This window comes from Myodes glareolus, chromosome 12 (genome assembly GCF_982192425.1).
Source record: "Myodes glareolus chromosome 12, mMyoGla1.1, whole genome shotgun sequence".
NCBI classification, from domain to species: Eukaryota; Metazoa; Chordata; class Mammalia; order Rodentia; family Cricetidae; genus Myodes; species Myodes glareolus.
Window position 1 is genome coordinate 42,238,714 of NC_142037.1, and position 128,336 is coordinate 42,367,049.

Consider the following 128,336-nt stretch of genomic DNA (forward strand, 5'->3'; position numbering starts at 1 on the left):
GGAATTGCTACATGACCTCAGGCATTTCTACCGGGAACATGAGAAATCATAGCTGTCTTCTCTTACACATAGCCTGACTGCCCCAAGGCATAGGTGAATGATGAAAAGGCTGTTAAAAATTTTCTGTAGTTCTGCAAACCCAAAAATGCTTTCTAAACTAGCATCTCCACATATAGAATTTTCCAGAGATTAAAGCCCCCAAGGCTGTTAGAAAGTAATGAGTTCTGGATAGGACTTAAACTCAAAACCGAAGGTGACAGTGTCTACCAATCATGGTGTTTCTCTATGCTACCCTCTGCACAGCATCCTCTTCTTCTCCCTCCCCCTTTATTAAAATTGATTTTAAAAAAATGCCCCAAAGACTTGTTTCAAAATTTTTATTTGGTTTTCCCCAGAGGATTAAGTTCTCTTCTGATTATTCAAGAATTCTATCATGTTAAAAGCTCCCAACACGTTTGATATAGAAAGAACATACTAAAGCCATGTATGACAAACCCACAGTCACTATGATGCTGCACAGGGAAGAGCTGACCTTGCTTCCCTCCTTTGAGGTATGGAGCAAGCCCAGGATGTCCCTGTCACAGCCCCCATTTTATACCATGCTGGAAGCCTTATCAGGAGCTGTCAGACAAGAGAAACAATGGGCATCCAAGTTCAAAGCAAGTAGGCAGAGTATCCACGTTTGCAGATTAAATGGCCTCTGCAAAGAAAGACCCAGACACTTCATAAAAAGAAATGTAAAAACTAATGAATTCAGTGAAGTTATAGGATACAAAAGAAGTCCATAGGGAATAATCAAATTTTATATAATAATTATTATGACAAAGAAATTAAGAAAGTAATTCTATTATCATCAGCTGCCAAAAAACACAAAATATTTTTAAAGATTAAAGTGTGTGTGTGTTGGGGTTTGTGAGTGTGAGCACAGGTGCCCTTGGAGACCAGAGGTGCCAGATCCCAGAGAGCTGGTGTTGCAGGTGGTTGTGGGCTGCCTGATGCAGGTGTTGGGAACTGCACTCTGGTCCTCTGGAAGAGTAGTCTGCACTGTTAACCACTGAACCATCTCTCCAGATCCAAGTGCAAAACATTTAAAGACAAATTTAGCTAGGGAGCTGAAAGTTCTTTATAGCTAAAATTATAAAACACATGACAAGAAATTACAGAGAACACACGTATGCGCATGCACATGTGCGTGCGCGCGCGCGCACACACACACACACATTGACACACATTCCCCTGTGCATGTATCAGAAGGATCCCTGTTGTTAAGATAACCACATCCCTGAAGTGATCTACAGACTCAACCCAATGACCATCAAACTCCTAATGACTTTCTTATCAGAGATAGAAAATCAATACTAACACTCATATGAAGTCACAAAAACAAAACAAAACAGAATAGCTAACATGACTGCTGCTATGCAACATGAGGGCTGGCTTGTTGGGATATCTGTTCCCGCCCAGTACCCCACAGCCGGCAAGTCCCAGAGAAAATCAATCACACAGAGATCTCTATAAGTTATAAAACTGATTGACCCATTAGGTCAGGCTTCTTATTAGTCCTTGTAACTTATATTAATCCATTATCATTATCTATGTTAGCCACACGGCTCAGTACCTTTCTCAGTGTGACAGCTCACATGTTGCCTCTTCGGTGATCTGGGCAGGAATGGCGGAGGGAGCTTCCTGCTTCCCAGAGTATTCCCAGTCTCTTTGCTCCACCTCTACTTCCTGTCTGGCTTTCCCATCCATACTGCCTGCCTGGCCAATCAGCGTTTTACTAAAATATGATTGACAGAATACAGACAATTGTCCCGCATCACTGCTATAATAAACAATCTGGCAAAAGCAGCCTGAGAGAGAAAAGGTTTATGTAGCTCACACCTTCATCCCCATCATTGTGGGGATGTCAAAGTGGCAGTAGCTTGAAACATCTACCCATATCCATGTCAAAAGAGAGAACATGAAAGCATGCCTGCCCTCTAGTAATTCTATCTCTCCTTTTCAGTGGTCCAGGGCTCTCATGGAATGATGCTGCCAACATTCAAAGCCTATAGCGTAGCTTGACCCAGGAAGTTCCTCAGTGAAACTCCTGGTTCTAGTGCTTGTGGATTGTGTCAAGTAGACAAAACTAACCAGTCCAGCACCCTAAACACAAACCAAATAGATCTGGTCTCACAAAACTGAAGACATCACGATATCTGACTTTTGAACATATTACAAAGACATTGTAACTAAAATAGTGTGCTTCTGACTTAAAAATGGGCAGGCATGCAAATGGGACACAACATCGAACACATTTATACAAGCAACTGAATTTCGACAAAGGAATCAAGAGATCCAACTACAAAATTATGAGAAAATACAGGGGAAAAAAAAGAAGCATGGTATAGGTGACAATTGAGAAAACAAAGGACCCCGAAGAAAAAAGTAGATGAAACAGAAGAAAAAATTAAGCAAATGCGACCAGATCAACCTAAGGACACAGTGAACAGAATTCAATAACATTAATTAGTTTTCTGACAAGGAGCAAAGGCTCTGTGGTAAAGCTGCTTGTCTCCCCGCCTGATAGGACTTTGATTGACAAGGGTCTATATGCTGGAAGAAGAGAACTAGCTTCTACATGTTGTCCTCTAACCTGCACATGGTGCCATCCCGGCACGTGATCATACATGGATACAATGTATATGCTTAACTTAAATTCAATTACAAATGCTAAAACAGCCAAAATAATGAAATAAAATCTGACAATAAATGAGTTAAAGAACTAAATGGATGCTTCTCAAAAGAAATCAGATAAGTGGCAGATAAATCAGATAAGAAGTCCATGAAAAAAATGTTCAGTCTCACTATGAATCACTAGTGGCATGACAATCCATACCATGGTGGATTAGGGATTAGAAAGACTGCTCACCCACTGTTCCAAGCGCCCTCAGTTTGATCCCAAGCACTGAAAAGCAACAACAAAATCAGAATTCTGCCTTTTAAAAACCTCTGAATAAGCCTGAATAAGCATTATCACAAAATAAACAGCAATCAAACAGGGAACGTCGGCAAGGGTGCCGAGAAAGGAGAGCACTTACGCGTTGTAGGTGGGCATTTTAAGTATCGCAGCCATTATGAAAACAGGATGGAGATTCCTAAAACAGTCTAAAGCTAGAGCTACCACAGGGCTTGGGGTGAACAAAGATGGCCGGTGCGGGGCATTGCAAGCAGGCAAGTCAAGGCAGGAGGTAAAGCACGGTATGAGGTGAGCTGGGAAGGGAGGCCAGGGGAGACAAGGCAGTAATAGCACGGTTTGAGACAAGGTGCCCAGCAAAAGGTAAACAAGATGGCCGGGACCCTTCTCTGCGCATGAGTCTCCTTGGAGGCTCTTCCTACATTTATAGATACCCGCTATGTTGGATTAGGGGTTCCATCCTATGACTCGATTTCCACGAAACCATTTTTAAGGACCCTCTTTCCAAACACAGCCATGTGGTTGGGGTTAGAACTCCAACAGTGTGAATTTGGGGAGCACAATTCTGCCCTTTACAGGTTTATTTAGCAAACACAGTGCAGCTTTCCTTGCCCTGAACTCTTCCCCTCCGTTCTCCTTGTCTACCGTGTGGTAGGACACAGTAGCCACAATTTAATTTCTCAGAGCTTAAACCGGCCCCTGACTAGTTCGTCTTGTTATGTCAAGGACCACAGCTAACCAACCAATTAATAGTATTCACTGTCAGACACTGTGCTGGTGACTTCTCTTTTCTTCTGTGACTGAGAAAAATGAGTTCTAGAGAAATTAAGAAACTTGCTTATGGTCCTGTGATTGGCAGATGCAACACTGGAAATCACTTCGGGGATTGAAAATCCTCGGTTTGAAGTGCCAAGCTACACTGCCGTATTTAGAAAGCGGAAGACAGACTGGAAGGTTTCTCCCTAGTGCAGTTCTACAAGAATTTGTAGGCCTGGACGGTGTGGTGTTTCTGAAGAGCGATGTTCTAATCCCCAAGCTGTCTTAGATAGTTCCTAAGCAGGACTGAAAGGGAGAAGCACTCTTGCCTCACACCCTCACACGGGTACCACCCTTTCATCTGCTCCTCTTCTGAGGGGCAGGAGGGAAGGTTCTGATGTGCAGAACTGAGCACAATGTCTCCATGCCTCCATCAGCAGCGAGCGCCTCACACATGAATCTTCTCTTGACTCTTTGGGTGCTGAGAGGTATGTAGGAAAGAGATTTCAGTACTGTGGAAAAGAAATCAATGCTTGCATTATCCAGTGTCTTGAAAATTTAAATACAAAAAATCTTACATAGTGATCATAGATCATGCAAAATATCCGGTTTGTTTTCTTTGGTTACCAGAGTCTCTGTGAGGAAGAGATTTTGAGATTGTTGGGTGGACTAAAAGGGCACTAACTTATCAGGTTCTAGAAGCTTCCTGTTAGGGGTATTACAAGCCTGCCTATACACTCACTTCCTGTCCGTATTCAGTTCTAGGCTGTACACTGACTGACTAACATCTTGCAAAAGCAGAGGAGCTCTTAAGCTTTCATCAGCATCTTAGTTTGCGTGATTACCTCAAAACTTAGAGATGAGGCAACTTCCTTCTTAAGCTGAACTATCCAGTCAGCTGTATCATTTTTTTTTCTTATTCCTTGTTCCTCACACTCAGAACTCAGTGATACAGAACATGGGGGACTTTGAGGACAGGGACAATCTGGCTACGAAAATACTGGCTTGTGTGTCTTAAAGAAATTAAGGCTATTTCGTTATACATTGATTTCTTTCCCCCATCCTTTGCAGTACGTAAAAATAAGTCTTGTGTTGTTGGCCATTGTACCTCAGAATGGCCCATGTCTCAAAGTCATTTGGAGAATTCATTAGGATACTCTTCTTGGCTCAATCCCTAGAGTGTGTGACTCAGTAGGTTTGGGTTGGGTTCCATTTCTAACAGGTTTTGAGGTATTGCTGCTGCTGTTGGCCCAGGAACTCCACCCTGGGAATCCCAACTGATGTTTCGGTCTAGATACCTGCGAGGTGGAGTGGGGATTACTAACACAGCCCAGTTTGTCTGGGACTTACCCAGTTTAGGACTGAAAACCCCACATTCTAAGGACGCTCTGGTATGGGCAAACCCTGAATATTTGAACACTTTTATGTGAGAGTAAAATTTTCTACTTCAGAAATTTAGTTAGCCTAATATTTCTGCAAATTTTCAAGCTGTATTAGGACTTTATGTTTAGATACCAATGAGATTTAAAGACCAGTAGGTTTTAAGCATGAATGACCTTGTAGTATCTGGGTGATTAGCATCGTGGATTAGCATCGTGGGCTAGCATCCTGGGTTAGCAGAAATGAGTATTATCTGATATTTCTGAAGTTCTGCATGACCCTCTTAGCACTTTTTATGGACCCTGCCTAATTCCTATTGCACTCCATCTTATTAAAGTTATAGTTTGTATGATGGGAAAAATAAACCCACAGAATTTATGGCTGACAGAGTAGATACTCTTGCCACGAGCACCTGAGTTCACATCACTCTTATATTAAATTTGCATTCTTCCCAGAAGCTCTGAGTGGGTGTTTGCTAGCCCTGGGGCTTAGCAGTTGTCTCTGTGAATAAATACAGTCGAGGCTAGTTTATGAATGATGGCAATTTAAAGCCACTAATTCCAAAATAATAATGAGTTTCACCATGTAAACACAAGTATGCCCTGTAAGTTATTAGTGTAAATTGGAAGAGCCAAGGAAAGATACAGTTCTGTTCGTGAAAATAAAATGAAGTTGTTGACAACAATTTTACATTTATATTGAATTGTTTCACACAAATAAGATGCAGTTTGATACAGAATAAAGCTTGGAGGGATTTGTTTAGTTATAAATGTGATCTCTTTACCGTATTTCAACAATTATCAGTCATAACAGATGGCAAGAAGAGTCGGCCTTGGTTCTCCTCAGCCACTCTGACTTATCCTGTGTTCTTTTTAATTACCGGCAAGTCCTAGGTCTTAATCTTTTCGATGGATCAGTCAGTTCCTGGGATAATGTCGCCCGCTGTTGCTTCTTCCTATGGGGGAAGCCGCTAAAGGTATTAGCGCGTTACCTGCCCAGTGCCAGGAATGGTGTGCGCCCCTTTTTAAAGGAGACCTGTTTACTCATATCTTGGGAAGCTTCAGACTAGTATTTCCCTGGCTTGTAATTTCCCCTGTGAAGGCCAGACCACAGTGAGAGGAAAGAGTCCAGGTCATTTGCATCTCTTTCCTCCTGGGCCCCTGACTATTGGCAATTTCTTTCTCCTCGGGAAAGGCATTCTTCCAGTTCACCAAATGTACTCAGTGGCTTCCTCCCTGTTCCTGTAAGAGCAATGGTTTACAGCAAGTATAGAGTTGGCTCTCTATGTCAGTTTATGGCTCAAAGGGACACTGTTCTCGTTTCCGTGACTTTGAATATATTTGGGAGCCGCTGAAACGCTCGGGAGGTCTTGCTCCAGCGGTTTCCCTGCAGGACGTTTTCAATTCTGATATGCGGGTACCAACACCCCCACATTCAGGTGAAGGTCACAGCCCATAAAATCTCATTCTTTTTTGATTTCTGTTTAACACAATTACTGAAGTGGCTTAGTTTTGCTTCTAACCATTGAAACGTTTACAAAGGCAAAATGTCTTGAAGATTCCTGGCATTCATACCTACTCCCATCAGTGACAGAACACTTACAGTGCCTCACGCGCACCATGCTTGCTCACCTGAAGAGGGCTGGACACACCTGTGTGTATGGAAGATCCCCCCCCACAATGAGGGCCGGGGAGGTAGCTCAGTCTGTAAAGTGCTTGTGTGAAAGTAGGGGGCTCTGATTCAGATCCATAGAACCAAGATTCAAAACGAACAATAACAACAAACAAACAAACAAACAAAAAACCAGGTTTGGTGGCACACTTATGATCCCCAAACTGGAGAAATAGACAGCGTAGACAGGAGGGTCCCTAGGACTTGCTGGCTAGCTGGCTGTGCTAACCAGACTGGCAAGCTCCAGGCCAATGAAAGTCCTTGTCTCAAAAGCCAAGGTGGATGTCTTCTAAGGGACATCTGAGGTTGTCTTCTGGCTTCCACTGAAGAATTGCTAACAGAAAACAGATTGAGCATAAATGTCCAACATTATTAAAAATAGTTTTACTTAATATGTGTCTTGAAACAAAGTAAGTCTTTCTTAGCCACATTTGCATTTCAAATGAAGACATCTGTAAACGTTGAGGAAAGTAACAGCAGGGTGTGTGCGTGTGCGTGTGTCTGTGTGTTTGTTCTGAAGCAAAATGTCTTTTCCTATTTGCTCCTAAGATCAATTCTGACCAACAATGCTGTTTTAAACGCTGAGCTGAACCAGATAGATGTTGCTCTTGGTTTCTTTCTCTTTAGGACGTAGACCAGCCAAGCCCTTGCCAGGCCTGTGGGTCTCCTGGGGTCATTTCCTAGCCACACACCAGGCACTGTGGAGGGACAGAATACTTTGACATCTTTGTTCTCTAGCGCATCAAGGAGACAGAACTCTGCTTGAGGTTCTGTTTGGCAAGTTTCAAGGAATATGATATTTTAGCCAATAACCTATCCCAATGTCATTCAAATAAGATTCTAAGAAATGAATCTGCCAACTGAACTTTCAAGGTGGCTGAGATCTTCCCCGATTCCTTTTCCTGAGCACCGGCTCTTTCCAGTAAGCAGAAATTACTGTTGGAGGTTGTTTATGTCACTCTTGCAAGCACAATGGAAGACGGGAAGAACAGTAGTTGAGTAAGGATGCTAGTTTGTGTTTGCGCAATCATTATCATAACCATACGACATTTTCCAGGTTGAACGCTGGAGGTTACTCAGAAGCACAGGGAAGGAGAATTTGAACCAAAACACAGATGCAAGAACTAGAATCATAGATGTTTTGATTTTCCACTGTTATTCCGAAAGTTTAGAATTATTTAATTTGGCCTCAAGCAAAATTTGTCTTTCACAATCTGGCCCCAAATGTCCTGCTCAGCAAATGAAGAGCGAAGCAGAACAAGAGCACGTTTTAAACAAGGAAAGAGGCCAGGGTGGGACGATGGCCCTGCTGTGCTTTATCCTGTCGGTCTTGAAGAGGTGATGGAGAGTATAGGCTTTTACTCAGCAGCGGGGACTTGGTGTGTTTTCTTCCACACACATACATATGCGATGCACTTTCCTTTCATCACAACAAGAACACGGAAAAATCTACATGGGAGGACTCCCGCTGACTGACCCATCATTATCTCTTATTATCATCTCACCTTTCAATCTGGCATTTTTAGTTCTGTATTTTTCAGTCAACTTTTGTTATATTCAATCAGCACGGGTGTAATTATATTATGAGTGTAGGTAATTCAATGCAGCAAAGCCAATTAATGGGACTAGGGATGACTTTATTATGACAACTCATGTTCTTGAATCGCCAGCACTAAATTAAATGACATTTTCTCTATATTAGATAAACGTTCCTCTTCTCGGTCTAATTGATACAATATCTTTTATTGAGAGCCAAAAAACCAAGGCAGAATTGTTTTTCATCCTCAACCTCAAGACATTTCATATTCAAGGCTCAAGGTAAGCGCCATGTTAGATGGATCAGAAACTTGACTCCCTTGACTCCAACTAAGATCCCAAGCAGCTTGAGAGGGAAAAACAGTGTCCTCAAGTGCCTCACTGGTCTCCCACTGTTAGGACGAGTTTGCGTCTGATCCAACCTACATACAAGGAACAGACATTAGTTAAGCGCAGAATAACTACAATTATTGTCCAAACTGGCGCATTTTGGAGAGTGAAAAAGGATACTTAAGAAACTTACGCCGAAAAAGCCAGTGTAAATCAAGCCTGTTCCACAGCATCGTGGGTCCGAAGTCACCCAGCCAGGAGCCAGAGAGCCACGGAGATTTCATGTTACAAACTTGGAGTCCGGGAACTCATTTACCAGCGCCTGCATTCCCCAAGCCCAGACCACAAAGGTGGAGGCTGGAAGGGAACTCTGTGGAGGGACCCATAACAAGTTCCTGGCAGAATTTGGAACCGGACTTGGATTTCCTGTTCCCAGACTAGTGTTTTTCTAATGGACCCGGTGTTTGTGTAGCATTTTCTTCTCATCAAGGCATGATTACAGCCTCACGGAGGGAGCCTCAAGTTGCCCCGGGGCCACCTCATCCGGGAATGTAAACTAAACCCTCAACAGCAATAACAAATGCTGCTTTCCCGTTAATCCTCTACCTGTGATTCTGGAAATTGTAGTTTTCACTTGAGATTCCGATGGTAGAGTTCCCAGGTATCTCCTGGGGTTCGCTGGCGTTGGTTTCCTCGTCTACCTTCACAGGGCCGCGGAATAAACATGAAGAGCTGGAGATTTAGAGACAGTGCGTGAGGCTCCCATCTCAGGCTGGTACTTTGACTTTGAGCACAGTGTTTGGTCTTTCCAGTACTAAAACCCCTCTAGGTCTCTATGCATATGAAGTGGTTTAGAATTAGGACACAGAACTAGGACTCTTCAATGAGCCAATACTCAGTCCTTGGTTTGGGAAGTAGTTATGTTCCATATTGTCAACACAAATGTTGAATTATCCAGTCCTGAACCATCACTCCTTGCGAAATATGGGATTAGCTCCCATGACCCTGGGGTCACAGTTTTGCCCGTTAGTAATATATCGCCATTCTATAGGCACTTGCTATGTAAAATATCTTAATATATTCCTGGATTACTAACAGGGAACTCGGGGCCAGGAGCTTTTTAATATATGCTGATGCAAGCTTCTCCGACATTGTTCTCTGTAAGGCAGCCATGCAGCAGTATAATTTAAGGTTATGTATACTGAAACCACCTCTGAAAAGTAACAATGCAAAGCCTATGGCTGAGCAGACTGCCCAGCGGACCCTCATTACTGAGATCTGATTTGAGAGAGCAAAATATGTCACCTCATACCCTCGCTGGGAACACCTGTGTATCGCAGGACTCAGCGTCTCCTGTGGTCTGGTTTTTGGCCCTTAAGTACAGCTATATGCCACAGAGTATTGATCTGGAGTGGTTACAAATAAACGGTAAGACGTAGGCAAATTCTGAATCTAGAAATGTGAGGACGTACTGTTACAACGGCATTTGGTTTCTCCTTTGGGTGTTTGTCTTATTAGCGGAAGAATTTCATCCAGCACTCTGCTGAAATCAAACATGGATAGGCCTTCATGAGTAAGCCAACTTGGTTGACATGGCGGGTTCTAGGACCGCCAGGGCTGCACAATGAGATCCTGTCTCAAAAGAAATAAATGAAAGGGTAAACAGACTCTGCAGGAAGTTCCCAGGAAATTTGATTAGGGTTTGAGAGAGAAACAGCAGAGCGAACATGATATAAATCCGATATAAATCCCAGAAGCTGCTGGGAGGGGGACGCGGAGAAGAGGGAAGTTAGAGTCCCAGAAAGCCGATCGGCTCAGCTATGGAAGTCGGTTACACAGAAGTGGGGGAAATTTCCAAGAAAGGGTGAGAAGGCCCGCGGTGCTCATGCTTTCAAGCAGTAACCAGAGGGAAGGAGATGGAAAGGAGGAGATAGAGAAGTTACACTCTTTAAAGCTTAATGGGAAAGGAGAGGTGGGCTGCAGAGGAAGGGTGGCGATGTCCAGAGTCTTGCAAAGAAAGCATTCCCATGAATAAGAATGTACTAGTAAACGAAGAGAAACCTTTGCCACAAGTGGATGATCCTTTATAAGATACTTTTTATCGGACCTATCTCTTGGCCTATTGTATAGCAGGGGTTCCCCTCTACCCCACCATGAATGCTCAGTTCATCAGATGAAGCCTGGGTAAGGAAGGGCCTTTAGCCTGTCCCTGAAAACTAGCCTCTTTCATACGTTCATCTTAATGCTATAATCGCTGCTTCTTTCTCTCCTGTCACAAAACTATACATGTTTGCATTGGCCTTTGAGTTGACTCATATGCATATATATGTATGTGCATGTGTGTATATACATAGGTATATATTTGTGTATATGTGTGTGCATATATGTGCGTATATAATATATATATAATGAAAAAGAGGGCTCCAGAATGGTTTCTAGAATACCCAACTGAATTATTAGCTAGTCTTGGTTATAGTTAAGTCTCCTGCCAAGACCCAAGACTTAAGCAGGCCACTTTTGACTACTTTTGGCGCCCCTTGTGTTACCTATGCTGCTGTCAACATCAAAGGACATTTTCTTCAAGACAAGTAGGCTAGTCTAGTCCATTGACTAAGTCTCATACCCTGGGCAGGAAGAACCTTCTGAGTCTTCCAATAACTGGCTTCTACACAGTCATCTTCAAAATTCTCAGTGCTATCTCTGTCTGTCTCTATCTCCCCCACCCTCTCTCTCTCATACACACACACACACACACACACACACACATGCGCATGTACACACAACTTAATCTTTGGGTGAGCATTCGTGGCTCTCATAGAGGCCTCTTCCTGCTGGTGGTCCCATTTTCCCACATTTTATCACCATGAGACAGTCTCGTTATGTATGGCAGGGCAAAGCACAACAGAATGAGTTAATGGCCCATCATCAAAGGAATTCCACGCATATTCAAATGCTTCACTGTTGCTAGCCCCAAAGATTCAAGATCACTGACTTCCATTTTCTGCTGTTTCTCACTGTCCTCTTTGAGCTCCCTGGGAGGCTTGCCTGTTTTCCTTGTCCTGGAACGTGTTCTAGAGATGGATTTAATCCCTCCCTTGACTGCTCACCGGGTGTTCTTCCCCTCTGCTGTCTGACTTCTTGCTTTCTGGCTTGTCTCAGGTTCCAGCTGTTCCCTCCTCCAGCCAGTGCCCTTCCGGCAGGTCTTTTTAGGACTGAGCTTGTAGGGCTGAGGCTGTCTTCACTTCCTTACAGCCTCCTCCCTTTGCCCTTTCCTCCCCCACAGCCACAGCTCTCCACAGCAAGAGGCTATCTTCATCCTATTGTCCCTTCCTGTGCCTTTGCTTTAACTCAGTTTTCCACTTCCCTTTCTATCTTATCTTCATCGGACACCCGTCACCTTTGACTCGTCTGACTTACCGGTTTGGACTTGACAGAAAGAATAGCCCTCTTAAAGTAGGGTGAACAGAACACCGTGTCTCCCTTTTCAGAACAGTGTGTCATTGCACGACTGTGGATTCACTGCAGGTTACATCCTGCCGTCTTAAGTTGCAACGCTATGCGGCCCATCAGCATTAGCCAAACATTGTCTTTTATGGTAAACACACAATGCTCTCACTTCCAGCTCTAGACTTTTAAACACTGTGTGAAAACATGGCTTTGTTCTCTGATGTGGGTTCTACAGTTATTTCCGTATGTTCTCTATGTCCACCCTGCGCCCCATCATTGCCTTTTCCACCTCTGTCACTGCTGTCCCAGGGTCTTCCTGAAGTACCCGGCTGGCAGTCTTGCTTAGGTCCCATTTTCCTTGTCGTCTCGGGACTGTCCAGCCTTGTTCATTCTCTCCTTTGGCAAAGTCATTGCTTGTCTCGTCCCTACTCTTCCAGGCCCTGAAGATAAGTTCCTAGAACAAATATCTTTGGCCTCATAAAGGGCATTTGCTGTTGAAACCTAGAGATAGCTGTCAAACAATGCAGCATGCAATGTATGAGCAAGCAGCTGCGAATGAATTGTGTGCAATTTAATAAATTGCCTAGTGTTGATAAGGGTGCTATTAATAGAGGTAAAAGATAAAAATGAAAAGAGTAGAAAAAGGGGGTCAAGGAGGTGTGAAGTAGTGGGGTGCCTTGGTGGTGGAGGGGAGCTCAGGTGGACTTCAGTGTGAAGGTAGCCACTAAGCAGAAGCCTGAAGAGGTCAGAGAGGAAGCCAGAGCACATGACTGTACTAGGGTGTACTAGGTAAAAGGTTAGCTGTCCCTAAGACCTAAAGGGCGGTGTGTCTGTGTATGGCATAGGGGATCGGCCCCTTTAGGAAAAGGCAATGGTGGGGTGTGGGGTGGACAGAGAGACATTTGCCTTGGAAGGATAAGAAAGCCATGACCCTGGGTTATCTATGGCTTTATTAACTGTTCATCACACTATCCTGTGACTTCCGTAAGTGTACTCTGGGTCACGCGTGCTCGCTCCCTTCCTTTGTTTCCTCTCTAGCAGGCTTAGGCCTGCCAGTCTCCTCCGAGTCACACCCACTCGCTTGGGTTCTACTGTACAACTAAGTCCCCACAGTGTTTCTAAGCCACCGCTGCCTCATTCCTGTCCCTGAGCAGGTGTTTTACTAACGTCTTATACTTAGGTAACATATCAGCATTTCTTCAGCACGGCCAGTAAAATCCCTGGGGTGGGTGTTTTCTGCTTACGTCAGCGGAGGCTTGTCCCTTGGCCACTGCGAGGTCATGGGCCTGACACTTTAAGATGCATCTCCCGTGGTCATAGGATGCTCTCTCACTGAATAAAGCTCACTGTGAAGGACAATTGGTCCCAGGACCCTTCTCTGGAGCCAACCTGCTACACTGTCATTGTCTGGTATAATCGCCCTTATCTCGCTAGTAAACTTGTTTAGGTCTGTCTCTAAACAGGACTGTGGGTGTAGCTATAGTTTGCCAGGCCACTTTTAGAGCTTTATCATCATACTAGCTGAGCTAAGTTCTGCATTTTCAAAATAAGTCTATCAAAAACATGAACTAGTTTTGCCCGGTATTAAAAAAAAAAAAAAAAAAAAAAAAAAGCTTGAAAGCTTATGACAAAAGGCAATTCCCAGGTACAGAATGCTAGATAAGGCAAACTCAGTTCTGCTAAAGCAAGCTGGATCCAGCAGGCTAGGATCTGGGTCGTAAGTCCTCCTTTTAATGCCAGGCAGTTCTGGTTCTGCCAAGTCTTTTCTGGCATTTGCCCATCACTTTGATGAGTTTGCAGCAGGTCTTGCCTGGTGTTATAGCTCACCCTCTTATCTCAGCTTCACCCAGAAAGGAATTCAGGCTCTGAGTGAAGCCATGGAGGCAGTGTACTAGACGCCACCCACCTTGCTCCTGCTCGTGCAAATGTGACGTGGCTTCCACATCTGTGCAACTCTTGTTGATCTCTACTGCTTCAGATTCTCTCTCTCTCTCTCTCTCTCTCTCTCTCTCTCTCTCTCTTTCCCCCCTCTCTCTCTTTCCCTCTCTCTTTCCACCTAAGAAGCTGTTGTGTAACCTGCAATACACTCCTTCAGAAACATAAACAGCGACTCCCTCTTGACAAGAGAGCTCCATTTCCCCCTCTCAGAGGCACCCTGGAGAATATAACTTTTCCATTTTTCTTTGCACAGCGGTTCACGCCCTGTCTTTTGGGAAGTAGGACAGCCAGAGGGTGATGCTTTGCTCACTGTGTGAACAAAGTTCTGGCTCTGGCATTGGGCCAGATACAAGCCCAGCATCAGACACAAGAACAAAATAACACCAAGGTACTCATGAGACCTAATGAGGGCTGATGGGGTAAGCGTACCTGCAGCCCTGTCACATGAAGGGACAGACTCACTCCTAAGGACCAGTTACTTGGCATGTACATCAAAGGAGACCACAGGTCTTCATAACACTGAGGGTTTAGGTAAAGGATGATGACAGTCCTGAGACTCTAATATAGAGAGGAGAGAGGTGGGAAGGGAAGAGAAAGAGGAGGTTTGAATGCAAAGAAGGCTGGCGGGGTTTCTGCTCTGAGGTTGCTGGTTACCACACAAAGGTCCTCATAATGGCTTTTCACAGCTCCCTGGCTTGTCCAGCCTTTTGTGTATCAGTGAGGTAAAGAGCTGGTGTTGTCATTAACATGACTTAAGTATTCTTACAGTACTGGGGCTCATCAAAAAAGACCTGTATGCATGAGTGCGTGCGTGTGTGTGTGTGTGTGTGTGTATGTATGTGTGTGTGTGTGTGTGTGTAGCTAGCATACATATTGAATTGGGATCTACAGGTTGAGATTTCTTCCCAAAATTTTGTTAGGGGTTCTGATGCTGAATTTTGGTACCACCAACCTACAGTGTCTGCCTTATTTCAGCTTGAAGCGTTCTTTCCACGTCTTCATCTGAGGTTGAAGATGTGGAAAAGGTACCAACTCCCAGCTCAGGGAATTAGCTCATCCTCTTACATGGGCTACCCAGCTCCTGCCTCATAGATTTCACAGTCTGATACCATCCTGTGGTCCATGGATTCCGAGCAGGTTTGCGACCCAGGATCCCTACACCTGATGGGTAGGATTTCAGGCTTCATTGTTTTACTTCTGTGAGTAGGAAGAGGCCCAAGGTACCAATAGGATGAAGAATGAGTTGTCCAAGTGTAATGGGTCAGCGACTGGCTATCTAGTAATGGGGTGCCCACGAAGAAAAGAAGCTTGTAGGTAACTAACTCTAGCTCGTGTTAATGGCTTAGTTCCCAGCTTGGAGATACTAGGAAGTAGAGAAGCCTTTAATAAGTAGGTGACTTAGGTCACTTGGGGTACACCAAAAGCAAGGAGATTGGAACATCTGACCCTTCCTGCTCTTGTTTCATCCTGACCGTGAAGTGCATGCCCCCCGTTTTTCTGCTAACTTTACATGTGATGTGTTCCCTTGCCATCTGCCCCAAAGCAATGAATCCATAGAACTATATACTTAAGCCTCCCAAACTGTGAGCCCAGAAAATGCTTTCTGTGGGCAAGTTGACTTGCCTCAGATATTTATTACAAAACGCTAGGCCAAGGTAAAACCTAGAGCAACAGTAGCTCTAGCATCCAGATCTAAGGGGTACGCTTTACATTGGGACCATTGCCTTGGGAATACGTGCAGTCATCCTCTATTGGTCTGAGGTGTGCTCGGTACTGATTAAGATACACAAACCCATAGCAACCTGTTGACTAGAAAACATTGACCTTTGAATTAAATTGAAAAAAAAATCTAATCCAAATGAGCAGCACAGTTGTGCTACATTGTAGATCTTACCTAAAAAGTCATCCTGTCAAGTAAGCAGACTTTTAAAAATTAATTGTACCCACTGACATACCCTGGGGAGGTACATTTGGGTCTTCAGTTTGTTATTTATACCACTGAGTGTCCTGGGGTTAGTTTATACAGAATTCATCGACTCTTTCACTTTTTGCTTGTGTCTGTCTTGTGAAGGAGGAGGATGGGAATAGTACAAAGGAAAGCTATGATATCTGACATGTCCCAAAGCATCTTTTGGTTTATGGGTAACTTAGACTAGAGGGTGAAGGTCAGACTCACAGATATGCGTGGGAAGCCAGACATGCCAGGTGTCCACTGGGCCTTGGAGATGGAGGTAGGAGTATGCTCAACTCCTACAGACCAGAGTCTGTGCAGTAAAGCTCTTTTTGTACATAAAAAAAAAAAATTAACCCTCCTATGCACCTTATCATGCCAGGAAAACATCAGAAATTGAGCATGACTCATTCCAGGCTCTATTTTTAGTGGACGGTATCAACAATCCTTTGGTACTTGTCAGAATGTCTAGGGCTCCTTGCCAGAGTTCCAGCCGCTTGCTGATCATTAATAGAGTAGAAGAGACATGACTTATTAACGAGGTTCTGTTGGAGGCTGTGGGTTAATGGCAGAGTGTTCATACCCTTTCTCTGAACAATGATCCTAGTGCAGTTGCTGAGGATTATGACCAAGTGTGGCTCCCGCCCACATCTTCCCAATCATCGTCCTGCCTGCTAGAGACAGCATAATTGTATCAAAGAGCTTTTTTGTCTGGCACCCCGATGCCAATGTGACTTGCAAAAGGTAGCATTTTGAAAACCAAGACAGTTTTTAAAGGAGCCTTTGTTAAAGTCTGAAGCCAGGCTCTCCCCCAGTCTGTGTTTCTGCTTGTGGAGCTGAACTTACTTTCTGAGGCCCAGGCTTTGATCGCGTTCTGGAAACCTGCTTCTGTGTTTTCACCACTGCTGCCCCTCACCCAGTGCAAGAAACTAGATCTTGGGAACCAAGGAGTGATCAGGAAGGGGGCCAGGCTCAGAGCCTCCTAGGATGTGAGCTCTGATAGATCCTGTGCCCCAGCTTTGTTAAATATGCTGGGCTATGTGTCCTTTGTTTATCCACAGAGGTTATGTTTACTTGGCGGATTAAGACATTCTCTCATTGGCTCTCAGTGTTTCTAGACCCCAGCACAGCCTACCTGCTGACCGCCAGGCAGTGTTACTCATCCCAGGCTGGCCAGCCAGCGCTGTAACCACAGTCTGAGGCATCTGCCTTAAGTCTGAAGCAATTCAGTTTATCTTGGTTCCTTTTCACAGTCAGTGAAAAATATAGAGGCCCGCTCTGCACTGCTTAGGAAATTCAAACTGCAGACCCAAACAACCAAATCTGTCTCTCACTAAAGGTATTAGGCATTTGCTTCAGATTTTCCAGGTTCTTCTGTGTTTCAACCAAAGGCTGAGGCTTCCATTCTCCCAGCGCATCAGAGCTTTATCAGTGGAGCTACAGGAACACAGTGACGATACAGGGATGATACAGGGACGATACAGGGACGATACAGGGATGATACAGTGACGATGGGTATCAGTGGCCACCCAAACACGCCCATCTTGGTGCACACAGTTCCAGTTATGACATTGTCAAAATGTATATCAAATACCATACACAAATATTAATATGATTAAATAGTCTCTTTTTGTTTTTGCTTTTGTTTTTGTCTTTTGAGACTGGGTTCCTCTGTAGCTTTGGCGCCTGTTCTGGAATTAGCTCTTGTAGACCAGGCTGGCCCCGAACTCACAAAGATTCACCTGCCTCTGCCTCTTGAGTGCTGGAATTAAAGGCGTGCGCCACCACCACCCGGCTCAGTCTCCTCTAGCATGAAGACAGTAGGGTAAGCTGTGTTTAACCCACATCACAGAAAACTGCATAGTTCTTTTAAAGTTGTGGCTTTGAAGCTCAGTTAACTGAATGACCATGACTCCATCACACACAACAGAAAGGGGCAGGGCAAGGAGGAAGATGGGAGGTTTGCAGGATGGACACCTTTGGAAAATGGAAGAGGAAGGATGTGAACGGCAGGACTTTTGACTCTGGGTCATGGACAAGGACCAAGCCTGGGCTGCCCCCTATATGTGATAAGGAATGTAGGTGTCACCTGAGAAACTGTCCACTTGCTGACTTGGCTGATGCTGGTAAGCTCTCAGAGAGTTTGAAGATCCCGAGGAGCAGGGATGAGAGGCCAGATGAACAGAGACCTGTGCCCTCTGCTCAGACCAGGAAATGGCTTACCACTTAACCACTTGCTTATAGATATTCTTAATTAATGTTCTTGGCTACACTTTTCCTTAATTTGAATTGCCCAGTCTTTAAGCTTCCCTTTAGCCTCAGCAGGGCCCTCTTCTTCCCTCCTCAGATGTACTTCCGACAGGAATAGACACCCAGTCAATGTTCCTCTAGTCGGTTCACTTCCGGTCCACGGAGACCAGGTGGTTGAGACTCATGGGTCAAAGTCACCACAGGGCTTCTTTTAAACGCCAGATCCAGTAGATTCTTTTGTGTTTTCATCTGCTTGTGTCCACCATAATATGTAACAGTAGTTAATGGGTCCTTGTTCGACAGTCTCTAAAACACTTCAAACCAAGTCTCCTTCTTTTCCTCTTAATGCTCCTTCTTTTGCCTGCTACTGGGCCTACTGGAATCTCTTTAAAAATGTCTCTGTGACTTTCAAGACTTGGATCAAAGCCTGATGCTACCTATATTCCCTCCCTCGAGTTATCTACCTGCCTCCCCGGAAGTGGCTTTAATCCGGAAGTGGATTACACTGAAAAACACTTACCCATGAAAACCCTTCCTTCTCCTAGGTTTCTTTTAAGGCCCTGGGTCTCATATGTACATGAGGGCATAGATTCTTGTGAAATTGTCATGTGACATTTGTTTTAAATCTGATGGGTTGTGACGCTGTCTACTCTGAGGTCCCCACTCCCGTTTGCATATAATGTCCTCCTGTTGGTTTTGGTCGCTGAGAGCATTTGGAGGGCTCATAGCAGATGAATGATGTTGAAAGAAGACTTGACTGGGGTTTGTAGAATACGTTTATGAAGTCCACTAGCATTGCATTTCAATGTATTAGCCAGCATTTCCTTACCGGCAGAGGGATGCTTTCCAGGGATCTGCTTATGCCCCTGTCTTTCAGTCACCCTGCATGCAAAACTCAGGGGACACGTATGAGAGATTGGGTCACTCAGTGCAATCTCTTGGGCCTGGTGCTGGGATTGTGAGGGAAGTTAGGTGAGCAAGGTTTGGCATGTAGTGAATCTTTTTCGCTTTTTAAATATATGAACTGGTGGATGAGTCACCTGGTCCATCACACCTGGCTAAAACGGTCGACAAGGCAAAAAGCAGCCTCCGTGGGCTGGGCTAGAGCAAAGACTGCATCCTGTTCCCATCCTTTCTGAATAGCAAGTGACATTCAGTGGAGGACTAGGCCCATCACTACTCCATCACGGATGGAGAGGGGCTTATCAGGCCACACCCTTCCTAAAACACTGTAGATAGTTAATGTTACTGGAGGGAATGGGTGTCATTCTTCGGTGGTGTAAGTCACTAGTAGGTGGCCCTTGCTCAAGTGAACTCTCCACCCATGCTCAGGCAGGCAACCAAGTTTTTTTTTTTTAAAAAAAACCATGAAAAAGTAGGAGGGAAGCTTACTGGGAAGAATGGGTTGGGCTAGAGAGGGAGAGGTAAGAGAATTATAGAGGGGCAGAAATATGATCCAAAACCTGTGTGTGTGTGTGTGTGTACACCCATGCACATAACTGAAAGAAAAAAGTAAAATTGTAAATCCTTTGATAAAATATGAAAAAAATAACATAAAAAAGTTGTTGTTGTATGAAAAGGTGCTCAGATAAGAATCATTATATATAGTGTTTGGGAAGAAAGGGCCACGGAACTGAGCTGGCCCTTCTGAATCTTAGAGGCCAACGCTGAGACCCATTAAGAGAGAAAACTCACTCATCAAAACAGTGGGTGTGGTAGGCAAGTTCCCGTTAGAGTTTCTTATGGGAAAACAAAAAAGAGTGAACTGCTAGCTCTTTTTATGCAGTATGTTTTTGAGATTTGATATTTAATGGAATCATTCAATTAAAATAGAAATGCACTAGGACAAAGCTTTTATCAATGTAAAAGAAACCCCCTAAACTTGTGTGAGATTTATTTGGTGGTTGACGCAATGCAAATTTAAGTGTGAAGATACAGAACGGTGCATTTCAGAAGCAGGAATATTTTGTTCTTTTTGTTAATAAATTTTATATGACTCCAGGGCTAGTAACTCATAATTATGAATCTTCCAGAATCATTAATTCATACTGATTAATAACAGCTTCAACTTGGATTTCTTTCCAGCTTCCCTGAAAAGCTGCTTGTGGGTGTTTCCCAAGAGAGAACTGTAGCTGAGTTGGCTGTGTTCTACTTTGTCACAGGGCTGATATTCTGCCTCCATTGTATAAGGAAGCAAAAAAGTTCCTTTACTAACGTTGGCACAATTTATGCTCAAAGAATAGAATGTTCCAGGGGCACAGCAGCCCAAGAAAAGAGAAAACTTAAAAAACTCAAAACTTGGGGATGGCATCCTGCATCTCCTCAATGTGCCTTCCTGTGATTGGAATGGTTTTCTTATTCAAAGTCTAGACTCAGTGCACATCTTTGACCAATGAACAGCTTAGGGAAATATAAGCAACAGGATTTTGCCTCTCCTGGGTCATATACATCTTGATATCTTGGGAGTCCTCAAAGACCAGTGATGATACCCCCTTTCCCACCCCCAACCGGGATTGTAGAATGACAGGGACTCAATGTCAGATGTTAATCCAGCATACTGAGCGCCACTTCTTCCTGTTGACTCACAAGGCTCCCACAGATGTGATTCTAAGCAGTAGAGGAACAGCGAGAGGATTAAAACAAAATGGCGCTTTCTCTTCTATCTAGATCATCTGGGCACCAGAAAGGCTTTTCTGTTCCGCTGTACAGCATCACATGGCAGAAACATCTAGGCTCTACCAGGAAGCTAAACTTTTCCGGTTGTTACAAAGAAAATACAGCTCTGTTCTCTCTGACCTCAGCCTTTGTTCTCAGATCTGTGTAGGACTCCCAACGTTGGCATATTTCCCTAGCAGAGGAGACACAAATTACATGGTTTCTGAAGTCTTGCCTCGGAATGGGATCCAAGCTTATATAAAGGGTGATGTTTCCTGAGAAGGAATGAATAGCCCCACTGTAGTCGCAGGAAGACACTTAGGTATTCCCATCGTGCTTAGCCAGCCATACCCCCAAATAACTCAAGCAAAGAGGCACACCATAAAGGCTTCACATCAGAATTACTTTGGAGAAATTGTTTGACAAGGATTGAAGTATTTCCAGTTGGGGCCAATTCTCACACTGGTGGAGTTGGCAGCCTTTGGCTAAGGAGTCATTAACAAATTCAGCCCATCCTTCTTTAGCTGTGGTGTTGGGCACTGAGACCATGACCCAGATTCTAGCCAAGTGCTCTGGTCAGAGCTGCCAGGTTCTATGAAGGTACGTTGATGCAGTCCCCACAAGAATTTACATATCTTAAGAATAGTTTCATCAAATAATTTCGGCCAGAGTACTTGAATCTGAAGGAGATGTATAATAATAACAATATAATGATAATGATAATAATAATAGCTACCCTCGTGGTCTTACAATTTTGATATTTTAATTCAATGTCCCAGTAAAATTCCATTTATAAAGGCAAGACTTAAGACTGAATTGCTGGAATTTTAAAATTAAGTTTAAGTTAACATATAAAGTAATGGGTTTTGTTGTGGAGTTTTTATGTATATTTTATTCTTCTCTCCCTCCTCCCTGCCTGCCCCCATCCTCCTGTGCCCCCTTACTGGTTGCCTTCCTTACCACCCATTAATTTCTGATGTGGGATTCCCCTGTGTATGCTGTGAATATCATTGGTTAATAAAGAAGCTATTTTGGGCCTGTGATAGGGCAGAACAGAGCCAGGTGGGGAAAACTAAACTGAGTGCTGGGAGAAAGAAGGCGGAGTCAAAAGATGCCATGGAGCCACCAGTCGGTAGGCCACAAGCCTCGTGGTAAAATATAAAATAATCGAAATGAGTTAAGTCTAGATGTAAGAGCTAGTAGCCAATAAGAAGCTAAAGCTAATAGGCCAAGCAGTGATTTCATTAATACGGTTTCTGAGTGATTATTTCTGGTCTGAGCAGCCAGCAACAAACCAGCAACCTTCTACAACAAATCTCTCTTCTGCTTTCTAGTCACAAGTACTCATTACTTTCCCCACTTGAGCCCAGACCCCTTTCTAAGGTCCATGGTGTGTTCACACACACACACACACACACACACACACACACACACACACAGAGAGAGAGAGAGAGAGAGAGAGAGAGAGAGAGAGAGAGAGAGATTGATTTAAATCTAGATTCCACTTATGAAAGCCAACATGTTCTGTGTCTTTGAGTCTGGTTTTATTTGCTTAACAAGAGAAATTCCTAGTATTTTAAAAACATGGCCCCAGAGTTCTTTGGAACTCTTAAAGAGAAGCAGGTTGGTGCTTTCTTCTAAGTCTAGACTGTATGACTCCTTGATTAATTAGATCAAAGAGACACCATGCTAATCAATCATCCTTAAGGCAGGAGACATTGACTTCCTCTGTCAGGATGCGAGGCCCATGCTGTAAGAAAAGCATGTGGAAAGGAAACCAAACCCTGAGATCATAGTCTGACTCCCCAGTGAACGACCTGTTTGCCAGGCATGTAAGTATTGCCATAATAAAAGTGAATCTACAAGCCCCACACCATTGCCCATTGGACCCTCGTGCTGAGGAGATGAGTTGATCTAGGGGAACCTGCCAAGATCGCAGGTTAATAAGAAAAATGATCTGTTATTTTAAGTGTTTAATTGGAGAGTGGTTATCATACATTATATAACCAGCACAATTTGCCACAAGACATCTTCAGGCCACCCTAACGATTAAACATGATTGCTCCTTAATCGAGTACCAGCTTTAGAATCCAAGGGGACAGATTTGAGTTTCAGAGAGGCAGCAGACATACAGTAGAGTTTGGTATTTTTCAGCCGAATGAAGTCCATATCCTGACAAACTTAAAATTCAATATGATCATTAATAAAAACTGAACACTGGTGGCCAATTTAAATGGTAATGTTCTCACTCACAATGACTTGTGTCGATGTTACCTTTGACAGCTGTGTTTCTCTCACTGTGGGCTTGTTTGATGGCTTAATGTCTTTAGACCATTAGGTTACATGAGAGAATTCTGACAATGGACTCATAAATGTGTCCAACCGGGGATGGGAAGTATTAACACAAAGTCGCCCTAGTGAATATAGCGTTAGACGGCTCGACAGGCTTACTGCAGTGACAAAGACAGAGCCACAGATTTGCCTGTTCAGCAAACAAGTAATGAGCTTACACACACCATGAATCTACGAGTGGCTAAACAAACAGAAAACAAGAAAAACAGCAGATTGTTGCCAAACTCAGCACCTTGGGGCATTTTGTGGAGTGGTGACAGGGTCACTGTGGCTGGGTGATTTATGGAGAACTGAACTTTATTTCTCCCAGTTCTACAGGCTGCGGCACCCTGGAAATTGGGGTACCAGCAAGTTGAACTGATGAGAGCTGGAGTCTTCACAGAAGGGGACCACTGTCCTTCACCGCACCTGAGCAGGGCACTTGAGGGCAACATGAAATGGCTTTGATAAAGCGGCTTTTTAACATGGAAGGAGCCCTCATGGCCCAGCCTCCTCTCTTTAAGTCCCATCCCTGGCTATTGTCAGCTTCAGTGATTTCTGTATGTTGGAGGACACACATACGGATGCTAGCTACTTCTGAAGTAACACCTTTCCCCTTTCCATCTCAACTGGGCTCAGATACCTCCTGTTTTTATCCACAAAGCATTTCTGCTTGTCTACTTAGGGAAGCTAGGTTCCTGGACCATAAGCCATTCCCACTCTTCATCTCCTCTGGGCAGAAGCTGCCTACAAATGCCCTCACACTTGTGGAGACAGATACATCATTTATCCACCTACACCTCATAGGAAGTGATAGTGTGTGGGCGTGTTTGCTGATGCCCATACCTTGTAGGCCAGCATGTTCCCTTCTGTCCTTCATAGTTATGACAACAGGGTTTAGAGTTTAGAGTTAGGTAGGAGACATGTTAGGAACACATGGGCATTCTTTGTAATTCCGACAAATAAAAAAGCCTCTCTTTCACTAGAGATAGCAAGACTAGGGTAGAGCTGGAGCTTCTGGGGCCACTCTGAGCAGAATGCCTGGTCTTGAGTGACTACAGCAAAGGGAATGGAGTGGGGCCTTGAGGCTGGGCACAAGAATATAATCAGGAGGCAATTCTACCTGTCCCGAGGGAAAATGAAAGGGATGAAGATATTATGCGTGGACACGAAAAGTGGACCCCCACTAGAGTCATCTTAAAAACAAAATCTTTAAGCCTGGCCTGGGGAAACAAAGGAGGAATCCTTCCTGGTCACTCTGCAGTTTTAGTTTCAGGGCAGACGACTTGGAATGCCACCTACCAAGATGGACTATACGAGGTGACGGTGGCAAAGAAGTCACCGAGAGCCAGTCTGCTCAGCGGTAGCTTATAAAGCTCACAAAAGGTTAACCGCGGAATGCCAGAGCTGGGAGCTCAGCGTCAACTCCAGGAAGCAACAGAACAGGGGTTTGAGACTTTGTCCCAGGCTTTCCACTCTTCTGTGTGTAATTAGCGCAGGTGGTGACGTAGCTGTGTCCCACAGACTCGGCCCATGACTCGGTTTTGAATTGGGCAAGAAGGTGCTCACCCAGAGAAGCCTCTTTCTTTCAGAACGAAGACTCCTTGGATGACCTCTCTGCTCCAGAGGCTCCATTCTTTCTCTGCCTCCCCTCTGCCAACCGAATTCAAAGGACCTGCTGTAGGTTGCTGTGGTAACACTGTTTCAGCAAGATGGAGCCAGTATGGGGGCTCAAGTCTCAACGCTGCTAGATGTGGGGGCTGCCTGTCCGTCACACCCGTGCACCCTTATATCCGTTGCCTCTCTAGTTCTGGTGGGTTGACTCTTTTGTCTGTGATTAGCAGAAAGGCTCTAAGAGCTAGGACAGTGGGCACAGGATAGAGGATGGCGGTGCCCACATTGTCTCTCCCCTCCAAAAAGGGCCAGGAAAGGGGGGGGAGCAAGGCAGTGGAAAACGACGCACAAAGCATCTAGTTTCTATGATACGGAGTCAGCCGAAGGACCATGGGAATACATCCGGTCTCCCCAACCCTGAGAGCATCAAGCCGTGAAGAAATGTGCCCAGGCAATCTAAGTCACTGTGGGCAGCACAGACAAAACTGCACCCCAAAGGAAGGCATGGGAACAAACTGATCACACCTCAGCCTAACCAGTGGGCATGTAAAGTGGGCTTTAGAGATACACAAGCGTGTTCTCGGGAAGGAATTTGTAAGGCTGGTGGTGTTAGCAATGTGAGAGAATCAGTTCATAGTTAGCCTTTCTGAGAACTAACCTATCTGAGTTTTCGATATCGCCAATGCCTGACAGCATAGATTGCTAAGGCCTGGGACAAGGGGCCCCTGTTCTCTGCTTTGTTCTCTCAAGGCTGTTTGAACTCACTGGTAAATCTCAGCCGACAGCGGGAAGACTCTCCAACAAAATACTGCTTCTCTTAATGAATCCAGCAGGGCCTCTGGATTTATTGGGAGATCATGAGGCCAGGCCTGGCAGAGGGTAGGCTGGGGAAGAATGGAGCCACTGGGGCAAGACATACCATCAGAGAAGAGTCCTCTTACAGGAAAAAGGCAGGGCATCTGCGGGTGAGCGAGTGCCCTCTTGCCCAATTCAAAACAAAGAGTCATGGACTGAGTCTGCGGGACACAATTACATCACCACCTTTGCCACACATCAAAGGATTTGATGCCTGGAGCAAAATCACGGGAGAGCACAGAAATAAGAGAGGTAGGAAAAAACCCAGCAAGAAGATGACTTAATTCGGGCTAAGAGGTGGTGTAAGGCGGAGGCACAGAGGTTCAGATATTCAACTGTCATCCCAAGAAAGCAGAAATCAATGCGGGAAGATGTGGGGGAGGGCCTGATCAAATGGGGTTCTCCCTGCCCCCTCACCACTGCTACCAGTCCAAAACTTCACTTGATTTGAATGAAACAGGCCAGAGGAACATTTAAAATATTTAACAAATAAAATATGGCAATGTTTATCCTGTCACGGTAGATGTAGGAAGGAGTCCAGCCCTGGTGACCATTAGATAATGGTTTCCATAGTCTGGGTAGGGAACAATGAGTCCAGTGCAGGAAACGCTAGCGCAGGTGGGTAGGGTGGTAAGGCTGTGACGTGAATTATGGGGCGTAACTGACAGTGGCTTACTGGGAGCCAGGAAGTATTGAAAATGGTGGCAAAGTGGTGTGAGTCTTCATTCTGGGGACAGGGAAGGCTTAGGTCGGTAAGGAGGAAATAGAGAATACAACAAGGGCATTTGAATTTGATGAGCAAGGAGGAAACAAAGGAGGCTTCCAAAGTCCCTTGGGACTTGAAAGGCGGAGCTTCAAAGGGAAGTCCAAGATGTTCTGAAGAACCGGGCAGCTTCAGGCTCCCTCTGCCGCGAAGAGACAACTCAGCTGGTGGACTGGGAGCTGAATGCGCCCCTGCTGTGTCACTGAGGTGTTTTGATTGTTCTTGTCCCCTGGAGGAGGTGAGAGAGCTACAAAGACTGTCATGGCACCTGGACCATGGAACTGAGCTGCACTCAGCAAAGTAAAGGAGGGCGGGAACAGGGCAGCCGTACTTAGGGCTTTCCTTACACACCAGAGAATTAGCTCGTTTAAAGTCTATTTATAAATTAGCACTGATAAAATGTTATGTAACATAGAAATAAAAATAAAATATTCTTAATGATCATTTGGATATGCGAGAGAAGTTGGAATTTTTGGAGGCACTACGTTATCTCCATGAGGCTCGGTTCCCCCATGTATGCCATTTCTCCCATGACTATGACATCACCAACTCCAGGTCCTCAACTTAATACAGAAAGACCTTTTCCTAAAGAAGGTCACACCCCCAAAACCAGGAGTGAGACTTGGCTATTTCCTTTTCAGATAGGACAGAATTCAATCCACTGTGGGTGCCATTACCAGTTATGAGACCTTGGGCCGTTATGCTACCTCTTAATGTCATTCTTTCCTCATATAGAGAAGAAGAAATTAGATATAATAGGAAAATAATATAGAGGTAGTATCCGCTAATTGTATAAATACGTAACTAATGCAAGTCACTTGCCCCAGGGCTGGAGACCCAAATCTTAGCTATTATTTGCATGGAATAGTTTCTGGGAGAAGCAAAACACCAATGGCAAGGCCAGCACTGCTCTTCTGCCTCTCAAGCTCCACTGTCCTACGGGATGTATTTTCCATTTTAGGTTTTCCAGTATGTTCATCTCAGTTCAAATACCAGGTACATAAGAAACATAAAAAAGATTTCAAGTGCTGTTATCTCTATTTTTTTCTAACTGGAGAAACTGAGGTACTGCGAGGGTATGGTCTGTAGTTCATGGCTGGGCTCGAACCTGAACCCTGACAGTTTGAGTACTCAGCTCATTATGGTCGAGTGCCTCACCCAGGCAAGCTAATTTGTGTTTTCCTGACAAAATCTCTATAGCCAATGTTTACCTAGCTATAAACAAAAAACTTTGATAAGTACTAAAATATACCCAAGACAGATTACAAAGAGATGAAAGACATGGGAATGGAAGAAACCAGATTAATTAGAAAAAGGAGGAGAAGAAAATATATGGATATGATTAAAATGTAGTCTTTATTGCTTAACTTCCTTTCCTTCCAAGTTCTTAATATGTACTTATTATTTGAGTGCGTTTTGTTCAAACAAGTTGCAAGAGAGAGCGTTTTCCTTTATTTTCCTCCCTCCCTCCCTCCCTCCCTCTCTCCCTCCCTCCCTCCCTCCCTCCTTCCTTCCCTACCTCACTTCCAAGACAGTTTCATACATCCTAGGCTGGTCTCAAACTTACTGTGTAGGCAAGAGTGACCTTTAGGTTCTTACCATATTACCACTACTTCCCGGGGACTCTGCTGGCGAATATGCACCGTTGTGCGGGTTTACAGGCAACTTTTTAGACAAAAGTTTCCCTTTAAGTGGGCTCCCTGGTCACCACCTCTTGTGGCAGGTGAGGAAAACAAGCAAATGTCCGGGAGAGCTGTTGTTCACCTGTGGTGGTAAGTCTTGGTTTTCAACTGAGACACATGGGAAAAGGGAATCTCGGTTGGGGACTTCCAGCCATCAGATGGCCCTGGGGCAAGTCTGTGAGGGTATTTTACTGATTACTAATTAACACTAGAGGGCATTAATGTATGTCTGTATTGTCATACCTGGGCAGACAGGCCTAAGCAGTGGAAGGAAGAGAGTTGAAAGTGAGTCTGGGACCAAGTCAGTAAGCAGCATTCCTGCGTGGTCTCTTCTTTACTTCATGTCCCGACTTTCCTCAATTTGATGGATTGTATCTAACCTGGAAGCCAAATAAATCGCTTCCTCTCTGAGTTACTTTAAGGCCTGGTGTTTGTTACAGCAACGTGAACTGAACTAGGACATCACCTAGGCTTCCTTACCGGTCTTGCTCAGTGGCAATTTCATTGTCACAACCTGTTATAGTTACTTTTGTCACAAAATATCAACTAAGGCAGGAAGTATTTATTGAGATTAGGAGTGGCAGAGTAGGTTGGCTCTGCCACTGTTTGCTTATGTTGAAGTAAAAGTGGTAAGAGAAAACCATGGTAGAGAAATCTTGTCCCAAGGCAGCCAGCAAGCAGAGAGAGTAAGATGGGGGTCCTAGGGAGTGTTGGGAGACAAGATCCCACCAGGACCTACCTCCTGACCCGTTCCCCTATGATCCAGTCATCTCTCAGAGGCCCAACAGCAGGCACTTAAGCCTTTCACACAGGAACCTTTCTAGAATCGAACTGTAACACAGTCTGAAGTCTAACACCTCAGAGAAGAAGGGGATAGATAGGTAAGAACCAAGTTAAAAAAAAAAAACAGTTGAAAGAATCCATTTGTTAAGCCTGTCCCTGCCGTAGTGAGGTTAGCCATTCTCTACTTGGTTAAGAGAGCATTCACTCTAGGGGTGGAAAACCGGGTATGTGTTGGGGGGCAAACATGTGAGAAAGGAATTCTGGTGCTGTCATTTAAATCAGTCTACAGGTCTGCAGTTCCCCCGGAAGTTCTTTTCAGAGGACAGAGTTGCTTCACGGATGAGAAAGGAAGAAGAGCTAAGAGGAGTAGGGGGAAGATAATTAGGTGAGCACACATGCTCATACGTTTTAGTCTCGAAATATGGAACTTGAATAATTAAGGGATGAAATGTGAGTAAATACGAGCATTCCAAGCTCCTCTGAAAATTAGATTCCTACCGTTTGAAGTCATTTTAATAATCTTGTGGTCTATTCTATAATGTATTTTCCAATTGCTCTCAGATGCCCCAAGGCACAAATACAGTCCAATCATCCAGCAAAGTTCTCTAAACAATAGAGAATAGTAACAAAGCAGAAGCTGGCAGAATCTAACCCACATTGAGGTGATTTTTGCCCTTCTAAGGCATTCGCCTTGAAGAGTCTGGCCTCTGGGTGAAGATTAATTAAATCCCACAACTTCAAGGAGGGGCAGAATTCCAGATGAATACTATTAAACCCCGTTATAAAGCACCTCTTTATTCATGGCTGGGTTATACCTGGGTCAGATTATGCCTCCGAGTGCACGGGAATGCAGAAAATGCCTTTCCTGCTGTAACCCTGAACGCTCGCAACACAAGGTTCCCCTTTGTCCACGAAGACTGATTGAGTGTTTGCCTCTCTCCTGATGCCTTCCAGTTCTCAGGTCCCAGGTGAGGGCTGTAATCCTCCATGTAAAGTGTTACAGAATTTGACAAAATGATACTGTAATTAAGTTCCCGAACCCGACTGGGTCTCATTCCTCCAGTCTCTCTTCAATCAAAGACTTGCACAACATGTTCCCTGTGCTGTGGAAATTGCTTCAGCCAAGCATCAAGAGAGCGGCTTTTCTGCCTTCAGTACAGGATTTAACTTTGTTTTCTTCTCGGAGATTTTATTTGTTTAAAGATGAAATTCCTCTTTAACTGTATCTTGAGGGCTGCACGTCATATGTTCTTAAGGAACTGGACTCGACTCAGAACCCAAAACAGGAAATGGTCAACTATCTGTCAGATGGTATTACCAGGAGTTGGAGCCACCGAAGTATTTGAATGGACACTTTGGATGGAATATAGCTAGGGAAAGTAGCCCTGTGCCCTTTCTTTCCTCGGGCAGCAGTCACATTTCATTTCCTCTCTGCCAACTTACATCCAACCCCCCAGCTAACCCATCAGATTCTGTTACTATCATCCACTATGTGCAGAACTTATGCTTCTCAACTTCGTGGCGACATCTAAAATCTTCCCTACCCTCTCTACCGACCTGGAACAGGGACAAAGCACAAATTAAACCCAAGGCACAGCAATGTGCAAATAAAAATCAAATCATATCTATCAGTTGTTTTGATATGGTTTCAAATAAGATCAGATCGAGCCACCTGAACACAAAGAGACTTAGATCAATTTTTACATGAATTGTGTGCGTGTGTGTGTGTGTGTGTGTGTGTATGTGTGCATGCACACACATGTCAACAGACACAGAGTGGGGAAGACAGAGGACAACATCCAAGAGTTGGTTCTCTCTTTCCACCACATGCTTCTGAGAACCAAGCTCAGATCATTAGGGTTGGAGGCAAATCCCTTGACCCACTGAGCCACGTTGTCACTGCTCAGGAGATTTAGACAAGAGCATTCTGGAAAGAATTCTTGGAAGCCAGGAAATTCAGGGCATATTTGCAATGGAAAAAATTGAAGGAGTAGAGATACTGGTTGCACAAGGAAAGGACGCATGAGGGGCAGGAAAAGCTCCCCAGAAAGCTCTCCAGACTGATGTAAACCTAAGAACGGAACCTGCGAGCGTGCAGCTTCTTTGCTTGGCTGAAGGAACCACAATTCCAAAGTCTGAGCTTTCCCCAAAGGCTTTCCAGAAAGTTGGAGAGCAAATTTATCCTTGTAAGGAGAACTGATTTGGTTGCGTTCAGTACCACACAGTACAGACCTTCAAATAGCCCCGGTGATTCGACTGATAAAACAATAGATGGTGTTTCCATATCACCCATCTCTAAAGACCAATGTTTGAGAATTGTTGCCTTTCTCATATGAGGAAGGAGCTGTAAAAGTGACATTGTAGAAGCTGTTACTGAGCAAGAAGCCACGACAGGTGTAGATGATGCCCACAGGTGGCTCCATTGGCAAGAACACAGCTGTCAGAAAAGGGTCCTCCTAGGGCTGACATCTGAAGGTCAGGTAAGAGTAGGACCTGTGTGCTACTAGACGACCGCAGTGCCTGATCCTGATGCTGACAACAGCTCCAACATCCCTAGAGCACAGACCCATTCTTTAGGGTGAGCCCACGGAGCTAATCAAACAGAAGCAGAGTGAGGACCCCTCTTCATCATCGTCTTTGCAGGGATCTCCAGGAAACACAGGGCGCTCTGAGGCTCATGGTGCGGGTGGGGTCAGCCACAGTCTGCATGGAACTAGAATTCTCCAGATTTGCTTTCTATGTCATTCCAAATTTGCTGTTCAAGGAGTTCTAAGCCACCAGAGCAGAAAGCCCCACTCCCCTCCATCCCAGAGAGCTGCCTTTCTCAGGATCTGGTCCACTGCACTTCCCTCCTCTCATTTCCAGCTGCCTGGGGGGTTTGTCTCAGATCTCCACACTTATTTCCTAGGGTGTAAAATGCTGGGTTGAATTCACCAACAGTAAATCCATGTGTGTATGTTCTCCTGGTCATTTTCACCCAGACAAAAGCCAGAGCAACACCAAAGAATTCATTTAATGTTTCATTAATCCCAAGAGTTCTTTTCCGTTTTACCCTCCACAGGAAATTGTTAGTTTTCGTGGGGTGTGTTGGTTTGTGGGGATGTAGCTGATGCTGTCGCCTGAGATGCCATGTGATGCAGTTCCTCTCTCTCTTACCCTGGGAGGTTCTTGACTCTGTTGTTTGAAAATGGGAGGATCGAACACGGGATGAAGGAGAGGAGAACGAGAGAAGTCAGTTTCAAGCCCCTGCTTGTGTCGCTTCCCACCACCGTCTTGCTTCGGACACAGCTTGGTCCAGAAAGCAATTGGAGCTGAGTTTTCTCTGGGAATATCCCCTCTGACTGTACAAACACACACATACACTTCAGATGTGTGTGTATATATATACATATATATATATATGTGTGTGTGTGTACATATATATATGTATATGTGTGTGTGTGATCATATGATAATATAAGCTACTTGGTTTTTTTTTTTTCTTGAAGTTTTAAATAATCTTTCTTTATGTACATGCAGTGTTTTGATTACTATGTGCCAAGGGGGCTTTCTTTTCTGGTCCAGTTTATTTTGGTGTTCAGTTTGCTTCTCATACCTTGACGGGCATTTCTTTCTTTAAGTTAGGGAAATTTTCTTCTCTGGTTTTGTTGAAAATATTTTCTGTGCCTTTGACTTAGGTTTCTTCTCCTCCCTTCATTCCTATTATTCTTAGGTTTTTTTTTTTTTCATAGTGTACCAGATTTTCTGGATGTTTTATGCCAGGAGGTTTTTTAATTTAACATTTTCTTTTACTGATATATTCATTTTTTTCTCTTCTGTCTTTAATGCCTGAGATTCTCTCCTCCAACTCTTATATTCTGTTGGTGAGGCTTGCCTCTGAGGCTCCTGTGCATGTTCCTAAATTTTCCATCTCTAGAGTTTCCTTGATGTGGGTTTCTTTATTGATTCTATTTCTAATTTGGGGTCTTGAACTGTTTAGCTTATTTCCTTCCACTGTTTGTATCTTCATACATTTCTTTAATGGATTTATTCATTTATTTTTTTAAGGACCTTGACCATACTCATAAAGGGTCCTTGTCTTGTGCCTCAGCTATGTTGCCACACTCATGGCCTGCTGTAGTAGCATTGTTGGGCTCTACTGAGGACATGAGCCATCGCTGCTACTAACAGCTTTTATGCTGGCATCTAGGCCTCTGGATTTGGGATGGTTGTGATTTAGGTTCTGATCTCTGGTCTTGTCTTTGCTGGGTGGGTGTTCTGTTCTTGGTTTCTGTTGCCCTATATATTTTTAGGAGACTGTGGTGGCTGTGTGTTGCCTGATAGAGAGTGCTTTAGGGAGGTCCTGCTATGGGTTTTCAGGTACAATGTGTTTCTAGGTATTGGGAGCTGATACTTAGGAATGGAGGTGAACTGGGTGAGCTGGGGGTGCTGGTGAGGGGATGCACAGGAGAGAAGAAAGCAGGGTATGCCACCAGACTCTGCTTAGTCCACTGGGAATGGGAGCAGAGAGTGAGGAAAGGCCACAGCAGAGAGCCTGCTACAGAGCCAGGGATGAGACTTGGAGAAAAGTAGGCAGCGTGGAGCTCTGAAACTCATGTGCCTTCTTAACTGGCCCACTTGCTTCTCTAGCAGACTTGCTCAGGAGGTTCCCAGGGAATGCCTGCTAGAGATGCAGTGAGACTGGGGGTTGAATTTGGAGGAGAGGACGGAGAGGTGAAGAGCTGCAGTTAGCCAACGGGCTACCCTGGCCTGCCTGGTAGTCAGGTTCCTGAAAATGCCTGCTGGAGATGGGGGTTGCCATAAGGGGATGAGATGGTGATGGGGTGGAGGCAAAGGCTGGATGGAGGAGAAGGTCTGTGTGATCAACAGGAGATGCAGGCAGAAAGAGAGGGAGGGGAGGCCACAGCAGGGGGTCTGCTTCCTAGCTGGGGGTGAGAGTGGAGAGGGGAAAGGGAAGATCTGCAATTAGCCTACTGGTTTCCCTGGCCTGTGTCCAATTATGGAATATATTAAAAATAATATACACATTCCTTATTAATTCACTAAATGAGATGATGTGTTAGACATAATAATTGGTAGACTTTTCAAGGGGTGATGGTAATGCACAATATTTTGACGTGTGTAGAACAGTTGTTACGTGAAGTTATGATTTCTAATCACGATGATCATGCAGACTGCTAATGTTATTATAGTGTGTAGCTTATAGTCACAATCAAAGGAAATGCCAAACTTCCAACTAGTAAAAACAAAGATGCAATGTTTCTCCTTCAAGTTCATGGAGTACTAACGTCTATCTATGGATCTACTAGGGCTCAGACCCAGGTTGAAACCTTTCCCCTTTGGAAAACCTTTCCCCTTTAGATCTGGGCAGCATCCCAAAAGGACTAAATCCTGGAAGTGGCAGACCAAGAGAGCGTCCCCAGCAAGACAGGCCCAAAGAAATGAGAGCAACTGAGGCTCCTGTGTAAGCCTGAGCCACCAGTATGCATATGTGCTAAACCCGGGCTTGGGAGAGCAGGACCCAGCAGCTTCCACAGAGGGGGAGCCTGGAAAATGGCAGTTTCATTGTCCCAGAAAGTTATTGGTCACAACTCAGCTCCTTTTGTAAAAATCGACAATCACTTCTCTGACGTTAACACATACATTAGCTCTAGGTATTGTGCCTGGGCCATTTCACGTCTGGCTTCTTTGTTTAGTATTGACATTTGCCCACTGTTGGCAAATGTATCAGTACTTTGTTAAATAGGATTATTTACTTTATTTGTTGTTAATTTAGGATCCTACTTGTTGATTTGTTTACATATGCTTTTGTTGATACATTTGAGTCATACTGGGGTCTATTTTAGGCCACAATACAAACGGAGCTGTCTCGGTCTCTTGGTGGACTCATACCCTTATCTCTTTTATGTATGGACATGGAAAGTCTGTGTCTTTTCATAGGCAGGCTTGTCCACCACCGTGAGAAGCTGCCAGCGAGTGTTCCAAGGCTGTCGCGACATTTCCTATCTTCAGGGGCTATGCACAGAGCTGCCAGGTGTCTGACTTCCTTGCCTGTGTTTAGTGCTATTTTTTTTTTTGACCACTCTAGTGCCTACAGAATGGCCTCTCATTTTGGTTTTAATTTGCATCTCTCTGATGAAAATTGATCTCGAGTACCATCTAAATGTCACTGCCACTGCCTTTTTGATGTTGTCAGTATTTGAGGGAAGAAAATCTGTCTCCTGGAAGATATTTTTGGATCAACTCAGTAAAGGTCCTGGAATTGAATTTCTAAGAATAAGGTTGTTATGTCATTTTCTGTCTGGTTGCCATTTTCTTACTGGGTGTCTTCTCAGCCAAAATTGAATTCGGAAGTGGGGAGGTGAAGTAAGTTCTTTAGGACTTCAGCGAGTTCGTTACTCTTTGCTAGCTGTATGAAAAAGTATGACTTCAGCCCTGCATGAGAGTTTCTTTTTGCTACTATGGGAATAAAGAGCTTTTTCCATCCCTTCTGCATTGTGGTTATAAGGGGGACTATTTTCTTTTCCTTCTTCCTACTCTTGGAATTAATTGAAAACATCAAAAAATATTAAGGGAAAAGTAATATGTTGATGTTCAACTTTTTTTGAAAGTCGATTGATTGCCTTGAATTCCTAGGGCTACATCTTATGCCCAGAGTCTTTCATATCCTCCATGATATATGTGCAGGGTTAGTGAGCTAAGGAGAACAGCTCCTTTATTCTGGGGATACCCTTAATTCAACTCAGTACCCTCCATGTCTGTTACCCAGCTCAAGTCACATCAATTCTTGGTCTTCTAGATACCTACCATCAAATATGTCCATGCAAGCTGAGAGTCCTACAGCATGGTTTGCGTCGAGTGTTTTTTAATAGCTTTTCTGAGAGAGGCTTCACAAACCATACAATTTACCCTTTTAAATGGTGCAGTGAAATGCATTTGTAGATATTTATAGATCTATGTGACCAGCAGGCAGTCTGTCCTAGAACATTAACTACTTTAAAAATAGCCTCATACCCTTGGGTCTAGCATCTTCCATTTCCTATTCTTCCAGCCCTAAGCAGCCACAGCCTACTTTCTGCCTACGGCTTTCCCTCTTCTGGACATTCCCTATATGTGACACGTGCAATGTGTTCTGTTGTGACTCCTTTCACTTAATCTGGTGATTTCAAGGTTCATCCTCCATCTAGATGCCTCAGAACTTCATTCTTTGCATGACTGAGTCATGTCTTAATATAATAATGTGCCTTGCATTGTTTTCCTTGTTTTTGCTGGGCTCCACTTGGCTGCCAGTCCTTGGGATTACTGTCCAGAGGGTTCTAGCAATCATAGATATTATAATTATAGGTGAGGCTTCTTACAAACTAAGGCAGAACATCACATCAAGCTGGTGATAGCCAATGGGACAATTGTGGAGGTAAACTCTCTACTGCGAGAATGGACAATGGTCAGGAAGATACTGAGCCCACCTACATTTGTATGCTGACCTTATACTGTTTTTTCTTTTGTTCTTTCCTTCTTTCCCTTCTTCCCCTCCCTCCCTCCTTTCTTTCTTCCTTCCTCCTTTTTATTTTTTTTCCATTCAGTTATTGACAGAACCATAGAGGACAAGAACACTCCTGCCCAAAGGGAAAAATAAATCCTTTCTCCATTCAACAGCCAGAAGGAAACCATCTTGGTACCTAATGCTCTTTCTTAAGTCCCCAAAACAGATGACTTTCTTGAAGGTTGTTTTTTTTTTCCTTTCCATGTAATTGACAGATTCATTCTTTTGAATGGTAATTATATAGTAGAACAGACTAAAAAGAAGTAAACAGAGAATGAAAAAAAGCTTGTAAAAAAGCCATGGTCTACCAGGATGAAATGGGCTTTCCTTAATTGGCCTCAACAAAGCCATGCTACCTGAACCTTCCACTGTTTGTCTGGCAGGTGGCAACCCTCTCCCTGGTGTCTTAAAGTTGAAGGTGGGTAGCTGAGATGCTGTCTGCTTTACCGGTCACAGTTTTCACTTGTAAACATGGAGATGGGAAGTAAAGGCCAGAGCAAGAACATGACCCCCTGCAAATAACCCTGCTGAGTGTGACTTCCACACCTTGTCTCCCAGAACCCTTGCCTTGAGGTCGTTCGCTACTGGAAAGTGAGGAGTTCTTGTTTTGAGACAAACAGTTTTTTACTTCATTTTTCCAAGACCAGACTGAAAACAAATCTATCCCCTCCTCCCATCTTGGTCTCTTCTCCACTTTTTTTCTGTAGAGATTGTGGACAATAGGGCCTCAAAGTAACAGTTGAGTCCCACGGATGCCGTTCTTGGCTTTGCAGGCTTCTGACTATGAGAGAGAGGCATGTTTTCTTTCTTTTTTTAAAAAAAATTATTTATTTATTATGTATATAACATTCTGCCTTCATGGATGCCTGTGTGCCAGAAGAGGATTCCAGATCTCATTATAGATGGCTGTGAGCCACCATGTGGTTGCTGGGAATTGAACTCAGTACCTCTGGAAGAGCAGTCAGTGCTCTTAACCTCTGATCTATCTCTCCAGCCCTGATAGGTCCATCTTCAATGACCTTCAAGCCTGCTAATATCTGACTTAGCTACTTTGCACCCTCAATCATTGGTAGACATTAAGACTGTTATAGTTTACTTTCCGGCTATTATAAATAATGCTGTTATCTATATTTATGTCTGGGTTTGGGATGGACATGTTTTAATTTGTTTTGGGCTTATACCTAACAGAATTCATAGCTCATATAACAATTTTATGATTAGTTGTGAAGATCATTATGCATTCTACCACCAGCGGAAGAGAAAAGCAGTTTCTCTGCACCCTTACCAAAACTTGCTACGACCACCTTAGCAGACTAGCATCTTAAAACTTCATTGAGGTTTTTATTGGCCTGGAGATTAATTATGCCAGTCATCTTTTTGTTCACTTTTAGTCAAGTGTGCCGCTTCAGTAATGATTATTTTCTGTATTGGGAACTGAATTAGGGCCCCGTGCAAGCCAAGCAAGTACTTTCCCACTCAGCTACATCTCCAGCCCCAAGCGTACATCTCTTTTGGAGAAATGGCTATTTCTATTCTCCTTTCCATTTTCTCCAACTTTATCGTGGTAAAATACATATAAGATACTAACATAATACGTTCCACTCAGCCATATTTAAGTATACGGTTTGGTGGCATTAGGTGTTTACACTATAGCACTTCCCCCCTCCATAACTCTTTCATCTTTTAAACTGATTCCATGTGACAGCAAACCACTACTCTGCTGGCCCATGAGCTCTGACACCCTAAATACTTCCTGTGAGTGGATCATACAGCTCCTGTGCTTTTATGTCTGGCCTGTTTCACATATCATAGGGAAACATGATGCAGAATTTTCTTCTCTTCTAAGGCAAATCAGTATTCCATCATATGCATGTATCACATTTTTCTCCGTTTGGGGGCTTCTTCTGTGTTCTAGATATTGAGAAATAATGCCATTGTGAACATGCATCTATATAACTACCTCTTCGAAATCCTGCTTTCGATTCTTTCGAACATACAGGAAAAAGCAGAATTACTGGCTCATACATGAATTCTATCTCCAACTTTTAAAAATCACTGCTATATTTTTTCCATAACAAATATATGATTTACATTCCTGCCAACTGTGCATGGGGTTCTAACTTCTACCTTTCCCTTCCATACTTTTGGTTTAGGTGTATGTGTTTGGCTAGTAACTCATTATAGTTCTGATTTCCATTTCCCTAATGATTGATAATGCTGGCTGCTCTGTCTTTCATATTTGCTTGTGTGTGTTCTTTGGAGAAAATGTCCATTCAAGTCCTCTGCCCATTTAACAGTGGTTTTTGATGTTGAACTTGAGAGGCCCCCTGCACATTCTGCATATTAATCTTCCTTCAGACATGTTTTGCAAATGCTTCCTCCTGCTCCGTGGGCCGCCCTGTCGTTCTCTTGACAGCTTCTTTTAATGCACAAATTTAAATTGTTTTCTTGAAGCCTAATTTGTATAATTTTTCCCCTTTTGTTACCCGTGCCTCTAATGTCATACTTAAAAACACATTGTCAAGGGTAATGTTCTGAAGGTTTAGGCCTGTGTTTTTTTCTAAGATTTTTATTAGGTCGAACAAAGTCTTTGACACACTTTGAGTGAATCTGTGATTGTAAAGTCCAACTTCATTTTCTTCTTCTCCGTTGTGCATGTGTGTGCATGTGTGTGTGTATACGTTTGTCTTTCTTTCTTCCTTCCTTCCTTCCTTCCTTCCTTCCTTCCTTCCTTCCTTCCTTCCTTCCTTTCTTTTGCAGTGCTGGGGATTGAACCTGGGACCAAATCCATGCTAGGTAACTGCTCTACCACAAAGCTACCACCTCAGACCTCTTGTATAATTTTTGAAAGGTGATCTTCTCCCTCCATTAGATTGCCTTAGACTCTGTGTCAAAACTGCTAGGTCATATACACCAGGTTATCCATTGTTCTCAGTGACTTATGCCAGCACCATACTGTTTGGATTACTCCAGCTTTGTCGGAAGTTTTGAAGTTAGCAAGAGGCTTCCAGCTTTGTTCCTTTTAAGTGTGTTTTGTCTATCCAGTGCCCCTTGGAATTCCATGTGTGGCAGCTTTTAACCACATTATGCTCCATTTAAAACTTAGGTCAAAGACCTTGTGTTCATGTGTAAATCTCTGGTCATATTTGGTGGATAACGTGTTCCCTGACAACCGCTCAGGCATAATTAGAAGCAGGCGTTTCTTTATATGAGATAGAATTATCCTCTTCTGGGAGAACATAGAAAGTGGAGGAGCTGCCAGCAATGCCCCATGCCCTGAGCTATCTGCCTTGAAGACTTGTCAGATGACATACACGTGGAAATCGGACAGATCCAGCTTTATCTTTGGCTTTTCTTGTCAACATAACATCAGTTAGGCTCATTGAATTTCCTCCAGCTTAGTTCAGAGGTGACCATTATAGGATCCCGTGGCTACAAAATTACCCCCAAGGCCTCTCATTAGTATTGATCTCATGCCAGAAGTCCCAGACTACTTCCGAGGGAGCAAACTCTTATCTTCAGAACCTGGGATGCTTGGTACGCTTAAACAAAGTCAAGCAGGGTGAACATTCAAAAACAATTGTTGTTTTAAATAGCAGTAAGCCTCATTTTGGAAGGTCACCAGTGGAGACCTTCAAGAAAACAGAATTTAAAACGTGTACTTAGGACTTAAATGATATGCCTTTGATGGTACCAAATTTCATTCCTGAAACCAAACCATTATTTTGTGTCACTGTTTTGTAACCCATCGCACACTCCCCATGGACATAGACTATCTTATCCAACATGTGTCCTTGGCACTCTGCCCACTTCCAAACATAGAGTGGCGTTCAAGAGATTGGTGTTCAGTAGATAGATAAAAAGGTTTCCCGCTTAGTCCATTTTGTTTTTATGCTAACAGAGGACCTGAGACTGGATAATTTATAAGAAAAGAGGTTTATTTGGAATCAGAGTCTGGAATCTGGAGGCCCAGGAATGTGTCATCAGCGTCTATTTGGCCTTACACTGCTTCCCGTCAATGATGGAAAGGGGAAGGGCTAGCAGGTTCATGCCACGGAGGCAAATATGAGGCATTGTCTACTTAATAACTGTCAAGTCACTTCAGAAGGTCGTAATTCGTTTGTGAGGGCTCTTCCTCTGCTCATCGAGCCTCCCTTCCTGTCACTGCTGTGAGCATCGGCAGGAGTCGTGGTGAGGAAAGATTACATTCTAATCACAGCACCAGCTTCCCTGAGTCGTGCCAGAGGGAGATGCAGAAAAATCCAAGGTGCTCAAAATCACACACTGTTTCCAACCTAGGAAAGCACTGTGGTAAACTAGTAGGAAGCCATGGGTGTGTGACAATAGGGCTAGGGTATTAAGACTTCGAGTGTTTGTTGCAAGAACCAGGAAAAATGGGATGCCCCAGTAGGAAGCATCTTGTTCATTGTTCCTTACTGAGCATAAAGATCTATTCTTCTTTGGGAAGTAGCTGTCCTTTGGTGGAACGCCCTGCGATGTAGTCTTACTTAGAGGCAGGTCACAGCCCTGCTCGTCCTATTAGGAAGGCAGTAGGCAAAGCAGTGCAGAGTCAGCACAGCCATCAGCCCGAGGGACTGTAAGACCTGGCAGGCAGCTCTCTCTGTGCCTTGTGGGTCACTGCAGCCCGGGAGCACTGCCCAGCTAACCTCAGCATCCTTTCTGACATGTACGCTGTTAATCCGTCTTGGTGATGTTAGAAACTGGTTGCTTGACTGAGAGACATGTCCAGTTCCCACTGACATGACAGAGGAGCTTCTAGACTTCCTGTTCCTAAGTGCTAAACATCTTATTACTGGCTCCATGTCCTTCCTTTTGTTGTTAGTTTTTTAATTGTTGTTTTAGTTAACATGGAAAACAATGGGTTTTATTGTGACGTTTTCTTACATATACATATATATATATATATATATATATATATATATATATATATATCCTTGTGCTATGTTTATATTCACACCACACACACTATCCTCCCCATCCCTCCCCTTTCTCACTCTCATCTCTTCCTATGCCCTTGTGTTTTCATGTATAAGACACACACACACACACACACACACTTCTAGATATATAGAAAAACATGGTGCTTTGCCTCCTTCCTCCTTCATCCATCTTTTCATTCATTTCCTCTGGCCCTTTAGACCTCTTCCTCTACCTTTATAATCTCCCTTCCACTTTCATGTTTCACACACACAGAGAGAGAGAGAGAGAAAGAGAGAGAGAGAGAGAGAGAGAGAGAGAGAGAGAGAGAGAGAGAGAGAGGCGCTTCCCGAATTTGGCTCGATTTGTTTAACTAGTGATCACCAGTTCCATCTATTTTCCTACAGATGCCATTTTGTTCTTCTTTCTGGGGAAATGGATTTCATTGTGTATTTTTATGGTGTTGATGGCCATCTAGGCTGTTTCCATGCCAGGGCTAATGTGAACAGTGCAGCTATAAACATGGGCACTGCAAAGGTCTCTGTAATGGGATGCCAATTCCTCAGAGCCCGTCTCTAAGGACGGCACAGTGGATTATAGGGCAGCTGTCTTTTGTTTTCTGAGGAACCTCAATAAAAATTTTCATAGTGGTTGTACCAGATTACATTTCCACCAGCAACAATAGTTTATCTCCCTCCACATCTTCACAGAATTTCAGTTCTTGACTTAGCCATTCTAAGATGGGCACATTTGCCTGACTGCTAAGGTTGAGCTATTTTTTCAAACACTTACCAACCACTTATATTTTTTTCTCTTGAGAACTCTCTGATCAGTTCAGTCGCCCATTTACTGATTGGATGGTTTGGGGGGCCACCTGGAGTGACTAATGCTCTGACTTGGGTCAGGGAGAGTCTCCCAAATGTGTTGAGGAAGGGAAGTCCGAACAGCACAAAGATCTGAGCAGGTCATCTACCTCTCTGAAGTTTAAACCCCAGCAAGTGTTAATCTGCATGCCAGGACAATGCTGCTGCTTGGGGATGCTCAGAGCGATGGAGCTTTATGGTTCGGTTGGTTCGCAGACTCCACTACTGTGAGTCTCAGGCAAATAAGGGGCTCCTAGTTGACCCTCCTGTGGTCCCAGGGCTCGGGATTACCACACTCCAAAGTTCTTGCCTGCTGAGGTCTGCACCTAAGGCACTCAGTGGCCTAAGCTGACCCTCCTGCCAAGGGTATGCTTTGCTGCCAGTCTCCAGGCTGTTGCTCTCCGTCTCTCCGTAACTGTCTCCTGTGGCTGTCTGTCTGTCTGAAGCTGTGATTGAATCCAAGCTCCCTGACTTGTATTCTCAGGACCTCTGGATCTGGGTTGTTGTTGTATAGTGGACTGAATTTGGGGCCACACAGATGCTAGGCAAGCACTGTATTACTGAGCTGTATCCATAACCATCCTTGTTTCTTCCTGCAAAGTTTCCCAGGCTGGCCTTGAGCTCTCCCTACAGTCTAGCAAACCCCAAATGGTGATCCTTCTGCCTCAGTCTTCTGAGTAGCTAAGATTACACATTTTTATCACTCCACTTGGTTGGTATCATGGTTTCAAATCCTAGTTTTGCTCTCAAAAAAGCACCCAACTATAGTTCTCCAAGGCATAGGGAGTGGCGGCGTGGAACTCCTTTCGCTGATGCCCCATCCTGCCAGAGCAGCCATTGTCTCATCAGAACCTACAGCTAGATTCGAGGGTTACATGAGCTGTGGGCTCACCCTGTGGGTGGGATTCTGTTTCATTCAGCCTGGCTGACCTTTCAGGAGAGGTTTCTGCTTCCCTTCCTGTCCCAGGAGTCGCACAGCTGGACCACGATTCTCTTGGCTTACTTCTTTACCCTGCATCACCCTTCTGTTTCTCAGCAGTTTCATCAGACACCCTTTCTTTCTCTCCATTCTCTTTGGAACAGAGTCTGACCTTTCTGTTCCCGACCCTTGTCGTCCATCACTGCATCACACCGAAGCAGCCTCTAATCCGCCATCTTACCTGGAAGTCTAATTTGCCCATTCTTCCCCAAAATTACTCGTAATCTTTTCTCCAGAGAGTTCTAATTTCTTAAGGAATGCCCAACATGGCAAACCAGCTTGGATTGACACTTCTCATCTCTCTCTCTCTCTCTCTCTCTCTCTCTCTCTCTCTCTCTCTCTCTCTCTGTGTGTGTGTGTGTGTGTGTGTGTAAATCCCATTTCTATTTGACTGTCAATAGGAGAAAAATCTGAAGGCAGATATGGAAAATGTACATACACATTTTATCAAGTTATTTACAGGATGGGTAGAAAATTGGGCTCCAAGACAGACTTTGAATATCTTCTTTCTATCTGTTTCATCCATGTGTCAACATCAAGGTCAAGGTTGAACCCAGTGACTACGCTGTTATTTCAGGATTGGCACTGGGAAAAGTAAATTCCCTGCCAGTTCAAATGCTAAGTTAAAATGTTGCTAAATTTTAGCACAACAGAAGTACAACTAATCGGGTGATATTAGTGCTAGTAAGAATGGAACAAATAAGCCACACCTCCATAAAATCAGGCATTACTGGCGATTCAGCCCCTCTTGTGCACTGCCCACCAAAACAGTGCGCCTCTGTCCCTCCCCCTCAGTTCACCAATATCACACACTGGTCTGATATTTAATGTTATAATGACATTATGTCATATAATTTTGTGTCCGTAAGTTATAAAACAGTCTGCAATTTGATGCTTAATAAACATTAAGATTTATTAGCATAAATGACCAAAGTGTCAGGTTTTTGTGTCCATTCCCTTACGCCATTCATGACTCATTGCGGGGGCGGGAAAAGCAACTCTCTGTATTTTGCAAGGAAAGATATTTAACATAAGAGAATTTGTTTCACACGTCCATTGGGAAGCAGGGAAGAACAAATATCAAGAGGACTCCCTGGAACCTGGGGGTACAGGATGCGAAGGAAGACACTGCCAGTGACCTCTGCTCCTATCCACATGAAGTGAGAACCAAGGGACGCCATGGGCGAAGCCCTCGGTTCCCCATCCAAGGCTGCCGCCACGGGAAAATCCATCTCATTTCTAGTCAGTCCTCCAATACACCTAAGTTTCCCTCGCTGGAAAACTTAACTTAGTATTCTACTGAAAGAAACGTCCTTAGGATTTCTCTTCTATAATCTAGGAGAGAATACAGGAAGGATCCAAAAGGCTATGGCTCTGAGCTAAAAGCAAACAGTGTGGCAAAAGCTTAGAGAGTTTACATTAGGGGCAGTGGTTCTCTGCCTTCTAATGTTGTGGCCCTTTAATGCAGGTCTCATGTTGTGCTGACCTCAGCCGTGAAATTATTTCATTGCCTCTGTAATGAATCATAATGTAAATAACTGACATGCAGGAGAGCTAACAGGTGACCCCTGTGGGGATCTTGACCCACAGGTTGAGAACTGTTGATTTAGGGGAAGAGTATCAGCTTTGCCCATCTCTGGTCCACGACTGTGTCCTTCCTTCAGGTTAATTTCCAACAGGAATTCTACAGTGCCCTCCTTAGGTATCTAACTGCCTTTTTGTTTGTTCTTTCTTCTTTCAAAAACAAAAGGCCCTCTTGTATTGCAGATTGCATGGGCACACTTGCAGATACACAGTGATGGCCATCATTGATGCCCGAAGGCCCCAAAGATTAGAGTTATTTGAAACTTGTCATGGAGTATCAAATGGTTAGACTGTACCTAGCAGGAATAACTACTTGCTACCTAGAGACAACAGAAACCTAGGCTTCCGGTCTTGGAAGCTGTCTTGCCCTCCCAGGGGAGTGACTGGTAGCATGCGGTTTGCCTGTTTGCTTTCTGTGCATCTAAATATCCCGATAACCTAATCTCTAGAGAGGGCCTCGTAACCAGGCAACACGAGTCAGGCTCCAATTGTGGAGTCCTCTACCCACTCTGACTGTGATGGACCTCTTCAAAATGAGAACGCTAAAAGCAGGGCTGCAGCAATTGCGTTCCGCTCCGTGGGTCTACAGGCAGCGGGCAGACCCATCCCCTCTCATGGGTGTTTAGAAATTACGACATAAGAACTTTAAAAAGTCTGAAACAACACATTTCACCTAAGAATAAAATTTAAAGGAAAAGAATATCCCTCCCACCCCCAAACAGAAATGAAGGGAAAGGAAGGGGGACCTCTCCTGTCTGGTGACAGTTGATTTTAGGCCCGAAGCTTTCTCCATTTGTAATTTACTGCCTCTCGTGTTTTCGGAAACACTGCCAAGTCAGATGGGTTTCTCAGGCGGGGACTTAATCGACACTGTTAAACACAGCTGTTCTGGTGCCTGACATCCTGAAGAGTCCAGCAGGCCCCGAGCTAGTAAAATAAACTTAGAGAGGGCCGTCTGGATCTGGGTTTCAACAGACAAACCAAGCAGAAGTGAGCAGAGAGTCAACAGCCCTTCTGGGCCAAGGTCACAGGCAGCCCAGGGACACAGACTTTGGAAGAGCCCCCCATCTGCAGTACATCTGTCGTGAGCAAACAGTTCAGAGCTGGACGTTCTGGCCTTTAATCTTCAGGGTTTTGTGTGAGGGAAAGTGATCTTGATTAGTACGGTCCGTGTCAGCGCTTTTGTTATAAATACTTCATTTGTGAGGAATTTGGCCATTGGGTTATGGATGATTAAACGACACTCAAACCCAGGGTCACCCCTCCCCTGCCTCCACCCACACGTCTGTTACCTAAAACCCAGAACCTAATTATCCAGACGAAAGGAGCAGCTTAGTCTCCCGTTGCCAAGTATTTTATTCAGGTCACCTCGTGGCAGTGGCGTGCGGGCCAGGACTGCACAGATGGATTTGGCTGGAACTAGTTTCTTTGGCCAGCCTGAGCCACCTCCCCTCTGGACGGCACTGGCTTCTGTGTGGCCTCGCAGGCTTGCTGTCATCTGGTCCTTCAGTCCCACAGTACTTCTAGGGCAGCCAGGACTCTTAGTTCTCCCATCCTAGGCCAGAATCTCTCTACTTTGCCAGTTGTCGCCTTCTTCAGATGGATGTTCTAGGTATGCTGTCAAAATCATGGCAATGACACCAACTAATGAGAAATAATGAGAGTCTGGTTGTGTGGGTGTGGGATTTCTATACTTGGTGTTAAGAGTGTAGAACAGCATGGCTTTTTGTTCTGACCGTGTACTAAAATTTAGAATGTATATACTCAGTGAGTTCGTTGCATAAATATGCAAAGAAAGGCAAAGATACTCAGAACAATTAGAAACAAGCAAAATGCCCAGCAAAAGGGTATTAGCTTCTTTTTAAGGAGGTATTCATCATGGAGAAACAGTATATCTATCTACAGATGCAAGTCATCACATCTTGAGCATCTGTATTTATTGGTTTGAGAGCCGTTCCATGACATGTTGTATGACCAAAGAAATAACACATTAGTAGGACTGTTATCCTCTCATTTATGTGTAAATTAAATAAATCACAGATACCACTGTGGTCTGATTTCAGTAGCATCAGGGAGACAGCCTGACAAGCAGAAGTTAGCCGAAGGCAATTTCAATCTTTGCTCTCAATTTTCAGAAAACACAGAGAAGGAACGTATGATTCATAACCCGCAACAACACACCTCAGAATGTCCTCTTTTTCATATTCTTCTTCGTCTTTGTGATGTGTTCTGAAGGTTGTCTCTCCTGAACAGCCTTTTCTACTTTCAACCTAAAACTTCACTCTCATTCCCAGAAGTGTCAGCACCCTCTGTTTCCCCTCTTGCCGTGGGACGATGGGCTTTAATCCCATCACTTGTATTATTTTTAATAAAATGCCGATTGGCCAGTATCCAGGCAGGAAGTATAGGTGGGGTGACCAGGCAGGACATAGAGGCGGACAACGAAAAAGGGAAAAGGGAAGTTTCAGTCTACAGTCATCATGACCCAGACACAGAGGAAGCAAGATGTGACTGCCTTGCCGAGAAAGGTACCAAGCCATGTGGCTAACATAGACAAGAATAATGGGGCAATTTAAGATGTAAGAATTAATTAATAAGAAGCCTGAGCTACTAGGCCAATAAGTTTATAATTAATGTAACCTTTGTGTGATTCATTGGGACTTAACAACTGCGGGAACTGGGCAGGACAGAAAACTCAGTCAACACTCTCTTGTCGCTGGGTTCTTTCTTCCCTGGATCATAATCTGGAAGATGAAGCAGGTGGAGGACATGCTAAGAGGGCAAGAGTTCTTTGCCATGTTAGAAAAGGAACCACGGTTGTCTATGCATACACTCAACCATGGCACCCTCTTACCTTGCAGGATGAACAAAGTTACTGCTTAATATGTGTCCTAGAGACACACAGAGGTATCCGGAGAACACTGACAACATCCTCAACAATCTTCACCCCAGTTAGAACTTCCCTGCCGACCTTGCTCTTGCCTTTCCGATGTTTCTAGTTTCTGAATTATTCACGAACATGTTTTGTTTGCACGAGACAATCGAAAAATAAGTTCATCAAAGTGGACAAAGAAATGTCACAATGATGTCACAGGAAACAATGTATATGTAAAGTAAAACACAAATTCAGCATTTTGTGTGGTGTGTGTGTGTGTCTGTGTTTATGTAAACACGGTTAAACAGTCTCTTCCTGTTCTCAACATCAGTCAGCCCCACTAATTTTGGAATGCTTTTAATTACTCCTACATGATGAGTTCTTAAGTTAATGTTTCCATATATTACTTGATTTGTTTTACCAGAAGTCAACACTTTGTTTATTATGAGGGCACTGGAGTGTAGCTTGGACTTCACTGATCAACTGCAATAAATGTTAAATATTGAACTAAACCTTATGGTCCTTATTCATTCTCCCCAGAACCCAGCATCTTCTTGAGCCACTTTAGCGAGGAGGAACTTAGCGTCTGTATGTTTGTAACCGTTTCCATCTCTCTACTCTAGTGGTTCTCAACCTGTGGGGTGTGACCACTTTGAGGATAAAATGACCCTTTCTCAGGGGTCACCTAAGGCCATTGGACACAAAGTCCAATTACACAGTGTAATCGTAATGTAAGTACGTTACAATTCACAACAGTAGCAAAGTTAACGGTTGTGAAGTAGCAACAAAAATAATCCTATAGTTGGGGACCACCACAACATAAAGGACTGCGCTAAAGGGTCGCAGCACAAGGAGATTAGGAATCAATGCTCCACATCCACATATACCCTGTCTCTCCTCCCAAATATATAGCTGCTTTTTATCTTCCTTATGTGATTTGTGAGGCAGGCAAATTTCCCTTGAAGAAGAGGAGCCTGCTAGGGCAGTTCAGCTTCTGACTCATCAGCGCCTCTGAGCTCAGGGAATTCTGCAGAGAAGTGTGGGTCACATCTCTGTTGAGGCCCATCACAGAACTTCAGGAGTCAGTGCCAGACAACAGGGTACTCCTTATTCCCTAGGAAGGAGCTTGTTAGTCGGACTCCGTCCACTAACGCACCCACAGATGCCAAATGGCACCCTTGCTCATAGCGGGAAGTTCTATCCTGGGGGTTCCAGAAAGCAGAATTTATCATCTGAAAAACTGCACTTACAATTCAGTGTTCCCACAGGACTGAAATTAAATAGCCAAGTTGGTTCTAGTCATGGGTTTAAAGAACGTTGCTTTTTAAGGAGGAAAGAAATAGCTACTCCTTAAAACCCCGAATGCCCTTGAACCCCTGGAGAAGTGATTGGAAGTAGGCTTTAGTGGGCAAGCTACAGGACGGGCATCAGAGGGAAATGCTTAAAGAAAGAGAAGTGGCTGACAGTTCTCCATGACAGGAAGCGACATCACTGTTCAGGAATATTAGATAAACATTAAGCAGCATTTCAACGACCATAGCAGGGTACCTGTTTTTCCTTCTTTCTTAGTCTAGTGAACCTTGTTCTTTTTAATCCTTTAATGAGGAGCCCTTGTGTGCCAATTGTGGGTAGATAAGCCTGTTGAACAAGAGGATTATGCCTCATAGGATCCTCCATTTCTCAAGTTCTAGCCTGACTCAGGAGGTATTGCTTTGTTTCCTTCTAAGGAAGAAGACCAACTTGCTGAGAATTCCAGGTTCTTCTGCCTTTGGGAGTCGAGCACAGTAGAGTCATCGTTTCCCCCCATGGAGCCTCCCTGACCTCCTCTCTAGATGACTCTCTGTGCATGTAATCTTACCATGTACCGTTCCATCACCTCCCCATCCCAGTGATGGCTCCACATTGACATTGTGGTTCTCTGTTTACTACCCAACACTACTCTAGAATGTAGCTAGTATGGCAAGGGCCACAGGACTGAGAATTTTTTTCCCCAACCATTATTTTTCTACTGTTTCACACAGTGTTCGGTCTGCATGAGTGCTCAATGAATACTCCCTGTTGAAAGACAACTGACCGAGGTATTTATCTTTAGAGTAATCTCAATAAAAGTGCCGAAGCAAAGAGGATAACAAAATGCCCAGAGCAAAGTTATCACACAGGCAAAAAAGAATGGGACCAGTAGATCCTTCCTGACTTTGATTTAGAAACAGAAAATGAGGCTTACCAGAAAGGCAGAAATGGGGGCTCCATGCTGATCATGGGTGTCATGGTATAATTAATATTGAAGTTGTCATGAGGGTGGGGAAGGTTATGTATATTGGCTCTGGATGCTCAGTTGTTATGCTGTGATTGTCATTAGAATTGGTTTGTCCTTCCAGGGATATAGAATGATAGGGAAAAAAACCACCTATAATGGTCACAGTAAGGGCCTCTCATGACATGAAGTGACTATTGTTAGAACTACAGAGGTCAAGGAAGAAAGTCAGAGCTGAATTCCATGAAGTACCACTGCTCTGCTTCTAGACAGCATGTGGTTAAAAACAGGGCGTGTTCTAGAGTCAAATCAGTATAGAAAACTGATTAGCCTTGTCGCCTGCTTATGCTGCTGCTGGGGGAGCTCTCCAAGCTCTTTAGGCATCTTACCCCACATCGTTTGCTTCAGATTCAGGGCCTGAAACCCATCCCATGAACACAGCCATTTCTGCCTGAACCCAGCAGGGAGACAGCATCCCGAAAGTCACCATGGGGAGACATTAATTTCCTTATGACTCAGAGGGCCCTGTTTAGTTGCCAGGAAGCCAGTGCCACTGAGGACAACCGAAAGCACCCTCAAATGACAACTTCCAGAGTATATCCTGACACCTATTAAGCAACAAGGAGCCCTGAATTTACAGTAATGCCAGGCTCTACAGGGAACTGCTGTTTCTTTGGACACAGTTTCTTGCCTATGAGTCAGAAGCAGTCTCAGTTCCCACCTTGGACACTTAGTGGAGGCTAGGCCACATGAGGGAGATGAGAACAGAGTTGAAAGGACAGACCAAGAGTCTGAACTGTCTGTTTCATAGCCTTAGAAGGTCTTGGGTACCACTGCCAAGATGTTGAAACTGCAGGTTGTTTTCAACTAAACGCTAGTTACAGTAAGAGTCTTTTTACTGTAAAAAGGCCAATACCCAACCCATAAATGCGCTCAACCTCACCAGTGCAACCTTTAGTTGTCAGGTCTTTCTTTATCTTAAAAAGAACGACATCAAAAACACCCTTTTCACTACTGGCTCATACCCTATCATGTGCCCTTGAATTTAAGTTAACAATACAATATTTCCTATGTATTTATTTATTTTTTCTTTATTCTTATAAGAATAATAAAATATTCGATACTTGGAAATTCAAACTCTATACATGCTACAAGGGGAAAACATTAATGTACCTCTATAATATATCTGCCTCTTTCCCACCAGAAGTAAAGTGTTAACAATTGAGACATGGTCTTACAAAATGGTTTCTATATGTAAATGGCTGTATTTTGGAAGTATATTATGACTTTGCAAACAACAAATGTATACATTTTTAAAAATTACATGGAAACAGAATGGGGAGATAAAGAAAACGGCATTATTTCCATGACCTGTGAGATTCTTGAAGCAAAAGAGCACGCCCTACTATTTGGCAAATCCCCAGGGCCTGTTACAATTGTGTGATAGGAGCTCACTGCCTGCTTTCTAAACAGCTAAAGGAGTGGAGAAATGCTGTTGATGATGACAGTTGTTTTCTTAGTTTTGGTAGAAGACTGAAAATGCATTTTTTATTTGTGTGTGTGTGCGCGTGTGCGCGCGCGCCCCTACCCCTTGACACCAGAGACATTTGTGGAGCATGTGCTAAACAGTATGATCCCTGTGGTCAGGTCTCCAGGCAAGCATACAAAGAACAACAATAAGTAGAGAAAGTGTTCCACAAGCATCAGAAAAGGAGGCCTGGGGGCATTTCTACAGAGTAGGCAATGGGTGAGAGAGAGTATAAATGATATTTAATTTATAGCATATACCAATTTCCATGGTCAATTTCAAGCTACCAATAGTTGTAATAATCGCCTCTTTTCAGCCAATAGAAACCGTCCCCAGTTTGCTGTTGAATCCAAGCATACCAGTCAACCTTTGGAAACCCTCTGTGTGTTCCAGTCACCCTGACTTCCCAACAAGGTGTTCTTTGAGAGGTTTAAGCAAATGAAGGACGGGAGAATCGGAGAATGGCTTTTAGACCTAAGTGCACAGACCACTGCTATCCCACTGAGCATGCTCCACATCTGTCTTGCTTGACCTCAAGAACTCATTCCCTTCCCACAGTCCTCTCTGCCTCTTGTGTTATGTAAGGTGCTACAATGTGTCCGATCCAGTTGTATCCACTGAATCAAAAGGTGCGAAGAAGCAAGGAAACAAATAGAAGCTGTATATTGTTAAGTAAGGCTCCATTCTTACCCACGTTACCTCCCCTGCCTGAGGTTTCTATGTGTTAGCTGCTGAGTTTACGGCAGGAACATGGGGTCGGCAGGAGATGAGTCAGACTGGATCCTCCGTGGTACTGGACACATTAGGATTTTCTCTGGAGCCGGAAACAGAAAACAGCCGTGTCATGGAAGGTATCACTTCCAGTTGCTGGTTTTCCTGAAAGTCAAGAAAAATTCCAGAGTCTAGAAGTGAGACTTCATGATCAGAGTATTATTTTCAGCATGGCTATTTGACTTTGGATTTCAGGGTTTATCAGAAATAATGAGCTAGCCCCCTCCCCAACACACGCCCCAAGAAAATCATGTCTACCACTTTGAGACTCTGAAATATATTTTCCTAAGGGGAAGCTTCAAGATACAATAGCCTCATTTATCAGACCCAGACTTGTAAAACACTGAGAGGTCCTACTTTTGCATGGAAAATAAACACGAAAACCAGTTTGCTGGGAGAGAGTCCTTGGAGAATTCAATAGTGCCTTTGATGCTAAAAATAAAGGAAGGGTGGGGAATTGTGGGACAAAATTTAACTCAGCCCGGATAAAAGAAAACAGCATTTTCATTCTTGGAACATATCAATGTGCAGTTGTTTTATTCTTTCTGTGGGACATTTCCAAACAGGCCAGCTGCGTAGACACACCAGCGGGAGTCTCACAGCGCAAGCTGTGCATGAAGTTATATATCACAGCTCATACTACGTGCAAGAGCTGTATACACCAGTGGTTTAAAGGCTCTTTACAAATAAGCATTTTCCTTCTATGTGCATATGTGTGAGCATGGACGCGTTGGTGTCAATCTGTGTGAGCATGTATGTATAGTGTCAGAGGAGGGCACCTCACTCCCCGGGGCGGAGTCACTGGTAGTTCTGAGCTGACAAGTAGGAGGGTCCTCTGCCAGAGCAGCGAGTGCTATTATTAGTCGGGGACACAGCCCTAGCACCAGGGAGCGGGCATTCTGTAGTTGTCATCTTGAAACTCTTCACGTAATTTTTTTAAGAAGCTGGGGTGAGGCTATGTGGGTATGTGTGTGTTCCTGCATATTGAGGGGCATATGTGTGCATGCTAGCTGACTCCCCCTACCTCCTCCATCTGACCTTTCCTGTGGATTGTTACTGCCTTCTCGGCCCTGCCAGAGCAGAATTTAGGAAAGGGTTGATATGTCTCACATTATCTGTGATCTGGGCATAGTGATTATCTCACTATGTGCTCACAGTACCGCATTGCACCGGGAAGATGGCCTGCATGTTACAGTTCATATGATGAACTACATGTGTTGGAAGAAACCAACCTCAGAAAACACCGATTTCAGGAAGCTCCCTTGGCAGCCTCAGTCATTTTTTTTTTTCAGTTACTGCCAATCGTTGGGTAGGCATAATATTAATCTACTTAAGCTATTGTCTGAGAAAGTCCGTCACAGACTAAAGAAAGAAAGGGAGAAATGATGTCCACATAGCGATGTAACCAAGAAATTTTTAAAAAGTATAGTAGTGGACTCAAAGAGAAATGTGGTTCATTCTGGGGAACTTCAGAGAGAGTAGAGCGTTGCCCTTGGTGGTGAAAAAACAAATGGTTCTTTATCACATATGGGGGCATCTTGGGAAGAAGTAAGTGCAGGAGATGGCAGGGAAATCAGTAATGTCTGCTGGGAGGACTTGCCAGGGATGCGTGCTGTTTGTCTTCAGACTAAAAAGAGGCAAAGAAAAGGGAGGGAGGGGGATTGAGGGATGGAGGAAGGAAGGAAGGAGAAAGGATCAGAAAGGATCCATACTGGTGTGGATTGTGAGAAATATTTTTATAAAATAGGGTTATAAAATGCTAAAGCCTTCCAGAACATCTGTGGTCTTTAGGATAAAATCCCGTTCTTCTCTGGCCAAGTGTGTGTTTGTTTAGTCTCTCCTCCCCCCTTCCCCCACTCTAGCATCTCCCTAACCTTTGTTGCTTGAAAAAATGAGCACTCTCCATTCTGTGCATCCTTTGTAGAGTAAAAATCAATAATGAAACTGCAGATTTCCTATGTCCCAATCTAGGCCTTCCCGAGCTCCTTTTGTTTCTGTTCAGTACCCAGACCTATTCCAAAGCCTGTCATGATCAGCTCTGTGAAGCCATGCTGCTCTCTCAACAGCCACCTGTGTCTCCACAGAGCCCCCCTCGGCAGTGTTAAACCGCGAATGCCATTATGACGAAAGGCATTAGTCTGCTAGTCCATCCTGTTTATAACTCTGGGGGTCAGACGCCCTGTACAGCGATCCCTAAGCTGGTCAAGGTGCTGTCAGGACCGCTTCTCCTCGGAGGTTCTGCCCTTTGACTCTGTTTTCCAAAGCCACCCTCCTGGGGCTGGGGGGACAAAAGAAACAGAAGACAAAAAAGAGGAAGTTCAACACTGCAATCTCTCTCTTTATTTCGCCCTCCCCTCCCTCACTCACTCTATTCCTCTCCCCCCTCCCCCCTCCCCCTTCCCTCCTACTCACCATCCTTATCCTACTCCCTGGCCTCTGTGTGGTGAGGAACCCTGCGCTTCCAGACCTTCCCTTTTATGATGGACTGAACCCACAGTCAAAATAAAATCTTTCCTCTCTTAGGTTGCTTTGTTTACGTATTTTGTTACAGGGAACAAATCCCAACTAACATCCAGAGTAAACAAATGATGAATTTCCCCTAAACTCACGAGCCCATCTCTATGCTCCTGGGTTAAGTACAAGTGAAACTCAAAAAAAAAAAAAAAAAAAAAAAAAAAGCATTTGTCTCTTGAACTCTAAGTGTGGAAATTCAAGCTGTACAGCTGGTGCCTAGTTTCCCAGACATCTCGGCGGAGTCACGAATCAGCATCCTGTGCCGAAGGAGCCGTGTCTCTCGTCGGTCCCACTCAGTGCTTTTTCTTGTGTGACTTTCAATAGCCTTCAACTCCAAGCTTCTCTGCTCACATTGTGTATTTTTTTTCCCAGTCACAATAGATCTGTTTGGTTGCTAAGGGAGCCTAGCCTTCTTACTCCTCTGTAAGCGATCTGTGGTTATCACCAGCGGGGAAGGCAAGGGTGCTACCTTAGCATTGACAGATGGTGGGGAGGGAAGGAAACGTTGTTTCAGATTGTACCCTAGAGTCTAGCACAGTCTCCAAACCAGTTGCACAGAGTGTAATTTGGAGCCTAGCTGGAAGGGCGTGAGACTCTTCTTTGTAAGGAGAGACGGCAGCGTGCAGGGAGGGAGGTGGAGATTCACCAAGGTCAGGCAAGGGCGCAAAAGCTAACCATCAAGGACAAAGAGAAAGACAATCAAGATCCCAGACTTGGGAAAAGAAACTTACATATTAGTGATTTTTACTAAAAAATTTAGGTGGGGCACAGCTCAATTAACAGTGTTTGCCAGTGAGTGCTATGCCCTGGGTTCAATCCCCAGCTTCACAAAAACTGAGTGGGGTAGCATGCACCTATAACCTCATCTCTCAAGAGGAGAGGGAGTAGCCATCCCTGATTACTTAGTGAGTTGGGGGTCAGCTTGAGCTACACGAGACCTGTGTCTACAGAAGAAAGCACCTTTCTCTAATTTTCCTTGATTCTCTAGTTAAAACTCTCTAGTGGGCACCATATTTAAGGGTTTTGGCGAACACCTCACTTCAGGGGAGAGGACCAAAGAGAACACACAGGATGAAGCAGGTTGTAGAAGTTTTCTTTCCAAGTCAGTAACAAAAACCAAGTGCCTAGATACCAGATACAATCCAGTTTTGGCTTGAGAGCACAGTAAAGCCTTCCCTAACTGCACGCGTCCAACTGACCGTTCTTACACTGTCACAACCATGGCGGGAGCTCTCCTGGTACGCTATTGCATGCCCTATGATGGCCACGGCGTGCCTTTGAGCTTTTGCTCCCTTGAGCTGCTTTTTCAGGAGTCACTGTGAGAAGTCAGTGACCCTTTGTGTTACAGAGAGGAGGGAAGGTGACCTCCAACACTGTCACTCCTGTCTCAGGTCTTTTGCTGCTTCTCCAAGTATACACAAGGTTATCACTTGGCTCTCAAACCACTGATGCCACTGATGCCCTCTGGCACCTGAGAGATGTTCAAGCTACAGCTGCTAGCAGGAGTTTCTTTCATCCGTAGTTTCCCTCTCAAGTCTTTCCTTCTTTCAATATGACTGCAAATATCTGTCTCTCGGACCACATGAGACTGTACTTGTAGTTAATCTATATGTCAGCATAGATGAATCCCGGCACCTAGACTTTTAGTTGAACATTATTCTGGATGTTTGTCTGCTACTGGGAGGGTGAGGGGAAAAATCCACCTTTAAGTCAATAGACTTCTAGTAAAGCAGCTTATCCTTTATAGTATTGATAGACTTTGTTTTACCAGTTGGAGGCCTCAAGAGAACAAGGCCCAATGGCCTTTCTAAGCATTCTGTTAAGCACACGGCTTTCAAACTAAAGGGCGATTCCTTCCCTGGCTTTCCCCTGCAGAATATCTCTGTCTGTTTCTCTCTGCCCTCCCCCTTCCTGTCATTCAAGTTGTTTCTTTGGAGAACCTTGGAGACCTTGGATGTTACCTTTCCCAGCAGTAAGCTGTGAGGGTTCACCCTGTAACAGGCCCCCAGACCTTAGCACATCCGACACCATGATGGACGGACAACTCGGTCTTGGAAAATCTAACACATGGACAGCAAAACCTGTCAAAACAAGAACCTTATCCATGGAAGTCCACGGTTCTGGGAAAGACCCTAAGTATACTAACCTCGCTTCTGGCCTCTGCTTCTGTTTACCTGCTCCTACTAACTGCCGTGTGTCAACCCAGGATTTTTTTTTATTTCACCTTGAGAAAGGCTCAGGATAGTCACCGGCTTGCTAATAAAGACTTTCTGTTGACTAGAACCTGTGCACAAGCAGTTTCCTCTGGTGAATACCTCCCGACATTAGCCACTGACAGTACTGACAGGTTCTCTTTGTGAGTCTGTGTTAGCTTCCTCTGACCCAAATGGCTCTCTAGAATAATACCCAAACTGTGAACTGAAGTAGCTATTAAACAAACAAACAAAAACCCTCATGCTTTTGGAGTTCGGGGCTTGGAACAAGGAAAATCACACAATTAACTTCTTGCCTCATGTCTTGGGCTCTGAGAGACTGCAGCAGCAATTGTTTGTGTAGATACAGTTAAAGAATGTTACACAGAGCTCGGGAAATGAGTGTACGGTGAGAAGGGAGTCTTCAGGGACTCAATTTCAGTTCTCTCAGCAGCTTAGGCATCTTCAATGCCTTGGTTCCCACGCTACACTATCATCCTCACCACTGATAATCCAACACTGTGATTCAGGCTGCATTTCTGTTATTGGCAACTGCAGGAGTGTTCTAACATAGGAGGGACAGCGTGACCTCGAGAAACCCAGCACTCAATGCTGATCTCAAGGAAGCCAGAGCTAGTCTATCCCAGCTAGGTTTCTCTTCTGACTCTGGGTTTGGTACACCTGCCTGAAGTTGCTCCCAAGGTTGTTTTTGTGGTAGTGTATGACTCTAGAGTCAGCTTCTTATCCACGATCGAGGAGAGACTTGATTTCCTGCAGCTCTCCTAGAAAAATCCCGAACACGGTTCAGCAGCAACAGCTTAAACATCGCCAATCACACAGACTCCAAAGTCCACGTGGCTAACGTTGTGGAGGGGTTGTAGTGGAAAAGTCTAGAAAGATCAAAAAGAAACACAAACTCAAAAGATGCTCAGATTCCGATTATATTCCCCACTGCTTCTTACCATCCCCGAAAAGTTGTCCATAGTTTGGGGAAGATTTGAGGGAACTTCTAGAATTTTCTTCTGAGTTTCTGCTTCAGTCAGCCTAAAGATCTGTTTTCTTCTCTCAATCTGTTTGGATGTCAGCAAGAACTCTACAGCTGACTGTGTGGCCCAAGTGACAAATGTTTACTTCTTACAGCTCTGGAGTCAGCAAGGTCGGGGTGAGCGAGCCAGCAGGTGCAGCATCTGTGGGACCTGCTGGCCTGTGCACGGCCATTTTTACATGGTTCCTTTGTGGAATGAAGAGCACAGAGTTGCCTTGTACAGGGCACTAACCCTGTTTCTGGGGGCTCCACCCTCATCTGATTTCTTCCCACAGCCCCTAGCGCCATCGCATGCAGGGTCAGGAGGTTCAATTTGTTGACGCCTCTGTTTTCTTTTCTCTCCAGGGAACTTTAGGCACTTCGAGAAGCATAAACTTCTTACTCTGCGTTGTATTCAACTTTTATTCTCTCTCCATCCCAAGTAAAATGCTATTTTATGGACAAAATCAAACCACCAAGCCCCCTTAAAATCAAATGCAGTTTTCTGACCTTGGCTTTCAAAGCATTGTACGATCTGGGCTTTTTACGCCTCCCTGGCACCAAGCAATGTCACCCTTCCCCTCTCTCATATTCCCCCAGTTACCCTCACTCCTGTCAGTATCTTAGAAGTACCTGCTGAAAAAAATAAAAAAAGAGAAAAAGAGAAGAGAGGGGAGGGGAGGGAGGGAGAGGAGAGGAGGGGAGAGGAGAGGAGGGGAGAGGAGAGAGAAGAGGGGAGGAGGAGGAGGGGGAGGGGAAGGGCAGGAAGAGGAGACTTATAAATCAACAATGTGTGCTGCCAGTGAAACCCCCACTGGAGCTGGGGTCTTGCTGAAGCCTGTGGGAAGTGCAGCCATGCCTGCCAATGAGGGAAGTTCTATGGGGGCAGGGGGCAGGGACCCAAATGATAGCAGTTCAACACCTGTTATTCTACTGTCAAATTATGAGAAGAAGAAGCAGGCAACTGCCTTCTCCCCTGCTGTGAGAGCCATGGGACAGCCATGACCACTCAAGTGCGATCACAAGGCAAGCTCCAGACTCGGGGCAGTCAACAGAGTGTCATGGCTAATCACAGAAGGTTGGATGTAAATACCACTGGGTTTGGAACCTGGCTTCCTGGCTTGCTTCTTAGGCAGCTCACCGAGTCTTTGAGTCTTTCCGAGCCTCCATTCTCGACACCAGAAATGGCAGCAATGATTTGACGCTGACATTTAAATTAGAACATGTCCGTAAAGCCGTCTCTTAGAACAAGCAGGCAAGCACTGAGAAATTCAGAGAATAAATAGAAGCCCCAAGCTTCTTGGCTTTAGCTTTGCTTCCTTACCCTTCCTGGGTGCAGAATTTAAAAGAGCCATTAATCAGGAAAGAGTTGGCCACACAGCCAGCTTCCAGGTAATGGTGATTTCGTTAGACTTTGCAGGAAGCCTTGAGGCACCTGCGGTCGTGCTCGGTCTAGGATGGCAGCGTTCAGCAGAAACACCTGTCGTGATGTGTGTCCCTGTGCTCCACACGAGTCTTCTCAGGCAGAAATCTGAGGCCGAGGACAGGCTTGGCGATTTAAGCATCCCCCTCGATGATTCACAGGCGCTGACAGCACAAAACTTCCCCTCAGAGCAAAACATTAACTGGAGGAACAAAAAATAAAAACCTAGAATCCTGGCCCCTGATATGACAGTTTCCATTGGACTTTGCATTTTTCAAAGGTGAAAGGGGCTTTCTCAGGAGCATAAGCAACATGTTAGAATCCTTTTGAAGTGAAATGCAGTAGGACAAAGGTCAAGAGTTGCTGGAATGTTTATGTCTAAGCCGTGGAGAGCTGTTCTTTGGCATTTTGGAGGTCCCCATAGACCTGTAAACTGAATATTCCATATCACTGTGATAATTCTAGACAGAGATGTCTCCTGTCAATCAGGCATGAGGTGGGGCTTACTGTTCGCGTCTTATACCAATCGCCCCAACACCACTCTTTGCCATTCTTCCTCTCTACCCCATAATAGAGTCTGGCTCCCTTTTGGATTCTATATGGTTATTAATCCATCGGAAAAATGATAGTGACCAGCCATTTCCCCTTTTAAGTTTTGTTGTCTTTGTTGTTTTATCTATTATTTGTTCTTGCTGGCGGTGACCCTTCACCCTCTGAGTTTGGCCTTTCTCTGTCCTGTCTGCCCTCGATGAAGGGTCCACCTCCTTGTAGACAGCTCTCCACTAAAGGTGAGGATTAAAAGTCTTACAAAACCAAGTTTCAATGATTACAATTTCAATTCATCTTTTCTTTCCAGGTCTCTTTCTCTTGCTACTTTCAAAGCCCCATTCTTTGTGTGTGTGTGTGTGTGTGTGTGTGTGTGTGTGTGGTTGTTGTTTGTTTTGTCTTATTTGTTTGTTTTTTGTTTTGTTTGTTTTTTATTGAGCTCTACATTTTTTCTCTGCTCCCCTCCCTGTCTCTTCCCTCCCCCTTCAACCCTCTCCCAAGGTCCCCATGCTCCCAATTTACTCAGGAGATCTTGTCTTTTTCTACTTTCTACTTCCCATGTAGATTAGATCTATGTATGTCTCTCTTATGTATGTCTCTATGTATGTCCTCATTGTTGTCTAGGTTCTCTGTGATTGTGGTTTGCAGACTGGTTTTCTTTGCTTTATGTTTAAAAACCACCTATAAGTGAGTACATGTGATAATTGTCTTTCTGGGTCTGGGTTACCTCACTCAAAATAATGTTTTCTAGCTCCATCCATTTTCCTACAAAATTCAAGATGTCGTTATTTTTTTCTGCCGTGTAGTACTCCATTGTGTAATGTAGCACATTTTCCTTATCCATTTTTCAATCAAGGGGCATTTAGGTTGTTTCCAGGTTCTGGCTATGACAAACAAAGCTGCTATAAACATAGTTGAGCACATGTCCTCGTGGAGTGATTGGGCATCCTTTGGATATATACCCAAAAGTGGTATTACTGGGTCTTGAGGAAGGTTGTTTCCTAATTTTCTGAAAAATCACCACACTGACGTCCAAAGGGGTTGTACCAGCTTGCACTCCCACCAGCAATGCAGAAGTGTTCCCTTTTTTCCACAACCTCTCCAGCATAAATTGTCATCAGTGTTTTTGATCTTGGCCATTTATACAGGTGTAAGATGGAATCTCAGAGTTGTTTTGATTTGCATTTTTCTGATGACTAAGGATGTTGAACATTTCCTTAAGTGTCTTTCAGCCGTTTTAGATTCCACTGTTGAGAGTTCTCTGTTTAGGTCTGTACTCCATTTTTTTTAAATTGGATTATGTGTTCTTTTGGTGAACAATTTCTTGAGTTCTTTGTATATTTTGGAGATCAGACCTTTGATGTGGGGTTAGTGAAGATCTTTTCCCATTCTGTAGGCTGTCATTTTGTCTTGTTGACCATGTCCTTTGCTTTACAGAAGCTTTTCAGTTTCAGGAGATCCCGTTTATTAATTGTTTCTCTCAGTGTCTTGTCAAAGCCCCATTCTTTAGCTAGAGTTCCTACAGTCAGCAGTTGCTCTGCTTCCTGAAGGATTTTAGCATGACTTATCCCTAATGGTCTCTAAAATATTTCTTAGCTTGCATGGCACCCTAAAAGCTTTTAGGTTATTTTTTATATCGTTACACTTATTTAATGTGTGTGTGTGTGTGTGTGTGTGTGTGTGTTAGTCAGGGTTCTCTAGAGGAAACAAATGATAGGGTGAAGATATGCGGCTTACAGGCTGTGGTCCAGCTGCAGCAAGTACAACAATGTTTCTCTACCAATGGAAAGTCCAAGAATCCAGTTGTTGTTTAGTCCATTAGGCTGGATGCCCCAGCTGGCCATTAGTATACACTGGACTCCCAAAGAAGGAGGCTTGAATTCTACATAGGGATGAACTAGCCAGTGGGAGTGAAGGCAAGGTGACAAAGTGTGAGGAAGAGCCCCCTTCTACCATGTCCTCTATGTAGCTGCCACCAGAAGGTGTGACTCAGATTTAAGGTGGATCTTCCCATCTTAAAAGGTCAGGGTTAAAGGTAGGTCTTCCCACTTGAAATAATTTAATTATGAAAACTCCCTCACAGGTATACCCAGCTTACTGGGGTTGGTTCCCTTTCATAGTATTGGGATCCAGGTATTGAACTTAGGCCATCAGACGTGGGGACAGGCACCTTTACTCACTACGCCATCTCACCAACCCAACTTTTAGTTCTTAAGTTTATTTTATCCCCAAGATCTTAAGAAGCTGGTAACATTTTTGTTCACCCTGTAAGACTCCAGGCAAAGCCTGGCACATTGTATGTATTTACTGAATGTTTATACTTCCGATTTGATTTTGTAACAAGTCATAATTTGTTTCATGGTTTCTCAAGGCTAAAGCCTTTTCTTTGTAACAATGCTTTTAGATGTGGGCTTTTTAGAAAGTTTTGGTTTTTTATCATGTATGACTTTAGGGAACTGGATTTGGGGAAATATTTTTAATATAAAATTGAAAGGCATTTGTCTTTTATTATGTTAAGATAAATAAATGAAGTTTTCTCAGAGTTCTAGCTTAAGTTTTATTGCATTGTGGTCAGCTGGATAGAGTGTGATTTCTTTTGTGTCCCAGGATGTGGTCTATTTTAGAAAAGCTTCCATGGGCTACTGAGTAGAATGTGTAGTTTCTGATGTTTGGATGGAGCATTCTGTATGTATTAGATAAGTCCATTTGATGTATGTATGGTGTAGTTAATTCTGATGCTTCTCTGTTTTTTGTTTGTTAGTTTGAGGGTTTTATGTTTTTTTGTTTTGTTTTTTTTGTGTGTGTGTTTTTTGGGGTTTTTTTGGGGGGGGATTGTCCAGATGGCCTGTCTTTCAGAGAGAGTGGGGTATTGAAATCATATATATTTTTTTAACCTGGGAGTCTATTTATTGATGGGAAAGAATTAGTCAAAGGGTGGACTGGCTAGGCTAGGGTAGGGCAGCATTTTGACCAGCCTTCTAGACGTCCAACTTGAACACAAGGCTTCATCTGCTTCAAAACCAAAGTCTTCCTCCACTTTAATCATGCCTTGGCCCCAGCCCTCACTCTCACCTGCACTGGGATCAACGAAGCCCTCCCCCACATGCAACCCGCTGCCTCTTCAGCCCACTGGTCCCCTTGCCAGGAGCTGGGCTGCTGGAGTCTAGGGGTACAGGTGTACTTTGGGATGGGTAAAGCCCCTCTTTCTCTAGAGGCTCAGTCTCAACGTTGTCTGGTATGGGGACATCTGTGCTTTGTCTGTCATCTGCCAACACAATGGTGAACTGGCCAGCCTGGTAGTCATTCCTGTAGGCGTCCAGCACCCTCACGAGGAACCTGCCCTCCTGCTGGAGTCTCCGAGTTATCCTTTGCACCAATGGAACCTGTTCACGACTCGCTCACTCACCCCTCTCTCTGTTCCAGCTCCATTTCTCCAGTCAGGAGACAGATGCCTCTGAAATCACCTGCTATTGATGAATTGTTGTTAATCTTTAATTCCAGTACTAGAGTTTTTACGAAACTGGGCACCCCTGAGTTCAATGCATATATGTTGAAGTGTACCTCGTTTATCTCTTCTGATTGGCGTAAGCTTGAAGTTTTGTTTTTGTTTTTGTTTTTGTGTTTTTATTTCAGATACTAGGATAGCAATGCCTGCTTGCTTCTGGATCCCATTTAACTAGAGTACTTTTGTTCCTCCTTTTACTCCAAGACAGTGCTTACCTTTAAAATGGAGATGCACTTCTTGTAGGCCGTAGATAGATGGATTTTGTTTCTTGCACCATCCAGTCAGTCTGTCTTTTGACTGGAGAACTTAGGCCATTTATATTCCAAGTTACTGAAATATAAATTATTATTGAAATTTATGTATTAGTTGTGGTCATTTTTTTGCTGATTTTGGTGGTGGTGTTTGCTTATATTATAATTATGGTTTCCTGGTTTTTTTTTTCCCCCACAGTCTCTCTACTGTGCTCATTCTTCTCTTTAACCCTAACTATTGTTTCCTCCTTAGGTCTGAGTTATTGGATATAAAAATTTTAGGCTTCTTATGTAGTGAAATTTTCTTCTTTCACCTTCAATTCTGGCAGTTCGTTTTCTGGATATATTATTTTACATTGACTGTCACGGTCTTTTTGGATTTGGAATGCGTTGCTCCAAGCTCTTCTGGCTTTCAAAGTTTCCATTGAGAAACCAACTGTTATTCTAATACTTTTCCCTTTGCATGTAACTTGTGTTTTTCTCTTGCAGCTTTTGTAATTATATTTGCATGTAGCATTGCTTACAAGTAAAGCAAAGGGCTGAAGAGCTAACTCAGCAGTCAAGAGCACATATTGCTCTTCTAGAACACCCAAGTTTCGTTTTCAGCACCCACATTATGTGGTTCACAACCACCTGTAACTCCAGCCCTAAGGGACCTGATATCTCTGGGCCCTGGCATAAACTCACACAGACACGCATAATCATGGCTAAAATTAAAATAAATATTTTCAAGTAAAATTAAATATATTTTTTAAAGTGCTGGCTATAACTTAAGGGTGCAAAATGTAAATCTGTTTTGACAGTGAATATGGCAATGTAAACTATCTAGAATTATCAGTATGTGATACAGGTAAATTTATTTTGTCCTTTCTTTTTTTTTATTAAGAATTTTTTAGTATTATCTTTTCTCATTTTACATAGCTATCCCTGTTCCCACTTCCTCCCCTCCTCCTACCCTACCCTTTCTCCCACCCCCCATCCACTCCTCAGAAAGGGTAAGGCTTCCATGAGGAGTCAACAAAGCCCATTGAATGTGGGGGACAATTGTGAGGCTAGAGCAGTCTGTGAGGCCACTGGCAGTGGGAGCAGGACTTATCCCGAGTGCTTCAGCTGGCATCTTGAAGCACATTCTCTCTGGAGGGATACCTTGCTCAGCCTAGATATTGGGGAGCGGGGCTTGGACTTGCCTTGAAGAGAAGTGTAAGATGCAGGTAAATTTATAAAGAACGGTGGCTAAGACACTTTAGTTCTGACTTGTCTGCAGAGCAACAGTATGAAAACAAAGTGGGGTGAAGAAAAGGACCCTTACATGGATGTTCATTTGATTGACGTCCGTTCAATTTAGGGAGAACACATTAGAAATCTCAATAAATGTTTCTGGATTAATTTAATGTGTATTTGGGGAGAAAACTGAACCTTGTCTCTTATCTCACACTGGAAACCAAAATTAATTAAGCAATGATTATAAATACAAAAGTAAAAAATAAGACTAAGAAGAATGTATTCTAGGAAAACTAGGAGTAATATATTTATATGTTTAGGATATGAAAAGGTCTGAACAATGTAACAAAAATCACTAATTATAGAACAAAAGTGGCATATTAAATTTATTGAAAATTCAAAATGTTTCTTAATCAATGGGTGCCATTAATAAAGTAAAAAGGGGCCAACAAGATGGCTTAGCATATAAAGGTGCTTGCTGACAAGGTTGGTAACCTGAGTTCAGTCCCCAGAACCCACATGGCAGAACAAGAGAACATCCAGATTGTCCTTTGACTTCCACACATGTAATGTAGCACTTAAATAGCCCTAAATGAATGAATGATAGAGTAAATAAATTAATGGATGAATGATTATTAAAACTAAAGAGTAGAAAGGCGTGTCTCAGCACATTGTCTGACAGCACTCTCACAGTTTGAATGTGTAGAGAGCTCCTACATCATGAAAGGACAGAGCTTAGGTCGGGCAGCCTGTAAGAGGATTGGCTTACTAGCTTACCCATTTTTCTCACTTTTCCTACACGTTGGGTCCATGAACATCATCACCAGGACACCTATCTTCACCCGTAATGACCACAACAGCAGATGAGCAGCAGGAAAGGCAGTCAAGGTTGGAGAGCAGCTGTCACCCTCCTGGGCTGCTCCCAGCAATTTAGTTGTGTAACCACTGTGGGGAAATGCTATCACACAGCCTTTCTCCTCCTTAGCAAACACAAAAGAGAAATTGCTACAGATGTTAACCAAAAGACGTGTGCCAAAATGTTTGTAGCAGATGTATTAATTAAAGGCAAAACATTGGAAAATACCAGCAATAAAATGGATAAACAAACCATGGTCTTTTTCATGCAATAAAACACCCAGTATCAATTTAAAAGAGAATAAGCTGCCACTGTACCGAAAAATGTGGATGAATTTCACGGCTATAAAGTGTATGTGTGTGCATATGTGTGTATATGTGTGCATGCACGTGCATATGTGAGTGTGTGTGAGCATGTGTGTGTGTGCGTGTGCATGTGTGCATGCGTGTGTGATTTCATTTATATGAGATTTACAGGTAGTTTACTCTTCTTTGCATTACTGTTAAAATAAGTCAGAAACAAACAACAAATAAGAAGAAAGAATCTGTTCTTTCTTAATATTTCAAAAACTTAAACTCATGGCTGTTTGACCCCAAGATTTTGAGGCTGTAGTGGCACTATGCATCATGAGTATACTGAGGCTTGTTCATCAGTCATTACAGTGACCAGAAGCAAGGAGAGACTGGCTTTATGTTGAGTTCTTTGATCCATTGGGCATGAATTTTGTGCATGGTGATAGATATGGATCTATTTTCATTCTTCTACATGTTGATGTCCAGTTATGCCAGCACCATTTTTTAAATATGCTTTCTTTTTATTTTATATTTTTTGCTTCCTTGCCAAAAATCAGGTGTTCATAGGTGTGTGGAGAGTAATATCTGGGTCTTCAATTCGGTTCCATTGGTCCTCCTGTCTATTTTTATGCCAATACCAGGCTGTTTTCAGTACTGTAGCTCTATAGTAGCGTTTGAAGTTAGGAATTATGATGCCTTCAGAAGCCCCTTTATTGTACAGGATTGTTTTGTCTATTCTAGGTTTTTTACTTTTCCATATAAAGTTGAGTATTTTTCTTTCAAGGTCTGTGAAGAATTTTGCTGGGATTTTGATAGACATTGCATTGAATCTGTAGATTGCTTTTGGTAAGATTGCCATTTTTATTATGTTAATTCTACCTACCAAGAGCATGGGAGATATTTGCACTTTCTGGTGTCTTCTTCAATTTCTTTCTTTAAAGATGTAAAGTTCTTGTCATACAAGTCTTCCATTTGTTTGGTTAGAGTTACTCCGAGATATTTTATGCTATTTGTGGCTATTGAGAAGAGTGATGTTTCTCTGATTTCTTTTTTAACCCATTTATTATTGTGTAAAGAAGGGCTACTGTTTTTTTTGTTTTGTTTTGTTTTTGTTTATCTTGTATTCCGCTGCATTTCTGAAAGTGTTTATAATGGAAGTTCCTTGGTAGAATTTTTTGGGTCACTTATGTAAAATCTCATATCAACAGAAAATAGTGATAGTTTGACCTGTTCTTTTCTAGTTTATATCGCCTTGACCTTTTTTTTGTTGTCTTATTGCTCTAGCTAGGACCTCAAGAACTATATTGAATAGATAGAAAGTGAACAACCTTGTCTTGTTCCCAAATTCAGTGGGATCGCTGTGAGTTTCTCTCATTTAGTTTGATATTGGCTGTTGGCTTGCTGTATATTGCCTTAATTATGTTTAGGTATGTTCCTTGTATCCCTGCTCTTTCCAAACCTTTATCATAAAGGGATGCTGTATTTTGTCGAAAGCTTTTTTAGCATCTAATGAGATGATCATGTGGTTTTTATTTTTCAGTTTGTTTATATGGTGGATTACGTTGACAAATTTTCACATGTTAAACCATCCCTGCATCTCTGGGATGAAACTGACTTGATCATGGTGGATGATGGTTCTGATATGTTCTTGGATTCAATTTGCCAGTATTTTTTTTGAGTATTTTTGCATCAATGTTCATGAGTGAGATTTGTCTGTAATTTTCTTTTTTAGTAATGACTTTATGTGGTTTGGGTATCAGGGTAATTGTAGCCTCATAAAAAGAGTTTTGCAATGTTCCTTCTGCTTCTATTGTGTGGAACAATTTGAGGAGTATTGATATTAGTTCTTCTTTGAAAGTCTTGTAGAACTCTGAGCTGAAACCATCTGGTCCTGGACTTTTTTGGTTGGGAGACTTTTGATGACTGTTTCTTTATCAGTTATAGATCTATTTAATTTGCTTATATGGTCTTGATTTAATTTTGGTAAGTGATATTTATCCAGAAAGTTGTCCATTTCCTCTAAGTTTTCCAATTTTGTAGAGTACAGGTTATGGAAATATGACCTAATGATTCTCTGGATTTCCTCTGCTTCTATTATTATATCTCCCTTTTCATTTCTGATTTTGTTAATTTGGATATTCTCTCTCTGCCTTTTGGTTAGTTTGAATAAAGGTTTGTGTATTTTGTTGATTTTCTTGAAGAACCAATTCTTTGTCTCATTGATTTTTTATATTGTTTTCTTTGTTTCTATTTAGTTGATTTCAGCTCTCAATTTGATTGTTTCTTGCCATCTAGTTCTCCTGGTTGAGTTTGCTTCTTTTTGTTTTAAAGTTTTAGAATGTTCTGTTAATTCACTAGTGTGGGATTTTTCTAGCTTCTTTGTGTAGGCCTTTAGTGCTATGAACTTTTGTGTCCCATAAATTTGGGTATGTTGTGTGTCCATTTTATTGAATTTTAGTAAGTCTTTAATTTCTACCTTTATTTCTTTCTTGACCCACTAATGATTCAGGTGAGCATTGTTTAATTTCCATGTGTTTGTGGGCTTTCTGGAATTAGTATTGCAGTTCACTTCCAGTTTTAAGCCATGGTGATCTGATAAGATACATGGGGTTATTCCATTTTTTTTTTATTTGTTGAGGTTTGTTTTGTTACCTAATATGTGGTCAATTTCTGAAAAGGTTACATGAGGTGCTGAGAAGAAGGTATATTCTTTTATGTTTAACTGGAATGTTCTATAGATGTCTGGTAAGTCCATTTGGGTCATAATACTTGTTTAGTTCCCTTATTTCTCTATTACTTTTTGTCTGACTGACCTGTCCAGTGGTGAGAGTGGAGTGTTGAAGTCTCTTACTATTAGTGTATGAGATTTAATGTGTAATTTAAGCTTTAGAAGTGTTTCTTTTACATATGAAGGTACCCTTGTATTTGGGGCATAGATGTTCAGTATTGAGATTTCCTCTTGATGGATTTTTCATGTGACTAATACAAAATGTCCTTTTTTGTCTCTTTGGACTGATTTTAGTGTGAGGTCTGTTTTGTTAGATATTAGGATAGCTACATCTGCCTGTTTCTTAGGTTTTAGGAAAATTTTTCTCAAACCTTTACTCTGAGACAATGTCTGTCTTTGAGTTTAAGGTGTGTTTCTTGAACGCAGCTGAAGGATGGATTCTGTTTTTGTATCCAATCTGTTAGCCTATGTCTTTTTATAGGTGAGTTGAGTCCATTTATATTAAGGGATATTAATGACTAGTGATTGCTATGTCCTGTTAATTTAGGTTTTGTTACTGGTGATGTTATTTTGTGTGTTTTTCCCTTCTTTGGGATTTGCTGCTGTAAGATCATCAATTGTCTGTTTTTGTTGATGTAGCCAACTTCCTTGGCTTGGAGTTTTCCTTCTAGTACTTTGTGTAGGATTGGGTTTGTGGTTAGGTATTGATTAAATCTGGTTTTGTCATGAAATATCTTGTTTTGTCCTTCTATGATGATTGAAAGTTTTGCTGGATATAATAGTATGGGCTGGCATCCATGGTTTCTTAACGTCTGCATAATACTAGACCATTATGGTTTCTGGCTTTTAGTGTTTCCATTGAGAAGTCAGGTGTGATTCTGATAGCTCTACCTTTATATGTTACTTGGCCTTTTTCCTTTGCAGCTCTTAATATTCTTTCTTTATTCTGTATGTTTAGTATTTTGATTATTATGTGGCGAGAGTACTCTTTTTGATCCCGTCCATTTGATGTTCTGTAAGTTTCTTGTATCTTCATAGGCATATCTTTCTTTAGATTGGGAAAGTTTTCTTCTATGATTTTGTTAAATATATTTTCTGTGCTTTTGAGTTGAACTTCTTCTCCTTCTTCTATACCTATTATTCTTAGATTTGGTCTTTTCATGGTGTCCCATATTTCCTGGATATTTTGTGTTGAGCTTTTGTTAGATTTAATGTTTTCTTTGACTGTTGAGTCTATTTCCTCTATTGTATCTTGAGGGCTTGAGATTCTCTCTTCCGTCTCTTGTATTTTGCTGTTTATGCTTGCATTTGTGGTTCCTGATGGTTTTCTTATGATTTATGTTTCCATAATTCCCTCATCTTGTGTTTTCTTTATTGTCTCTATTTCAGTTTTCAAGTCTTGAATAGTTTTTTTCACATGTTTGATTTTTTTCTTGGTTTTCTTTAAGGAATTTGTTGATTTCTTCCAATTTTTTGCTTGTCTTTTCCTCCATTTCTTTGAGGAAATTTTTTATTTCCTTTTTAAGGGCCTCAAACATTCTCCTAAAGCATTTTTTATGTCATTTTCTTCTGCTTCATCTATATTTGGTTGTTCAAGTCTTGCTTTTGTAGGGTCATTAGTTTTTACTGGCATTGTGTTGTTCTTTGTGGTGTTGTGTGTGTTCTTACCTTGTCTACCCATATCTCTCTCTGATTGGTATAGTTGAGGCTGTCTATGACTCTGGTTATCAATCTTCCAAGGCTTAGATGGTTGCTCTTTGTGATGCTGTCAGGGTCACAGTTCCAGTCACCCCATTGGTCACTCCACATTCCTGGAGGTCACTCGGTGCTCTCAGAGTTTGCTCTGCTCCTGAGGAGTTTTTTGTCTCAGGCCTACTCTAGCCTAGGTTACTGACTTAGTCCTATTTCTGTAAAAGTCCCTGGTCTGGGTGTGCTCCTGGAGAGGTCTCTGGCTTGGGCTTAATTCCCCAAAAGTCTCTGGCTCTGGTCTACTCCCTCAGAGATTCTAGACTCGGTGTACCCAGACCCACCTGTCCTGACCTCTTGGGCGAGTCTCATGTGTTGACTTTAGACCCTTTCTCTATACCCAACCTCTCTGGGTCTACAGATTGTAGCGTGGTTATTATTTACTCAATTAGTCAATCTCCATATATAATCAGTTCTTTCTGGGTCTGGGTTATTTTGCTCAGTATGAATTTTTTTTTTCCAGTTCCATCATGTTGCCTGCAAATTTCATGGTGTCATTTTTGATAGCTGATTGACACTCCATTATGTAAATGTACCACTTTTTAAAAATCTATTCTTCTGTTGAGGAACATCTAGGTTGTTTCCAGTTTCTGGCTATCATGAAGAAAGCTGCTATAAACGTATTTAAGCAAGTGTCCTTGTGATAGGATGGAGCATCTTCGGGGTAAATGCATAAGAGTAGGACAGCTGGATCTTGAAATAGATTAATTCCCAAACTTCTGAGGAAGCACCACAGTGATTTTGCAAGTTTGAACTCCCACCAGCAATTTCTTGAGTGTTCCCATGCTCTACATCCTCTCCAGCATGAGCTATTACTTGTGTTATTTACCTTAGTCATTCTGATATATGTAAGATCGAACCTCAAAGTCATTTTGATTTGCATTTTCCTGGTGGCTAAGGGCGTTGGACATTTCTTTTAAGTATATCTCAGTCATCTCAGATTCCTCTATTGAGAATTCTCTGCTTAGATGCCATTTTTAAAATTGGATTATTTGGGGTTTTATATTTAGTTTCTTGAGTTCTTCATATATTTTGGAGATTAGTCCTCTATCTCATAATTGGCAAAAATCTTATCACATTCTGTAGGCTGCTGCCTTGTCTGAATAATGGTGTCCTTTGCTTCACAGAAGCTTTTCAGTCTTATGAAGTCTCAACTATTAATGTAGCTCTTGGTGCCTGTGTTATTAGCGTTCTGTTCAGGCAGTGTTGAATGTTGCCAATGCATTCAGTGCTATTCCCTACTTTCTCCTCTATCAGGCTCAGTGTGTCTGGTTTTATATTGTGGTCTTTGTTCCACTTGGCATCTGTGCCTTCATTTTGCAGCTGTCTCCTTTTTTACCGCAAGTTATGGGTCCAATTCCTGTTCAATTCCACACACAGACATGCTAATCACTTAAACAGTATTCACCTAGGGCTGGGGAGATGGCTCAGCAGGTAAAGTGCTTGCTGACAGGCTTGCTGCACTGAATTAGGATCTCCAGAACCCATATTAAAGCCAGACATGGGAGCACAGGTGTGCTCCTAGCAAGCCTATGGGAGGTAGAGAGGAGAATTGACAGAAGCTGTAATTGACACAAGCCTGGCTTGTGAATATTGAAGAGATCCTGTCTCAAACAAGGAGGAAAGGCAAGGACTGGTACCCCGAGATAGACTCTGATTGCCACATGTGTGTAGACATATGCACATTGTTGCCCATACATGTAAACATTCATACATACACATACCACACACACACACACACATACATGCTCATGTGCGTGTTCATCTAAAACAGATAACCTTCCCTCTTCACAACTGAATACACTAAAATGAGAGTAACTAAAAATTTGCATGGTGTGTAGACACTAAATTATCAAAAGATTATTAACCACCAGCTTATATCATATACTGTCTCTGACCACTGGAAAAGCCTTTAGAAGTCCCTTTTCATTTTCTGAAGCCTGGGGAGGAAGCAGATACAGCCACCATTACCCCATCTGTTCTCTTCCCTGTTCTGGAGTCATTACCATCCCAGCTAGCTTCAGCTTTCACTAGCAGGGGACCTGGTAGGCATCACCTGAACCTGGGAGAACCACAAAGACTGATTAACCAACCCACGGCTGATGGTTTACTCTGTACTTGCCTCACATGGTTCCATCTTTGTCTTTATCCTCTGCAACCCCAGTGGTATTTCCAGAGCCAAGGGTGCTCGTTCCCAGGTCCTTCCTACTACGGCCACTTTGAATAAATTCCTTTGCTATTTCCTAACTCCTCTCTTTGATTAGACTTTCAGGATGGTGGGTGACTAGCCTGGTCGACCAGGACCTCCAGAAGCAAGATCTCTGATATAGTACTGATGTAAATGGAAGATAGGAGCTGGTCAGGTGGTTTTAGGGTAGGGGGACCCTGAAAGTAAACATTGTTTTATTTGTTAAAAGCCCAAACCCCTTGCTCCCGTCCTTGCTGAAGGTTGGAGTTGCCAGTCATGTTCAAGCCAAATGTCTTTGGTTCTGTCTTAGCCAAGGCTAGATAGGAGTGCAAAAATGAAAGTCTTTTCTTTTTTTTCATTATCCCTCTTCTGCTAAATAAGGAACCCTGCCTGGGATCTATGTATGAGGACACAAGCAAAACAGAAAGGAAGTGTATGGTCTATTGGACTGACCAGCTCATCTTCCCATGCCTCAGTTTCTGCCATAAATCCTATAAAAGTCCATAGATTAGCAGCACCCATTTGTGGGAGCCACCCATGCTTTCCTGGTACTCTGTTTTCTTTCTTCTAAACTCCTCCCTACATATCTGCAGTAAAACTCTTTTTTATACCCGCTCTCCCGTTATCTATGGATTTCATCCTTTGCGTTTTTGAGGCCACTGACTTCAGCGGTAATTTTGTGTGGCCGTGTATCCGACACTCTAACTCCTTAGTTAAAGCCCACCCAAAGTGAGAAGCAAGGCCTCCATCCAACTTAAAAACACCCTACTTTTCCTCTTTCAGTGCTAGTAACAATGCATATCACACTCTTAAGGCAACCGCGGTAAATAAAGGGCAGGATTTTGCATGCACACAGAAATAAAAATAAACCAAAGAGATGGTTAAGTCTGGGCTTATATACCTTTGTAAACCAGTGGCAATGAGACAATGAAGCAAAGAGTCTGGCTTCTGGGAGCAGTATATTATGGAAGGGTAAATACGCGGGGCAAACATAATTGAAGATGAGTGGTACTTTCATAAAGCCTGCTCCTGCAGACTTGTCTGGGTGCTAACTCTGTCTCCTGTGAGAAGGGGTTCTCCCCCTGTCCTGGCACAAGTGGCGCTGAGCAGGCTCACCCACGTGAAGCAAAGCTCCGATCCTGCTTGTTCCGTCACCTGCTGTTGAGAAGAACCCTTGTTTCAAAGCAGTATATTTTAGGGTGGCGTATTCTAATTCCCTTCTGCAATTGCCAGCAATTGTGTGCAAGTTATTATGTGGATGTGATTTCAACTCCTTTTACTAGATACCTGGGGGCACAGTGCTTGGACCATCTGTTAAGAGTGTGTTTAACTTTGCCATAGAATAATCTTTTTCACATGCTAGAAATAAAAGAATGAGGACATCTTCAGGATAGCCGCATGTTGGAGATAGTCTTATTCTGTTTCTCCACTTTCACTCATTGGCAAGGCTCGTAGTTGCTAAGGTTTTAACACTTTATCCTTTCCATGTCCCTCATGAGGAACACTCTGGATTCTTTTAACAACGATTCTGCATCAAGTAGACCCGGGCATCACAGAACCAAAAAGCTTCCACAGAGTTCCGTCTGCTAGATCCCTGTCTTCTCCTTGGGTTAATGAGCCTTGAACTGAGGCACCTCGAGTCCGGATATGGCATCGTCTATGTCTCGTGACTTCTCTGCAGCTGCTTTGCTGCAATTAACCTCTCATCACCTTGTGAGGTAAAACAGTGATGACAGGGACGGAGGAAGGGACAGGCACTGAAGGGTGAGCTTGAGGAGGCGATGCGTCCAAAAGATGCCCACCAGAGCCTGGCACGCAGCAAAGAGTCGACAGAAGCTGACTTTCCATCTGTGAGCAAAACTACAAAATTACTACGTTGCATTGCCTTTCCTACTCCAATGGGCGCCACGAGGGACCCAGAAATCTCTACACAGAAGACTACACATTCCTGACAAGTCTTCAAAAGACTTCTAAGAGCCAATGTCAACCTGTGATAGTCATTAGGTGTAGAATGAAAATAACCCTTGCTTGTCACTCTTTTGTTGACTCTACTCCTTTAAAGTATCGTAATCTTTGGGAAATTAGCCTTTAAAATGGGGATTTCATAAGATGGCATAAGGGAATTAGCATCAAGACAAATTTTAATCACACAATACCCCTTCTCCCACTGCAGGATGCCAGCTTACCTGCAACGCAGGAGGTACCAACCTTCCCACGGGAGGTACCAACTTTCCCACAATAGGTACCAACCTTCCCATGACATAGCCTAATTCTTCCAAGGATTGTCCTTAGAACTGTCATGTGAGATCTGTGAGGACCACAACCTTCAGTGGAAGGACACATTGTTGGAGCCTTGTAAAAACAAGACTGATTTTTTCTTTTATGAGTAAGAGAGTAAAAAATAATTTTTCCTGGAAATACATCTTCAGCTGCATCAGTCCTTCCTACCAGTAACCAGTCAGAGTGACGTGACCTCATACGGGGCAAAAGTGCTGAGATGTGCTGATTGTGCCTTGGATATGTCAGGTGTTTATAGCCAGCCTTGGGTTTCAGTTTCAAAATAAATGATCTATCCCTCTTGTCTTGCTAGATAGTCATGAGGATTAATAGGCATTTACGTAAACCGATATTGGGACCTTCTGCCAGCCATAGGTACAATATTTTTTCTTCAGGAAAGCTGACCCTCTTAATTCTCAGAGTTTTATTTTCACCATCAGTAAAGAAACATAGCTCTCAGCTCACATCTTCATCATGAGATAAAGAGAGTTTAGTTAGGATCCAGATATGAGTGACCATGACCCAAAAAATACGGGTTTAGGTTATCCAAAATTCCATGTCTCAGTAAGCTAATGGTTTCATGAAGCTTTTATATTAAAAGAACAAACAAAATCCAAATGATTCTTTTTTGAGAAATAGGTTCTTTCTTAGCTCTTGCTACTTAAACCAGAGTGCTAGACACCCCAGTCAAAAACTACCAAAGGCATCCCAAGTCAGTGACTTCTGATTTTGTTGTCTCAATCCCAAAAGAATAAAGAAATACAAACAGAGAATAGACAAAGAAAATGTAGACTTGTGAAGAAAGCTAAGCAGGGTTTGGCTTGGCTCACACTAGAAAGCTTTGAACATTGTAACATCAGAAGCAAGCATCATGTCTATGGTTACTATTAAGACGCTTAAGTGCAACTCTCTCTTGATAATCCATGCCGACATGTGGGTATATCCTAAGTGTGTATTTAAATGTTTTCTTAATAAACGTAAACTTGCTTTCTATTAACTCATTCTGAAATTCTGCGGCAAAGTCAAGATGAAACCCTGGTTTCATCTAAGTAGAAGTTCCCCGAAAGAAGCAAAAGAAAGGCTGCTGTGGGCAGGACCTGTGCCTTCTTTTCTCTCACTACAGGAATGCTCGCCCTACAGGAATGCTCGCCCTACAGGAATGCTCGCCCTACAGGAATGCTCATCCAGTGCCTTCACAGTCTGCATTTTATAACTTGCTGTACTACTGGAACTGTGTGGTGTTACAACAGAGCTCGAACTCCTTAAGAAATGGGTCCTGGCAAATTTACAAATTCCATAAATTCTAGATGCCATTATAGCACAGAATTTCTGTCATAAAATGTAGTCGTGTATTGCTAAAAACTCTAATTGACCCCTGAAGACCTTTGTAATTCTATAAATAGAGCAACGGACTCATTTATACAGCCAATAATACAAATTCTGTCTGGAAATTTTATTGAAACAGTTTGTGAATTGCCTTTTCTTATGGAGCGTGTGGTAAGTGCGTTTGTACCATAGATCCAAGCCCCTGCCTACGAGGCATTCCCACCCCATAATTTATTTCAAACTTGTACTTCTCTATACAGGTTTATTTTTCTAGGATTTTTTTTTCCGGCTTTTTCTTTCTTTCGATGTTAGTGTTAGTTACTGCTTGATTTCAGTATTTTTCCTTAACTGTTCCTTTGCTTAGTGGCAGTATTTTACACAAGACAGAGTTTGTTTTTCACAAAAGGTGCCCGAACAGAAAGATGAGCGGAGAGCCGTGACGTCAGGTTGATCGTGGGATGCTGAATGATCCCCAGCGTGGATAAGTAACTCCCACGATAAAGCAGCCATTTCTCAGCGTATTCCTGCACAATATCCAAGCGGCTTCATCACGTGGCTCATTGGAGTCACTCGGCAGTTATCAAAACCATACGCGGTGATGCACTGAAGGCCTACAGTGTTAGGAGGAGTTTAGAGATCCCAGTGTAGTCTGCAGATTGGCTTTTTGAGAAAGTAATGATGGGAGACGAAAGAAACAGCCGTGTTGCCAGCGAAAAGCTGGGTTATTTGGCTTTTTGTTTTAGAGAGCTGTGACATCAGTCAATTCTCCCACAGTGTCCCCTGTCAGGGGCGGGTGCCACTCTAACCCGTAGCCTTGCACATACTAAGTATTTGCTGCCGAACTCCACACGCACCCCCTCTCCAGGTAACTTCACAGGCAGGTCTATTACTGTCTTTATGGGAAATGGAAGCCCAAGAAGAGTTGTTTGCCATTACACAGCCAATAGCTGGCCGGGAAACAAAACAGGGCTGCCTAACCCAGTGACATCGATCTTTCTTCCTGTCATCTGTCTGTCTCTGTGTAGCTAAGAAGCAGACTAGGCAGGCTGAAGAAGGCTCGGGCATCTCTGCCATTTCCTTTCCGGATGCCGTGTAGACTAGAGAACAGTAGAAAAGAAGTCGGATAAAGATGGGAGGAATGGGGGAGGGGAGCGTAGCTTTAGGAGTAGCTTGCCAGCATCTTGAAGTAGTGATCTCAGTGGGGTGCGGAAGACCCTGGGTTCGAATATTTGAATGACACAGCCTTCTCCAGAAGCGCCTGCAGTGAAGCCTAGGCCAAGCCTCCTCCTGCGTCTGGAGCCAGGATAGGTTAGACACTAAGAGAGTTCGCCTTTGTTAAGACAAAGCGGGGGGGGGGGGGGGGGGGGGGGGGGGGATGCCATTCTTGGAGGTGCTTAGATACATTCTGTCTTTAGTCCGGAGAAAGTTGCAAGACTGAACTGAAACCCCTTTGGGCCCTCTGAAACTTTTAAAACGTAATGGAAAACTAAAGAGCGGCTATGATTTTGGCGGCTAGAGCTCCTGGAGCGGACCAGGAGGCTGCGGCTTCAGATCCCCAGGGCCCAACACATTAAACTCGCTAGAGGCCGCGTTCTGGCCTCCCCTACGTTTACTCTACTCCAACTGCACGTTACATTTTAACAAAAACAAAAGCGCGACTGTGCTCTTTTGGCTCGTCTCTAAGTTATGTGAAAAGGGAGATGCCAGTTTGTTACTAAAGACCAAGAGAAACTGAGGCTAATTTTCTCTAATTACCGAAAAGAACACCGCACGTAAGTAAGGTTAATATTCTATGTTTTTAAATGTCTGCACATGTATTGGCAGTTAGACATATGTCAGAGTCCAGGCATATTGGCATGGTCCCTGATTCCAGTATTTAGGAGGCAGAGGAGGGAGAAGTGAGGTCCAGGCAAGACTGGGTCTATGAAGAGAGACCCTGTTTCAGAATAAACAGACAGATAAAGACAAAAACAACCAAAAGACCTAAAGTCTGGGGATGAAGCTCGGTAGCTGAGCACTTTCTTGGCATGCACGGTGCCCTGAATTTGATTTCACGACCGCAAGCCAATGAAAAGAGAACGTTATTTCAGATGCCACTTTGCATATAGACGCTTGTATACTCTGCAGAGGAAACTATTCCACACCGGTTTCATTACTGTTTAATTCAACTGCTAGCCCCAGACGTGAAATGTAAGCAAGAACAACTTGAGAAAATAGCTAGTGCCAAAATCACCCTGAAAACTCCGGGAATGCAGAGTCTGGGAAGGTGTTATGTATAGCCGCAAATCGCTGGAACAGTCAGCCAGCCTCAAGGAACAGGCCTTGGTTCGCTTGCAGGGTTCACCGCAGGATTTTCTCATCCACCTTGCTCTCCTTTCTTGGGCGTCTATGTGCACCTAAATAAAACATTGCTTATCCAGAGGGGTGTGTCTACCACATGGAGCAGGCCCAGTTACTGGCTTCAGGAAGGAACCAAGTATTGAAGTTGGCTGCAGAACGAATGTTCTACATTACCTTTGAGACAGTGTTGTTTGCTTAGGAAGCAGAGTTCATGGGCTGGGCTACAGGGGGTGCTTTCTTTCTTCCTCTCTGTCTGAAATTTAATGAGGGCTTCTTCTGGGCTGAGAAGACTGGGGATTCCTGCCCGACACAGGACTTGTTACACTTGAAGTTGCAGAATCCTGAAGCAGCAGCCTTTCCCCATGAGGCTTTCCCCCTGTCTGTTGTCTGATGCTCCTTACAAATGAAAAACACCGCGTTCTGCAGTTATATAAAAAAAATATGCGGGAGTCGCTACTATAATTACTAACAAATGCCGAATGTATTTTATACACCATATACACTTAGAAGTTCATTTTGTATGCATTTATATATCGTCTGCATTTAGAATTTCAAAGTCTGTCAGATGCTTTCTCTTCCTTGAACAGCAAAGCATCCAGCCCCTCAAGTAAACCTGCTTGATATTCTGGAGGGTCTAGGGAGAGGTAGTGTTTTTGGTTACCAGCCTACTAGAACCAGGGCTTCGCCACAGAGCCTGCCCTGCTTTGGTTTTAGCCCAAAGCATCGAGGAGAGATGTGAGCATTTCCATGTTAGGGTGTCCATAGTGTCTCAGAGTGCTCTTGATTTATTTCACTGACAAGAAGCATGTTTTCATCTCTCTACCTCACCGAGATGGTCGAGAAAAAGGAGAGGCCCGGAGGAATTCTGCTCCTTGTGAATTATTAAAGCAAGGCTTCAGCAACTATAAATCCGGATAACGGATGACAATCCCAGAAACAGAGGGATGCAACCCAGACTGTAGCACCCAGTGGGAAAGCTGAAAGAAAGGAAATCACATCCAGGTCTGAAAGGCCAGGGAGCTGCTGGTTAGATTCAGAATGCAGGGTTTGAGCCTGTCTCCGTTATCAGCCCCAGTATGAATCAACACTTCTGCACGGTTCCTTTTGATCTTGTTTTTTTCTTTGTTGTCTTACCTGGATAAGATCAGAGTCTTGCAAAGTGGCTTGCATGCTGGGCTTCAGAGGAACGCTGTGTGGGCACTCGGTGTGGATTAGCTGGTGCGTGTTGGGTGAAAGGTATGGAAACAAGCATATAAGGAAAAGCCAACCGAGACTAAAATAAAGGATGCGGATTACTACGGTGGAGGCCACGCCAGTCCCTACTCTCCACTGTCAGTTCTGGCATTGGTCATTTGACAACTTGCTAAGGCCTTGCTGTAACTTCCTCTCTGGTCTTTTAAAAAATGGATCCTCTTGGACTGGTGCTTGGAATGTTCCAGCCAGGAAGTGGGTAAGAATGTCTTTACTATGGTTTTGAGCAAAACTTGTGTCCTGTTGGGTTATGGTAATTTTTATCCATCCTATAATAGGAGATGCCAGAGAGTCTCTGACTATTAATGATGTGATTGGTTTCTGGGAGTAGTACCAAGCCCATGGATTTGCCAACTCAAGTGCTCTCATGTCTGTGCCTACTGACTCTCTGAGCCTCATGGACTCTGCGTCTCTAGTCCCTAAAAGAGCAACCTCGGTATATCACGTACCTGCTATGGGACAGGCCCTACCTCAGAATATGACTACTATGACTTCAGAGGGCGTTATGACTCCAGAGATAGATACATAAGCTCTACTTCTGTCTCCTAGAGTAAGACTCATGAAATTTTAAACAGCTGCCTGTAAGTCCAGCCCCAGAGCCACCCATAAAGAATGTTTTCCAATGAGCTACCCCACGGTAGAGATAAGGAGGTACCCCTGCACAGAGTAGATACAAGAGTCTTTTCTAGATGCTGACACTTGACTGTTTGCTCAATTCTATTCACATCTTTAGTTCCTAGTGGTACAGAAGAATCATCTGTATTCTGTCAACCATGTTTTAAATAAATACTGATTAGCCAGGCAGGAACTATAGGTGGGTTGACCAGACAGGAAGTCGAGGTGGGGCAATGAGAACAGGAGTATTCTGGGAAGAAGGAAGCTCCCTCCCCAGTCCTGCCCAGATCACCGAAGAAGCAGGATGTGACCTGCTCTGCTGAAAAAGGTTCTGAGCCATGTGGCTAATATAGATAAAAATAATGGGCTAATATATGTTATAAGACCTAATATGAAGCCAGAGCTAATGAGCCAATCAATTTATAATCCTATGGAGACCTCTGTGTGATTTGCTTTGGGGCTTGCTGGCTGTGGGACTGGGCAGGACAGAAACCCCAATAAGCTGGCCCTTATGTTACACCTGTCTTGGACTTTGGCTGTGAGCTTTGCTAGCTATGACCTTCATCTTCAGCTCCTTTGGAGGCTCCTGCCTCTTGGCATCTACCTGGCCTCAATAACCGGACTTCCCACTGTGACCAAAATGTCCCTGATCTGAATTACTAGGTACAAACCCCTTTAGATGTCCTGTTCTCTTATTCTCCCTCCCCCCACCCTTGCTTGATACTGTGCTGAGATCCTGAGGCCATATCAAAATCCATGCTGGCTGCTGACACTGTGTCCTGGGATGCAGAGAAAGACAAGACAGCTTATTTTCTGTATGGTAGGGAAAGAACATTAGGATATAGATGTTAAAGCCGTCCCTTTTGATCGCAAAGGTGTGTTGAACAGATTAACGTCTGTAACGTGTGTGGATGGCTGTGGAAAGCAGTCATGCAGAAGATTGCTAAGCTATTGCCTTGGCAACACCTCCACGTTAGGAAGAAAGCTAACAGAAGCCACAATTAGAAAGCAAGGGGGCCAGTTTTGTTTTTAGCAAGCTCTGTGCTTCCAGGGACCTCTTATTCCCTTCGGTTTTACCACTGTGAGCAACTGTCAGCTTTTTCATTTATTTCACAGCGAATCTCTGGTCCCAAGGATTGTTTAGAATGCCCAGTTGGCGTTTCCTTTAGAACTAGTGGCAGTTAGACATAAACAACAAAAACTCTTTTTTTTAGGGTAACCCAGAATTTTAAAATGTCAAATCTGGGAACAAAGGGGGAGTTAATTATTAGTCTAGGAATGTTAGAGAGAAAGATACAAAGAGATTTCTTCTCTATTAGACCCAATTCTATAAAATAGAGAGAGAGAGAGGTGCCTGAGCAGGTCTGGAGGGATTACGGGCCTGTGCGTGAGAGAGTGAGAGGCAAAAAGTGTCCTTGGGATTTTGATGTCGCATGGAATGGTGGCTTTGTGTCCTGGAAGAAGAAAAGCAAATGGAGGCGGACATGTTGTCAGCCCTGTCAGAAAGTCTCTGGGCTGCAGCCTTGACTGGAGACTCTCTGGAGCTCAGCGATGCCAGCTAGAAGGCAGTGTGCCTTTCCTTGATCCAGTGTTCACAGGTGCCCTTCCTCATCGCTGGCTCCGCTGCTGCAGATGAGCGGGCAGCAGGGCTGGGGGCCAGTCAAGGTTTCACTTGGATTTCTGACCTTCATTCCTGGTTCTGCCCCTCCCTGCAAGCCGTCTCCCTCTGCATCCTAACCACCATTCCCTTCATGCACTAATCTCTATTCCTGCCACCCTCTCTCAGACCTTTCTCTGTCTATAGAAAGAAAAGCAATTATTACTGTCTTCAGATATAGCCCAACCCCAGTATATACTGAGTGTACTGAGGTTCCATGTTTACTTAGTTTTGTCATGGGTTTTGTTTTACTAGATTACTGAAACAAAGCAGATGTGTACGTGTGTTTATTGATTGCCTAAATTTAATTTAATTTAACAATCATTCACACAATCCATACTAAAACTAGATATAAAGGCTGCAAAGGTGACGTAAAAAGTAATTGCGCATTTCCCATCTTACTTGGGTTAACAATTCAACTCCGAAAGGAATGCGATGCAGAATAAGTTAAGTTCTCTTGCTGTTTCCAGCACAAAGGAGGGAAGCTTCCCCACCAAAGTCTTGAATTCCTCAGTCACGCACTAGTGTTACTGTGAACTTCTTCCATCTACTGAGGTTTTGACTCTCAGCCCCAATGAAAAATGTTCTTCATGCCGTGTGGAATGTTGAATCATTTCTGGAAAGTTTTCAACTGACTTTCCCCAGGTCCATTGAACAAGTCACTATGGTAGCCATAGCCTTATTAAAATACACGTATTAAAAAGCAAGATTTGAACTCAACATAATTCCTTGATTCATAAGCTTCTGTATGAATTTTGTATTAGTAGGCATGAAACAATATTAATATTGCTAGATATCTCTATTAGCTCTCTTTAATGACAAACTATAGTTCTGATGAACACTGGTATTTTGAAAGGAAAATTTTTGATCAAATGACTGATCTCAAATGTTTGGTTGCAAATAGATGTGCTGTTGTCCAGGTTTTCTGAGTCCATTTATAGAACACAGACACAGTATTTGTAGCATGAGGGCCGACTTGTTGGGGTTTCTGTCCCGCCCGGGTACCCCACAGCTGGCAAGTCCCAAAGAAAATCACAGAGTCTACATTAGGTTATAAACTGATTGGCCCATTAGGTCAGGCTACTTATTAGCACTTATAACTTATGTTACCCCATTATCCTTATCTACATTAGCACATGGCTCAGGACCTTTTCCAGTGGGGCAGCTTACATCTTTCCTCTCCGGTGGTCTGGGCAGAACTGCAGAGGAAGCTTCCTGCTTTCCAGAATACTCCTAGTCTCTTTGCTCCACCTCTACTTCCTGTCTGGCTTTCCTGCCTATACTGCCTGCCTGGCCCAATCAGCGTTTTATTAAAATATGATTGACAGAATACAGACAATTCTCCCGCACCAAGTATTACTTTTCGAATAATTTTCAAGGGTTCTAGAATTATCCGGAATGGTAAATGATCGCTGGTTTGAACTCTGAGTCAGTAGCTAGCTACGTTAGCTCCTACCTAGAGAGCCAGACACTCCTGCAAAGATTTGGTTAGCCAATGACTTTTCTCTGCTTTTCAGAGCCCTAGATGTTATCTTCCAATATAAAAGCTGATCAGCTACAGTGGAAAACTGCTCTTCAATAGAGACAGCTTTCCCAGCTTCTTCAGCTAGATCTTTCTGTGGCTTGCCGTGGCTTCTAGATCCGCGCCTGTTGCTTCACCTTGCTCTTAAAGGCGTCGAGATGGCTGCTTTCCTGAAACTCCACAAACCAACCTCACCTTCAAGCAAGCTTTCCTCCTGCAGCTCTCCCTCCTCTCTCAGCCTTCGTGGAACTGAAGAGTTAAGACCTAGGTCTTGACTGGATTAGGCTTTGTTTGGTCTCCTGTCCAGACCATTTAAACTCCATATAGGCAATAAGGCCATTTTGCCTTCTTACCATCTGTGTGTTCACTGCATGTTTTAGGTTTCTTTGAGCATGTTTCCTTTGCATTTACAACTTGCATAATTGGCACAAGACAGAAACCTAAGTTTTGACTGATCTAAGCTTTGGGCATCCATTCCTCATGAGGCTTAGAGTTTAAAATAAGAACTTTCACTTGGAAACTTGGAGGGCATTGCAGGATTAGTCTAAAGAAGTCCAAGATGAGGGAGAGAATGGGAAATGGCAGTCACCGAAGCAGCTAGAACACACACACATTATTATTGTTTAGGTTCATCATGTTTAATTATTTTTTTCCCAATGCCCAATCGCATTTTCCCCTTTCTCCTCTTAACCTCCCCTACCCTCACCCCATCAATAGCTGGACCCTAGCGCCTTCCTTGGGGGAGGTGGTAAGAAGGTGTGATGTCAATGACATAGGCTTTGGGAGTCGGGTGAAAACAATACAGCAGACTCATTTATTTAGCAACAGGGAAAGCTTTATATACCATCCCAGCACCCAGGAGATCAGATAATATCACATGGTCATTCCTCATTGACTAGGCACCACCAGGACCTCTGATAGCATTCAGAGACTCCAGGTGCTGACTCATCTCTCAGCCTGGTAGGCCTTAACTTCCTACACCCATCTATTCTTTCTCCTTTCTCTTCAGAAAAAGGCAGGATCCCCATGTGTATCAGCCCTCTGTGGCATATCAAGTTGCGGTAAGACTGGGCACCTCCTCTCCTACTAAGGCTGGACAACACAACCCAGTAGGAGCAAAGGGTCTCAAAAGCAGGTAACAGAGTCAGAGACAGCCCCTGCTCCCACTGTTAGGAGTCCCTCAGGAAAACTAAGTTTCACAACTGTAACGTATGTGTAGAGGACTTAGTTCCCTCCCATGAAAGCTCTCTGGTTGGTGGTTCAGTTTCTGTGAGCCCCTGTGAGTCTAAGTTAGTTGATTCTGTGAGTTTCTTGGTGGCGTTCTTGGTTTCTCTGACCCCCATAATCTTTCCTCCCCCTCTTCTGCATGATTCCCCAAGGTACACCTAAAGTTTGATTGTGGGTCTGAGTCTGTTTCCACAGTTGCTGGATAAAGTCTCTCTGATGCCCAGTGGGCTAGGCAATGATCTATGAGTATGGCAGAATATCATTAGGAATAATTTTAATGACTTTTTATTTATTTAATTTTTTGGCCAGTCATGTTTGATTCTATCCAGTGGGCTGTCCAGCCACTGGGTCCTGGCCTTCCAGGCAGTGCCATGGAGGCTTCCTCTCATGCTATAGACCAATCATTGGTTGCACACTCCTGTAATTGCTGTGCTAACTTTACCCCAACCTGTCTTACAGGCAGGGCAAATTGTAGGTCAAAGGTTATGTGACTGGGTTGGGGTCCCAATTCTTCCACTGGAAGGATTGTCTGGTTACAGGAAATGGCTGGTTCAGGCTCTGTCTCTCCCATTGCTCGGAGTCTTAGCTAGAGGTTACTTACCCTCATAAGTTCCTGGAATTTCTGTTGCTAGGTTTCTAGCTCATCCCAAAATGCCTCCGATTCCAGTTGTCTCTCCCAGTACTCCAACCTCTGTAGCATGAATAATAAAAATCCAGAGATAGATATTGGGGTTCATTCTGAAGATCAGAAAAGCAAAGCAGCCAAGTCACTAGAGAGCTCTTACCTCTATGAAATCTTCCAACTGAAAGAGCACAAATTCCTGTCTCAACTGCCTTATATTCCTCTCTAATGCTGGGATTACAGTTTCTTTTCTGGAAATGACTCTTTGGTGTGCTGTATGTTCTTCTACTTGAGTAGGCATAGCCTTCTCTAGATTGAAGAAATTTTCTTCTATGATTTTGCCAAGTTTGTATTTATGTTTATTGTATATTTGGGCATACAAATACACATATATATGTAACAAACATAATAAAAGAAAATGGGAGTTGAGGGGCATGATGGGGGTTTTAGGAAGGGTATTTGGGAGGGGATGGAAAGGGCACAATATAATTCTAATTCAATTAAAATGTTTTTAAAATGCTTTCAGTTCCTTTGACCTAGGTTTCTTCTTCTTCTAAACCTATTATTTGTTGGTCTGTTCTTTCCATAATGACCCAGATTTTTTGAGTGATTTGTGCCTGGATTTTTAATGAGCTTCCTTTTCTTCTACCTTGTCTTCAAGCCCTGAAATTCTCTCTTCCTTGTCTTATAATCTGTTGGTGAGGCTTACCTTTGGGTCCACATAGGACGTTGAGGCCCACTCCCAGGGAGATGGAGGTGGGCTGGGGGAGGGGCTCAGGCAAGTAGGCTGCAACAGGACTAAGGATAAGTCTGAAGAGACTGGAATGGAGGATAGGAAAGCGGACAAAGTTTCACTGGGTCCCAGGCTACTGTGGCAGCTTGGGGTCCCTGATAGGAAGAGGTTCTGCACGTGAGTACAGTCACAAAGGGTTGGAAATGTGCTAGTAGGAGAGCTGAAAAAAGACCACCAGGAAGCTGCATAAACATTTAAAAAAACTCAGTTACTTTTATTTTATGTATATGTGTCTACTTGTCTGTATGTGTGCCATGTATGTTCAAGTGCCAGTAAGGCCAGAAGAGGGTGTTGGATCTCTAGAACTGACATTAAAGGAGGCTGTAAGCTTCCTGATGTGTGTTCTGAGAACAGAACACAGGTCTTCTGCAAGAGCAGCAAGTGCTCTTAGCTACTGAGCCGTCTCTCCAAGTGCATAGACAGAATTCTTGTTAACTGTATTAGAGATATGAGGGACTTTAAGTCATCTCTGTAGACAGTATTGCAATAGTCCTTGTTGTCTGAAAGGGGTAAAGACGGGACTGTTGAAGATGTGTCAGTTTTCTCCTCACTGTGACAAAACCCAACAAGGCAGTATGAGACAGGAAGGGTTGACTGTAGCTCATAGTTCCTGGGTACAATCGATTGAGAAGGAACAGGAAGAAAGGAAGGTTTTTCGAGTTAATCTTGCATCCTGCTACATTAATGAAGATGTTTATGAGTTGTAGAAGTTCCTTGGGGTCCCTTATGTAAAATATTATATCATCAGCAAGTAGTGAGAGTTTGACTTCTTCTTTTCCCATCCGTATCCCCTTGATCTCCTTTTGTTGTCTTATTGCTCTAGCTATAACCTCAAGAATTATATTGAATTGATATGGAGAGAGTGGACAACCTTGTCTTGTTCCTGATTTCAATGGGATCACTTTGAGTTTCTCTTTATTTAATTTGATGTTAAAGAACTTTAAATCTTTGAAGAAAGAAATTGAAGACACCAGAAAATGGAAAGATCTCCCATGCTCTTGGGTAGGTAGAATTAACATAGTAAAAATGGCAATCTTATCAAAAGCAATCTACAGATTTAATGCAATGCCCAGCAAAATTCTTCACAAACCTCGAAAGAACAATATTCAACTTCATATGACGAAGGAAAATACCCAGGATAGCTGAAACAATCTTGCACAGTAAAGGAACTTCTGGAGGCATCACAATTCCTGACTTCAAACTCTATTACAGAGCTACAGTACTGAAAACAGCCTGGTATTGGCATAAAAACAGACAGGAGGAACAATGGAATCAAATCAACCCAGATATCAATCCATATACCTATGAACACCTGATTTTTGACAAAAAAAAATCAAATGAAAAAAAGAAAGCATATTTAACAAATAGTGCTGGCATAACTGGATATCAACATGTAGAAGAATGAAAATAGATACATATCTATCACCATGCACAAATCTCAAGTCCAAATGGATCAGACCTCAACATAAAACCAACCACACTGAACCTCATAGAAGAGAAAGTAGGAAGTTCACTTGAATGCATTGGCATAGGAGACCACTTCCTAAATATAACCCCAGTAGCACAGACACTGAAAGAAACAATAGATGGGACCTCCTGAAACTGAGGAGCTTCTGTAAAGCAAAGGACACAGTCAACAAGACAAAGTGGCAGCCTAAAGAATGTGGAAAGTTCTTCACCAACCTCACATGGGACAGAGGTCTGATCTCCAAAATATATAAAGAACTCAAGAAATTTGTCATCAAAAGAACAAATAATCCAATAAAAAATGGGCTACAGACCTAAACAGAGAACTCACAACAGAGGAATCTAAAATGGCTGAAAGACACTTAAGGAAATGCTCAACATCCTTAACCATCAGAGAAATGCAAATTGAAACAACTCTGAGATTCCATTTACACCTGTAAGAATGGCCAAGATCAAAAACACTGATGACAATTTAGGCGGGAGAGGATGTGGGGTAAAGGGAACACTCCTCCATTGCCGGTGGGAATACAAACTGGTACTTTTGTATCAGTGTGACGATTTCTCAGAAAATTAGGAAACAACCTAGTTCAAGACCCAGCAATACCACTTTTGGGTATAAACACAAAAGATGCTCAATCGTGCCACAAGGACATGTGCTCAGTTATGTTCATAGCAGCATTGTTTGTCATAGCCAGAACCTAGAAACAACCTAAATGTTCCTCAACTGAAGAATGGATAAGGAAAATGTGGTACATTTACACAATGGAGTACTAAACAGCAGAAAAAAACAATGACATCTTGAAATTTTGGGGCAAACAATGGATCTAGAAAACATCATATTGGGTGAGATAACCCAGAGCCAGAGAGATAAATATCATATGCATTCACTCGTAAAAGCCATTTAGACATAAAGTAAAGAAAAACCAGCCTATAATTCACAATCCCAGAGAACCTAGAAAACAAAGAGGACCCTAAGAGAGACTTACATGGATCTAATCTACACGAAAAGAAGGAAAAAGACAAGACTTCTGGAGTAAATTGGGAGCATAGGGACCAAGGGAGAGAGTAGGAGGGAAGGGAAGAGGCAGGGAGGGTGGCAGAGGGAAATATATAACTCAATAAAAGCAATTTTTATTTGAAAATTAAAATTTTCAAATTTTAATGGGGGAAAAAAAGACAGTAGCTTTGGTTGGCCTGAAATTTGCTCTGTAGACCAGGCTGGCCTCAAACTCAAAGATACGCCTATTTCTATCTCCTGAGTGCTGGAATTAAAAGTATGTGACATTAAAAATTGAAAGAAAAAGAAAAAGAAAGGCTTTACTTTAGCTCATAGTTCTGTGTTCAATTGAGGAGGGGAGCAGTAAGAAAGGAAGGGTTGACTGTGGTCCCTGTGTGCTCCGTTGAGGATGGGCAGTGTGGCAGTGGGAGTGTGGCATAACCGCTCACATCGCTTCCACATTCAAGTAGCAGAGAGAGATGGATACTGGTGCTCAGCACTTTTGTTCTATTTATTTTTGTCCTGAACCCGAGGCTGCGGACGGTGCTGCTCACATTCAGAATTGGATTCTTACTCTCCTAGACACATCCAGAAGTGCACTTCCAGGGTTAACCTAAATCCTGTCAAGTGACCTTGAAGATTAACCGCTCTGGGTAATTATTTTATTTCGAAATTTTATTTTCCTGAATTTCTTGATATCTATAGTACTAGCCAATTTTCTAAAATATATTCTTTCTTAGGATCTTACATTTTAAAATATCAAAAGACCCTTAAACTTTAATATCACAATACATTATACAAATTGGCCTAACTATACGGAGCACAGAACAGAGTCTTTCAATTCAGAGAACTCAAAAACCACAAGATGTCTGTAAGAACCTTAGAACACGAAAATCAGATAAGCTGACAATGTCGATCTCAAAGGGAATAATTAACAGGGATAAAGTCATTTTTATAATGATAAGAGACATAATTCACCAAGAGATGGTAACTATTCTAAATGGCTCTGTACGTATTAACAGAGCTTCAAAACCTTGAGGACGCACGCGCGCACTATAGACTGGCTCCTTAATCTATCATTTTCTTTGCTTTACAAAAAGCTTTCCAATTCCATTCAATCCTATTGACCAAGATAAATTCCTTATCAGTGGAATGGTTTTTGTTTGTTTTTGTAAGTCACTAGCTGTGCTTCAGTCTTGAAGTGCTTGTCTTCACCACTCTCCCAGTTTCAGGGCTTACTTCCATTAAGGTCTTTCATCAATTTACCTTAAAAAAAAAATTGGTGAGACAGGATCTAGTGTTACTCTTATTTGGATAGCCAGTTCTGTAGCACCATTTCCTGAAGAGGCTGTCTTCTCTCCAGAGTAACGTCTTATTACGTCTTTGTCAGAAATCAAGAGGCTGCAGGCATGTGTCTTTTTTCCCTGCTGTGCTGTGCTGTGCTGTGTTTCCCTGTTGTGCTGTGCTGTGCTGTGCTGTGTTTTGATCCCTATGGCTCTGTAGCATAACTTGAAATTAGATATTGTGATGTTTCTAGCATTGCTGCTTTTATTCAGGATTGTTTTGCCTACTCAGGGTCTTTCGTGTTTCTACGGGGATTTTAGGGTAGTTTCTTTTTTTCTCTTTTAAAATTCTTATCTTTTAAATTTTGTATATGCGTGTGTATGGATGCATATGTGTAGGGGTATATGTACATGAGTGTGAGTGCCTGTAAGAGACCGGAGGAGAGTGTTAGATTCCATGACTTCCCTGTTTCTTTGCTGACCTGTTCATCATTTAATAACGTCTTCTTCAACCTCCACGTGTTTGCGCGTGTTCTGTGCTTTCTCTTGCTATTGATTTCTAGTTTTATTCCACTGTGAGCAAAAAGAACACCAAAAATTATTTCGATTTTCTTTTTTTCTGTTAAGATTTTTTTTTAACCTAAAATATGGTCTATCTTAGAGAAATAAAGATCCCATGCATTGGGACTCTTCTATATGAGTAGACTCTTCTATAGATGGTTGTTAGGTCCAACTGATCTACAATGTTATTTAACTCTAATGTTTATCTGTTAATGTTTTTGTCTGGATAATTTATGCATTGGTAAGAACAGGGCACTGAAGTCATCCACGATAACTATGCTAAGGTCAAGCTGTGTCTTACCATTGTAGCACTATTTATTCTAGGAAACTGAATGAGCTGATGCCCACTAAACACATACAGAGCGGCTGGGCCATATCAATGAACTGTCCCCTGGGTCAAGATGAGGTGGCTGCTACCTCTATTGACTGATTTTGACTTGAAGGTTGCTTGGTCGGAGATTAGAGCAGCTGTCCCTGCTTGCTTCCTGGTTCTCTTTCCATGGATTGCCTTTTCCCATCCTTTGACTCTAAGGCCCTGACTGTTTTGTCACCAGTAAGGTCCATCTCTTGCAGGCTACAAACTTGTGGGTCATGAATTTTAAGCCAACCTGCTAGTTTATATCTTTTTCTTGAAGAACTGAGACCACTCATCTTCAGAGCTGTTGGTCAGCCGTATGAGCTCACGCGCTTTGTTGTTTCTGTAATGCTGATGTTTTCCTAATCATTTGTATGTCTATTGTTCTCATTGACCTTATCCTTTCTTGTAAACACTCAGCTGCCTTTCGTCATCAGTGCCTGTTTCCCTCAGGTATTGTCCTGGCATGGTGGTCATGAATTCCATTAATTTGAGTTTATCATGAACATTTCTTTCTTTTTCTTTCAGTTATGAAGGGTAATTTTGCTCTATAGAGTATCTCGGTGGGCGATTATCTTTCTGAGATTAAAGGCCACCACTGCGTGCTCTTCTAGCTTTCAGAGTTTCTGCTGAGAGCGCCATCATTACTCTGGTGGGTAATTTTTTCTCTGTGTCCTAGGCTTCTCTCTTGCAACTGCAAATATTCTTGCCCCTCTTCTGGAGATCTGTCTAGTAATTCGTACTCTAGTCTACAGCTAAGAACAGATTTCCACAATGCAGGACCTGAGTTGTCTTCATTCATAGTTTTCCCTCTGGGTGGAGCTATTCTGCAGGCTAGTCCCACCCTTTCGCCTGTTAGTTACTGTGACTCTTAATGGCCGATTTTTTTTTTTTTTTTGGTCATCATTCTTTATTCTCACCTGTCATCTACATAGTATTATCTCTCCTTCAATGAAATCAGAACATCAGCTGCAGCACGGTACCCAGCCCACTGATTTCCCTGCCTTAGAATTTCAGAACCAGGCACCTGAGTCTGATTTACAGAAGGAAAGGAAGAGGTGGGGACAAAGACAAATGTAACTGGACCTCTTGAAGAAAGGACACTAGAAGGTCAAGACCCCAGCTAATCACATTTTATCTCTCTTCCTAAGAGCCTCTGTGAACTTTGACATTTTGGCTTCCTTCAGGATAGGAGGGTTCTTATGCTTCTCTGACCCAGAATATGCTGATTATCAATTAGAATTCTAAATTCAACGCCCTTGATCTTGTCTTTCGAGGGATTTCTCACCAAGTGTTGTTAAAAGCTAGCAACCCTATTAGCAGCTGGTGTTCTCATGTCACTTCTGTTCTTTCTTGGAGAAGGAGAAGGTGTGCAGTGGCCACGTGAAGCTGATGTCTCGGCGTCCTTTCCTCAGATCCGCAATACTATTACAAATCAAAGCTCTTGATAACGCTCTCCGAATAACTGGACTCTGACTTTTTTGTAAGAATAATTTCCTATTTCATGATCTATTTTTATCTCTTTTAATTCAGTCACTACTGAACCGCTTTATTTCCAACCATATCTATAATAACTTTTCGTTACATTTTTATTACAAATGTGGATCCATTTCCCAGCAATAAATACCATTGAAAGTCTCAGAGACTTTAATAGTAATTAAATAATAATAATAATAATAATAATAATAATAATAATAATACAGTGTCTGGCTTGTACAGACACTAGTTCTTAGAAAACATCACATACCCAGTCCACTGGGAGTCTAATATTCATACATGACCCTTTCCTTGATTTGGACAAGGACATAGCCATGCTCAGAATCATCTCTGACTTCCAGATTTATTGGCTGAAAGATGACAAGAATAACCATCTCACTTCCTGTTTTTCAGTCACAATAAATAAAAAGTATTTTCACTTCCTGTATGGGCAAGAGTTTTAATATGAATGTGTTCTTGGGGCATATCGAGGTGCCATCTAATTATAATGGTTGAACTGTGAAATTAGAAGGAAGAACACAGGTTGTGTGTTCTGAGAGACTGGGAATTTCTCCTTCCGTGTCATCGGTAGCACTGTTCAGCTTCCAGGAAGGAGTGTCTACAGTCTGCTGCCAAATCCCGGTTAGTCCACCAACGAGAAGTTAGATCAAATAAGGTACACTGACTTTGCTTCAAAACTGGAGTTGAAGAGAACAAATCGTTGTATATTTACATATGCAAACCCATACAGAACTTATATCAATCCCTCTAATAATTGACAGCAGATCATTGTGATATGCTAGGACCAAAGTAGGGACTAACTCTAAAGAAGGGATGAGCAGAGACAGAAGAAGGAAAGGAGTGATGGAAGGAAGAAGATGGGGGAAGAGGAGGACTCTTATAGGTACCAATAACCTCAGATAGTTCTCTTTGGTGAGATGAGACCCTGTGGAGCTGGTCCTACACACACCCAAGCTCCATCACCCTCATAAATCTGTGCATACAAAGGAAAAGGTAACTTGTCTCGTTTTCTTAGAAAGAAGAAAATCTGTGGCTCAGTTGTAAAGGCGCCTGTTGCCCCGAGCCTGGTATCTTGAGTTTGGTACCCAAGACTGATAGGTGGAAGGAAAACATTGACCCCCACCGTTGCCCTCCAGGAGAGAGACAGACCCACATACAATAGAAATGTTATTTTAAAAATCATGCAAAGTTCAACTATTTGCATTTTAAAGTAAACAGTACACAGCATTGAATCATGCTCATATCCAACATGGGTTCTATTAATTATTCTTTAGTCAAAGTGTAGCCCATTCATGGAAGAAAGGGGTAGACAGGAAGAAATAAAGGAAAGTAATAAGGAAGTGAAGGGAATAGGAAAAGACAATGATGAAAGTAATATACTACCAAAAAAAAAAAAAAAGCAGCCAAATGTACTAACAATACAGAGAAGTAATCATAAGTACTGAAAGCAAGCTTAACTGTATGAAGCCTGAACTAGCTTCCTTCTGGCTCCCTTATTATTTTCTGGTTAATTTTATGACAATTTGTCACAAGATTTGGTCATCTGAGGAGGGAACCTGAAAGAAAGCCTCCATACAACCGGACTGTAAGCTAGTCTGCAGGGCATTTTCTTAATTAGCGATTGATGAGGGAGAACCTAGCCCATTGTGGGTGGGGCCACTCGGAGGCTGTGGTCCTGAGTTCTGTAGGAGAGCACATTGAGCAAGCCAGTGAGCAGCACCCCTTCATGATCTCTGTATCAGCTCCTGCCTCTAGGTTCCTGGCCAGCTTGAGTTCCGGTCCCGGCTTTCAATGATGAACTTCAATGTGAAAGTATAAGCCAAATAACCTCTTTCTTCTCCAAGTTGCTTTCAGTCATGATGTTTCATCACAGCCACAGCAACCCTAACTAAGACATTGAATCAGCAATGGCTTTAACTTTCAGTGTTGAGCATAGCCAGGTATGGTGCCACAAACCTTTAATCCCAGAACTAAGAGGAATAAGAAGGTGGATTTCTGGAAGTTTGAGATCATCCTGGTCTACACAGTAAGTTCCAGGACAGCCAGGATTGTTGCACAGAGAAACCCCATCTTGAAAAACAAAAAGGGAAAAAGAAGTTGAACATATAAACATCACATTTTTTGTAATATTTCAGTTTAAGCATTAAAATATGGTCTTTCAGAAATTTTCAAATCCTAACAGTCTTTTTAAACAAAATATACTCTTGACTTCTTGTACCAGTTTGAAAGGCTTTATCTTAGTCAATGTTTTATAGCTGTGACAAGGCACCAAGACCACAGTAACTCTTATAAAGAAAAAAACATTTAATTGGAACTGGCTTACAGTTCAAAAGTTTAGTCCTTTATTATCATTAAGGAAACATGGGAGCACACAGGCAGACATTGGTGCTGAGGAGGTAGCTGAGAGTTCTACACTGCGATCCACAGGGAACCAAAAGAAAGACAGAGAGGCACTGGGTCTAGTTTAAGTATTTGAAACCCCAAAGCCCACCCCCAGTGGCTCACTTCCTCCAGTAAGACCACACCTACTAATTCTTGTCAAATACTGCTACTCCCTAATGACCAAGCATTCAAATATATGAGTCTATGAGGGTCATTCTTATTCACACCACCACAGGCTCACAGGTTCAAAATCTAGATAGAAATTTGGGGTGGAGGCTGTTGACAGAGGTTTCTCTCCCACCAGGTCCCACAGCCATTCAGTCCCAAAGAAACACACAGAGGACTACATTAATCATAAGCTGGTTGGCGTATTAGCTCAGGATTCTTATTAACTAATTCTTACATCTTACATTAACCTATTATTTTTGTCTGTGTTAGCCATGTGGCTTGGTACCTTTCATCAGTGAGGCATTCTCATCTTGCTTCCTCTCGGTCTAGGTGACGACTGCAGACCAAGCTTTCCTCTTCCCAGAATTCTCCTGTTCTCATTGCCCCACCTCCACTTCCTGCTTGTTGCCCCACCTATACTTCCTGTCTGACTACTGGCCAATCAGCATTCTATTAAACCAGTATAAGAAACAAATCTTTACAGGGTAAAACCATTGTCCCATAGCACGGAACAATACTTTGCACAGTTAAAAAGTTCTTTTCACCAGCCAATGAGTCTTTAGTTTATATTCAAGGGTGTATCAGCTGTCACTCTGGAAACAAAGGAAGGAGAAAAAAACCAAGGACTCCTTCTCAGGACTTGTTAGTAAAATCCAGTAAAAATCTTCCCTTTTTGTAGAAGGACAAAATGGTAGTGTGGTCAGTGAAACCTCATTGTTTTTCTACAAAATGTTAAATCAAATGAGTAGACCTAGGGAATGTCCCTGAAGATTGTAGTCTATCCTATCCACTGAAATGACCAAAGCAATTAAACTCAAAAGGTTTGAAATAAATGATCAAATCAAATTCATAGTCAAAGTTCTGTTCTACATTAAGATTGTGTGGTGTGTGATCGCTCCCAATGGTCTGGCTACTTAAAATTCCATTACTTAAAAGGTTAAATTCTAGCTCTTACTTTTAATGAAATTGTTTCCTTGTTGTGTAAGAATCCACTGTAATATGATTGTGGTGTGGAGATTTAAGGTACTGATACTAACTCTGCTGAATAAGACACTCAGAACACCCCTTGACAAAGTAGAGTTAACCAGGATGGGGTTAGAAGCAATACTGATTAGTAATCTTTTTCTGGGCAAATACTTCTCACTTCAGTTCAATATCAATTCCCCTGGAAAAAGAATGTTTAACCTTATTATACTGCATCTTATTCTAATAAAAGCTTATAAGTGTGCTTAAATGCCTTATACTCTAAATGCTTGCACAGTTATAAAACTGAAAAAAAATTTACAACCCTATCCTATAAACTTATCACAACAAAAAAATTAGAAAAATTCAACTTTGAAATAATAATTTAACAGGTGGTGGTGATGTTCTGATACTCAAAAACCATAAACTGAAATCCAGTTAAAAAAAATACTTTATTCCACCCATGAAGAGGATATTCCATAGAATCCAGAGTCTAATTCCTTAGCATAGTAGCAATCCCTACATTCCTTAGCTCCACCACTTTCCCTCCATGTTCCCCTTTGTGCTCTTCAATTTGTGACTTGCATTCTGCCAGCTAAACTCCTGGTTCTTGTGATCTTGACGTCTCCCCATCTTCCACTCTCTTGCCTACTAACAGCATCGTTTTCCTTTCAACCTCAGTCCCAATGCCATCTACTCCCCAAATCTATCTCCTGGTCCTTGCACCTAACAACACTGCCTACCTGCCCATTGAGTTCCCAGAGTGCATTGCTCACATTTATATCTGTCTTCACATCATGTTAATTACTTATACCATGACCAAAAGTAACCCAAGGAATAAAGGTTTGTTTTGACTTTTATTATGGTTCCAGAGAGAGAGGTAGGGAAGGTGCGACATGCCAGCAGGAGCAAGAAGTTGGCTGACTACATTTTCATCCCCACACAGGAAGCAGAGAGTGTGAACAGGAAGTGGGAGGCGGCAATAAATCCCTGTCGTTCTCCCTTCCCCATTGGCATACTTTCTCCCACAAGGCTGTATCTTCTAAAGGGTTCATAATGTTAATGTTATTCCTTCAGAACACCAGTGGACTCTCAACAACTTAGGATAAGGGCAATATCTGCCCCGGAATTTCGTCCTTTGTCTTTTATCTCTCAGTCACTGTTCTCCCTCCACAGAGAGACAACAGAACACATAAACAAATGAAGAACCTGAGATCAGAGGGAAAGCCTTTCAGGTCTAGTCCTCTTACTGGTCTACTGAAAGCCCTTAGAAAATTCAGGTTATTTCTCTCAGCCTCTGGTGTTCTTTTGCATAGACTTTTTAATCTCATCCTTTCTGCTTTTTGTCCTGTAGGACAAAGGAGGCTGGAATTATACCCCTGAACAATGTGGGAACTATCCTTAATGTAGATGAGCAATGCCATATGAATCATAAGTAGAAAGAAACAGAAAAGAAAAAGAATGAAACAAAGGAACTGAGTGCAAGGAAAGAAAAGTTCAGCTACCGTTCATCAATGAAATTACATCAGAAAATGTCCAAACAAAGCAGAAACCTCACCAGCGAAAACAATAAGTCTGATTCACCGAAAAGAAATCCACTCGTATACTAATCCAATTCCCCAAACACAAAAGGAAGAAAGAAGGGGGAAAGATTGTATAACCAGTTTAGTTGAATCATACTTACAGTGTAGGGTGTAATGATTGAATCAACAGCTTGAAGGAAATCAAATAGCGTGCTCTAAAGTAGGAAAGGGGCAGAAACAATCCAGTTTCTCTGGGAGCAGCACTGCTGAGCTGTAAAGAAAGGATCTCACTTCTAAGGGAAAGTGCTATAGGTTGCCAAGTTTTCTATAGGTCTTAATTTAAAAATATTATAATCCTGCGAGCTATCAGAATAATTAAGGGAATAGACTTCAGTTGGAATTTGCTATTTAAGTAGTTTAGTTTTACCAAAGTGAAGAATAGAAATAATCTTGGAAACATTTCCCATGCTGCCATTTAAGAAAAGAAAATAAATAAAGAAAAAGCTAGGCAATTTACCTGCTTGCTAGTCAGAAACAGGTATGTGAAGTTCAGATGGAGAAATATAAAGCTGGTGTCATAGAAATATCCAAATTGATAAATTCCAGTCCTTTCAGACAGGCTGAGAAAAAAAATTCAAAAATAGCCATGAGATAGGATCCATTATTAGCACAGAAGTAGGCTAAGCATTTTCCTCTGGAATTACTCTGGCTCTTTTTCTTTGCCAAAAGCTTTATACCATGACAAAAAAATTATCTTTTGATCCAAGGAGACAAGGCCAATAATTTTTCCCATCTACTTATCTCTTTCAAATAATATGTAAAACAGAAAAAAATTACACATGCAAATATACATGTGTTTGTGTCTATTTTTATACAGAGATGGTGGAGACATAGTTTTTCTCTGAACTTGGAGCTTGCTTTGCAGTCAAAGTTATCCCCGATGACCTTGAATTTGAAGCCATCTTTCTGTCTCAGCCTTCCTAATGCTTGGGATTGAAGATAAGGTTACCACAGTGATCTTAAAGTGTTTCAGTTCTTACTAACTCTGTTATCATACACCCATGGCCTACGCAAATGTTCCTGGATACCCCATTCTAAATTCATGCTATTGCTCCACCTCCTATTGTGAAAGCGATTACATTCTCAGGAGCCAGAAAAGTCTGAGATCGCATTTCTGATTTTCGTGATTCAGCTCTCTCACTTCCAGATATACATGCAAGGGGGCTAACTGAGCCCCGTGTTTACTGCAGCACTGTTCATAATAGCCAAGATACGAAATCAACCCAGATATTTTCATCAGCATATATTGAGGTTCTTATACGCAACGGATCTTACTCAATTCCAAAAAAGAGTGAAACTGTGTCATTTGCACCAAAATGATCAAATCAAGAGACTTTATATTCAAAGAAATAAACCAGGCCCAGAAAGGCAGATACTATATGTTCTCACTCAAGTAGAGCGTAAGACATTTGTGCTTCAAAAAGAGTAGAACAGAGGTTGCCAGAGGCTGGGAGCAGGAATAAAGAGGAATTCGACATCAGGTACAAAAACACAGATAGGAGGAGCAATTCCCAGTGTTCTACTGTTCCAGAAGGTGACTGTATTTTACACTGCCCACCCTAAGACCCCCAGACCGCATTTGCTCCAGGGTAACTATGAATGTGATTCAGCATGAAAACTGACTTGAAACCTTATGAGAAGTTTTTCCCCCACCCCCCACACAGACTTTTCTTCTTTTGTAACTTTGTTTAATAATTCTCAAGCATAAGCTTTGAAAATGACAACATTTGTGTCACAATGTCAAAAGGCTAGACACTCCTGCAATCTGTTATATATCTTCTGAAGACTACAAGGCTTTGTTTAAAAGTCTCAAGAAACACATTCTATACATACCTGCAATATCCCACTCCAATCCATTACTATGTTCATCTGTGTCTATTATATGACACCAGGTCTGGTGCTGCACACCTGTAATCCCAGCACTTAAGAGTCTGGGGTAGGAGGAGTTTCACAAGTTTGAGGCCAGCCTGGGCTACATATCAAGCCAGGGCTACAAAGAAACACCTTGTTTCATAAATAAAGTAAATAAGCCAGGCAGTGGTGGTGCATACCTTTAATCCCAGCACTTGGGATGCAGAGGCAGGCGGATCTCTGTGAGTTTGAGGCCATTCTGGCCTACAAGAGCTAGTTCCAGGATAGCTAGGACTGTTACACAGAGAAATCTTGTCTTGAGAAAAAAAACAAAAGATCGATAAATAAGTAAATAAATAATAGGCAAACAAATAATAAAAAGTTAAAAGTAGGTAAGAGGACACTATTCTCTCCAAGGTTACTGAGTCCCTGTGGATAGTAATTACTCTCTGAGCAGTTACTGAAGTTGAACTTGAGTCACACACACGTTTTTCTTGCCATCAACCATCCACTGAAACGTTTATAGCAGCTCCTACAGTGAAAGCCACCCAGGAAGCAGTTCCAATTCAGCTCCAATGCTCAGGTTCAAGAAAGGAGCAAAGTCCGCAGTTTAGCCCGAGCATCTGGTGTTTTGCCTGTATGTATGTCTGTGGGAGGTGGGAGATGTCAGATCCCCGGAAACGTGAGTTACAGTTGCGAGCTGACATGTCCGTGTTGGGAACTGAACCTGGGTCCTCCGGAAGAAGAGCCAGTGCTCTTAACCACAAAGCCAGCTGTCCAGCCCCTAGCCTGGGCTTCTGGAACTCTCTACACTGAGACAAGTAGTCAGTACTGTACAACCTTGGTTGGGTATGGCCCTTCTGAGAAAATGGAAAATAAAAGCGACCTACTGACATGCAGAATTACCCTAACCTTATGTGGAAAAAAATCAAAATCCAGACTCCAAACAATCAACATGAAACTCACTGTGAAAAATAAGTACCCGGACATCCTCAAGTATAAAATGATGGCAGAGAAAGGCTGCTCTTCTCCAAGGTTCTGAACCCTTTCCGGTATTTGCAATTATTCAGCTTCTCACCACAGCACTCAACACCGTCATTACATCTCTGACAGGCTACGTAAAATTAATCCCTAGCTCCTGGATTTGTTTTGTTGCCCTTGATGCTCCCCTAAGAGTTTGTTGTTGTTTTATTTGCTGTTGTTTTGAAGGTTTTCCCCCAAATAGCAAAATTCTGCTGCCCAGGCTAGCAGCCGTTAGATGCCTGTCCCAGCTTTGGCTTTTCTGGTGATTTATCATTTGATCTAATTGAGAGCGAACACACTCATCTCTCTCCCCAGGGTTTGCTTCGTCTTGAGGGAATGTTAGCAAAGCATCTCTGAGTCACCTTAACAGTCATGGTGGATATTCTTCAAGTTCATAGCTGCTCTTCCAAACAAATATGAAGAGCCATTTAATATTGAAACTGTTACAATACACTAATAAAACAATGAAATAAAAAGTTACAGTAATGTTTTCATAGTATCTAGTAGAGTTGACAGTCATAATTATCCATATGCCAAAGCCCTCAGAATACCTTCTTATTGTCCATGGTCCTCTGATTTCTCAGAATCAGAAGGTCCAATGACCCTTTGAATTTTATTTCTTTATTATCAAAATAAAGAATTTTATTTCTTTATTATCTTTATTAGTTTATAGTAACATAAATCCCACAAGCAGACCCATGAATCTCATACTTAGACATTGACTGAAGTATCTGATATTATCTAATATCTCTATTAGCCAGATATGCAAATATGCCTTTGTACTTATGATAAAGGGTGGTTTGGTAGGCCACCTCGGTCAAGAAAGAAGAATTATGATTATGAGAAAAGCATAGGCAACTCAATCTACACCCCTTTTCATGGTGTCCAATTCACCAGTATTAAAGGTTCTTGATATCCAGTGAGCAACTGCACTGCAGCATCTCCCTGCCACTATCAGGGCAAGGGATGTGCAGCAGCAGGGGAGCTGTGGATACTTTATCTCTCATCTTCAAAGAGAGGCCATTTCAGCTTCGTCTTTCAAACAAAAGTAAACAAATCACTCTGAGACTTGGTTTCTCATATATAATGGTAGCCACAATGCTAATAGCTATAAATACTTTCATTTGGTCACTCTGAGACTTGGTTTCTTATACATAAAATGGATAACTATAATACTAACAGTTATAACAAATTTTGCAGCATTCACATCAAATTTTATCTTGTTTATAGCCATAAATGCCCTGTTTTTGAATTTTTTTTAAGGCAATGCCTGTATCTGATTGATTTCTGTGTCTTCGGTACCTAACACAGCACCTATAAACAAAGCACTCTAGAAATACTTACTAAATTGTCTTGAAAAAGCTATTCAATCATGGCAGCTCTTTGATAGTAGCATATAGAATAGTACTCTTGCAAAGTCAAAAGTACCAGTTTTAAATCCATATTAGTGTTGAGTAAATTTTCATTCCCATCCATACCCTCGATGAGAAATTCCCTTATTCTGTGAATTTAGATTTGCCTATGAGTCATACTTTGCCTTAGGGGATGTTAATGGTCATGAACAGATGTGTTAATTGGACCTACATAGTTAGGTCTGCTTCTTTGAGTCCTGCCTCTCACCCTGAGGAGCGTATGCTGTTGGTAGCCGCTAGTCCAAGGAGAATGAAATGCAGTGGATGCTGAGCTCTCCTGAAGCCGGTCTAGATCAGCCAAGCTTCTAATGAATGGTATGTGCCCCTAGGAATGCTTATTACTTGCCTATTCTGAATGGTAAGCTGGAGAATGCTATTGTAATACAGCTGATTAATCCAGAGGGTGATTTGCTGGAGCCCTGCATCATCTGCTCTGGTATGAGTTGTAAATGTAGACTATACTCTTACACTAAAGGGTCCGTTTATCAAATAGAACTCGGTAGATGGCGTGCTAATGCAAAGGTACCATTTGTGCCTAGTGTTTCAAGTGGTGCAGTGGGTAAAATTGAGGGCTTAAGACCAATCTCTCAAAGAAGAGATTTTTCCTGGCTTAGAGAAATGACTCAGTGTTGAAGAGAATTGACCGCCCTTCCAGAGGACCAGGGTTCACTTCTCACTGTCCACATGGCAGCTCACAACTGCTTATCACTTCAGTCCTGGGAAATCTTGTATCCTCTTCTGTCCTCTTTTGTCATTAGACACACACAGTGCATAGGCATACATTGTGGGAACTCACAGAAGTAGATTCATTCCATCCTGACTAAGGTCAGAGAGTTCAAACCCATTCTTGTTCCTTCAAGGTTATATGACACGAGGTTTGACCTAAGGTGTGCCTACCAACAGGATGTTTTGACCTCAGGAATTGATGTTTTGGGTGTTAAGAAGGTAATTACTTTGTGTGTTCTTTGTATCTTGGTAAAGAAGTCTTTTACCTTCCCCCTTCTTTTTGAATTGGGGGATATAAAGGATATGGGAGATAAATGGGAGGTGAAGTTCATTATTTACTGGATGTCCTTACAACTCTGTTGTCTCTTTCTTTCTCAGTTCTCACTTTTCCCTCCAAGTGCAGACGAATAGGTCAGTTGGGACCTGACAATACATGCAGGCAAAATATTTATACACATTAAATAAATAAATAATTTTAAAAAATAATATATTTTGCCCCCCCCCCAAGTTTGCCATGACTTGTACTAAAGTTTTCAGTTGGGGCTGGAGAGATGGTCAGCAGCTAAGAGAACTTACTGTTCTCTAAGGGGACTCAGACCCTATTCCCAACATAGTGGTTAACAATCATCTGTCACTCCAGCTCCAAGAGATCTAGTACCCTCTCCTGACTTCTGCAAGCTCCTTCATGCACACGTGCACATAAACTTACACACACACACACACACACACACACACACACAAACACCAAAATGGAGCATTTCTTTCAAAACTGTCTTAGCTAATGTTGAAGGCTTGGTGTTCAGCTGGCAGACCTAACCATTGAGAAGAGACTGGATCATGTAAGCTCTGACTAATCCAGCAATAAATTCATCATTTTATGGAAACTTTTAGAGGTAGGTTCTAGTTGGAGGAAGTAGGTTCCTAGGACCTTTTCTTTAGGGACTCTATTTTGTTCCAGGGTACAACTCTGTCTACTGTTTCTTGACCACCAGAAGAGGGGCAACTCTCCTCCAAGATGCCCTTCAGCCATGATATGCTTCCTCACTACTGGCCCAGAAACAGTGAAGGCAGCTGACCTTCAATTGTGACCTCTGAAACCATAAAACAAAATGTTTCCTCCTTTTGAATTGTTTCTATTTGGTATTTGTCATCGCAACAAAAAACACTTTCCTGATATCAATATTTGGGGATAAAAAATATCAATAAGCTATGATCAACTTTGTTTTTTCTACTAGGGAAGGGTAGAGGGAAATGTAGTTTGAAGACTCATATGGAATGGGTCACCTCTGTGCTCGTGTATCTAAGGTAACAACATCAACGCAGCTCTGGTCAGTAAGAACATCATCATCTGAATTGTCCGTGGTTCACTTTCATTAACATCATTTTTAATTTGAAGCTCACCAGGGTACTGATTTGAATCTGATGCAAATCACTAAACTCAAATTACGTTCACTGCAAAGCACTGCCTCTTTTCAACTCAACCCACTTTCTTAGATTTCAAAATCAATACTGGATAAAGGAGCCATCATACTCAATGCTTCGCCTACCTGAGAATATCTGGTGACAAACAGTACCAGTTATATATGGCTGCACAGTAATCTGTGCTAAAATTAGACACCGAAAAGAAGGAAACGGCTCATTTTGCTGATGGATCTACAAGTTTGCTGACACAACCAAGGTCGGCTCAGCTATTCAGTATGAGAGTCCACGGCTGCAGATTTAGAGCCTGTTTTTGCTTGAATGTGAAATGCCCTCAATAGACTCAAGGGTTTAACACGTGTTCCTCAGCTGTTGAGGCTGTGAAAACTTGGATGGAGCTGCAGTGGATGAAGTGGGTCTCTTGGGAAGAGTCTTGAGATGTCCTAACCCAGTCCTACTTCCTGTTCACTTTCTACTTCCTGACTGCAAATGCCATGTGACCAACCACCTCTTTTCCCTGTCTCAGTGCCTTTTCCACAATGATTGACTGTATCCATGTAAGCCAAGGCCAACTCTGTCCCTCCTGTAAGAGGCTTCACTTCAGGCATTTAGTCACAAGAGAAGGAAAGAGTATGAAAATGAATTCCGCTTAGGTCTATTTACACAAGATGGAGGACAGGAAGTATTGAGTCTATGGTCTAGCCACAGAATGAGATGAGCTACGTGTTAATGTTTGACCACAGCTTTTAGAGTGGCCTATGTGACAGTTCGTTGATGATGGAGAACCCCTCGTCATATCTGATTTTGTAATGAGCTGGATCAGAGACAACCAATTTATATTGGAATGTTTGTGCCACAAAGTAATTTACCAACCTGTGGCTGGGTTTTCATTCCTGCTAGAACTCAGTAGGAGCTATGACCTGTTTTGTTTTTGCTTTTGTTTTTTTCTGTTTTGATTTTAAATGTGCTAAGTCCAAACCTTTCCTCAAAATTCTTGGGGCTCATGATTTTGATTGTTTTGTCTGTATCTTGCCACAGATTCCATTCAAATTCCTGAACTTACCACAGATACTTAAAGAATCTGTCAGGCAGGGCAGCACACACCTTTAAATGTAGCCCTCCCTAAGGAAGAGACAGGCAGATCTTTGTAAATTCAAGGCTAACTGGTATACCTAGCCAGTTCCAGGCCAGAAAAACAAAACAAACAAGAAAACAAAAGCAACCATATGTCCACTTATTTAGAAAAATTTAAATTGCAGAAACTCTTACACTGGTATCTGATAACCATAGAGTGGTTTTTATTGGTGTTTGTTTTGCTCTAGGCTCCATTCGAGGCTGGAAGTGTTTTCAGACAGTGACTAAATGAGTTCACAGCAGAACCAACAAATATAGTTCATGTTTCTCTTTTTATTATTGGTGGGGGGATTCCCAGAGACCCTCCAAAACAATACAGGCATGTGTCATGGCTCTTGGTTGCCCACCAGAACTTAATGATAAGACTGTACCACTGAAAACACCATGTATTTTGCTCGCAGGACATAGAGAAATCAAGCTGTAACTGACCTGGAAATTTCTTCCTTAGTGGCCAGTTTTCATAGTCCTGAAAGGGGCTAGGTAGATTGCTAAGGAGAAAAACGACCAGCAGCTTTACTCAGCTATGAGCCACAATAATGACCACCTTGTCAAGATATGCCCAATGGTGCAATAGTGGCATAAAATCTACGGGGTTACCAACAGCTTTTCATATGGATTTAAGGACCACTGTACATGAGGAAATTCATGCCCGGTACTGTAAACCTGGCCAAGAACTAATATCTGGTTTGGTTATAAGCCCTAGGGAAAGGCCTACCGCTATAATTTTGCTAAATGGGCATACTCTTAAACTGCCCCCTAAATACTTTTTCTTATATCCATATTAGTGAAGTTGTCACTTCCTATCAGGGAAGCTTCTTTTGTGCAGTGTATAAAGGTTAACGCAGAGCCCAATGACTGGTCAAAGTGCAGCAAGTAAGTGACTGTGTAGTGAAAAGACCTAAATGAAGCATCTATATCACACTCTTTCCCCACAAGGCTCAGGAAACATTGCAAAAGAGGAGGCAGGAAGATTGTAAGAATCAGAAGACACAGGAGGACTCCTGTGATAAATTATCTTCTGAAGATGGCAGGGTTGTTGCACCCAGGAGCTCCCAATAGCTGTGGATCTAAAGAAGATCAAGCCAGTCACTGTTCCAACATGACAGGGGTGCTCATTAGGCCCTAAGCCTAGCTGAGGGGTTATTAGCAGCTGATGGCTGGGAGAGGGAACACACATTTTCTTCAGGGATCTAGCCACTGGGAGGTTGCCGCTGCTCTAGTGAATGACCCTACACCCATGTACACATGAGTAGTACTAATGGACTCAGTGGGTGATTGAAAATAAAGGAAAAGGGGGACATGACGTTGGGATGGGTGTTGGAGGTAGGAGGTGGGCAGGAGGTTGGTAAGGGTAGGGGGGAAGAACAGATATGATCAAAGTTCATTAGGTACATGTATGAAATTCTCAATAAAAAAAATTTCAAACAAGCAAATATGTTGCCTTTAAAAAAGATCATCCAAAAAAATATCTCTTAACATTGCCCCTCCTTCTCAGTGATAGGAACATAGGGGGCACAGAAACTTCCTCTGGGAATAAGCTAAACAATTGATGCAGACTGTTAACTCTAGAACTTTCTGACATACTTGGTACCTACATTTTCATGTATTTTATCTTCCAGGTACTACACACACAGTCTTATAATATTTGGAGTGTTTATTTCTTGTTACGTAGGTTTTGTCGATATGCTATTTCAGATATGGTACACTAATGTGATATTTCACATATGGTACCCTAACTAATGTGCTGTCCCATGAGATATTATTAAAACAACTGAGGCCCTTTGAGAGATATTAACAGCTTCAACTGAAATTACTATTAAGAAGTTTTAGTAGACCATTATCACTCACTAAAATGTAGTAAATTGATGAGTTACATGAAAATATGATGGTTAATCACTGTATCTTGGTTTATTTTGTGTTGCTTTAAGAAAACACCACAGGCTAGATAATTAGTTTAAAAAGAAATTAGTTTCTCTTGGCAGTGGAGACTGGGAAGTCGAGCATCAAGGTGCAGCATCAAGCAAGGCTCTGGTTCTCTTTGTTATTCCAAGGCAGAAGGTGAGGGGGTGAGAGAGTAGGAGATTGGATTTGAGGCTTTAAGTCATTTTCCAGTCTACATTAATCCATCGATGAGTGATTTTAAACACTTTTCATGAGGCAGATCTCCTAACCCTGTGTATTGGAGATCAAATTTTAAACACTCTTTGTAAGACATATTTAAACCATCAGCAACGTTTCCAAACAAACATAGGTTCTAAATCTTGGATGGTGGCAACGACCCCTAGGATCGGTATTAAATGATGTAGTATGACTTTGGGTTATAATTGTAATGCCATGTAGAAAGTCTAGAAGCTTCTACCTTGGGCCTGTAAAAGCATTTTTGCTCTAAAGTAGCACTTTAAGAACTTTAGCATTTATCAGAATCACCCAGAGGGTGGGCTTTAAAATGGAAATTGTGAATTCTCTCCCAAAAGGATCTGATTTAGTAGGCCAACTGAGTGTGAAAATGTGTATGTAAGTTCCTAGGTGACAGTGATAACAACCCAAACTGCGATAATGCCTTGATCATTAAACACAGCATAGCATCCACGCTCTTTGTTGTTGAAGAAGGAAGTAGAGACAAGTGTGAGCTCAACAATTCATCTGAATGGCTGCTGGTTGTGAGGTCCCCTTTGCGTCACACAGTGGATCTAAAGTTTAAATGACATTTATGAATGTAAAGTGATCGGCACAGTGCTTGGAACATGGAAACAGTAAACATTGCCATTTTGGCTATTTTTTAGTTAATTGAAAAACGTATCCGTCACAGTTTCAAATCACCTTTGCATCTTTGTTTTTATCTTTTGGAGCGCTTGATGGTCACAGCTGATTTTCTGATGTCTTGAAAATCTTGTTGGTTCCTTGCCCTCTCTGTAGTTTTCATCCTACAGAAAAAGTAAAAAGTAGACATGGAATAAGACCAGTTTCTTCCTCTATTTTTTTCTGGGAACACATGACTTAAGGTACTAAAAATGAAAAAGCTGAACAGGAAAGGCTGAATTTCCTGCTCAGAGGGTCATATTTGTCCTTTTCTGATGTTTTTAATATATTATTATTATAATTATTGTTATTATTGGTAGAACAAATTTACATTTTTCAGAAGTGCTGCAGAGAAAAAAAAAGGAAGCTGTTATTCTTTTAATTATAGGGTGGTCTAATTACAATAATGCAATAGATTACTTATCACACATAGAGGACTGGGAATTTAAAATTGTGTTGGGATTAGAAACTGCAAATAATTCATTAAGATATCGTTGACTTCACTGAGGACCACTGTCTGAATTTCTGTGTCACGAGACACTTATCACCAGTACAATTTCACTTTACCACGATAAGAAAGGAAAGTGCCGCGGAGATGGAATGTGTGCTGTCAGACGGTGACTTTCTTATTAGCTCGCTGTCTGTCTGCTTTTGGAGGTCTTGAGTCTCTGATGTTTTTATAGGCGAGAGTAGAGTCCATGTCCATTGTTCCCCTACAGTAAATAACCCTTTCCTGTGTGCATTACCAGTTTCCCCTTCTTCACTGAATCTTTGTTCTCTGTGCATAAAAATGTAGATTTCTCCTTTCTTAGAAAAATCAAAACTGGGGCTAAGGCAATGTTTCTCAACCTCTGAGTCGTGACCCCTTTAGGGGCCTAATGACCGTTTCTTGAGGGTCACCTAAGACCATTGGAAAATACGTGTTTGCCACGATATATAACAGTAGCAAAATTACAATTATGAAATAGCAGCAAAAATAGCTTTACGGTTGGGGTCAGCACAGCATGAGGAACTGTATGAAAAGGTCGCAGCACTAGAAGGTTGAGAACCACTGGGCTAAGGAGGTAGCTCATCTTATAAAGTGTTTGCCTTGCAAGCAAGAGGACCTGAACTTTTCTATGAACCCACGGGGAAGAGCTGGGTGTGGTCGCTTGTGCTTTTGATCTCAGGGCTGGAGAGGCAGGAGAAGTAGAGCCATGAGGGTCACACGGCCAGGCAGCCTCAACAACAAGTTCCAGGCTAAGTGAGTGACTGTCTCAGAAGAAATAAGGTGGATGACCCTGGAGGAACAATAACAAAGCTTAACCTCTGGCCTCCACAAGCACACAAAAGCTTGTGACCTGCCTACATCTTCACGTACACACATGGTCAATACAGTAAGAAAGAAAGGAAAAAGATTTCTGGTCTTGTGACCCTCTGTAGGTACTGCGCCTTTTCTGGTTCCTTTGCAGCCGTGCATCCCTAAGACACTATATGCTTTCATCTCTCCTCTCTTGAGCTGATTCAAATCACATCCATCCCCATCGCTCTTAGCATTATGACCTACATGGCCCATTAGTTTCCCTGCTGCCAGACCAAGGGCCTTGGGCTTGCTTTGGTCATTCTCTATTTTGAATTGCGTTCGCAATTTAACCCCATTCTTTAGGTAAAAGTAGCAAAGAAGAAACAACTTTAAATCTTGGTGTTATTGCTACTGGGTGTCTGAGTTGTTTGCCACAGAATGCTAGGAGTCAGGAGGGGTGAACGGAGAGACACAGAGATGAGCGTGCAAGTCAGTGGCAGCAACTCTGACCTGTGTCCAAATGAAAGAATGGAAAAGCCAGCCTAGTTCAAGAAGTTGTGACTTGGGTTAGGGAAACAGGAATGCAAAGGCTTCGGCCCGGTGACACATTCTTTTATCTATCTCTGGTAAAGAAAGGGAGCAACAGGGCTCTATATAAGGCTAACCGGTGAGGCTGTAAATGTCATGTAACACCATCTGTGAAGACCTGGCATCCTGCTGTGTGCTTCCTTCCTTTCATGATAGGATCGGAGCTGCCTGCAGCTTGATGCCAAATCCAGTATCAGCTGATATCTACCGTTGAGGCAGATTCCTTGAGGAATGAAAAGATAAATACAACATAGCTGTCTTTAGAGTGTCTGTTGATTCTAGTGAGATAAGGCACAGCTAATAGATGTAGCAACGTCACACAACAGCATGTTCAGTAGAGCATAGAATCACAGCAAATCATATCTCTAAAGGGGACTGTGAATTGTGTTTAAAAATAGAGCTAGTCTCTTGACTATAAGAAAAAGAGCAATTTGCCATTCTTTTGTTGCTTTACCTGTACAATATAGGATTCATGCCAGATTATTTTTTGTTTTGTTCTTACATATCCCAGGCTGACCTTGAACTTTTGACCTTCCTGCTTCCATTTTCCTAGTACTGGGACTGCAAGCATGTATTATCACGCTCATTTTCTTTTGTAATGGGGGTTGACGCCAGGGCTCTGTGCATGCCAGACAAGCTCTCTGCCAACTGAGCTACATCTCCAGCCTTCCAGAACTGTGTTTTGTTTCCTTCTAGTACTAAATTGCAATGATCCTCAATTTATATACATATAACATGAAGACATATGTCTACATGGAGAATAAAATCTCATTAAGTAGGCATTGCTAATTTATGATCAACTGCCAGAGTAAAGCGAGTTAAGCTGTAGTCCGTACCAGGGGCCTTGGTGTTTTGTTCCTGAATAGCGTAGACAGATTATCAAGGAAATGCAAAGGACACACTGTTTGCAAAGCATTTGGAATTCTTGTAAACAAGGAGCAGAAGTGGACATCAGCCACTTGGAAAGCACCAAGTAAGATCCTGAGCTGGGGGGCCCCTGAGAGAGGTGGGGGTTGGATCATCCAACTTCCTGACCCTCAGCTCACCTCAGAACTCCAGGAAGCCAGAACTTGTTTTGGCTAAAAGGGAAGCAGAGGAAATTACCTGCAGAAGCCTGGTGCCTAGCAGACTGCCTTCTTCAGACAGCCCTTCCTCCTGGATTTCTCACTCAGGCAAGAAAAAAAATCGTGTGTGCAAGGCAGACAACAACGAGGCGGCAGCATTATTCCCAGGTGCTTATGTAAAATTCACTCACTCTGAAAGACTTACGGAAGGCTTATTTGCTGACTGCATTGTGGATTTTCAGTATCAAGGGTTGATTTAATCTGTAACTCCTCAGCACGTTATAGAAATATCTTATACTATACAGTTCATTCTAATGGGATTGTTATTATACTGCCTCAAAGTGCATGGCGATCTCACGGGAAAGTGGGATGCGACCGAATGGAAGCGAGGGAGATTAAGAAGGAGTAAAATTTACTAAAAGTTTTTGGGAGTGCGGTCAGAAAAGGTAAAACTGAGAATGAGAGGCGAATTGCAAACAGCGAGGGAAAGAATAGACAAACTGAATCTGGAGAACATACGACTAGAAATTTCTACTACGCCTCTTTAAAAACCACCACAAAATGGATCCTGAATACAGAATGGATATAGGAGGATGAGAATCAGGGTCATACAGCTTATCAAGCAAATACTTATTTTGTGGCTGACCCCGAAGGCTGATGCAGATGGCTCAAGGCTGGCTGGACTTTGTACCACACTAACCCCAGTAATTTGAAGACTGAAGCTGGAGCATCACAAGTTCAAAGCCACTTATGGTCCACAGGCCAGGGATATAAAGGTTGTTCTGGACCCTGTCTCAAAAGGGAAGGTGGTTTGTAAAGATGGGTCAAGGTTGAACTCATGGAGGCCATTTGCTGCTGTGCATGCCCCCATGCTGGTCTGTTTGCCCATTGGTTAGGTTTTCAGAAACCGTCCTCCTTTAGCGCTTTACCCAGTGAGCTTCCCCTCGGTAGCCCCTCCAGCTCCTCCTGCCCCAAAGGAGACCCATTTTCCAGACGTCCCATGGAAACACTGCAGTTTATCAGGACACTATTCTGCAATGGGTACTGGGCGCTTCTGCACTAAACTATGGATTCTTTGCTTGTGGGATTTGTATCTTAACCTTTTTAATGAGTTATGAACTTACCTATGGGAAAAGCTTCAAAGGACATACAAGTTAAACCACATTAACTACATTCTGGAAAAACCGTGTTTGTTAGGAAAGAATAAACCTTTGGGAAGTGGAAGCACTGGGGGAATTTTTTGGTATATGTTCTACAATACCCATTGTACCCAATTCCTTATAAGGTATTAGATGCCTTTAAATATTTTTGATTGGCAAATTAATTTCTGGAAGCATGGTAACATAAGTTTTTCTTTATTGCTATCTTTCATTCTAATGTATATATTAGCATATAAAGTGATCGGCATGGGCAAGATAAAAATGTCCCAAAGTAAATCCAAGCTATTCACATCAACACCTGCATTGTTTTCTCGGCCTCTCTATCTTCTATTCTAATGAATGACATCACCTCTTATCCAGTGACCTTAGCCAGGAACACAGTGGCCACCTAGCCATTTCCTCAATCTTATCTGGTTATTTGCTGAATTCTGAGCCCAATCCTGCCCTTTCCTTACTTTGGTTCAGACCTAAACACCCCCACGATCCAGGCTCTATGATCATTGTCAACCGGGTTGCCATGTGGTAGATCTCACCTCTTTCCCGCGAATGCTTTATAAAACCAGGAAGATGGTCTCTGAAACATAATTCTATTCTTGTTATCCTTCCTAAATCTTACAGTAATGTCCCAAAGATAAAATCCCAGCTTCTTCGCATGTCATCCGACCACCCTCATAACATGGTCCCTTGCCTTTCTTTTTAATGCCATCTCTAACCACTGGCCTATGTATATGTACGGCATGCCTTCTACCTAGGTAGCAGGGCTAGGCTCTGAAGCATTATGTCATTTTCTTCTTTCTGTAGAACAACCCAATTCTACGATCATTTCAACTATTTGACTTTCAACTTGGCAGCCAGTGGTTTCTTGACTCCCTCTGTAAGGAGCTCCTGAGTCACTACTAGGCCTCGCCATAACCTCAAATAGAGCAGATCCCCATTTTGTGACAAGGCTGAGGGGCAAGAGAGATAGTTGCATACAAACCTTCTACCCAGCACCCTAAGAGTAACTCCTGTTTGCTGATTCTGGGTGAGGTGAGGGGCTTTAAAAAGGGGGTCCAGGGGAAGGAAAAAGGCACAAGCAATGTCTCAGACATGGTGAACTTGCATTCGGGTTAAGCTTTTTCCAGTATGTCTAAATCAGAGAAGCAGGAAGGAGCCCGTCAGAACAGGCAGTTGCTCTCAATAAATAAAAGATCAAATGTGACAAAAATAACTCGGAGACTTCTGCTTGGGGAGCCGAAAGATTGGTGCTGTCTTGATAGAAAATTATAAACCTCGATTGTACATTCAGACCTGTTCTTGTCATCTGAACTTGAAGTAGTAGTGACTAAGGAGAAGCTGGGTAATTACCTGCAAATCACTTAGGCGTGTGTCCTTACCAATCTGGGAGCTTCTGCCCCCTGGTGGTAGTCTACCCAAGGTTTTCTTCAACTGCTAAACAGGCCTCATAGTCATTCAACACAGAATCTCTCACAGCATCATCCAAATCGAGAGCTTCAATCTTGGTGTTCATTTTAAAAGCCCCAAATTGAGACACCTAGGCCCTCAATAGTGTGCATTTCCAAACAAACAGCAGGTGTTAAAATATGTCATTTTTTTAAAAGTCATCTATTTTATTTTGTGATTACAGAAATGGAACTAAGTAGAGAGACTGGACCCAGGGTCGGCGGCTTCCCTAAGCTCTCAAGATGCTTTTGTTATGAATACCTAACAATGCAGAGAATTAAGGTGACCTTCAGAGGTACGCTGACTCTCTGGTTATGAGCACAGCCAAGTGAGTAAACACCCAAGTGGTGTTGTGTTGTGTTAAAATCGCGTGTGCGCACACATTCGCTATCGCACTGAGAAGATTTTTACTAAAAAGGACACGATTGTCCCTAAATCAGGAGAAGTGCCCTAAAGTTTTAAAATATATTTCTAACAAAAGACCCTGCATTCAATAGACACTCAATATTTTTAAACATTGAACTTTGATGCTGTCTTCACGAGTACCAGGCAAGTCTAGTAATAGGGCAGGGACTGTAATAATGAATCATGGCTCTGTAGGTCAGAAGGAATATAGATAAGATTATAATAAAGATGCGTAGAACCCGTCTGAAGAAGCTCCAAATAGCCCACTGTAGCGACAAAAATAAAGCAATATTGGTTTATAATTCAAAGGATGAAATACTTACCTGTGATAGCATACTATACAGACTATGAAATAAATAATAAACTTCCCAAATAGCAGGAGTTTACATTATTTGTGCAGATACCACATCCCTGACTGAGGTAGAACGTAGCTGACTACATTCGTGCACTAAACCATGACGAAAGAGTAGGCAAACCCAAACTGGGAGACACTCAACAAAATATCTGACTAATTCAGTTCAATGCCACTATGATTGTGTAGAATAATGGAAGTCATCAAACTGCCATGGCCAGGAAGAAGCCAAGGAGACTCTGACTTTATGCAATGAGAGATACTGGATGGGGTACCCCAAGAAGAAGCTAAGATATTAGATCACAAAAAAAAAGATATTAGGTGAAAAGAAACATAATTCAGATGAAGTATGGATTTTTATTCAGTAATACCAGTTTGCTAATTTCAACAAATAAACCAAACAAATGTCAGCTGTTAGGAGACATTAGGAATGGGGTTAATAGAACTTTCTCTATTATTGTTGCAATTTTTTGTAAAAATTAAAGCTATTCTAAAATAAAGTTTTAAGAAAATGAACCAAATCTCCCATTATAGTAGCAATAACCAGCGCCATGTGGTTATCCAGGGAAATGTCAAGGTATTATTAAATGACTTGGGAAATTAGAGAGCAAAACACAGAAGAAACAGGAGGTTTTCATTTGAGAAATAGGAAATATAAAACATGATTTAAGAGTAGATACTATTTTTATTAAGTAAAACATAGGAAAAATCCACAAACAACCAACAGGGAAAAATATGAGTTTTCATAATTCCATGTGTGTAGTATTTCAGGATATGAACTTTTTGGGGGAGGGCTCATGGCTGTAAAAATCATTCTTAATCTGTGCTTTTTTGGAACTTTTTCCATCTCTTAATGGTTCTTAACCTGTGATTTGTGACTCCTTTGGGGACCACATATCAGATATGCTGCATATTTATATGCATATTATGATTCATAACAGTAGCAAAATTACAGTTATAAAGTAGCAACAAAATAATTTTATGGTTGGGGGTCACCACAACATGAGGAACTGTATTAAAGGGTCACAGCATTAAAAGGCTGAGCATCATCATTTTTGTTTTGTTTTGTTTTTTCAAGACAGGGTGTTTTTGTAGTCTTGGACCCTGTCCTGGAACTAGCTCTTGTAGGTCAGACTGGTCTTAAACTCACAGCCTGCTTCTACTTCCTCAGTGCTGGGATTAAAGGTGTGTGCCCGGCGAGAATCGCTGCCTTAACTGAAGAGAAAAGACAAAAGAATTGGTATCATTCTGCTTTGGGGACAGAATTATCTTAAGTGTGTGAACATCCATTATCTGCTCTACCTATCTAGGATATAGTGCAAAGCCTCAGGAAGTGCACAATACTGTAGTTGACTTTAATGACCTAGCTCCTGACATCACTGTGGCTATGGTATGACATTCGCAAAACGGCATGGAAGGAGAAGATCCATCACCAGGTGACAAACTCAGAAATAAGAACACTGGGGTTAGAAAGCGGGCAAGGGGATTACAGAAAGGTAGGTAGACTGTTGAAATGATGTGGGACACTAAAAAATGGTGAGGAATTAGACCGTATCAAGGTAATGCACGTTGCAAATTTTGGGTGCATGAACATGTAGGTAAAAGAGAATTTGTTTAAAATAAATAGCGGACAGAAATATTTACATACTAAAATGTCTCTTTAGTTCATTTGTTCAGCCATGTAGATTCAGAGACACACGTCTGTACACACAAAAATCCCCCGAAAAAGACAAAAACCTGAAGTCATCGTAATGTATGTGCAAAGGACCTGACAGGAAAGAAACAACGACAAAAAGAACCCAACCTTGCTAAAACCTTAGGAGACAGAACCTGCAAAGATGCGAGAGAGAAAGAGAGAGAGAGAGAGAGAGAGAGAGAGAGAGAGAGAGAGAGAGACCTTGAAACACTCAAACCTTAACGGGATGTCTCCTTCAAATCCCACCTCTCAGGACTTCAGGAACCATGCAGAACAGAAGACAGAAAGATAATAATTGTCAGATGTGGTGGTAGGCCCCAAGGAAGCCAGGCCTTCTAAACACAGAAGAACTGACAGACAGATGAACACATATAGAGAATGTGGCCGCTTGCACAGGTCTGCATGAGTCTACTCCAGATGAGATCCCAACCCCAAACTGAGAAGCTATGTTTAATTGATAACCACTCACAAATGGAAAATCAGTTCTCTCTGATGGAATCTCACGGGGGATACAAATCACTTTTAGGCCAGGCCCACTCTCAGCACAAAATATACTTAATGGCATCTTTGGGGGTTCTTCGTCTCACAAGGTTTTAACAAGGCCAGGATTTTGTTGGTCTGTTTTATTACCTTGCAGGTCCTCTGCATATGTATTATGACTTCGAGTTTTGTGGTTTTAGGGAACTCCTGTGTGTGCAAACATGTGTAACTGCATCTACATGTGTAGCTCATGTTTTTTCTTTGGCTTTATTCTTCTGTTTGCTTTGTCCTATGCTTTTGTTTAATCTTATTTTATTTTATTATTGTTCTTCGGGTCCCCGTTTCTTTACCAAGCAGAGACAGAACGAGTGTGGTTTGCATGAGAATGTCTTCCATAGGCATTTGAAAGTTTGGTCGCCAGTAGGTGGAAGTATTTGAAACAGATCAGGATGTGTGTTCTTGTGGAAGGAGGTGTGTCACTGGGAGTGGCCTTGAGGTTTCCAAAGCCCACCCCCTTCCCAATGCCCCAATGCCAGGCCTGCTGCCATGCTTCCCAACCTAATTGTCACGAAGTCACCCTCTGAAACTAAGACCCAAATCAAAAATTTACTTATTTTTTCTTTTTTTGGAAATAAGTCTTTAGTCACCTATAGGCAGGCTCTTATGTGAAGAAGCTGCTTATATTTCTTAATATTTGATTTACAATGTTTATTTTACAAGATCCAAACAATTGACCTCTTGAATTCTGGTAAAGCAAGGCAGCAAGCAGTAAGCATTCTTGAGTACATATTGCCACCCAGTGGCTAAATACACACACTTCACAAAGAATGGCAAAGGCAAACAAAGACAGCGAGCGAGTCCGACCAGTATGCTTGTGGTAAAAGCTTTGTTTGTGTTCAATGGAGACTGTCTACCACTTGTAATCACAGCCTGAATTGTATCACTCATTCAGAACGTCAGGGTAGATTTTACCATATTTATTTTTAAAGTAGCCTGATAAACTTTACCAGAGCCTTTCAGCATTGAAAGAAAAACGTGTGTAATGGGGTGTTTACCACCAGATTGAATAATAAAACTTTCTTAGCACACACAAGACTCACGGCCACAAATGTCTAATAAGACAAATCAAAGGCACTTTACTTACCATAAGTCAGAAAGCAAGCTGTCAAGGCAAACATTAGAGAGCCTCAAATCTTTACTCCCCAAGGTGCTATGAGCTCTGACATGATATTCAAGATGGATTACATTCTTGACATAATAATGTAAATTTTCCCTTCATCTGAAAGCAAAGGAAGATTCTGCGTGGGGATATACAGACAGCAGGTAGAAGTGAGGTCATTTAAATGAGTGTTGAAGCTGTGTTAACACAGGAATTTCCTAGCTGTTTAACTTGAAGGGGTGCAGCAATATTCTTCTTTTGAAGTAACATCCTAAGCATCTTCCGGAAGTCTCTAGAGAGGCTGAAGCCTATTTGCTGTGTTCTCTAAAATAGAATAATGGAACGCATGGGATTTGAATGGCGCTGAAGGTCCAAGGAAATCAGAAGAGGAGGTCCCACAGCTGTTACACAGCATCTCCTCCGTGAGGTCTACCTGTCCGCTTTGCACAACTCTAGACAGAGAACCCATGAACTACTGTGTTCCCTTGCTACATCTTTCATTTCTTGATCTCGCACTACCTTGAGGTTAATACATTGGCCTATTACTGCTTCATGGATATTCGTAGAAGGCCTGAGATGCCTGGGATAGAGACCAAAGACTTTATTATTCACTGTTAGCAGCCAGCATGAACATCCCATGGTTCCCCTTGTCCCCCAAGTCATACAGAGGCACCATATAAAGACACAAGTGTATCCTGCAGTAGGTTTGTGTCTTAGATTGAGAATGCTAAGTCTATAGAATCTACTGTTCTTCTAATAAATGACTAGTAAGGTGACTCTCTGACCACAGTCTTTAATGTATCTGTCAGGGTTGCTTGCTGCATCTACAACCCTGAAAAATGGCCTGGATGAACAGCAGGAGGGGCTTTGCCTGAAGTACTCGAGGATGCTTAGGCTCACTGGAGATTGCATTTCCTGATACTCATACTAAGCCAGAATCAGCATCCCGCTGATTTCCAATAGTTAGCGTAGTGGTTTTTCTTACCCTTTGGCATTTCTGTTTCAACTGTGTGTGGTGTTCTTCTCCACCGCCACGGAAGTCTTTAGCATTTCTAAGCCTGTTCCTCCACTGGTCCCAAGTGACTTTAGGTCCTTCATCATTATCAATGCCTTTTCTCTTTTGACTTCTTTAGGGGTTACTTTCTCAAATGGAATATAATACACCCAGGAATAAGATAGTCTTACTTCAGAGAAGAATGAAAATATTACTTTACTTACTCTAGACAAATTTTCTGTCCTGGACCATTGTCATAAACATTCAATTCAATAGTTGACATTTATTTTATTAAAATAATATATGAATAAGTTCCAATGACAGAGTTTAGTATAATACTAAAAATAAAATTAATGTAAAACTGGAAAGCATTGGTTTGTAAAAATAAATATTGGTTTCTAACATACATGACTTCTAAACAGGCATATATATTAAAACAATCTTTTAAAATTTATATTGCTATTAAATTTGGAAGGAGGATTATGGGTAAACGTGACTAAATGCCTTAGAAACAGCTTCATAATGCATTTCATCTTCAAAATGACTTTAATATGATTACTATTTAAATAAGTTCAAGTAAACATTGAATATACACTTTTATTACAATTTACAAAATATATATACTCTAGATGATTCTAGACCTTTGCTTATATCATTGTAGGAATCCTTCCCTTCTTCCTCTATTTTCGTCCATGAATTTTAGATGACTGCAACACTGTATTATCTTTGCTGGGTACTAAAAATAAGAAAATGAATTAGGCATGGTCTTTGCTTTGATGGAATTCATATTCAGTAGTAAGCTGATTAAAGACATTTAGGAACTATAGTGATCAGAAGAGCCAGGGGTATAGGAGCTCAGTGAAACAGTGCTTGCCTAACACACGCAAGATCTTGTGTTTGATCTCCACACTTCACGAAAATAACAACAGAACCCTGTCTGACACATCTTAAAAGTATGTTCAGACTAGATAAGCACGAGATGAACCACCAAGGAAAATGCTCTGCAAGGGATCACCTATTATCTGCGTATCTAAGCCTTAAAAGATGGTTAAGATTTATTCAAGAAAAGTGAGGTTGAAAGCCTTATGTCTAGAGTCACAATAAAGGCAAAAAGACAGAAATCAGAAGAAAATATAGCTTTGAAAGTAATGGAGAGAAATAGTGAGAAGTCCTGGGAATTCATTCTCTTCCCCTCCCCCTCCCTTTCTCTTTCCTTACTCACACAAGCATTAAAGTCTACAAGAACAGAAGCGCCTCAGCTTCCAGGTCTGACCTATCTCCGCGAAGAACTACAGAGACACACCCCTTCACTTAGATGCTTGCAGCATGTTTGTCTGTATTTTGCTAATTTAGTTGGAAGCCTAAGTGACAGTAACCTTGGACAAAATTTGAGTTCTAGTCAGTTGTCTTTCCTTTTGTTTGTTAAGACAGTGTTTCTCTGTGTGGTCCTGAATGTCCTGAAATTTGTTCTATAGACCAGGCTAGTCTTGAACTCAGAGATCTGTCTGTCTCTGTGTCCTAAATGCTGGGATTAAAGGGGTGCAGCACTGTTTGGGTTGGAAGCATCACCCCAGCCTCTGGCATTCATCCTTGGGGCACGAAATATACCTAGCAAGCACTATGCCCATTTCTAGTTTATTTTTAAATAGTTTTTATTGAGCTATATATTTTTCTTTGCTCCCTTCTCTCCCTCTCCCCTCTCTTTCAACCCTCTCCCAAGGTCCCCATGTGCCCGATTTACTCAGGAAATCTTGTCTTTTTCTACTTCCCACGTAAACTAGATCCATGTATGTCTCTCTTGGGGTCCTCATTGTTGTCTAGGTTCTCTGGAACTGTGAATTGTAGGCTGGTTTTTCTTTGTTTTATGTCTAAAAGTCACTTATGAGTGAGTGCATATGATATTTGTCTTTCTGGCTCTGGGTTACCTCACTTGATATGTTTTCTAGTTCCATCTATTTGCTTACAAATTTCAAGATGTAATTATTTTTTTCCATTGTGTAGCACTCCATTGTGTAAATGTACTATATTTTCCTTATCTATTCTTTGGTTGAGGGGCATTTGGGTTGTTTCGAGGTTCTGGCTATGACAAATAATGCTGCTATGAACAAAGTTGAACACATGTCCTTGTGGTATGCTTGAGCATCCTTTGGGTATATACCCAAAAGTGGTATTTCTGGGTCTTGAGGTAGGTTGTTTCCTAATTTTCTGAGAAATCATCATACTGATATCCAAAGCAGCTGTGCCAATTTGCACCCCCCACCAGAAGTGGAGGAGTGTTCCCATTACCCCACATCCTCTCCAGCATAAGTTGTCATCAGTGTTTTTGATCTTGGTCATTCTTACAGGTGTAAGATGGGACTCAGAGTTGTTTTGAGATTAATAAGTTGAACAATTAATAAATGGAACCCCCTGAAACTGAGAAGTTTCTGCAAAGCAAAGGACATGATCAATAAGACAAAATGGCAGACTACACAATGGGAAAAGATCTTCACCAACTCAACATCGGACACAGGGCTAATCTCTGGAATATACAAAGAACTCAAGAAATTGGTCATCAAAAGAAAAAAATAATCCAATAAAAAATATGGAGTACAGACCTAAACATAAAACTCTCAACAGAGGAACCTAAAATGGCTGAAAGACACTTAAGGAAATGCTCAACATCCTTAGCAATCAGAAAAATGCAAATCTAGTCTATTTTTAGTATAATTCAAATTGACTGTTTTGGCTCAGCTTACTGAAAGTAGGAAATGAGAAGGTCCAGGATGGTTGGAGCATATGGTATAGGGTGGGGAGTGGTGAGTTAAGGAAGTAGGCAGGAGTGAGGGCATCCCAACACTTACAAACTCCATAAGTGTGTCTTAGTTTTGGAGGCGGGGGAAAAGTCACAAGATGATGTTGAAGAATGTGAAGCAAGCAGACTTGCATCTGTAGACAATCAAAATAGCAGCAAGACAGTGATCGATAATAAATGACAAATGACATAGGTATGATATGGTGGCCCGGATGTCTGTGGCATCTGAGACAGGGACATGAGACTAAGTGGTTGATACATTAGGCAGCCCTGTGGAAAGAGAAGGAAAGGGAAGGAAATACTCAGAAACACTGCGCAGCTTTAGATGGGGAACCGTATGAACGACACCTTGACTTATGAGGCAGAACACCAGAGGAAGGCGGGGATTTGGAGCCGAGGAGTTAAATGTGCAGATTTCTTTGAGTTGCCACAAGGTATGTCCTACAAGCTAGATCTATATATGACGTTAAAACTGAAAATGATTATAATGAGTACTTTGTGACTATGGAATATCAAGTATGAAAATAAAGATGATGAGAGCATCAGGCTTGGGACAGGGGACAGAAGAGCCAAGCATTGTGAAATGTAAAATGTACAATGTATGATGCAAGTTTTCGGGAATAAGAACTGTTAAAACCCAATTGTCGGGGGCTGGAGAAAAGGCTTAGCCAGTACAATATTTGCTGTGCAAGCACGAGTTTTATCTTCTTCACCCAAAGCCAAAGCCAGGCACAGTGGAGTGTGTTTGTAGTCCCAACACCGAGATGCAGATACAGGAGGCTTGCCACCCAGAAGCAGTAAACTCTGGGTTCTGTTAGAGACCCTGTCTCAACAACAACAACAAAAAAAATGGTGGGCAACAGTGGAGGAAGGCACTGACATTGACCACTGGCCTCCTATACACATGTGTATATTTACATGAATGCACATACATGGACGAATAATACACACATACCTACAGAAAAATAAAGCCATTTAATTATTACCATTTTCTACAAAATTCATTTTGTACAAAAGATTCTCGTTAATTAGAAGTACTCATTGGGGATGGGGAGTAGGAAAGAATGTGATATTTTGAGCTATAGAATTTGCTAGAAATTTTAATTGCTTAATAGAAAGACTGCATACTATAATCTTTTTAGAATTAAATAAACCAACGAGGTTGGCTTCCAGACACAGAAGGGACATAATTCACGCCAGATATTTGGACAAAGACACAGGGAATGTGACATAAGAATTCCTTTTCTCTGCAAAGAAAATATAAGCATGGAAAGTTTCTCTCAGCACAACTGACATGCAATCATTGCGCTCAAAATAAACGTAACTTGGGAAAAAGTTGTACTGATTCTTATCCCTTCATTAAGCAATGGCCTGACACACAGAACAGTGCGCGGCCAACAGCAGCTGCCTCGGCCTTGAAACAGTGACTGTGATGTAAATGCACACACCCGAGTCCAGTGTTCCAGTAAATACATCCGCCAACACACACCAGTCATTACTGCAACTAAGTTTTTAAAAATTCTAATTTACAACATTTCCAGTGTGTGTATGTATATATGAATTTGCATTATTTAAAGAGGCCAAATGCCACACTTAGCCACATATGCATTTCTGCTTTGTATTTAACATGCATATACCCATCAACAGACTGATGCTTGAGCAATGATTCTTTAACGTGTCAGACTTCCATATTTTGGTGGGATTTTCTAAAAGTTTATGCAAAAATTAAGATAATGGATATATACATTAAACCTATAAATATAAAACTAGGGCAGTCAAATGAAAGCCAGTTTCAAACCCCACTGTGAGATACAGTATGGAGTAGCTTATATGTCACTGTCCTTTCGCCATAGCTTCTCAGTGGGCATTTACATTTTCATCATGTGACCAATGCCCTTGAGTTTCTCTCCTACTACTCACGTACAAGCACTTGCCTACAAATGCTAGTACTTCTGTAGAAGACGGATGTGGTTGGGAGTTCCCGAGGGATTCTATTTGAACGACAATATGCCGTGCCTAGGGGAATATCAATATTTTCATCCCTTTTTGTACATAAGAGATATCAACTCTTTTTTACCTTTATGCTATGCAACACCAGAGCTATTTGTAAAACGTTGAATACTGTCCCCTAGTGGTAAAATACTTTCATTTGTTTTATAATACTCAACAACTATATGTAAGGGGTCATAAAAGTTTTGGCAATTTGCTAAAATTTTCTTAATGTACAACAATAAAGATGAAATCAAAAATTAAATACACAATGAATCCAAAAGCATAGGGAAAAACATAATTTTAATTGTTTTTGGCATGCTGTGGTTTATAATTCAAAGTATGGCTGCCTAAATTTATAAGCCTCAAACAAAATAATATGCAGTGAAGAATTAGAAAATTAGAGTCTTTCTAAAGGTGTGAGATGATTTTTAATCTTTATATTTTCATAAAGAAAATTTTTCATGGATTTGAAATTTTTGTCTTAATGTTCTCTATTTAATGCCTTTCTTGAATGTGGAGGAATAAATATTTTATTTAGATTTCATGCTGGGCTGTGAGATTCACAGAAGATTAAACTATGGGGGGCCATCCAGCTGTGGCAGTCTCCTGCTGACCACTACTCTGTGCTGGGCAGAACATCTCGATGGCCACACCACTGTTTTTTACCTAACCCAGCACCTCAACAAAATTTTGACCAAATGCATGAAAAGAATATTCACAGAAAGTTGAGAATAGAGTTCAAAGAGCGTTGACTAGGCATTGATCCAGAAAGAGGATCCGAAGTTGAGAAACACATACTCAAATCTTACTTCATCACGAGTTACATGATCCCAACCTTTATCTCAACGAGGCTGTTTCTCATTTGAACAGAGGAGTCAATGCCTGATTCATAGATTTTATAGAAAATATACAGGTATTTACGTGAAAATTCTTTGTAATCACCAAAAAAGTACGGACTGTGTGTACATGTGGGGAATATATATAAAATTTGAAAATGTGAAATTGGTCATGCCCACCACTGCCTGTAGAATAATCTTACCAGTTAATCCACGTTTTTCTTTTCAGTTCTCACGTTATTCCTGAAGATTTGAGTGCCTTCCACATGTATATTGACAGTCTTAAACAATTATACCTTTCAAAAGTCTATGATTAAGTTATTTCTACTGCTTTTCCTCTCGTTCTTCAAATACACGTATTGTGGGCGGGTCCATTGCTGGACCCTTGTACTCTCTCTAATTTTCATCCAGATACTCCAATCTGATTCAAGAGAATCAAATTATCATTTCTTCATAGCCAACTGCCAAGTCTATTTGTCCTAGGCTCCACTGTAAGTGCCAGGCCCAGATTTTCAATCATTGACCAAATATTTCCACCTGGATGCTAGTCGTTCTAGATAAGGTGAAACTCATTACCCTTTCCTCTAACCCCAAACCTCCCCCACCCTTGGTTGCCACTGTCAGTAGCTGGTTAAGCAAAACTCAGAGTCATCAATAATTTCTCTATTCTTCTTCATATCCCACTTCCACAATCTTGTATGAGCTCTATTGAACCCACCTCTGAGATTTCTGTCCTCGGATCCACTTGAATTTCTACAGCCTCCAGTAAGATGGTTATTTCTTTTAGAATATATCCTAACTGAGCTGGGTGTGGCGGCGCATGCCTTTAATCCCAGTACTCTGAAGGCAAAGGCAGGTGGATCTCTGTGAGTTCCCGGCCAGCCTGGTCTACAGAGTGAGTTCCAGGACAGCCAGGGTTGTTACACGGAGAAACCCTGTCTTGGAAAACAATAGTCTCACTGTTTCTACTCAGTCTCTCTCCTTTGGTCACTCACTCTGAATCCATTTCATTGAATAGAATGCGGTGCTGTGGGGAAACCCTCTATTGTGATGCCTACTTATGGCCCAAAAAGTAAACTGCAATTTTCTACATGATTTGGGACCCTTGCTATTTGATTTCTTTGCTATCTGTCCAGTACCCGGCTTACACTGTTCTCTGCCTTGACAAACTTTCAGTCCCGGCTTACACTGTCTCTGCCTTGGGTAAGCCATAAACTTTCAGTTTCATTTCCTGGTTCATGATGTTTTCTCTCCCTGTACTCTGTCAAAAATCTGTGCATGGGCTAAAGAGATGACTAGGCGGTTAGAGAGTGCTTGCTGCTCTCGCGGACTACTGGAGCTTGGTTCTTAGCACCCACATTAGTGACTCACAATCACCTTGTAACTCTGTAACTCCGGCTCCTGGAGACCTGACGCAGGCTTCTTTCTCTTAAGACACCTGCATGGATTTGTGCATACAGACACAATGAGATATAGGCAAACATTTACATTTAAAACCTCTTTTTAAAATCTGTACAAATTTTGGGCTCACATAGTTTGTCATTTTCTCTGTAATATTTCCTTTCTCCTAAACGCTGAGTAAAACTAGCCCTTCCACCTTCAGTACTCATCTCTTTGTAAAATTATATTTTAATTGTAGAAGCAGTTTATCTCAGAGAGAAACTTTAAAACATAAAGGAAATATTCGGAAAGGATGCTAAAACTCCAGAGAAGAACCAAGCAGAATTTCTGGGACTGAAAGAAGCAAACAGTCAAGCCCAAATCACACCGACAAGCATCTCTAACAGACAAGAGCTACTAGGAGAACGCATTTCAGCGAGGGAAGACTAAGCTGAAACAATGCTACATTTAGACACACACAATGATTAAAACAAAATCATTCCAAAAGGATCCATTCAATAGACACAAATCAAAGAAGCGATGAAGTAGGAGCTGAGATAAAGTCAAAAGTCATAGATAATTTAATCAAGTAACTTATAGAAGAAATTTCTCTAAATTTAAGGAAGACAACATTTACACACAAAAGGCCTTTAGAAACCCAAATAGATGTGACCAGAGAAAGTCTCCACAAAACACCATAGCCACAATGTCACAACCACAAAGCAAACACTAAAAGCTAAGAGAAAAAAATATCCAACTTGTATACAAAGGGAAAAGCATCATAATAAATTAAATCATTTATAAGAAACATGAAGCCAGGAATGTATAAAATTATATATTTCAATATCTGGAAGTAAAGAATTGTCAACCAAGTTTTAAACTCACAGAAAATTAAGGCAAGTATTAACAACCAAGCAGTATCACAAAAAAAACCAAAGTCTCATCCACAGGACACAGAAAAGAATATATTTCATGAGTGATCAAAAAGAGTTGGGGAGGAAGTAATCAGGGACAGCACAGCAAACCAGAAAACCCCTAATATTAACCGAGAAGACCAGAAATACTAATAATATAACAACCAGAAAATCAAATCACAGGAAATAACCTCAAGTGCAAATGAGCTCAATTAAACAATAAAAAAAATGCAGAATCACTGATGGGATTAATAAAACAAGGTACACCTATTGTCTCCAAGAAACACACTTAACCAGCAAAGATAAAAACAAAACAAAACCCAGAAAAAAAATTTTCAAAAGGTGAAAATCCTACCAAGCAATTGGAAGCTGTGTAATACTATGTAGCAATTTCTGTATATGATAAGGTAGACCTCAAACAAAAACTAGCTGGAGGAGATAGAAAAGGGCCACTAAAAATTAGCAAAGGACCAGCTCCTCAGGAAGATAATCACAGCTGGAAACAGTATTCTCTGAAGATTAGGACTATGAATTTCATAAGACAAACACTGAAAGACATAGCATGTCGCAGAGATTCTGACATGTTGATGATAGACAGATTCAGGTGAGTTTTCTGATCTAAAACAAGCCAAAAAAAAAAACCCTTCAAAGCTAAATTATACCACAGATCAACTGGAATAAAGTGGAGCCCATCCAACAGACAGTCAACACACACTTAGCGAAACAAGGATTGAACATTCTCTAAAACTTACCATAAAGCAATCCTTAACAAACACAAAAAAAAAAATAAAGAAAGAAGAAAAGAAAGGAAGAAAGAAAGAAATCATTCCGTGTGTCTTATAAGATCACAGTGCAATAAAATTAAAAATCATTAAAAGAAATTCAGAAACTATACAAATACTTAAAGAATAAATAGTGAGTCATGGGGAAAAATTATGGAGGAACTTAAAAACATTTCTAGGATCAAATGATAGCACATCTATCAGACCTTCTAGGATATGGCCAAGAGCTTCCTAAGAAGAAAGTTTATAATAATATAGCAAAAATAAATCCAGAAGAAATAAACTATCTAAATAGACATACAATGAGCAAGAAATTGGCATACTAAAGAAGTTTTCCCAAAAGGAAAGACTGGGACCACGTGGATCCCTTTTAAATTTTACCAGTCTTTAAAGGAAGGTCTAGCACCAACAACATTACAAACCTTTCCACAATTCAGAAAGAGCTGGGACACCACCAACCTCTTAATTCTGATACTGCTAGAAGCAAGCATCCCGAGGAATCTGCATATACAAGAAGTTTTTAAATAGGACTCTAATAGTACAACCATTATCAGTCTGTAAAGACTGTATCATTTCTAAAAGTGCCTCATTTTTGGCCCTATTATCAAACCATGTTTTTAAGGAGAAAATATTAAGGATAAAGCTAATCCCTAGAATTAAATATAGGAGTGTAGGAGGCAAATCACATAAGTTTTGTATAATACCATTCATGGTATAAGTAAAAAGAAAAAGCTGTTGAACTCTTGTATTATCTGTCATCTTTCCCTTTTAAATTATCAATTTGACCTTATAAACCCTACCTATAAGGAGTTGGAGTAGATGCAATAACCGTTACTGGCCAGTAGGTGTCGCCCATTGTGGCCACGTGGTCTGCTTGAACAGTTTGAATTGGTTCAGCAGGTTAGATACTGAAAAAATATACTCAGATTAAAAGCAGTTATCCAGTGTAATCACAGACTGTGTGCTCCACAGAGATCCCTGATTGATCAGCAGCAGTGCATGGACAGCAAAGCAGCAACACCGACAGAGACACCTGGGGAAA

General features: G+C 42.2%; 1 long non-coding RNA gene and 1 pseudogene across 2 annotated transcripts; both read right to left on the minus strand.

The window, feature by feature from the left end:
• Positions 1 to 5,824: 5,824 nt before the first annotated feature.
• Positions 5,825 to 11,849, minus strand: LOC125392442 (uncharacterized). 2 transcript variants are annotated; one of them, XR_007229517.3, is made up of 5 exons: positions 11,740 to 11,828; positions 10,105 to 10,264; positions 9,239 to 9,364; positions 8,826 to 9,002; positions 5,825 to 8,724 (listed from the first exon to the last, which is right to left on the minus strand). It is a non-coding gene; the product is annotated as an uncharacterized LOC125392442 (long non-coding RNA). The 2 variants fall into 2 exon arrangements; XR_007229518.3 differs by lacking the exon at positions 10,105 to 10,264 and having other exon boundaries at positions 11,740 to 11,849.
• Positions 11,850 to 62,777: 50,928 nt separating this feature from the next.
• Positions 62,778 to 113,577, minus strand: LOC125392313 (TCF3 fusion partner homolog pseudogene; annotated as a pseudogene).
• Between the last annotated feature and the right edge of the window lie 14,759 nt (positions 113,578 to 128,336).